Source organism: Tauraco erythrolophus, chromosome Z (assembly GCF_009769465.1).
Source record: "Tauraco erythrolophus isolate bTauEry1 chromosome Z, bTauEry1.pri, whole genome shotgun sequence".
Taxonomy (NCBI): domain Eukaryota; kingdom Metazoa; phylum Chordata; class Aves; order Musophagiformes; family Musophagidae; genus Tauraco; species Tauraco erythrolophus.
The window spans coordinates 64,396,216-64,540,394 of NC_141496.1; the positions used below are offsets into that span (position 1 = coordinate 64,396,216).

A 144,179-nucleotide genomic window follows, 5' to 3' on the forward strand; every position below is an offset into this window, starting at 1 on the left:
AGAGGGCCCCAAGCCACCAGCCTGGGACTAGCGGTGATTTTGTTGAGTGTGCAAGGCACTGAGCCCAAAGTTGTAAGCCCTGCCAGGCCTGAGCTGGCATTCTGGCAGCATTGCCAGAAGGAGCAAGAGTTTGGGAAAAAGAAGTCCTTATTAACAGAGAATGTTGTGGGTGTGCTAAGTGCAAACAAGCAGAAAACTTCTGGACAGCTAGGTCCAGGAAACTAATCCCATGGATGATGTGAAAGATAACATGGCAATGCAAAGAGTGGAGGCGCAGCAGATGCAGCAAGGATGCTGAACTGGTGGGCACAGCAGTCAAGGTGTAAAAGAGGTGGTGAACAAAGCCGTGTTCTGGTGCCACAGGTTTTGTGACATGCAGAAAAACTGTGGCACCCTAGTCCCAAAATGCAGGATGAGTACATTGGGCTCTTTCCTCTTTCCCCATCAGGAACGAAAGTTCTGCTAGGGAGCATTTGCCTGGATTCTCATACAGGCAAAAGCCATATACAGGCTGGAGTAGGAAACCATCTAGGCTGGTTCCCATACTCCAGCCTGTATATGGTTTTTAGAGGCCTAACTTTGCAGAATAGGTAATGAAAATGTTCCATTTTAACGAGTCATTCATAGTCAGACATTTGGAGAAACTATGCAACCTCTTCCTGCCCTCACTTCCTCATCTGTCTAATCTTCTGACTTGAGAATGACTAGGATGTATCCTACAAGACTTGATATTCAGCTGAAAATATTTATTTTGTTAGACAGTTAGGAAATGCTATTGGTTTTTATGCCATTTCTCCTCAAAATCTTGCTATCTTTAGAACATCGTCTTTGTAGTGTTGATATTAAAGCATTTCTGTACACTTCAGTTACATGACTGTCATTCCGTTTCATTGCTGTACCTGTCCAGAGACAGCCTGACACATCTAGATACTGATCATTCTTGCTTTGTTGTCATATTGCTTGACAATGGAAAGAGCTACAGTCAAGAAGAGAGCAGAGGAAAGAAACATTCTCTAACTGGATTTAAAATGTTATCTGTAACTTTTCTTAATGCTCTGTATTGAACTGTCTGACATTTATAAATCAGTCATACAGGTTCCGGAGGTTGGACCAGAAATAATGGTACCTCAATTATTCCTTCTAGTAGAACTGGGCAAGATTGTTTCCTGTGCTGAACACAGCTGGTTGTATTTGAGTGTATGGCCCTCCTGCCTTCTGTGCAGAGTTGTGAGAGCTGGCTCATCATGGCACTGAATGCTTGGTACCAGTCTGTATGTTTTGTGTGGAATCTATACATTGCCTTCTGTTCGCCTGTGATGTTGGCAGCTATAGAGCAGGAGGACCCAGGGGCTGATGGCTCATAATGTCTAACAGATATTGGGGCACCTAGTGAGGCCTGAAACCTGCTAAAGTGGCCTGAATCTCATGAAAATGAATAAGGAAGAAAAGATCAGCCTAAGAAAAGTACGGTCCTATCCTTTAGGATTCACCCACAGAAATCATGATGCCATCTTCTGGTCAGAGGGTCTTTATGGATCAGAAGAGGAGTAGCGGCAAAGACTCATACATCCCAAATCTCTTTATTTGCAGAGAAAGAAGACTGGAGTCAATGTCGAGTGCTCTTTAAAATCCTTCTCAGTATCTTGTGCAATCTTGCTTGTGCATGGGTATGCACTTGGGCTGCAATCCTCCACAGTCTGAGCCAGGAAAGTAGCTCTGACCCTTTGTGTGCCATTTCAAGAAAGCAGATGAGATAAAACTGTGAGTGCGCTTCTTTCACTGATAAAAGCCAACTCTGTTGGACTGGGGAAAATATGGGAGTACCAGCTAGCTCGGCTGCTTTGCAGCTGTAGAGATGAAGATGCCTGGGAGATTTATGGAAGTCCTGCTTTGGACCTTTTTGCATTTTCCAGCTATGGGGTAAGTGTTCCTGTCTGTTTGAAGAGAGGCTAGATGAGGTCCACAGGTCCTTCTGCTTCTGCTTCACTCATATGTTAGAACTAGGCTTTTCCATCCAGAATCTCACCATGAAGTGTGAAAGCTCATGAGTCACCCTAGCAAATGCCTCTGACGTTTAAAAAACAAAGCTTTGGTTTAAAATAGTTGCAGATAGTCATGGCAACGAGGTAGGAGTCCTATCCACCATTGCAAGGCAAAGAAACAGATGAAGTAGCTTCAGTGCATGGGCCTGGGGTCCAGGGGAGAACAAGCTAGCTTCCTAATGGTTTGGTACCAGGTCCTGACTTGCTAATGGTGTGTTACAGATGGTTTGGTACCAGGTCTTTCACCTTCCCATGATGGGGAGACATCCATGGGGAAAAACTGTCTCCCAGGAACTTCCCTATTAAATGGTTTTACATGTATTCACGATTAACCACATAAAGCAATGGAGGGTTCAGATTCCTTGGATTGTTCTAGTTTGGGTTTATTTTCTGTACTACAGGATATTTGACTAGATCTCAGCCTCAAAGTGGAGTCCTGGTTCAGCTGTGGTACTGTCCATCTGCTTCAAGTTAAGCATGCATTCAAGAACCCTCCTGGTCCGCAGCTTGAACATGCTCCTGCTGCTTTCATGTCCCTGGCAACTCATTTACTTGAAAGACATCACAGTGATGAAAAAATTTGTTTTATGTCATCATAGTGGGAGCAGAGGAGGTAATTAGGCCTCTCTTTTATAGCATGTCTTTAACATAGGGTTTAGGGAGTAATCCTGTGGTGACCAAAATCCTGGACGGAGCTCTCAGTGGAGAGACTGCAAATCAGGTCCAGACTGGCTAAGGAAGTTACACAGCATCCCCAGCAGAAATGGTCATCCTACCCGATAAGGGTTGGACATTCTTCCAGCTCCTTAAGAGTACCTGTTCTGTAAAGCTTGGTGCAGACTAAAGGGAAGTTATTAGCCCCGTCCCCTCCACCCCACGAAAGGCTGTTTCAGGAAATAAATTCAGCATTAAATTGCAAGCACTACATGTCAAGCTAGAGTCATGCCATTTCTTGGAACAAGTAGAAAGCACATTTATTGGCAGTTTTGGGATTTTTTTTAATCCTGATGAGAAACTGAAGTAATTTTCCTCAATATTTAGTGACGAGAAAGAAAACTCCCAGTGGACTGAAAGCAAAGCAAGTGCTGGCAAAAATAAAATTACCAATGAAAATAGAGCTCTGCTGCACTGGTGGGCTGACAAGAAAGAAGAACTCTACAGTCAAGTAAAGGATAATCACTGACAGGCTCATATCCAGCTATGAGTTCTCTTGAGAGAGCTCAAGGATAATCCAAAATTGTATGAAACGCTTTTGATATGCTGTTTCTTTAAATTTCCTGGGACATTTTGCAGTGCATGAAGCAAACTGTCTATGTGGATCTTTGAAGGATCTGAGCTCTAAACATCTTGAGGTAAAGATGGTCGTTTGTTGTGCAACTCTGTATAGCAAATAACCCAGCAGGATCACCAGTGTCTTACTGCCACACATGACAACGTTCAAGTGCCTCTCAGAAGCCAGGTCTGAATGGATTGGAATATTTACAGCAATCCTGTGGTGCCACAAACGCCTGACCTGAGTTCCGCCACCCCAAGGAAAAATCCCACTCCACTAAAGTGGGTATAAAATTATGCAGTTTCCCTTGTGCTTCCTTCATGTCCATGATGCACTCTGTGGGTCTGTGTCTGCCTTAGTAAGAGCAGGGAGATGTTCACCGCGTATTTATCTGTTTTTACAAAAAAAAAAAAAAAAGGCACTTTACACACTACTAAGACAGCATTTTGTAACAAGTTACAGTGTTGCCTACACCATGTCTTCAACCCTGGCAGCTTTGCTAATATTTTTTTAAATTCAGTTAGAAAACCAGGACAAAATAAGTGTTTTTTTCTCTGAAAATTGCTCTTCTTTGTGGAAATCTTTAATTATGCCACTAAAAGATCAGGATAGCTTTTCTCCTCCAAAGACATCCTGAAAAAAAACCAACGCTAATTTAACGGATAAGCTGAATTCAATGTATTTCTACCCATTTTAGATTTTCTTCAGTTGTTCCACAGTGAAGTTGTCCTGATATTTCCTAGAAGACGTTAGAAATCCACCTATGTAAACTGAAGGTTTTACACATTGTGGATCCCTCCTGAGGGGCTTAGACTTTCCAGCTGCTTCCCAGATGGACACCTATGTGCACAGGACCAGGATACACCTGCGTTTCCAGGACTCCTGCCCCTGAATCTTTCCTCTAACCCAGTGAAGGGCCTGAGAAGGAAAAGAGGAGAACTGTTGCATTCCTCCTTTCCAATACCTAATAAGCTGTTTTTCAGCCAGCAGGGCTGAGAGCCGTGTATAAGTTAGCGATGGGGCTACTGTTCCCAGAGAGAGAGATGGACTAGCCCTCAGGAACCTACATTTTGCTTCCAGCCCTGCAGAGGAGGTTTGGCCTACATGCTTACTGTCCTGCATGTGATTTCATGACACAGCAATATTCAACACAGAGCAGCACCAAAGCATCAGGTGAAAAGGTAAGCCATGGGCTGATCAAGATGGAACATACCATTTGGTGGAGAAAAGCAGTTAATTTCACTCAGACTACTTGAGCTTCACTATGAAGCTTTGGTCAGTTTCTGCTTCTCTGGTTGCAGTATGATAACAATGCAACTCAGCCACCCCTTTAAAATGCCTCAAGATATACAGTACTTGCTATCTGCATGGGATATGAGGTCCCTATTTACTGATTTTAATAAAATAATGCATTAATTGTATTTATTTTGACAACCTTTTGCATTTTTTCCTCCTAACATTACAAAGCAATAGCTGAACAGAATCAGAGAATCATAGAATAGTTTGGGTTGAAAGGACCTTTAAAGGTCATCTAGTCCAACCCTCCTGCAATGAGCAGGGATGTCTTCAACTAGATCAGGTTACTCAGAGCCCCATCCAACCTGACCCTGAACACTTTGGAGATGGGGTATCTACAACCTCTCTGGGCAACCTGTTCCAGTGTTTCACTACCCTCATTGTAAAAAATTTCTTCCTTCTATCTAGTCTGGATCTACTCTCTTTTAGTTTAAAACCATTATCTCTTGTCATATTGCTACAGGCCCTGTTAAAAAGTTTGTCCCCAAGTCCTTCTCTGCAGGGCTCCTTTTCAATCCATTCATCTCCCAGCCTATATTAATACCGGGGATTTCCCTGACCCATGTGCAGGACCTTGTGCTTGGCCTTCTTGAACCTCACGAGGTTCATGTGGGTCCACTTCTCGAGCTTGTCCAGGTCCCTCTGAATGGCATCTCGTCCCTCAGGCACGTCAGCCACGCCACTCAGCTCGGTGTTGTCAGCAAACTTGCTGAGGGTTTGCAAACTTGCTGAGGGTTTGCAAACTTGCTGAGGGTGCACCCCAATCCCTCTGTCTATGTCATTGATGATGATATTAAACAGTACTGGTCCCAATACAGACCCCTGAGGTACACCAGTCATCACTTATCTCAATCTGGACATTGAGCCATTGACCTCCGGATGTTACCATCCAACCAATTCCTCACAGACTGGACAGTCCATTCATCAAATTCATCTGTCTCCGATTTAGAGAGAAAGATGTTGTAGGGGAACGTGTCAAAGGTCTTGCAGAAATCCAGATAGACAACATCTGTAGCTCTTGCCTTGTCCACTGATGTAGTCACTCCATCACAGAAGGCCACTAGGTTGGTCCGGCAGGACTTGCCCTTGGTTAAGCCATGCTGGCTGTCTCAAATCACCTTCCTGTCCCTCATGTGCCTTAGCCTAGCTTCTAGGAGGATCTGTTCCATGATCTTCCCAGGCACAGAGATGAGGCTGACAGGTCAGTAGTTCCTGGGGTCCTTCTTTCTACCCTTTTAAAAATGGGTGCCATGTTTCCTTTTTGCCAGTCACTGAGGACTTTCCCTGACTATAATTCACACTATTTTTACTATTTTGTTAGCACTTTATTCTCACCTTTTAAACAGTTTCATTTTTGATTGCACTCTCACAAAGAATACTTTAAGATCGGGGAAAGGGGGTTTGTAAGCTGTCCTTTAACTCTTGACAGCCTGGCTTCAAATGATCCTCTCCTTTATTTCTGAAGTGCTGGGGCCTAGTGCAATTCAGAGCTCTCTGTTCTGGTCATGTACTTTCTCTTCACCTCCTTTCAATGCCTAAGAGATTTATTTTTGTTTAGCTTTCTCTCTCCATTCAAAGTGAGATTACTATTATTAAGATGTGTTTAGAGAACAGAATTCCACTCTTTACTCTTTGTTTTTGGCTTCTGCCTAACTATGCTTGATAATTACATGTAACCACTTCACTTTGTAATATATTCCCCATATTTCCTTTCCACCTGACCTAACACTTTCATACAGTAACATACTACAAAGTTCGCTAACCCTTTTTATCTAGAGGCATAATTGGGGCTCTGTGTTCCTGAATCTCTGAAGTCCACATCAATCCTTCTAAGCAAACTTCCTTTCAAATGCAGATAGAGTACTTTTTCTCAACTCGATGAAGAAAGCTCCTTTGCCTTCTTTATTATCTGCTTCATGATATCCGTTTCATAATTTTAAATGGTGAGAAATCCTCATGCTTAATTTTCATGGTGTTTAAAATCTACGTTGAATTCAAAACCAGCCAAATTGTGTTTGATAGTGAGTGAATTACAGCTGACCTGCCTGTTAACAGTGTGAATATATTCTGTCCCAAAGTCTGTGCAAATCTCTTTTGTGGCAGCTTCTCTCACTCAAGACCCGCTGTGTTTGGCTGTACAAGGTGGCTTTCTGTCCCATTGCGGGTTAATGTTAGGCGGCAAAGGCACATGCAGAAGCTGGAGAGGTCTGCCAGGAGTGTCCAGTGCCACATGTGCACAAGGACACATGCCATCTGAATTAGCTTGTGCAGGAGTTTTCAACTGTAATCCTCTGCAGATCTGTCAGCAGCAACACCCACTTGAGAAGACTCAGGCCTCTGATAGCCTCTCAGCCATTTCCATGTAACTGCTCCCATGGCCTGGGAAACTGACTCAAGTTAAACATCAGCTGGTGACAAAAATAAGATCTATTTTTTACACACAGCCCAGGTCACTACTTGGCCCCACCTGTAGGCACACCTAAAAGCATGGGAAGTGAGTGTGAGCATGCACTGCCTGTGCATGACAGCTGCTTGAACTACCTGCTTAGACTCTGCTGTTGTAGGAAACACAGCTGTGGAGCCTGCCCATTCAGTTACCTTGAACTAGCTACCAACCAGACAACTCAGATCACAGACTCTCTGTGGTCTAAAGCCCTGATTCAGAAAAGCATCTCAGACTGTGCTTCAGTTTACCCTTTCTGTGCAATGTACATGCTTAACCTTAAGCACATGCTGAAGACCCATTGAAATAATTTTGCAAGGAACTGAGATAAAGAAATTCCAGCCACTCTACAGACAGAACTTTATTAAATAAAAACCTTGGGTTTATCTATTAAGTTTCTGTTAATAGGTCTAGGGTGTGGCTTTCTATCGGAATGTTGCAGTAAAAGTATAAATTACTTTGAAGGTCTTTATAAAAATGTTCCCTTTGTCCTCCTTCGTTCCCTATTTTGCATCAGCAATTCACCACAAAGAATGCATTTCCCACCAATTCAAAAATAAAGCCAAGCAGCATCTTAATCTGCATTGCCTGGATGCTCCCGAGCTGCGTGTCTCAGAAAGTGTTACATATTTTGCTACTTTAGAAACAAAAGCAACTAAAAACAGTCACACGGAAGGGCTGTAATCAGTTCAGCAGCACATCTCTGTGCCACAAAAGATTTATTCTTATTCTTTATAGCTTGATCTAGGTGTTGTATGAACACTATCTGGCTTCCATGCCCAGAAATACATACGATCAAATGTGGGTCTGGCTTACTGCATTCCAGGGCAGAAAGATGTTGTTGCTATGTTTTACATCTGGTTGCTAAGAGTGATATTTGTTTGGAAAAGCTGCTCAACTGTCTCTCACTGGTGGGGAAACTCACTATTTGAACCCACAGTGTTGAATCAGAGATTTGTTCTGAGAGGATGATGAAGAAAGGTGTCCCATCCTCAATTCTTGCTCTGATAGGCATAGGAATATCTGGAGCACTGGCAAATTGTGGGTAATATTTTCCCCTGCTGTAAAAAAAGGAATGATAATTTTAAAAGTTAGGAATTATTACTTGTATGTATTGCATAAGTGTCGTACTCTTTGTCAGATAATGCTGTTTTAAATGGTTGGCATGACCTGACAAAAGAAGATACATTTAATATATTACAAGTATCATTCTCCTCACCAAAATCTACAGTATTCAGAAATATAGTAATGCACATAACAGAAGGCAAGACAGTTAAGGGGTTTGGTTCTGGCTACCTTCTTCTGGAGGCAGTTACTTTGCACCACAAAAATTAGGCTCTTCTAGCAAAAGTAAAGAAGGGCACCTTTGCTTTCTTTGAGTTGGTGGGAAGTGTGCCATTAACTCTGAACCAGAATTTAACCTTAGGGACAGAGATTTGAATTTCTGAGATCGAAAAAGATGAGCTTTAAAGCAAGAATAGGGTAAAGCTAAAGAAACAATTACTATCTGAGTCTGCAAAGAGCCTGAAACAATTGGTTTGCAGCTGGCATGTTGCTTTGTGTGTGGCATTTTCCTGTACACAGTTTCATAAGGGCTGGTCAACATTATGAAGAAATTATAGTAGTCTTTTAAGACAATCTTTGTGCATCCAGTCTACCCAGCCCAGGAGCAGGTCAGGTCCATTAGCTGTTAAAAAAAAAATGGCAGAAGCATCTCCATTCATCTGCACAGGACAGTGAGCATAATAGTGACTAGTAAAGTGGAAATAGTAAAAATACTATTACCAAACGCTGAGAAAAGATGAAGAAATGCATTGTGTAGAAAGGCCTGCATCAAGAGTAACGCCTTATTCTGCTACTTAAACAAGCAGATGCTGGTTCACAGAGTGGGGTAACTTCTTCCCCTTTATTTGACCTCTGTTGTCCTTTTATTTATGGCTTCAACAGATTTTGGCTTCTTCTGTGTTTGGAAGTCCTTAATTAAAACAATTGGGGATCGTGCAGGGTGGAAGGTACCATACAATAGGACCATACACCACAGTGGTCAATGGAGAGTTAGTATTTCAACTTTAAAGGTTTTCTTAGCTTAAGCCCTAGAAGTGCTAACAGTTTTGCTGTATGTGAATTACACAAGCGATATTAAAATAATCAGGAAGATTCTATTATAAATATTTTAAAAGCTATGAAAGTTCACTCTTTTAATTCACACCGGCCTACTGACATGTTTCTGGCTTTGCTTAGTATTTTAAAGACTGTGATTAATAGCAATATGTACTTTCATGAGGTTTAAATAGCAGTCTCCTCAGAAAATACGGCTGCATTTTACCATTAAAGATGGTAATACGTTCTTCAGTGCATTTTTGATCTTAAATAGATCGCACTGCTTGTCCAAAGCACACTGGGCACCCAATTTTGGCACAGGCATTCTGAAATAAGAAAACACGAATGAGCCAAAAGTAACGGCTCCTCAATCTGAAGTCGATGGACAGCAAAAAAGACATGCGAAGGATCACAATACGCGATTCTACATTCATTTCAGGAGCGCCGCAGCCTAGCCAGAAGGCAGGCTGGGCAGGGCCAGGCTGGGAAGGGCAGGGCCCGGCAAGGCGGAGGGCGGGCGGGGCAGGGCAGGGGACAGGCAGGGCCGGGGCGCTGCGCTCCCTGCGGGCTGCGGGCGCGCCGGGGGCTGCCCGGGCGGGGGGCGCAGCCGCCCAGTCCCCTTTGGCCAAGCCGGGGTCTCGCTGCTCTGCGCGGCGCCCGCCGGGCCCGCCGCTGTCTGTCTCAGCAAGGCGGCGGCGGCGGCAGGGCCCGTGGGGGGGGGGGGGGGGGGCCCTCGCCTCTGCCGCCCCATCACCCGCCCCCGGTGCGGCGGGCCCCGCGCCCTCCCCTTCCTCGCCCCCTCCGCCCCCCCCCGCCCAGCATGGAACCCTTTAAGAGGAGGGGGCAGCGGCTAGAGGGTTTGGCCAGGGTTCGGGGCCGCTCCTGCAAAGGCTCTAGGATTGGGTCAACGTGCCAAAAAAAAAACCAACAAAACAACAAAATCAAAAAGGAGGAGGGAAAAAAATGGCAAAGAGAGGGAATTAAAAAAAAAAAAAAAAAAGAAAAGTGTAGAAGCAGAAGAAGAGGAGGGGAAAAAAAAAGGTAGAAAAAAAGAAAAGGGAAGCCATCCCCAAATTGTGCCAAGTCTGGGAGCCGACAGGGATGGTGCACCCCGGCTGGCTGTGCCTGCTTCAGGGCTCCCTCCTCCTGCTGGCCAGAGCGCGGCAGAGCCGCGGCCCCGCCGGCGCCTGCCCGCTCCGCGGAAAGGTAAGCGCCGGCCCGGGGGGGCTGTGCTGCAGCGCACCGGCCGCCGGGACCAGCGGCGCGGGGGCCGCGGCGGCCCCGCGGGAGCTGTGCCGGGCGGGGTGGGGGGCACCGCGCCGCCGTGGCTTTCCCTCGGGGGGCGGGCGCCCGGGCGCCGGTAGCTGGCGAGAGCGGGGCGGCGAGGGGAAAGGAGGGTGGTTTCTCGGGGCTGTGCGCCAGGTGGGACGACCACCGTTGTGTGCTGACGGAGGAGGAAGACCCCGGGATGAGCCCCGGCAGGAACTTTTGCCTGCGCTGTGCGGGACGAGCTACGCCGCTGGCCACAGGACAAGCTCGCCTGGGCTGTCTTGCTGGCAGCATCCCTCCCTGAGGGGAGCCTCTTGCCTTACCGCTGAACGCCGAGCGTGGTGGAGCCGGTTCGGACGCGCAAATAGCCGTGCTCCTGAAGTAGAAACATGGTTGTAAGTTGTGTTAGGTTTTGTTCATCCTCTGAGCATGTCAGCTTGACTGTTGTAAGCAGGAGCAGCATGGGCTGACCTGGCTCCGGTGGGTATTAAGAGCAGCTGAGGGTCCCTGCTGCAAGTTAGGGATGATATTCTGGCCAGTGTGAAGCTTGCAAGCAGGGTGTCATTTCCATTCAAAATCAGACACTGAAAAAAAAGCAGTTCTCGCTGAAGTTTCTGAGATAAAAGTATCAAAATCATGTAGGGCAAGCCTTCCTGAACTTAGTTTGTATTAGTGTCTGTCAGTGTTAGCAGACCATCCGTGCTGTCTGTTGGCGTCTGCTTGGTCCTGGAAGCAGCCTGACCAGACCTGGGAAGCTCCTGGGACATGTGTCTTGCCCACCATTTGTGTTCATCTCCTGCCCCAGGCAGGGTTACCTTCTCCAACACAGCTGTTAAGGGGAACTGGAAACCCTTAGAAGTAAGTGCAGACCCGCTGCACTGGGGAGGTGCCAAAGCCACAGTGGGCTCACTGCAGGGTAGGTATGCATGGGTTGGTGTGAGAAGGCTTTGCAACTGTGAAAAAGGCCTGCTCTGTGACCTTTATTCTCTCTCTCACCTGCACGTGCATGTACATGTAGTCCTTAGTCTAGGGGCCTTGCTGCCTCCAGCTGAGCAGGCCAGTCCTGCGGCAGCCGTAGAAGGTGAGATGTCTCCTCCTAGGATTTCAGGCACTACCGATTCAATCACATGCCAAACTACATGTGCCTCGCTGAAGGTGTCTGCCTGAGTTTGGGTTAGACAGAGCTTAACTCTACCTTGGGGGAAGTTGTTTTACCAATTCGCTTGTGCCTGGAACCAGTTTGTCAACTGGATTTATAGGCCTGCCATAAAGCCAGGTGGAGCCTCTGGTGTGGGTGCCCCCTGTTCCTTGAGGGCATGAAGTGCAAAAGCTGGGGGCTGGCGTGAATCTACTGCAAGGAGCCTGTGACAGCAAAAGTAAGGAAGATGCCAGCCCCTGGGAGCCCAAGCAGTAGAAGTTGTACTTGTGGAAATGGGTAATTCACTGATTTGGTGGGATGCAGGGAGTTATCCTTAGGAGCCATTGAGTGGACTTCTGCCAGTTACCAGCAAACTGGAGGTGAAATGTGTTAATGGTATCTCATTATCTGCTGATTACTCTGTCATTAAAATGTGAGACCACCTGTAGTTCTGGTATTGGCAGGCTGTTTCCTAGGGTCATTAGGACAGTGGTGGTAACCACACTGTCTAGGAATGGCAGGGTCTGCCTTATTTGCAAAGCTTTTGGGTGTATCCTTATGAATATTTACACCAACTCCTTGGGAAAAAATATTCATCCTTGTCCCTGCGTCATCAGGGAAGGCTTTTTTGTTTGTTTTAACCTTAATTGTTTATGGGAACTCTTTTCTTACCTATCTATATTACAGGTATACCTTTCTTCTTTTTGTCAGGTTGCCTAAAGCTTCTGTCATGAAAGAAATATGTGCATCAGTGCCTGAAAGAGAGAAGCTGCTATTTTAAGGAATGAACATACAATACTTCAGAGGGCTTTCTCATCATCGCTCCAAATTATAGTTAAAGCTGCAACCAATAATGTGCCACATCCTTTTTTTTTTTTTTTTTTTAATAGGGAAAAAGAAAAGCTTTGGCAACAGTTAATCTAAAATAAAGTGTGCTGGAATCCTTTGGGTTATATTCCAGTTACTAAGTAATGTGGTCTGGTGGTGATTTCTTTTTTTCTTACCATTGGAATGTATTGGTAAATTGAAAGCCAAAATCTGGGGATTAACAGGAGGATACTTGTGGTTGTAGATAGTATTTTATGATGTGTTGCTCCTGATAGAGGAACAATTAATTTAAATGGCTACCTTCCCCATATATGCACTTCAGCAAGCAAATAATGTCGGCTTTCAACCCTTGGCTTTTTAGTTAAAAATTTGATTTTTGTTTTTCATTTCTGGCAAATGGAGACTGAATGCGTGTTCTTTTATAGTTGTAGCCAGTGCAGTGTTTATTCCCAGGCGAGTTCTGCTTACAGTCTTCAGCTGAGTTTGAGTGTGTCAGTAATGCACGTGGGCAAAAACTCAAGAGAATGACTATTAAAAATGTGCCTAGCGTTTCTGTGTGCATTACCATAGATGTGTGAGGCACTTTACGTGGTGAGTAAAGGCACAGTCTTTGCCTCAATTAGGTATAAATGAACATGACAAGATATGACACCAGCATAGATAAGAGACAGGGAGAAAGCCATATAGGGAGGGTTATAAGGCTGCCTGCCTGGGCAAAATACTGCATGCCACATGATCTGGCTTCTGTAGCAAGCAAAAAAAAATTAAGATAATATCGTGGATTGAGAAAAAGTGCAATCCTGGCCTGAAGTTTGCAAGATGTGGCTGTGGGGCCGAGTGGTGAGTATGAGGGTTAGGGGTCCTGAAAGATACTGGAACCACTGAGGGCCCCTACCTGCACAGTGAGTTATATGCTTTGTGCTGAAAGATGTATAGTCTGCACAGATGGGACAGATAGACGATGGAAGGAAGCAGGAGTGATGTAGAAGGAAGCAGACTAGGTGTAGGTTTCCCATGTCTGGAGTTCGCACCTGGTTCCTCTGTCTTTGGACAGCGGTTTTCCTTTCCCCATATTACCACAACCTTCCCTCTTGATTATTTTTGGATTTTAAACTCCCATGCTCTTCCAGACTTTCAGAGTGCTGCCACTAGATGCATTCTTCGTTCCTCCTGTTTTTTTTCCTGCATTATTTTGTGGATGTTTACCGTAATCAGTCAGTACATCATTTCACGCAATTTGAGCTGATTTCTCAGAAGAAAGATGACACTTTCTCTGATCCTTTTTGGCACCACTCTTCCAGCAGAATCATTGCTGTCTCACCTGAAATGATGTGTGATGTCTGACAAACACAGTAGTATTTGAAGACAACAGGTTGCATCCTCTGGCGGACCTATAAATACTGCTGGAAAAGCAAGCTGCTGGAGGTAGTTAAAATGAGCAGAATCTGAGGATTGGGTTTTTTGAAATCGTAAAAAAAGAAACTCATTGGAAAGGCAAGAAAAATACCTCTGAGTCAGAGCCTGTGTTCTGCTGAAGCAGATAGAAGGAAGGCAAGGGGGTCATGGGAGTTTCCAGTGCCACCTGTGGAAAACCAGCAATGTGATTAGAGGGCAGATGTTGGGATATGGGGCTAGCGTGCACTGGTTTCAGCTACTGATCTGCAATGCATCGCTTTGCTCTCCCTTTCTTCAAGTTTTTTTTGTTCTTGCCTAGACCTTCTCTCGGCTCCTGAGGAAAAAACCCTTGATGTGCACCATGCTTTTCCAGGATTTCTGCAACGCCTGACACTGCTGTCCCCTCATTCTGGGGAAGCGTTGTCTGGCCTTGGTGGACAGTGGAGTTTGTACCCTGTGCAGCCCTGGTTGGGAAGGGAGGTTTTCCCAGCCTTACGTCGGGGAGTGGATCCCATGGGTCCCAGTGTGTTGTATCTGTGACATTGTCAGCTTGAGCAGCCCCTTTTCCTTCTCCTTCATTCCTCTGCTGGCTAGGGAAATGCCTTTCACTCTCTCCTTTTATGTTCCAAGCAATTTTTTAGCTGAGTTGATACCCTAAATCAGTTCACAGCCAGCTGTTATTTGCCTGGGAAGGTGAGGTTAGGGAGAAGAAACTGTACCATAGTGCTGAGCATTGAGAAATACCTTGATCTGGGACTACGTAGTGGGAGGTTAAACTTGAAGCACAGAGGAGGTGTGGTATGTCTTGTGTGACGCTGCCTCAGATCTTAGTGTGGCAGCAAATTGGGAGACTTGTATTCTCATGTGGAACTGTGGCTCTCTTCCTTAGGCTTCCTGCCCCTCAATTTTTTCCCCTTCCCACCATAAGTAATGCATTGGGTACCACCTGTAAAGTGGAGAGTGGAGACAGAAATATGCGTCTTGATGTATACGTGATCCTGATTTTTCGTTGTTACACTGTTGAAAGTGAAATTCCTGAAGCTATGCAACCCACCTCTCTTAAGCCTCCAGGACACCACTTTGACTGTAATGCAAGACTTACTGATGTGTTAGAAACTACAGAAGCCCTCGAGAATGGTCACGTAGGAATGAATTAGAGCTTCTTGCCCCCAAAATGTGGCAGGATCGATAGCCCAGCTGAATTGCATTTACACCAATGCACACATCATGGACAACAAACAGGAGGAGCTGGAAGCCCTTTTGCAGCAGATAAACTATGATACAGTTGTCATCATGGAAACATGGGATGGCTTGCACAACTGCAGTGCTGCAATGATGGCCATAAACCCTTCAGAAGGGACAGGCAAGGAAGGAGGGTTGGTGGGGTAGCCCTGTATGTTAGGGAGTGTTTTCATTGTCTAGAGCTTAATGATGGTGGCGATAGGGTTGAGCGTTTGCGGGCAAGAATTGAGGAAGGCCAACAAGGCAGTTATCATGGTGGGAGTCTGTTACAGATCATCCAACCAGGACAAAGAGACAGACAAAATATTCTATAAGCAGCTGGTAGAGGTCTCACAATCGCTAGCCCTTTTTCTGGTGGGGGACTTCAACTTACCCATCATCTGCTGGAAATACAATACAGCAGAGAGGAAACAGTCTAGGAGCTTCCTGGAGCGTGTGCAAGATAACTTCCTGACAGCTGGTGAGGAAGCCAGCAAGGGAAGGTGCCTCACTGGACGTCATTTGCGAACAGACAGACTTGTGGGTGATGTGATGGTTGGAGGCTGTCTTGGGCACAGCAATCATGAAATGAGAGTGGTTTTGATTCTTGGAGAAGTAAGGAGGGGGTTCAGTGGAACTGCTGTCTTGGACTTCCGGAGAGCAGACTTTGGTCTGTTTAGGGCTCCAGTTGACAGAGTCCCTTGGGAGGCAGTCCTGAAGGGCAAAGATATCCAGGAAGTCAGGACATTCTTCAAGAAGGAAATCCTAAGTGCGCAGGAGTAGGCCATCCCCATATGCCAAAAGACAAGCTGGCGAGGAAGAAGTCTGGCCTGGCTGAACAGAGAGATTTGGCTGGAACTCAGGGAAAAAAGGAGAGTTTATGACCTTTGGAAGAAGGGGCAGGCCACTCGGGAGGACTATGAAGATGTGAGCCTATGCAGGGAGAAAATTAGGAGAGCCAAAGCCCAACTAGAACTTCATTTATCTACTGCCGTAAAAGACAATTAAAAATGTCTCTATAAATCCATTAGCAAAAAAAAAGGAGGGCTAGGGAGAATCTCCATCCTTTATTGGATGAGGGGGAAACATAGTCACAAAGGCTGAGGAAAAGGCTGAGATACTTAATGCCTTCTTTGCCTCAGTCTTTAATAGTACAACCAGTTGTTCTCCAGGTACCCAGACCCCTGAGCTGGAAGACTTGGATGGGGAGCAGAACGAAGCCTCTATAATCCAAGGGGAAACAGTTAGTGACCCACTACACCACTTAGGCACATGTGAGTCTGTCGAGCCAGATGGGATCCAGCCAAGGGTACTGAGGGAGCTGGCAGTAGTGCTCAGCAAGCTACTCTCCATCATTTGTCAGCAGACCTGGCTATCCAGGGAGGTCCAAGTTGACTGGACATTAGCACATGTGACACTTGTGTACATGATGGCTGGAAGGAGAATCCAGGGAGCTACAGGCCTGTCTGTCTGACCTTGATGCTGGGTAAGGTTATGGAGCAGCTCATCTTGAGTGCCATCACACAGCACGTACAGGACAACCAGGTGAGGAGGCCCAGTCAGTATGGTTTTATGAAAGGCAGGTCCTGCTTGACTAACCTGATCTCCTTCTCTGACAAGGTGACTGCTTAGTGAATGAGGGAAAGGCTGTAGATGTTGTCTATATAGACTTTGGCACTATTTCCCAACAGCATTCTCCTGGAGAAATTGGCTGCTCATGGCTTGAACTGGCGTACGCTTCGCTGGGTAAAAAACTGGATGGATGGCCAGACCCAGAGAGTTGTGGGGAATGGAGTTAAATGCAGTTGGCGGCTGATCACAGGTGATGCTCCCCAGGGCTCAGTATTGGGGTCAGTTCTGTTTAATATCTTTGTCAATGATTTGGATGAGGGGATTGAGTGCACCCTCAGTAAGTTTGCAGATGACACCAAGTTGGGTGGGAGTGTTGATCTGCTTGAGGGTGGGAAGGCTCGACAGAGGAATCTGGACAGGCTGGATCAATGGACCAAGACCAAGTTGTATGAGGTTCAACAAGGCTCAGTGCTGGATCCCGCACTTGGGTCACAACAACTCCATGCAGCGCTACAGGCCTGGGGAAGAGTGGCTGGAAAGCTCCTTGGCAGAAAAGGACCCAGGGGTATTGGTGGACAGCCAGCTGAATATGAGCCAGCAGTGTGCCCAGATGGCCAAGAAGGCCAATAACATCCTGACTTGTATCAGAAATAGCGTGGCCAGCAGGACAGGGGAAGTGATCGTTCCCCCTGTACTTGGTACTGTTGAGGCTGCAGTGATACTTGTGTGATACAAGTGATACTTGATGCTGTGTTCAGTTTTGAGCCCCTCACTACAAGAAAGACACTGAGGTGCTGGAGTGTGTCCAAAGAAGAGCAACGAAGCTGGTGAAGGGTCTTGAGAACACGTGTTATGAGGAGCAGCTGAGGGAACTGGGGTTGTTTCTCCTGGAGAAAAGGAGGCTGTGGGGAGACCTTGCTTCTCTCCATAACTGCCTGAAAGTTTGTAGTGAAGTGGGCGTCGGTCTCTTCTTCCAACTAACAAGCAATAGGACAAGAGGAAATGGCCTCAGGCTGTGCCAGGTGAGGTTTAGATTGGATATTAGGAAAAATTTCTTCACTGAAAGGATTATCAAGCATTTGAACAGGCTGCTTCAGGAAGTGGTTAAGTCACCATCCCTGGAGGTATTGTAGATGTGGTGCTTAGGGACATGGTTTAATGGTGGACTTGGTAGTGCTAGGTGAACAGTTGGACTTGATGATCTAAAGGTCTTTTTCCAACGTAAATGCTTCTATTATTCTATTACACTGGTGTTAAAGTATCCCTTTCTGATGTAACAGCTGTGTAGAAGGATCTTGCTGCAAAGGAAAACTGGGCTGTAGCACCTTTATCTACTGGCATGCTCTCAGGGAAGTGAGGCGAGAGGCACTGCCGGTGATGGCATATGCAAGCCTCAACACTGCTCCTGTGCTATCTCACAGCCACCTAGAGCATTGTTTAACAGCTCCCCTTTTGCAGTCTTGGGCAGAGATTATACCCTTGCTTTTCCCTCTCTGAAGCTGCAATGAAACATGTGTGAGCTCCAGGAGGTGCACAGGGACGTGAGAGTGCCAGAAGGTACGGCTGGGGAAGCACAGGTCTGCTCAGGCACACCAAGGACTTTGCCTCATCCCCTGTCACGCAAAGCAGTACCAGGCTGTTTACAGGGGTCTAGCCTGGAGGTGGTGTAGTGCTGGGACACTACTCTCCACCTTCTGAAGGAAAAGGAAATGCCGAAGGAGTGTAAGACACTGCTGTGTCCTGAGCAGCTGTAATGCTGCCTTTTGGAGGGACGGTGAGCTTTGTGAGCTCCCACTGTAGCATCACCTGGTGATGATACCCAACTGCTGGTGACCAGAAACTGGCTCCGCAAGATCTGGGGAGGTTTCCCGTCAATGGTGGGAAACTGCGGCCTGTTCTCCAGGCCTTCACGCTGGCTCCAAGGAATTCTGAGAAGGGAGGTCTGAATGGTGCGTGGGGTGGGTTGCCAAGATCATGACTGCTCCTGTTGGTGTGGAAGTGCCAGCAAGACTGCCCAGCCACTCCGCTTTGTAAAGTCTCAGTCTCTAGGACTGTGTGAGAAGTTTTGCTAGGTCTCAGCCTGCTTGCTTCTGGCTGTGCTGCAGGCTCTTTAAAGGAAGACTTTATTTACTCTGTGCCTGATGGCCTCTGTGATTTCCTCAGTGGTACCACTGATAGCTGGCAGTATTTCTCTGCTTTCAGTATCCAGTTGTGAAAACTGGAAGGATTTGCAGAGCAAAAAAAGGTGAGAGCACAACGCCAAACACCTTTCTGGCTGGGCTGTGTGCAGTAGCCCAGAGCAGCACTGGTGACTGTGTTGAAGCTTGGTGCCATCCATCTGGCCTGAGCGTTCTGGCTGGGTTTGTTCAGGAGCTGCATTGAAATCTCAAGCTGGCTGGTGACCACTTGTTCCTTGCGATTGATTCCTTGCAGTCATGGCTGGTTTTGTGCACTCTGATGTACGTGATCAGACTTGTGGAAGTGAAGGATTGTTGACCTCCCAACCTCACGCCTATCTCAGGTGCTGCTTCTGTCTTCTTGCTTGCTTGTATAGATAGAAAGCAGCACTTCTGGTCCTTCTTTCTTGCTGGCTGATGACTACTTCCAGTTCATTTCTCACCACAGTGATGTGTCCTTCCATTTTCCTTGACTGATGACAGAAGGGAACCCTATTTCGTTTCACTTTGTGTATTCGTTTTCCTATATTCTTCCTGGGTCTATGTCGATTTGTACTCACCTGTTGCCTTGTATCTTCTTTATCTCTCAGTGCTGCATCATGTTTGTTCTCCCTTCTTCCCATGGTCTTCAGGAGATTTTTTTATGGTCTGTAATTCAGGAGTGCATTCCAGGACTGTCCTGTAGGATCCAGAGTTGTAGCATGGTGTTACCAAGGTCTGAGGTATCCTTCAGGCCCTCAATGTGCTGCAGAAGTATCTGAAGAGCTCTTTGGAGTATGCTTGGTTTGCAGGTCTATGCTGGTAAGCTGGACTGGTGGTAGCACTTTGCTGAAATGCTGCCTGATCTGTGGCCTGGGTTTGACATAGAGAGCTGCTGGAGAAGGTTGTCCAAGATAAGCCATTGCAGAGCAGTCTTTAAGATTAACCTTTCTGACCCTGGGTCTTTAGTATCAGAAATTTATAGACAATGTGCTTCCAATAAATTCCTCCAAGCAGCCCATTCTGCATTTGGCAGGCAGGCAGGCTTCTTAGATCAGCACACATGCACGCTTAGCCTCAGAGCTGAGGTTAGACTTAATCTGTTGGCTAGAGGCTGACCAGATGTTTGAGTGAATCTGGAAGCCTGAACTCTTACTTAGACATGCAAAGGCTACCTCTTCCTGTCTGTGCAAACAGATAGAAACTGTTTGTGTCCATGGCTCCCGTAAGGGCTGCTGTACCAGCAGGGTGCATGCTGTAGGTGATGGAGGTCATGCCTGCTGCTGGTGTAAAGTGGCTTGGCAGGATCCAGGCAAGATCCATTTTGCCCCATCTGCTCTTCTATCCTGCGGGATTACTTAGGGCTTGAGGAGAGCCCTGCCCTCTGGTATTCCTGGGGTTGCTGAGCGGCACATTTTGCAGTGCCACAGACTTAAGGTCTGATACTGACTTCCTGATGGCTGTGGTTTTTGAGAGATTTTAAAAGCTAATGTAAAGAAAGAAGCTTGTTCCTCCTCTGCGTTTAAAAGAGTATGCCCAGAAAAACAGGCTGACTTTGGCCTGCAGAATTTCTTCCCTAATTTCCGAGGCATTGCATGCTCTTCTTTGCTCCTTAAGAAAGAAGAGAACTGGGCTGTGAAGGATCTTGACTGTCTGTCTGTCTGCCATGTGCTTTATCCTGTAAAACTGTATTACTACCTGCTCCAGCAAGTCTGCCTGCCTGCTGTGTTTTGTGTTACTCATTTGTTTGGTGTCTCGCTCAGAGCAGAAAGTTCTCCCGAGATGCTGTGGCATCTCCACATCTCTGCTGTGACAGAAAGTTCTCCCTCTGACTACGCGTCACAGCAGTTTCTTTGAGAAAAGTTGCTGTGCTGTGCTGAAGTGAGAGGCATCAAGGTGAAGGTGATTGAAACCCTGCTGTTCTGGTCTGCTTCAGCAAAGTGATGCCAGCTTTTGACTCAATAAATTATGGAAGCTGCATAAGCCTCTTGCCTGGAGCGTGGCCTGCTTGGCCTGAGCCCTGCTGCTGGTTTTGGCAGATACCTGGATGATGAGCCTGGGGTGGCATTACTGTTGAAAAAAGACTTAGTGTTGCCTTTCAGGAGGAGAAAGCCAGGGCCAATTTTCTTGTGTTTTTAATCAAAATTGAATTTTGACCTCAAGACCTGAGGAAAAGGATAGTCAAAGAGGACTCTGTGAGCAAAGCTGCTTTATGAAGTCTGTGCTCTCAAGTTGCTGACCCAGGTGACCTGCTGGCTTGGCACCATTTTTTCCTTAAGCCCTGTACTGCAGTGGCCTAGTGTGAGTGTCTGTACTTACTCTGCTGTGTCTCCCTCTCCCCAGCAAAGCGAGCTGAACTCCTTCCTGTGGACCATCAAGAGAGATCCTCCGTCTTACTTCTTTGGCACCATCCATGTCCCATACACACGTGTCTGGGATTTCATCCCAGAGAACTCCAAGAAAGCCTTCCAGCAGAGCCACATCGTATACTTTGAGCTGGACCTCACTGATCCCTACACCATCTCAGCTCTCACCAGCTGCCAGCTCCTGCCGCAGGGAGAGAACCTCCAGGACGTGCTGCCCCGTGACATCTACCGCCGGCTCAAGCAGCACCTGGAATATGTCAAGCTCATGATGCCATCTTGGATGACTCCAGACCAGCGGGGCAAAGGGCTGTACGCAGACTACCTCTTCAATGCCATTGCTGGCAACTGGGAGCGGAAGAGGCCAGTGTGGGTGATGCTGATGGTAAACTCTCTGACGGAGGTAGACATCAAGTCGCGAGGCGTGCCCGTCCTGGATCTGTACCTGGCCCAGGAAGCAGAGCGGCTAAGGAAGCAAACGGGTGCTGTGGAGAAAGTGGAGGAGCAGTGCCACCCACTTAATGGGCTGAACTTCTCCCAGGTGAGACGCAGTGGTGTGCAGGGTGCCAGGCTGGCTGCTCGGTGGATGTCCCAGCAGCAAGAGCACAGGCAGGAGCATGGGGTAAGTGCTTTCTACGCAGAGCCTCATCTTTGCTCCCTGCAGCCCATGCCTCTGCCTGTGCACTGCACCTGGGAGAGTTTGCTAGCTGTAGAAGTTCAGGCCACGTCCTAAATTAATTTAGACCTGGCATGGGGAAACCTTTCTCCTCTTCTCTGGGCAGCCTTAGGCAGGCTCCACCCTCAGAGATACGGGACCTTTGGATGTCTTCTCTCTGACCCTGGCTGGGCTGCCCTGCAGGAGCCTGGGGCAGGCTGGGGCTCAGTGTCTAAACTTGCTTTTTTAGTAGCTAGTTAAGGAGGAAGGTGCAATCACTTAGGGGAAGCAGTGGCGCTGTGAGTAAAGCTGAGAAGTAACTGCTGCCTGGAAAATTATCCCAGTGGACCTCTCTGTGCCCTCAGAAATAGGGGCCCATCCTCTACACTGGGAAAAGTGTTTTTTGGTTTTGTTTTGTTTTTTTTTTTTCCCTTCCCTTGAGCCTTGGTGAGGGTCAGCACTGCACAGCTTCCTGCAGAGAGCTCCGCAGGCTAGTGCAGACCCTTGTGAAGTGCCTTGGTGTTTGCAAATCAGTTGGAGTTCAGCACCGTTGTTCATGCAGTGTCACACCAGGCAAGCAGAACGACCACTGTGTTGGATGGGGCCGTCACGGCCTCTCCTCTCTGAACTAAATACACCAGGGAACAGCATTTGTGGCTGTGTCTGCCTGCCCGGTGGGATGACAAGCAGATATAAGGTTACTTTCTGACCTAGGGTACCTTTGCTGCAGGGAGGTGCTAGTTTGAGGAGATGAAGTGGTGTTTGCTTAGGAATAGGTGAGACCTGTTGTTGCAGCACGCTCTGATAGTCCAAAGTGGGAGGGCCTTTGGTCATGGGACTGGAGAGTTTTGACTGATGCCTCACCCTTTCCCCTGCATCCTGAAGCCTGTCCCATCACTGATGCAGTTTCCCATGCTGGAAGGGAAGGAGCAGAAGGGGAGGTGCATCCCAGCAAGGACAGGGACAGCAGTACAAGGCAGATGGCTGAAGTGCTTCTACCCTGGCCAGTCTTGGTGGGGGGCCACAGTGGAAAGAATAGCACGGCAGCACAGGGTGCATTGCTTGTGCAGCTCTTAACCACAAGCAGAGCATCTACACTGCTCTCTTCCCTTGTTTGCAGCTGGGCAGCCTCATTTGTATCTCCCGTCTTTTGCTTAACTGTGCTTTGAATCTTTGTGCTACTGCTGTTTGCTCGAAGCCACCCTGGGAATGGGCTGGGAAGTCCCATCTCCTCCACCTCTTACCTGGTTGAGGCTTTATTAACATTATTGCCTGTGCTTTTCTTTTCAGAACACTGCCCCTCTGGTTTAGCATGATAGAAGGGGGTGGGAGAAGCATGTGCTTTCTCCGCTGGTTTGTAAGTCAGTGGGAGGGAGGCTGAAACGTATAGGTTGCAAATCGTGTCCACATTAAGCTCATGTAACTGTTGACACTTACTTTAGGCCTTCATGCAGATTTCTTCAAAGAGCTTCTGTTGCTGTGAGGTTTTGCAATATTTGCAAAATTACCATGTGAGCTGGGAAGCTGCGTGGGGTAGGAACACAGAGCTGCAACATCCAGAGTTGCCCGATCTGGTGATATTTATTGTGAGAGCCCAGCTGAGGGGGTCAGGGTGACCAGAACTACGGAAGAAACTTAGTTCTAGTCAGGAAAATCACAGCTCGTGATTACCCCACGGTGGGTGGGGAGCTGGTGCTCTTCCCACGCTTGCTTGCTTCCAGGGGGAAGGAGCACGCTGTCCCTGGTGGGAGTAGGTCTGGAGCAGCTACTGTGCTGTGAATTCACACCCTCATTTCTGCCCACTGCTAGATTTCCATTACAGACAGCTCAAGGAAAAGGAGAACCAGAGGCAGATGGTTTTTATGTTTCTAAGCTAATTTCATGGTTGTTTCAGAACCCGACTTGTGAACTCTTATGGCTGGCAATTCTGTAAATCCTGGATTTCAGAGCTTTCTTCTCAGTTTGTCCAGGCAGTTGGGTTAATTATGTGTTTAATACAAACCAAACAAAGGTTTTGAAATAGGCTTTTTCAAAATTATTTCCTTTGGTATTGTGCTGCTGTCTGGGAACCCCCAGCATCAGACCGCTCTGTGTCTGCCTTCCAAGTGAGTGAACACACAGGGACAACTTAAAAACTTCTGCTGGGGAAAATGGGGACACAAAACCATAAGGAATGGTCTAATCTCATACAAGAAATGTTTTTTTGTTGCAGTAGAGTTGCAGAGAGATGATTTACTTGGTGGAAAAGCAAGTTTAGTGCTCTCAGTTTATGTTCCTGCATAGTATTTTCTTTCTTTCGCTTAGAACATGGTTGTACTACCTGTTGAGGAGGCCTCCCAGGCCATTTACAAGCAATACGTTGTTATTAGCTAGGTCCCTCTTTTGATCCATACTGTCTGACAAGGCCTGGTGGTGTGGGTATGTTATTGCATGTGAAGGTCTGAAATAGTTTGTTATTGATTGTATCTGTGAGCTTGCACAATGCTCAGTAACTGCAAAGTGCAGACAAACCCAAGCTAGAGACTTCTGTCTTCTTGTGAGGAGAGAGAGAGGGGGAGAAAAAATAAAATAAAAAAACCTACACATACAACAACTAACACTGCCTGTCGTGGAGCTCTTGGGCTGTATTTGTTCCAGTTTCCTCTATGTTTTATGACTCTTCTTATTCTACCTGCCAAATCTCTCTGTTCTTGCTCAACCTGCCCACATATCCAGGCCATAAAAGTATCATTTCTATATGGTACACAATGATGTGTACATAATCTGTGAAATACTTTACTGCTTCCCCAACCCCTTTCTCTTGTTCCACAATCTATGCAACTTTAGGGAGTATGGAAAGATTAGTCTGTCTCCATGCCAGGCCTATGGTGTTTATTTTCCCGTTTCATGTCATTTCTATCTTAGCTTGTCTTAAAGACTTTTTTCTCCCACCGCATCTTCTTTCATGGATAGTGTCTCTCTTGTTGCAATACCCTATAAGGATGCAAGTCTCATTCCTAGCAGCATCTGGGCTTCTAGAAGATAAAAGGCTTTGTAGCTATACACAATCTGCCACTGCTGACTTCCAGCACTGGAGTCAGTCTCAGACCTCCCAGCTGTTCCTTTCAAGTTAAGCATGTGCTTACATGTCTGCTGGTTTGGAGGCATTAGTGCCTCACCCTAAAGCCCATGCAGCTTTGCTGTTGGCTCCAGCTGCAGTGTCATGAACATCAGTTTGATATTGGCTCAGATAATGAGCTGGCCTTGGCCTGTGCCATGCCATGCACTTGTAAACAGGCTGTGCTTTGGCACACTCAGGTGGTATCCAGGCTGTGTTTCTCACAGATCAGTTTGAGCTTGAACACAAGTTTGGACTTGTGTCTGCCCTCTGTGTGGGATCGAGGCTTATTTGTGTAAACACTGTCCAGCCATCACCACTTCCTAGCCAAGACTTTGGCCAGTTTGGCTTCTCCAAGCTTTGGACACTTGGGCTCTACCTCTTAGCTGTTCTTGATTTGAGAATTGTTTTCCCCATGTGGCTTTCCTCTGTCCAGACCTTGCCACAGCACTCTGTTGCTACCCAAGCATCTGAATATGTAGCTACATCTTCAAAAGTAATCTTCAAAGCTGCTTGGTTGGCGGTAGAAAGCAGGGAGCCACCTGGCTCCAGCTCTGGGACTGAGCACTTGAAGGTTTCGTCTTTTGCGGCTTTCAGCCACTTCCTCATGCAATTGGTTGCAGAGATAAATGAAGCCAAAGCTTCTAGGATTGTTAATTTTTGTTTTAATTAGGACATTAATTGTTCATGCGTCTACTCAAAGAGCAACCTCGGCAAGTAACAAAGTGATGAGAGATTCCTGCTTCTCTCTAAAGGGTTCCCAGCTCTTCCAAGTTCTGGACCGCTAACACAACTATTCAGAGTAGCATATACAAGCCTCCTGATGTAACAGCAACATCACTTTTCTTGCTTGATCTATGTACCCATTTGGGTGAAAGGGCCACCCTTGATAGCCCTGGCTATTAAACTGTCATTTAGGAGCAGCCCATATCTGTGGGGAAAGTAGGAAGCCCACCCTCCAAAAGACACCACTGCCTTGTTTGTGTGGAGGGGGAAGTTTCTTGATTTGTTTTTTTGTCCCCTTCTAAGAAAGTTAGAGAAATAGCAGTGGTAGCTTGAAATTAGGCCCAAAAGATATGGTATGAAATTGGAGAGAATCGTGCTAATCTCCTCTTTCAGAGGGCTTTTTTGCTACATTGAGTTGACCAGTTATAACGTTTGTCTTTAATTTCTGGGACGATGAGGTCAGATCTGGAAGCTTCCATTCGTGAGACCACAGTTCATGTTCACTTTTGACAACAGTGGTAACAGAGGACCTCAGAGAAAGGAAGAGCAAGGAGAGGCATACAGTGGGAGCTCTGCAAGGAATAGTTCAGATCCAAACTTGGAGCAAAGCGAACAGTTGCTTGATGAAAGAGCTGACAGAGGCGTAGAGCGCTCACTGCTGAACAAGTTGGACAGGACACTACTTGCGGCAACCTGATTGCATCTTCTGCCCTGAGGGTGTAACTTCAAGATGTATGTGTGAGGAACACCCCTCACCCTCCTCAGGTGATGGGAACATCAAGATTTGCTGCACATGAACTGGAACTGAAACAACTGAATTGATCCTATTTGCATCTTTGGCTGCTGAAGTCTGTGACCTAGATTTGGTTTTGTTTTCAGTTTGTGTTTAGGCACACCTGCAGCCTCCATGTCTAGACATCAGGGATGGGGAATGGGCTGGCTGGTGGGAACCAAAATAGGGAAGGCTTCGCATTTCTATTGTCATAATTAGAGTTTAATTAAGATCTTATTAACTACCTGGGGACTTCAAGGTTCTTCCCTGGGTGAGAGTAAAAGGGGAGTTCGGTTGCTGATGAGCTGTCTCTGCACTGAGATAGGTGGAGACTGTTTCATACAGCTTGGATTCCATGGGAAGGCTTTGAAATCTCAAACTGTGGATTTTGCTGTGGCACCCGTTTGCACTGGTCACATGTGCTGTTATTACCTCCTTGCATTTGCGCTCTGCACACCTAGCAGCTAGCTGGATTTTCCTGTGAAAAATGCCCTTTACTGCTGGTGTTACACAGCAGAAACAGAAGATGTCAGATGGTAAATGTACCTTCTCTCCCTGCAGCTCCCACGGACGGCCTCTTGCCCAGGGCTGGCTCCCAGTATTACAGTGTGAACATGCCAATACACTTTCCTCTTCTTGCAGTTAGCGAGGATGGGGTGATGAGTTGTGTGCGCCATCTGAGAGTGCTCCTGACTGGGTTATCCCACTCTCCTCTGACAAGTCAGTGCTAGGCTTGTGGGCTGTTTGGCAGACACACTGCATAACACTTGAGATCCTTTAGCTTTGGGCAAGAGTACTGTTGCTGCAGAGGAGCATAGCCGAGTCAGTGGCCTGAGAGGGGTCCTGGGCATTGGAGGCAGCTCAAGGAAACACACAGAAGCTCTGGGCTGGATGGTTTTTGGAGCAACTCAACCAACAGTGAGGAGTTTGTAGCAGGGAGGGGACACGGACTTGGTTCGTTCAGCTGGTCAGGCAGTTGGATACCTCCATGATAAGCTTTGATTGCACATTCTCAGGTCTTGGTGCAGACTTGTAGTGATAGGTCATGGTGGCCTGATGCTGTGGCTCCGTCTGACACCTGACCGTGAGGACTTACTACTTATTGAGCATTACTAAACCCAAAGTACGGGACTGTCGCTACCAGCTTTTCCCTTGGACAGTGGAGGTTGCAACGAGTCTGGAAAACTTAAAGGCGCATGTCCGCAGAGTTGTAGAAGACAGCTTCCTTTTTGATTTAAAAACTGGACTGCAATGCTATCACCCTCCCGTCCAGCAGCTGTAAGATGGTTCCTTCCTGGCTGTTCCCTCAGCTCTTCCCAGGCCTAGCAGCATCTGTGTTGCATCATGGCAGTCGTGTGTGCTTGGCACAGTGGTATTGTCACTGTCCTCATCTTTCCTTATTTATGCATCTGAGTTTGCCTGCAGCTCTTTCAGGCACAGTGGTTTTCTGAGAGCTCATGCCTGGGGATTTCAAAGTCCTTTTTACTCTCACTGCTTCCCAGGAAAGAGAGAGTGTTACCTTTGTTGTGGTCCAGTCCCTGTGTGCTCCATGGCCAAGACAGCAGACAATCTTTTTTTTTAAAAGAGAAATCCAGATTACACAGCACCTCTGCTCTCTTCCTCTAATTGGTTTCCTTCCCCTGACCTTTGTTTTATCTGCAAAATCCAATGATATAGTTGGGGTTTGCAGGGCTTTTTTTGCCCTCTGGGTTGATGACATGTATGTTGAATACTATATGGCAAAGAACTTCCCCTGCGGAGGTCTTCAGTAACTTACACAGTTGTTTCTCATCTGCATTTACATTTTCAGGTCTACAGACTACCATTTTTGTTTCCCCTGTCTTCAATGTATGATGTGTTGGTTTGGTATTTCTGTAATTCCTATTGCCATACGTTCTATTCAGAAGTCTGTTCACTGATGCCATTGCCTTTACCAAGTAAACTTGAAAGCTCACAAAAAGCTATCAAGATTTTTGGAAGGGTGTGGTTTCCGCTGGTCCGTCCTTGTTGACTTGCAATTTTTCATAATCCTGTAATTATTTCCTGTAATCTTCATGAAGTCTTCTATTAGCTAGTTAGAAAGGTTGATTGCAAGTAGGATGAGGAGGCTGAAACACAATTTCAAGGTGTCTGTTGCTTTATCTGGCCTAATGCAGAAAGGGAGCAGCAGGAACAATTCTTCACTGTTTCTGGTGACATAGGAAAGATTGGGTCCCTCAATAAAATTATTATCAGGCAGCAGGCTTGGAAAGTAGATGCACGTCCACACAAGAAATCATTCATTTCCAGTATGCCTGGATGAAGGATGCTCAGACGCCAAGATGTGTGAACAGTTTCAAAAGGATTAGACAGATTGATGAAGGATAGTCACACCAAGGAGTCTCACACATGTCCCAAGTGCCGTTTCTGGCTCAAGATGTCCCTCAGACCTTGACAACTTTAATTGAGGGCAGGTGCAAGGGGTCAAACCACTCTGTAGGTGCTCTGCCAACATAGGAGATAGGGTGCTGGGCTTCTGTCCCACCGGGCAGGTGTGGGAAGGTTGTTCTCAAAATGTAACGGAGGCAGTGTTTCCCAGAGGAGTGGCCAAAGTGAGAAACTGAAACAAACAGCATGACTTCTCTCTGGACATGCTGAGCTACGCAGGCAGTGCCGGTGAGGACAGAACTTGTACGTCTACCTGCTTGTCTTGGTGTCCTGTGTGAGACTTACCTGCTGCCAGGCTCTGCTGAGACCACCACTAGCTGACTGCCAGCCCTCCTTTCTTCTGGTCATCCTGCTCGCTTTCAGAAGAGAGGTGCCAAGGCAGACTGGAATTCTGGGTTAGTGTTGTCATCACCCCTGTGTGTGCTGTGCCCTCAGAAAGCAGCAGCTCTTCGTGGTGGGTTGTCAGGGGAGATGGTGCTCCCAGGGATGCAACAGCCCTTTCCTTTCCAAAGCCTGAACCTGGCATGCATGATGGTCCTCCACGCAGCGCCTGTGGTCTGGGTTATGCTCTGGGTCACGATGCCTTTCCCCAGTCTCCTGGAGCATGCAGTCTGTGTGGGCGGATGCTTGGAGACTTGACTTGAGACAAGTGGCACTAAAAGTTGGTGCTCAGACACAACACCTTTCAAACTCCATTGGCTCGTCAAGAAAAGGAGGTGGGCTTGGAAGTTGATGAGGAACAGGACAGCTGACCTAAGCTTGGCAGTGTTCCTGCTGGAGCACCCAGTCATCCACATTTCCTTCTTTTTCATGAGGCTTATCTTTTCTGAGCATGCAGAGGTCAAACGGGAACAGACAAATGTGTGGGGAGCAGTTGGCTGTGCAGTCTAAAACCAGGGAGATGTTTATGAAGGGATCCATCCATGCAACTTAAGAACAGTCCTGTCAATAAAAACTAAATGTGTAACAGTGTTTAGTCTGCAATTTACTCTGGTCGCAATCCTGTCATAAAACTGTGTAAGGGAAGATTTAGGTAGCTGACCTTGTGCATTTCTCAGTCTCTTGTGCTCTAACAAGATTAGCAGGATTGCTAGCTTTGACCAGAACTCAAATTAATCTTTGGAAAAAGAAGATTCGGACTTGTTTCAGACTTGACTTTCATGAAGCATCTTGTAAATGCATTACAGGAAAGTTCTAGCAATTTTTTTTTTTTAATGGCATCTTGCGTGTGTTTTTGTGTAGACCTATCTTGCTTTCTGAGCATGGTTCTTTTTGCACAGAGGCTGCATCATCAGTGGACTCAGTGCTAGATTCTGATTTTTGTCTTATTTACTCAAACCCTTAATTTCTGTTTGGATTACTTATACTTTTTCAGTGCGTTCGACTCCCCTTATGTCCCTCAAACATATGAGAAAAGTATTTATACATCTTTATGGACCATCAGGCTGTCAAAGCTCAAATCAGCTAGGTTTGGAATTGTGTATCAAATCTGGCTGATTTTGTTGCAAATAATTCGATGCTACCAGGTCCTGTTTGATCCAGATAGCAAGCAACATCTCATGGATGTTCCACTTTCCCAAAGGTAAAAGCTGAGGAGCTTGACTGCCTTTGCTGGCTATGTCTGGTGTTGAGATATCCTCACACTGGCCACTTGCAATAGTTGTAGTGAGAGACCTCACTGAGACACGTGGCTCATGGGCAGAGCGTCATGCCTTGTCCCTGTCTTGAGAGTGCTCCAACTACAGTTAGCCCTCCCCACCTTTCAGAAATGCCACTTGGTGGCTTGCTGGGATGTCACAGAGGACAAGCCATCCCACCTCCACCAAAAAGATGGATTTCATGGTGTGCTTCACTTAGCTGAGCAGGGAGGTCACTCTGAGCATGGCGTAAGCCTATTTTTCACTCATGCTTGAGACTGCATCACTGCAGCTCCCTGACTTTGCTTTTCTGGAACCTTGCAGCATTTTGAAGAGCTTTCTGCAAGCTCAAAGGAAGTATTTGAACTTCTTGGAGGAACAAATTAGATAAATAACACCAGAAGCTCTGAATTAGCAGTAGAGCTGCAGTCCTGCAGTGATGTGCTGCTGGATGTGTCCTGGTGCAAGGTGTTGTTGAGAACTGATGCTACAGCCCCGGATTCTTCTGATTAAGTGGAGGCCAAATTTTCTGTTGTTTCAAGTAAAAGCTATACCTTTGCTGGGGGTTCTGGAGTAACTGCTTAAAGATTTTGACTGCTGAGAAAATTCGAACTTTCATCCGGACATTGTGCTAAGCATCTCCTTACCACTGCACCTGCAAACATTTCTTCAAATCATTGAGTCCTGGCTCCCTGTTACGCCTGAAGAAACAGGGTGAAAAGTAGGTTTTATTATTGCTTTGGGCTTCTCTTCTGCTGGTTTTACAGGAGGGAGCTGGTTAAATCATTCAGGTGCTCAAAGTCCACTCTTCCCACAGTTTTACCCCTCTGCCATGCACCCAGAAGGATGGGTAAGTTATGTCAGAATCTAATGGTAAAGAACGCTACAGCAGCTTTGCATTCCACAGTTGCATAAGATCAGCACAAAACTAACTCTCCCAAGTCTTTCGTGAGACATCTCAGGGCTGTGCAGCTTTGGGAAGGCTTGACACAGTGGTTGCTAGCACACTTGACCAGGGCTGTCTTAGTAGGGAAGACATGCCCTTAGCCAGTGCTAGACAGGCAGAGGTTTTCTGCTGATGTTCTGAGCTCAGTTTTGAAGCTCTTACTTTATTCTGGCCAAAGAAACCCATTCTGTTGGGAATGTGCAGCCATTTGACTACCTGTGTGTACTAATTAACCTCAGCTTTGTGATATCCCATGCGTATAATCATACCAGAACTCCTCCTGACTTCCATGTATGCCTGAGGAAATTCCTGCCCATGGAGTTTCAGGGTATTCCTCGAAGTGCAAACATACCAAATAGTAGTTTGAGAGAGGAACTGAAGTCCTGTCACTGTTGTTATGTCTGGTAAAATGGTCACTGTGGATTTTTAGGGCTGAGATTTCTGTGCTCAAGTGGTTGCAGTCATCCTGAGGTGAGGTGTATCTTATACTCTTCTTGAGACCATGGTGGGTACCTGGTAGACAGGTAGTGTACCTTTCAGTCTTGCATTGTCGAGAAGTGACTAAGCAGACCCATATGGCTGTTTGCTCTCAGCCTCTCTCCAGTCTGTGGTCTATGACAGCTTGAGTGTTTCAGCAAATTGCCCTGTGCACTGCATTTCCCATTTCCCAAGTGTATTTCCAGTTTCTCAAGAGCCTGCACAAGGGCTTGACCCTACAAAATGCAGGCATGTAAGCAGTGGTTGGGAGCTGCTGATGGAGGCATTACTGCTGAGACAATTCACACAGTACAGCCTAAGTCTGGTCTCCTGGACAGTCTGTGCTCCTCAGCCAGTGTACAGTAACTTAGACTAGGGTAATTTGATCACAAGTTTCATCCCTGTGTGAATTTTTAAGGCCTGTTTATTAAGATAAATGGGCTATTGTTACAGCTGGAGTCTGGTGGGATGAGTTGCATGGTTGGAATGTTTAAAAATAAAGTAGCTACAGCTATGCTTTCTAGGAAAGATGAAATGGAGAAAGAAGAGAAGGTGACACCACATATCTTTTCATTTGCTGAGAAACTGTTGGTAAGTCAAAAGAAGAAGACATGGAGAGCTCAAGGTTGTAGCTGATCAGCAAGAACACAGGGGATGGAAGTACTTGTTATCAGTATTACACCATACCTTGGTCCGCAGCTCCTTGAAAATCTGCCAGAGGAGATTTTCAACAAAGGGAAAAATTAAACTTCTATTTAGGTATTTCAGGTATGTTTTTGCAGCACTGGAAGAAATCTATTCACCTAAAAGACATAGGGGAATAACACTCTATCCAGAAGGTATCACAGCTGGCTTGGAGTAATGCAATTTCAGACCTCATGCAGGTTGATAAAAATGAATTAATCACTGAACTGAAAAGGATATTTGCTTAGGTACAAGTTATCGTGACTGAACTTAATTTGCTATTTAAAAAGGGAATATGTAGTCCCAACCAATAATATGTATGATTGGTTCTTTAAGTGGGCCCAGTTTCCCCAAGCTGAAAATAATTATAGGCCAAATAAAGTGGGAGGAAAAACTGAAGCATAAAACAGTGAATGATAATTGGGAGTTGTTCAAGAATCCTGTATTAGATCCCTGAGAAACCACAATTCTGCATTTGCAAAGACAAATTCCTTAGTTAAAAAAAGCTGTTTTGGTTAACAGAGGAGATGAAAGCAGCAATAAAAAACCCAAAATACAACAAATGGAAAAATAGAGGAAGCGACATGGACAAGTAATCTGCAAGGAAATGCAGACAATTGATGAGAGAACTGAAGGGTACCAATGAAGTGCCTTTGGGCAGTGGGTTTGGAACAATAAGAAGGGATGCTTACGATGTATCAGAGATTTGTGAAATCCTAGCAGTGGAACAGGCTCCATACTGAACAGGGTTGCAAAATTGTTGCTTATGAAATAGAAAAGGCAGAAGTGACCAGTAACTATTTCTTGGTGTTTGGAAAGGAGAAGACTCCCTATTCATAGCTTGGTCAAAGGGAATGTTTTCTGCTCTAGTAAGAAATTACTTCCCGTAATTAGGAAAAATGGTAAATATCAGTATTTTTAAATGTACAGAACATTAACAATGGTTAATGTACAGTCCAGAATATTTAGAGACTAAGCCAGGAAGCTCTTTGAATCATTAGTGTAGACACTTGAAAAACATCAGGGGAGTGGAACAAACCTACTGTATCGGTATTATTGTGGAACAATGAGTGGGTAGCTTGTCCGGCTACCTAAACTTCAGTTTGCTCAAAGCATAAAAAGTCTGATAGGCTCTGCCCCTGGTAAAGAGCTGAGAGAAAGCAGGATGGTGCTAGGCAATTTCCCTTAAATGGGAAACTGGTCTTGTCAGACAAACATGATCCCACTTCTTGATAAGAGTGTGATTTTTTTGGTGATAAAAGTCGACATGTTGACATAATTATACATAGATTTGAAGGCTACTGAGTTTGTTCCTGGCAATACTCTGATATAGGAGTACACACTAGATGAAATCAAAGTGGCTTATTTTAAATAGCCCAGGGAAATGATCATTCTCATAAAATGGCTGCAGATGGAGAGTCATCCTCCACCAAAGAGGAGGGAAGCTAGAAGATGCTTGTAAAGAAGTTCTGAAGTTCCTGGCTCTGCATTACCCAGTGGCTTTGTCAGTGATGTAAATACTAAATAATTCTTTGCACAGACATGGAGATCCTGCAGATGGAGGGGGGTAAACAATGGGTCAGTTATGGGAGCAAAGCTAGTCACCTGGAAAGCTGAGATGCTCTAGTGCTGTTAAATGCGAGACGATACATCTAGGAGCAAAGCACGGAGGTCAAGCTAGTAAGGCTGGAGGCCTTATCTGGAATACACTGATGGTGCAAAGGGCTTGTAAAATAACTAGCAAACATGACAGCCAAGCCCAGTAATGCAGCTGAGAGGGAGATTGCAGTCCTCAGATGAGTGGTAGGAGCAGGGGAGAAACGTGCAGAGGAGCCCAGTACAAGAACACTGCTTAGTTCTGGTGTCAGCACTTCAGAGAGCATTGAAGAATTGGAGCGAGGTTGGAAAAGAGCTACACAATTAATCTGGGACCTGAGAGCATGCCTGTACAACAGGAGAGCAAAGAAACGTGATCTGCAAAGTTGTTTGTAGAGAAACTGGCAGGTATTTCATGAGCATGCTCTGGTGTCTGTCTGAGGAAGAGGGACAATGCAGCAAAAGCCCCAAGCCCAGTGGCCTAGCTGCTGAGGATACACACTGTCAGAATCAATGTAATTGGTTTCTAGTGAAGGCGATTAGCCAGTTGAGCAAATTTCCTTAGGACCTGATGGAATTACCATCAATTAGGCTTTAAATCACCACCGAATTGCTTTCTGAAACAGAAAAGATTGCTAGGTAGTATACAGGGGTGCTGATTCATGCATGGAATCAATGTACATTTTGTTCGGTTTTATAAAATACCAATTCGGGGCATTTAGACATCTGCAGTTAAGGCTAGACAAGCAGTTTCATGCAGCTTCTAGATTCTTGTTTTTGTAGATCAGGTTGAAGCTTTGTAAGTTTGTTGTGACTGCCAATGTGACTTTCTTTATGCTAATCTGAAACCAGCCTTTTAAAAATTATTTTTGAACAATGATACATAGGACAAGGAATTACTATAAAACAGAGGTGCTGTGACTTTAGCACGGGGGCAGGCAGGAGTCGGGGGGCAGCTGCAGGTTGAAGCTCTGTGCTTTCTGCTGCGCATTCTCTGCGAATGGGCTGAGGTTTTAGGAGCACCAAAACACCACCACCAAGCAGAGGGGTCTGTTGTGTGCTTGGTGGTACTGGAGGCTGTTGCTAGCCAGTTCCAAATGCCCTCAGGCATCGGCCAAACGTGTTTACACATGTGAGAGGGACCAGAACACTTGGAGGGCTGCATTCAGTGCTGCAGCACCTGCAGAGGAAGATAACTAAGGAGCAGGCGCCAGCTCTTTTGGGCTCTGTTTACCTGCTTAACAAGGAATGAAGCTGGACCATAAAGCTGTGATGCTGCCTTGAAGCCACATTCCTGCTCAGGCTAGTCAGGGGGGAGTCGTTAAAGTTCAATGCCTCCTTCATCTCAATAAGCCCCCGCCTTGACCTCTGTGGTTTACATCTGTTCCAGGTGACTGGCGAAGGGCAAGGGATGCATGGCAGGTGGGCACTGAATGCCTGGCCCTGCGAGCATACAGTATGGCACTGCTCCCTTCATGTTCGCAAAAGCCCTGGCTATAACCTGTGCTGTCAAGTGGAGGGCTGGAATTTTGGTAAGTGATGACAGCCCTTGCTGTTGGTTCTGTCCGCTTGCCATTGATTTGTGGTGCCAAGCACAGGGAGCACCAGGCAGATGAAGAACGATTTAAGAAGCACTTGTGTTGCCAGCTCTCTTTAGTCTGATGCTATTCTGGAACACAGGTCGCTTTCCTGGGTACTCCTGTGAAGATGGCTTGAGTCGGTCCCCAGAGCAGTGTTTTGTGGTAGCTACTGGGACAGCAACAGTGACAGGGAGTCTGTGATGCATACAGGTGGGAAACTGAGGCAGCAGTGATGCTGGTAAGTAGCAGAAGTCGCTCCTCTTTTTCATGCTTTCTGTGAAAGCCACAGCATATCTGCACAGTGGCATTGTAGTGAATCTTCTGGGAATAATCCAGTTTCCTTTACCTAAAATTTTGTTGTTATTTTAGGCTAGTCCAGTTTGACATTAAGAGCTAAAATTTCCAGGCTGGATTCTTCAGTCTGTACTGAATCCTGGTCAGCTGGCCAAAGCAAGATCTGGAGGTCATTACTGCAGCTACCACAAAATTGCTCCAAAAATGTCACTATGGTGCCACTGTTGTAGCTAGCATCGTGGATAGGTGGGGATGTCTTTTCTATCCTCCCCACGTTCAATGAGGATTGGGAGTCTGCTCAAAGGCATTGCCTTGCTCAGATTATTTTCAGGCTGGTAGCATTTCAAGGCCATTATGGTGTTTTGAAGACCTGTCATGAACGTATCTGTTCTCTGTCGTGGTGGATTAGAGAAGCCGGGTCACGTGCACAGCAGCCCGTTGTGTGTGAGTGTAATGTTTTTGTAACTTCTAGAAGTCCTGAGCTCACTGGGAGAAGTCCTTGAGAGAAGGCAATGTTTTCTTTTTCCAGTGCCGTGATGCGTGATTATGCATACGCAGTAGCTAAACAGACATCTAAAATTTAGAGGAATTGCATCCTTTGGCAGCTCAGGAACCTAAGCACATCAGAGACTCTGACTGTGAGACAGAAACGGGTGTTTCCTGACACTGTCGTCTGAGATGTGTGCTGGTCCATAATCGATGCTTCTATATACCCTTCTGCCAGCAATGTCTCTGGAAGGAGCCACCCTGAAGGCTCTTTGCTAAGCTCAGTGCTGGTGGCTGTGGTTTGGAAGAGGGTGTGCAGGACTGTATAACTGGCATTAAGCAGGTTCCCAGGCAATGCAGTGAAGTGATGGTGGTGACTTGATGGTATCTTCCTAGCCTATGCAGTTGTGATCACATGTGCCACATGCTTTTCTGTTCTTGCTCCTATGATAAGTGCTGGACATCTCTTGAGAGGCTGTTTGTCCACATCTGCAGAGAATGATCAAGTGACTGTAGAGCTGCTGCATGCTGCTAGATCTCCCTAAATAAGGCGGTTTGCCATGGGATGTAGAGCCAGAGTGGTGGATCCATAACGTGTCCTCCGAGCTGGAATAGGCTTGGCTTAGGAAAGACTGTGAAAAAGGAGTCCTGCAGCTCTCAGGCAGTCCTTAGAGGGTCCTGTGTAGCCACACAGAAGGTGAGCTGTTTCAGATACATTCTAAATTTTGCAGGGAAGCTGCCCTTGCCTATGGTGCCATTTTCCTTTTCCTCCTCTGTGACTAGCCTTGCACAAAGAGCCTGTAAGGAGCTCCCTCTGCATGCAGACCAAGTTGGCCAAGGGTGAAGCAGGTAGACCGTGCAAATTGGAAAGGTACCAATAGTCTTGTCTTGGATTTTGTGAAAATTGAGCTGTTGTTTCTTGATGCAAAGCTTGTGTGAGTCAAGAAAGGTTCTTCTGCAGGCATCAGTGACTTTTTGTTTCAGTCATTTAAAAAGAAATGGGAAAAGTCCTAGGAATAAGTTCTCATGTTAGATCTCTTTAAACAAACATGGGACCCATTGGCCTCATGGAGAGTACCTCTCTCTGGAAAACACAACTGGTGTACGCTGAGTTTACATCTGCTCCTCTGTGCAGGTGGTAGGACTGACCTTCACTTTTCATCCCTCCCTACATACCGCTTTCCTGAGGTGTGTCCCAGCCAGAGAAAGCACCAATTCCTTATATCAAGCATGTTATATGCATTTCTGTAGTGTAACATTGCGGGGTTCTAGTTCTGTAGTCACGTGCCTTAGTCGCAGTGGCTTACATCCTGAAAACTGCTTAGTCGTGCAAATGCTCAGTGGTTGCAAATCAGCATCAATTCAGTGATTTTATTAGAAATATACAAGTTTTTCACACTCAGCCCTCTCATTTTACTCTTTATGTGGGTACCCATGCATACAGTGCCTGAGTTTTGAATGGGGACTGCGTTAGATGGGCTAGAACCAGCCCAAATTATCTCTGCTCATTAGAAAACTGTTGCAAGTGACTCACCTGTCTTCCTGCTGGTTTAGGTCAATCAGCTCTTCCCTGCTTCCCTTCTCCAGTTCATGTGTTCAAGAGCCTTAGATCTAGCATTAAGAAAAATGCTCTACACTCAGTTCTACTTTCCCTTGGCTTGCATTTTCTTCTTCCTTTTCCCACATCTTAACGTAAATGCGGTCTAGGGAAGCCTTTGCTGCTGATGCAGAAGCTAAATGAAATGTTACTTTGCACTTACATGGTGGTATATGCACAGCACCAGCCCCTAAGGTGTGTGTGCAGCAGAAGTGGAAAGGCAAAGGGATGAGGAACTGAGTTACTCCCAATCAGTGCCTCAGGCTGTCATTCTGTGCTTTGTCCCACAACCAGGGCTTAGTTTTCTAGAAACTCTCAAGTTAGGTTTGGCTTGCCTGGTACCCTGCTACTGTGGCACTGTGTATGGTCCTGCTGTTTCTGAACTCCACAAGCATTGGGAAGTTCAGTCCTGTTCCCCTTCAGGGTGAGCAGACTTTTTTTTTTCTTTTTTTTTCCCCCAGATACCAGGCTCATGCCCTTTTTTTGAGTAAGCACAAGGGGGCAGAGCTAGAACTGAGTTTTAACTGCATTCCTGCCTGGCTTCTTTTTTGCAGTTTAATATCACACTTGGCCAGAGTTTTAGGTTTTTTTCCTTTTATTTATTTCTTTCCCGGAATACAGCCGCATTTATTCTCAAGACAGTTAGACAGGTCTAATACAAACCATGGAGTGCCTGAGGACCGACTCTAAGCAAGCAAGCGCTTTGGCCTCCACCAGGGTTCATGTTTAAAAACCAAGGCAACCATTAAACAAACTTTCCTGGACAGGTGGGTGACAGACATCAGCTCTGTAAGAGCATTGCTGTATATGCCAAAATGCTTCAGCTCTGTGCTGGAGCACTGCAGGCCTCCTGGGAGTTGGTGTCTGTTGGAGTTTTCCTCCTCTAGCATCGGGCGCAAGCACATGGGATGTCCCAGCAGATCAGTGCAGAGCTGGGGCCAGCAAATCTCCTCACTGTGCTCCTGCCTGCATTGTGTGTGCACCTGAGCGGTGGTCCTACCTGCCAGGAGATAACCGAGAAGGAAGCCCGGATTCCTGCCAGTCTGACTGCCCATCTCCCACGACCTTGTTACAGACTACATGGACAGGAGTGCATTCCTAGACAGATTCATACATCTGCATGCTCTGCAGGTTGCACAGCCAGAGCTGCAGGGAGGCATCAAGAGGATGCAGGGACAGGTGAGATCATAGAATCGTAGAATGGTTTGGGTTGGAAGGGACCTCAAAGATCATCTAATTCCAACCCCCCTGCCATGGGCAGGGAAACCCTCTACTACACCAGGTTGCCCAAAGCCTCATCCAGCCTGGCCTTGAACACTTCCAGGGATGGGGCAGACACAACTTCTCTGGGCAACCTGTTCCAGTGCTCACGCACCACCCTCTGAGTGAAAAATTTCTTCCTTATATCTAATCAAAATCTGCCCTCTTTCAATTTAAAGCCATTGCCCCTTGTCCTGTCATTACATGCCCTTGTAAAAAGTCGCTCTCCAGCTTTCCTGTAGGCCCCCTTTAAGTACTGGCAGGCTGCAATAAGATCACCCGGAGCCTTCTCCTCTCCAGGCTGAACAACCCCAACTCTCTCAGCCTGTCTTCACAGGAGAGGTGCTCCAGCCGTTGGATCATCATCGTGGCCCTCCTCTGGACCCGCTCCAGCAGCTCCATGTCCTTCTTGTGCTGGGGACTCCAGAGCTGAACGCAGTATTCTATGTGGGGTTTCATAATAGCAGAGTAGAGGGTCTTGGGTTAGAGATAGGCTTAGGTTTCCACTCACTGACAACCACTTGTGAGGTAAAAAGGAATGCTCTTTCCTCCAGCTCGGAAACAGAGGACAGAGCATGACCAGGTGAAATGAGTTCACCAGGACATGTGCTGTACCTAGACAATGCCATCCCACAGAGGGTTAAAGAGCTTTCCGGGGTCTGCAGTTGTGGGAGCTTCTACCTCATAGAGGGAACAAAAATGTAACTTCTTGCAGGGCTAGGAACAAGGCAGTTGCTCTGGTGCTGCTGTGTTTCTTCCCCAAGTGAGGTTCCTGGTTTCTGTGCTCACCAACCTTTCTCAAGGATTTCCACAATGAACTAGAAGTTTTCCACATTGCCTTTATGTCACAGTGCTTCTGTCCTGAGCCTGTCTGTAGGCTTTTGATAAAGAGCCCTTGCCCCTTCCCCCTTGCCCCTTCCATGCCAGGCAGAGGTGCAGCACTGCTCAGTTAGGAGGAACATCTGCATTGAAGCTGGGATATCACACCTGATTGAGCAAGATCCTCTTCAGCCCCAGCATCTCTGCTTGCAAACGCCTGCCTCTACGCTGGCAGCGCATGAGTGCGTGCTTTGGCATTGCTGGTCTGCTTGGACTCTGGTTTGTTTTTGTGTTCCCACTGCTTCTTAATCCAGCCTGGCTGCCCTAGAAACTAGTCAATTTATCATCCAGGGTCTAGCCACAGGTCATGTAATGGAAACCTGGAGATCCACCAATGTATGAGTCTTCACCTTAGGTATTGTGAGTATTATGCGGGGCTTTTAAACATCCTGTAGATAACTTACTCTGTTTCTAATTGCATTTGCCCTGGCCAAGATGTTTTCCTCCATCCACTTCAGTCCCTAGAGGACAGTAATTGCAGATTAGTTAGCCGATAACAAGAACTTTATCTTGGCCACAGAAGGTTCCAGCAGAGGATTTTATTGATGGGCTTTCATAGCTGAGAGTTAATGCTTTTGGGAAAGCATCTTTCTGAAAGCCCTGCTGCATTTACTTTTAACAAGGGCAGAAACTATTTGCCTGAGACTGATTTGAGTAGAAGCAGTTGTCTCTTATCTCCACTATGATTTCTAGTTAAGAGTAGCAGGGGAAAATTAAGATACTATCTTGTTGCTAAGACTAGGTAGGGTAAAGTCTTTAGTCTCAGATAACGGTGCTTGAAGCCAATCCATTTCTCAGCCTTAGTTCCTGCCAGGAAGATGATCATATTTTCAGTCACATGCCATCTTGTTTATTAAGGAGCAGCAGAACTGTGGTAGAGAACAGCTCTGTCCCAGTATGAGTCAAGCACCAAAGGGATTGCTGGGTTAGGCTTCAAAACTGCACAGCATGAGCAGCTGTGGGAAGATGGCTTCTGAAATGGTTGGTGCGGGAGTAGAGAAGGCAGAAGTCAAATTTCTCAAGGACAGAGGCTACTAAGCCTCAGAGGTATTGCAGTCATTGAGTAATTGAGAGAGCGTGCCTGGAAAGAACACAAGGGACTGGCTCCTAGCTTTGGTATCACTGCTTTGTCCTCTACCTTTCGAGGCTGAGCCAGTGGCAATCACTTAGCATGTCCTGTAGAGGTCTAGTTGCTTTTAAGTGGTTTTACACTTGGAGCATATCTGCTTATGCTGTTTTTATCTGATTTTCAAGCAATATGTAACCTTGCAGAATTTGGCTCTAAGGCTTTTCCAGGTGGCTAGTCTTGGCTTAGACCAGGCTCTGCCACTGAAATGATGTAGCAGTGAGTCACTTAGTTGTGCTGTGCATCATCTGGCAAATAGAGTGGCAACTAGAGAAAGCAATGCTTAACTGCAGAATTAAAAACGCAGGGTAGAGCTTATGAGATAGGTGCTTGGTGTTCTCCATCGTTCTTCATATATCCCTTAAGGTTTCAGATGTCCAGGTCTTTTAGGGGCCCCTGTGGGGAGCCTCACAACTTGACCTCATCAGCCAGCGAGGACACCACGCAGCTTTGCTAGCCAATGGCTCCCTGTGCTAATTGGTAGCTAGGCAGGGCTTTGTAGATTCAATGTGTCAAGAGGAGTACATATTTGGAAGAAGCAGTCCAGTTGTGGTGTTGAGAGACAGGGATGGGGCAGACAGCAGAAATAGACATAGGGGTAGGCAATTATGGTTTGTATTTGAGTGCAAGCTTACAATGCTGGACAGCAAACTGGCTGGAGAAGTCTGCCAAAGATTGCCTAGCATTGCATCTGTCGTGGGTTAGGCCGACCCCCCCCACATCCCCCCCCCGCCCCACACAGCTGGTCACTCACCCTCCCCCACCCCCAGGAATGCGGGAGAGAATTAAAGGATAAATGGGAAACCCGTGGGTTGAGATAAGAACAATTTAATACAGATGATTTAATACACAGTGTAGATGCTCATCACCCCCTCGTATGCGAAGCCCGTCTCGTCCCGAAGCTGCAATCCCGGACGAACGCGAGGCCCCGAAATAGAGAGAGGCAGAGAGAGAGAGAGAGAGAGAGAGAGAGAGTACTCCGAGAGTGGGAGTACTGGGAGAGAGAGAAAAAAAAAGGCAATAGAGCAAAAGCGCAGCAAGCGCCAAAGAGCAAAAGCGGCGAAAGAGCCAAAGCGCAAAAGCCCTTCTGTCCGGCTGACCCTCACTTTTATACTGGGCATGATGCTGCATGATATGGAATACTAATTGGCCAGTTTGGCCCTCAGTCTTAAGTTCCACCACAAATCACAAGGGGAATCGTGTCCCCCTTGTCCCAGCTATGCTCCCCCCTTATCCCACCGTGCTTCTGCACTCTGGCACACTGAAAAGTCCTTGGAGTTTCACACCCAACCACAAACATCAACTTGCTATCAACATGCTTCTCAGAGCGAGCCTCTGAGTAAAACCAAAACATGGAGCTCTTCTAGCTGTTAAAAAAAAGGAAGAGCTAACACTGTCCCAGCTAAAACTAGGACAGCATCAATAATTATTAGTGGTGTTGCCTGTGACAGCAGAGTCCTCTTACTGTGTAGTTGTTGAAAGTCTTTCTCACCTCTTCATTCTCTTGTTTTGTGCTGAAACAACCGGTCCAGCTGTCCCTGATTTGCAGCCTCCTACTCCGTGGACTCTGCTGAATTTAACTTGCAGTTCTGTGCTCCATCTAATCAGATGTGGCAAGGGACGCTCCTGTTCCACCCTGCAGATCAGTTCCTGTCTCCTGGGCTAGGAGTGTTTACACCTGCAAATTGTGCAACAAGATAAATTTTATTCTTTTATGCTCTTCGTGAAACATGAAATTCCTGGACAGAAAGCGAACATAGCAGTTCCCACTGTCCCAGTTCAGCCTGATTCTTTAATGACAGCTTTGCATTCACTGCTTAATGATAAAAATTAAGAGTCAGGTTCCAGCTAGATTTCACCCACTGAGTAGCTAGGGAATGAGCCTAAGAAACACAACATGCATAAATTTATTTCCCTGTGCATGATCTCTCAGTTTCTGATTGTCGGAGGCATAGAGACTTCCTGAACTAGAGGTACATTATTGCTGTGGGATGGTGAATGTATTGCAGCTATTTTGCTGAACTTGGCAGCACAGAGAAGATACCAGCCAGGCGAGCACAGAGATGAAGGAATTGCCTTATTTCACGGCCTTGTTGTAAGAATTAGAGCAAACTAGCCTACATTAGCAAGACAGGAACAGGTAACCTTTCTGGAACCACATACCAAAAGCACTCTGTGTTTGGAGATAAAAATGGTATACAGGATTTTTTAGCCAGAGGAGAAGTCCTGAGAGGAGGTCATAGGTGGAAGACAGTATGTGGGTGCAGCAGACAATTGTGGGATGCAGCATACCACTGGATTGCAGGGTAGTCTAGCAGTTGTGGCCTTGAAGACCTTGCTGGCTTGTCATTCCCAAATCTAGGGACTGGCTTACTCAGAAAACCTTGCAACCATTCAGCCCTGTTGCTGCTCTTGTAAACAGGCACACTTCAATGGCTTGCAAACCAAAGAAGGGTGCAGTGGTGACAGAGGCAGCATGGTGGAAAATGGATGCAGAAAAATGCAGTCAGGAGCACGGAAGGAAGAAGGGATGAGAGAATGAGAGAAAGAGCCAGATATACTCTTATCTGTGGTGTACTGTTAGAAAAGATCATCATTATCTTCTACGGGAGAACAAGATGTGTAACAGACTGAGGCCTTCATCTATTGTCTCCATTAACATTTCAAACTGGAAGGGGAAGATTTCACTAGAAATGAGAAACCAGCCCAGGAAAAAGGTTGGAGACTGCATCTACGAGTATCTATTCAGCCATCTTCCTTATAATGTGATTTTTGTGGCCGCTGATCTGGGCCTGCTGATAAACAGTGTTACCTGTTCCATCAGGTCAAAGCATGTGAATCAGGTCAGCTGAAGTAGGTAAATGTTGACCTCTTCTTAAACGTCTTCCAGGTTTAGCATCTTCTGAAGTCACGGTTTTCTAGCTTTTACTTTGCCTGCTGCAGGCAAGCAGTGTAGCATTTCACTAGACAGCTGGGACACAATGTGGTTGCACAAGTGCAGCAAGCAGGCTTTTAACTCCCAGCAGCAGGCAAGCTGATAGCACAGCTGGGACATCCGGCCAAGGCCTGGCCAGCATCTTGTCCTGGTTTAGACAGGAAGGAAAGTTGAATGAGGTGTGAGGAGTGAATCAGAGTGTAAGAAATGCTAGTGGATGATTAGCTCACTGTCGCAGGTTCAGAGGAGCAGCATGCTGACATATCCAGCTTAACTGTTCACATATAATCTAGGGTGACCTGGGCCCTGCACTGCAGTGCAGCATGTTTTGCCGGTGCCCTACCTGTGCAAAATGCGTTTTCCCTTGAAAAGAGAAGAGAATAGAGCACCTCTGCTGTTGGTAGGACTGGGATATGTGGAGTGAGAGAGAAGGGATGAGATACGCTGAACACATACTCTAGGTGTTGCGACACCTGGTTGTGTAGTCTCTTCTCCCTTACCTCTCTCTGTGTTTGTCTCTTCAGAGTGATTAGTTCTAACACCAGAGAGTTGCAGCCAGATAAAAATGAAAGGAGGCTGAGCCCAGAGGATGTGTACAAGGATGCCAAGCAGAGCTTGCAAGACAAGGTCTAGAGTAGAGGCAGGCTTCTGGTAATGGGGAGGAGATGGAGAGCCTTACTTGCAAGTGGTGGTTGGATGCAAGTTTCTGCAAACAGGTCCTGTGAGCTAGATGCTGTCATGTTCCTACAGACTTCCATATATCTTTTTAAGGATGTCAACGTGTTGTAGCGCCCTCCATGTCTCACCCATGCCTCTTTTCTGGGCCAGCTCCATGGCAGCACTGTAATCTCTTATTGGCAGTTCTGTAGAGGGCCTTGACTAGGTTTTTCTGCCACAAGTTTTGTCAAAAGGTCAAGGAGTTCTCAGTTTGAAAAAAACCCACTGTTAAATGTAGTCTTGATGATTGTTTGAATGAGGCAATTTCTAGGACTGTTATTTGGGGTGTGTTTTTTTTGGAAAAAAAGCATTCTTTTCCTTTGAAGGGTGCCATGGCAATGAATGTGATGGAAAAAGAGCCTGGAGTCTCCAGGCTAAAACCTTGTTGTAGGGAGATCTGGCTTTAATTCTCGGCCCTGCCACTGCCTCCCTGCCTCGTCTGTGCTTTCTGTTCCTTGTGTAACGTCAGGATTAACAACTCTGCAGAGCTGTTGTGAAGATGTTGCAATGAATACACTGATCCAGTACTTGGAAACAGCAGTAGCAAAGGAGTTCACAGGAACAGAGGGGGTGATAGCATGCTGCTTCTCCTGTTGGCTTTCCAAAACAGGTATAGACTGTCCACGTGCTCTAGTCATGGTCTAGGTTCAGTTTTTTAAGGACTCTTGAGAAGCTGATCCTTTCCTAACTTCAGAATCCAGTTTCATGAGCATTAACAAGCCATTTCAGGAGCCTTTTAGAAAGGTGTAAGTGGGCTTGTTACTGCAAAGCAAGCAGGAGGTGTGCGAAGTAGTCCAACTGGTTTGAATGAAGGTGGATTGAGTTCCCCTGTAAGTCTAGATTTTTCACATGCACTGAAGCTATATTAATAAAACAGATTTCATGTTTTCTTTCAGGAGTTAAGAATGCCTTTTTGGACTGGCAAAAAGTAGAAAACATTGATCGGGATTACAATAGATGTGCTTTTGTGGATGGGTACAAAATCTGTTCTGTAAGCAACAACCAAGTAATTCACTAGGAGAAAAGGAAATACCAGAATAGTGTTGTTTTGCATACTTTCTCCTCAAGTCTATTAATGTGTCTGTTAACCTTAGGTGATGCTGCTCTTGTTTGTGGTCTTTCTATTTTAAAAAATGTTTTCTCATTAAATGGTTTAGTGGAGGTGGATTTTATTAATTTATGTTGGCTTAATTTTAGCACAGATTTTATTGGGATTGACAGTGGCCCCACATTGCAGAGACCCAGCTGTAGCATGTATTTATTGTGTTTTGCCTCTTAATAGATCTCTATTTCTCTAGCAGGAATTAGATTGTCATGTTTGAGAAGATTATCTTCTAAACCGTAATTACTTTAAAGCATAATGCTGCACCAGAGTGACTCTCTACGTACTTCTAGGGGGAAGGGTAGGTGATGTCTCAGGATTTCTCTGTTTTCAGGGCTTTGATCAAGGTAAATTGAATTATTTTGGAGACTGGAACAGTATTTCACACTTCTGTCACCAATGGGCATGTTGAAAAATAGCAGGGGTGTAAGTCCCTTCAGATTACGAAAGGTAGGGTTCTGACAGATAATCCTATATGGCCTGAACCTAATGTTCCTGAGTGCTTTGTCGTCCATGGTTAAATGAGTGATGCTGGGTCATGGTACTTTTCAATCCTATGGGTCATGTTGGTGGGTTTGTGCAGGGAGTGATGCCAAGTGATTGCTGGTGCTGTAACAAATGCAAAGCTGAAGAGAAGAGCATTCGACAACGTGTGCTGAACAGCTGGCAAATCAGGGCAGAAGTCACCTGAGAAGTAACTTGAAAGTGTTCTGAAATTCCTATTTGTTTTCCTATAGGCTTCTTCCAGTGTGAAGGCAGAACATGCCCTTTGCTCCTGAACGTGATGTTTGCCAGATAAGTAAATATATGTTGGCTGAAGCAGATTTAGGAAGGTGCTAAGTGGATTAGAAGAATAAGTCCTATTAGTCTCAATGGGATTTGGATTCTTACATCCTCTGTCTGCAGCTGAAAATCTTTGCTCGTTAGGCTGTCTGGGATAGAACAAAATCTGTGTAGTACTGGATTTTGGAGGAGCTATTTAAAGCACCCTTTTTCTTTTCAGTAACAGAGTTCGTAAGGGGATGTTAGGTCTGAATCTCCTCACAGTTACTTTGCCTGTGTAGTGACAGCCCCATCATCAGTGTCACTGCAGAAGGAGCTGTGAACAAGTGATTTTTCCAGCTTGTAAGAAAGTGCAATGATCTGCTCAGATTTCTGAGGGTGAGAATATTCTTTGCTTCTTGTTCATTTGGCTTAGCTCTTAGGTGTGTTGCTATGTAACAAGGATGCAAAGGAAAAGCGTCAGCATGCTTTTTGGCCTAGGGCAGAGGTCAAGGTTGTCGCTTGCTTTCCAAATGCTTTGCTGAATACCTTTTCCATGGATTATGCTTACAGCAGAGACAGCAGGGTAGGCAAAGGCAGATGCAAACAAACATCTTCCAGTGATCCTCAGTGGGTTTTTTCTTGGCTTTTTGAAAACATGGGCTTGGTGTAACTCGGGTCGAGGGAAATTTGGACCTCTTACACCTACAGCTCACGCTTTGTGTTAGGATGTAGCATTGTCCTTACAGGAGATAAAACAGGAAGGAGCCTGAATTGGAGAAGACAAGCCATGTACTGGAGTTCTGCAGCTTCAATGGTTCTTCAGCACAGTCCTGGTAGCTGATGCTTTCTCTCTCCTCACCGGATTGTTCATAGCCCCAAGCCAAGGAATCATGTTTTCTCAGCTATGGCTTTTAATGTTACATGTAAAAGTGGGTGGGAAAGGGTTTCTCTTTCCATTAGAATTTTCTACGTTATGGAAAGATCTCTCTGTTTTGAATTGCAGTGTATGACTGTAATCTCATTTTTATGAGAACTGGAGACCTAGAAGGACTTTGACTTAGCTGAAGATCTGTTTGATAGCTCCAGAATGACTTATTTTTAAATTGTTATCCCATTATATTTGTTTGTAAAAGGTAAATTTTGTGTAGAGGTACTGACTCCCAATAATTTGTGTTGGGCTGAAAGAGGCATAGGAGAACTAGTTTTGAAAAACCTCACTATGACTTCCAGCAAGCTGGCTGGGTATGCTTGGATATGACTTCCTGGGCTTATTCTGAAACTCTAATAGCTTTGATTTCCTTCTTCCCAGCATTTCCCAGAGCACCTGTTTGCTTGCTATCTTAGCGGTCATTACAAGATCCAGCTGTTGTATGCAAATTTATTCTGGGCTTTCAAGTCATTGGTTATGTAAGGCAGTAGGGAAAGACTAGAACTGTCTACCTGTGGTTGCTCTGAAAGTCAGAACAAAGGAAGGCAATATGAGTTTTATCATCTACACTGAAAGAGGCTTCTGAATATATTTGAAAGTTGCAAGCAATTTTGGGGAGAATTTGTGGTCTGTGTAAATGGTATGGCACAGAATCCTTTCCTGTCTGCTTTTCTCTTCCATAATTCTGTGACTTTCGTGATTCAGGGGAAGGTGAGCACCACCGGTGCCTGTTTTCATATTCACAAAGTCGTTTAATTTCAATGTCCTCTTGATTTGGAAGCTCAAGAAATGAGCAGCGTTATGACTGAAGATGTGACAGACTCAAGACCCAAATTTGTCAGAAACAGTGCAAATGAATTGTAGTTACATGTTCATTCCATTAATGTAGTAAATCTCATAAGCTTTTACTGGATAGGATATACTGATTTAATAGTATTAGAACATATCAAGAATAAAACAAAACATGAAAAGATTACGATGCTTTAGTGCACTCAGCTGTACTAGTTTGCGCAGTGATCCTGGACAGAGTGTTTGGATCATGGTATCTGACTTTTCGCAGTGCTGCACAGGTCACAAGCTGTGTGTGACTATGCACTCCCCAAGCTGTGGTACAGCCGTGGCTGGTAGCGCAGGGTGGTACGTGAGCTTTAGCTAAAGTCCGTGTTTGATGTGTTGCTATATGAAAAGAGGAGCAGCAACTGTTTTGGGAGCTCTGTCTTAAACAACTGCAGCATTGCGTCTGAAATAATGATATTTGACATCTGCAGAGGAGGAGGACCTTTCCAGTCCGAAGCGTTAGTGCTAGCAGCCAGCCCATGGTCCAAGTTTCAGGTAGCTGGTGGTGAGCTGTTTCAGCAGACTTGGTGTATCCATCCAGTCTCTCTTTGTGCAAGGGGAATGTAATGGTAACATATGGGCTGTTTGTTTTTTTTCCCTCTCTAGAGTGTGTTCTTTCTGCAAAAGCCTGATTTGTGTGTTAGCTGCAGTGCTTGCCAACACCTTTGAAAGACGCTTCATTTTTAAAGAGAACAGGACTGAGGATGAAGGCCCTCATGACAAAGGCAGAAGTATTTGCTTTGTCAGCAGTTAGGAATTTAAAAGACTGTGAAAAAACTTTACAGAAGCAGGCATGGGACTTCCTTTCTATTGCCCCTTCCCACCTGCCTTGAGTAGCTGGTAAACGTCTAGCTGCCACTCAAACCATAGAGAAGATTCAGAGGACTTTCTGGGTTTAACCACAACAGTAATTGCTGAAGCTGATACTATGTTGCTTATGTTCCCTTCCAAATGAAGCAAGTTGACTGTACAGACTGTGCTCATTTAAATCCAGCACTTTTTACTTGACTTGTTAAAAAAAGCATTTGCCTCTAGGGTAGATAAAGCCATACAGTCTAATGAGTGTGATAGAAAAATGGAGTAGGTAGAAGCAAGAAGTGTTTTTAAATTGATTTTCTCATGGGCAGATTTTTTGAGAACCAGCAGGTTTGCAGTGGTGCAGAATCCCTTGTGATGCAGAAATATTCATTACACCATTTTGCAGCAGGGGAGCAAAAGCTGTGGAAGTAGGAAAGGAAAATAAAAAGACAGACAGTCTTGAAAGAACAGCTTTGGAATATCTGAGGATGGAGTAGAGGCTGAAGTAAGCAAATATTTTAGTTAAAAAACAGTGCTGTTATGGTCCATCACAAAAAGAATAGGACGGATGTTGGTTTAGCCAGCAAGTTATTGATCAGGGGAGCATAAGAAGATACGTAGTAAAACTACTTATTTCAAAACCAGCAGGACCAGATGACACGCAGCCAATGCTTCTAAAGGAACCAGCACAGAATACTGTGAGCTGCCAGCCAGCCTTTTAGAACATTCGTGGAGAATACGTGAAATCCAAGAAAACTGGACTAGACAAATGTGTTAGCAGCCTCTAATAAAATAAAAGCATGTCCTTGGAAATTGTTAAGCAGACGGTTTGAATTAAAACAATTTTGAAATGTAACAAAAGGTCAAACATAGCAGCACTTATATCAAACTGTTTTTCAACTATTTTAAATTGAAATTGAATTAGCTGGTAGTGGAGAGTTGCAGGCCATCTTGTGCAGTGCTGTTGCAATGATTCTATCAGCAGAGAAAAATTATACTAGGCTTAAAGTGTTAATTATTTTTATTTCTTGATTGCTTGAGTCTTTTTTGATGATGGCTTTTAAAATGTGCAGGCATTTCATGGACCGTCATCTGATGTCCTTGGATGACTGGTCTGTCTGACCACAGTTCAAATAAACACTGAGCTGCACCAAATACATCCTTGACATGATGTACTGAAGGTTGGCCCAGTGGCTTTTGAGTATCATGAGGTCACTCAAGAAAAGATTGTGCTGACAAAACTTTGACAGCCTCTGGAGCAGAATTATGTGATTGCTGAGTAAAGTGAAAACATGGGGCTGGATTAACTGGACCATAAGTAAAATTGTCTCTATGTTCCTTCCTGGATGCAAAATAAAGGTGCAAGTAATGTTTTTTAAGGGCGTCTGCAGAGGGGTGATACAGTCCCAGCAGAGACTGGGTATCCCTAGCAGACAGAAGGGAATTATCATGATTTGGATTGACATTTATTTGTTAATCTTTCTTGCAAAAACAACACCTGGGAGAAGTACCATGTTCCAGAGCTGGGATGGCTTCTGTTGCCAAGGATAGGGAATGAGGGAGTTATCTGCCAGGGTGTACAGCCTTTAAGTTTTGTTTTACTCGGTTTGAAATGCTTAGGAATGTGTATGCTATTGGACATGCTAGCTGTGAGCCTGGTATATGACTCAGGTTTGCACTTCTTAACCAGTGGTGCTGCTATTTTTATGTCTGTAAACTCACACTTTCGTGGTGTGTACATTAGACAAGCAGGACACTTGTCTGGTAGCAGTGTGGTCTGTTTCATCTGAAAGGTCTCTTGGAAGGGATTGTACAAGGGGTTTGCAGTAGTGGCTGCAAAAGATTGAGGTTCTGGGTTTGGTACTAAGCTTTGATGCTAAGGAGAGGACATACCAAGGGAGTGAGTTGTCTTCCTAGGATCTCACTCTCACCATGGATGGGTGCGGAAGCACTTCCTCCCTCAATGCCTCTTGCCACTTGGCACAGCATCAATACTGTCATGTTAAAAGAATCTGATACATCACCATTGCAACCCGAATTTGGTACTGAAACATTGACACCTATTGCCATTGGGTCTGAGACTTACAGGCAGCCTGATTATAAAAAGCAGATGTGATGGCAGTTAGCACATGAGGTCGAGCACTGAGCATGTGACCATCAGGACTGGACCCTACCCTTCTCCTCTTCATCTTCAAGAGCAGCAAAAAAACAGGAATTAAGTGAGTTTTGTCTGAGCTTGTCAAGTCTCCAGCCCACCAAGGGCACTTTCACTGACTCTGGGGATTATTTGTATAGTCACACAGTCAAGTTGAAAGCCAGCAGGTCACACACAAACAAGCAGAAGGAGAAGACTAAGTCTGGAAGAGGGAGCTTGAAATGGTAAAGGAAGGGAATTCATACAGAGCTCAGGTTTGTGCAGCCAGTATATCAGAACCAGCTCAATGTGCTCGTCTAGTATGAAGTCCTATTTCTGAGTGCAGGAAGGAGAGTAGAAACAATGAAGTGAGGGGCTAGCAAGAGTGTTACCTTAATTTACACTGCTCAGCTGCAAGACTAGCTGGTTAGGACTGAATTTTTTGGACAGTAGTGTGCATGCACACGACAAAGCCTTTAATGTCCTCTGTCCTTGGAATTCACATGCATACCCACAGTAGTTTATAGATCTCCACTGGGCTCAGAGAGATCACAGCAGTGTTGATGTGCAATACTTCCTGGTGCTTCTGAAACCTCTTGGGAAACTTAAATTTCCTTTTTGCATTAATTCCAAATTCCTCAGCAAGTTCTGGAAGTTAGACCCCGTTTTGGGTTTCTTAGGATTTATACAAGAGTTTGAAATGCTTTTCTAAGGAATGGTAATTTCATTTGTTTTACCTGTCATAAACATGTTCTATGTAAGCTTCCCTAACAAAATGTTTGTTTGATGTGAATTTATTTTTCAACACCAAGTGTGTTTAACAACATAGTAAGTATGACATGTTCCGAATAGGATATCTATGTTGTCCTGATAGGTTTATGTGTAGTTGTATTTAATCATGAACAGTGCAGAGCCTGGAAAACTGGCTTCATTGAGAGCAACTCAGGTCTTGTATTGATTGATAAGTGGTATTGGATGAGTGTTTTAGGGCAATGTCTAGGAAGATTCCTACACCAGGAGGACTCTTGTGGGCTTTTCTTCTAAGCTGAAATACTGCTGCATCTGGAAAATAAGGGAAGAGGTAATGTTGACATTTCTTTGTTTTCAGTGAGTTCCCTGTCCTGCTCATGTGTAAGGAGACAAAAAAAAAAACAAAAAAAAACCCAAAGATGAGCTTGAGTGAAAAAGCACGCTGATGCCCCTGGGAAAAGCTACTAGAAAGGAGGGAGAGGTCTGGAGCTAGAGTTGCTTTGAAGGACAAATAAGCACCAATTTGGAAACAGAATCCTGATAGGTTGTGGTGGAAAAAACACACCAAGGTCAGGATGCATTGTTTTTGGTGGCATACTGGTGTGTGTAGTCCTCGAGAAAGGCTGGGTTGAGCTGCCCTTGAGCTCCAACACGTGCTGGTCCAGTGGGGTCCCTCACTGTTAACGACTGGCAAACTGAGGATCACGCATCGCAGGGTAGCAAATACCAGATGTCCTGTTCTAAGGAGGCAACTTCATCTTAAGAATCATTTCCAGTTAGAAAGATTAAAGATCAAGGCTCATCAGAAATACCAACAGGGCAGCATTTTCCCCAAGATGATAAAATGAGGAATTTGTAGGAGTTCATGAATAAAAGAGATCGCTTCTCTCTGTTGGATTTTGACACAAGTTTCTCAATGCCAACTTTAATTTCCTGGTATATGAATTTGAAGGTAGTGTTTTAATCATTTCATGTGTATGAATATTTGAAAAAACCTTGTAGGAGCTTTATGGGAGGGATGCATGCTGTATTTGAAGGGATGGGTAGCTTCTTTTTATGATCTAGTCTGTGTCACAATCCAGAGTGAGGTAATCTCTGAACTCTTTTATCCTTAATCCAGTGTCACAACACTGCATAGACACATGGCTTGTGGACCTGCATCTCAGATTTTAACTGAAGAGACATGAGCATAAAGAGTTTCCGTAGATGTTGCCTGACATAGAGAAGATGCACATTAGTAACAATGTGTAAATGTGTACTGATGCAGGAGAGAGGCATCCTTCTGCAGGTATTTTGGGTGGATAGTAGTAATGAAGCTTAACCCAAGACTTTGTGTATAGTGTGTTCTCATTCAAACCTAAGTTTTCAGACTAGACTTTTTGAAGTGCAAGCCTCATTTCTGTGCTTGAGGGTTCGTTGTCCAAAAAAAGTGGAATTAAATCACTTAGGAGTCCCTAGGAAAGATCTCATTAGTCTAAAAGTACATCTTGTCTGAATTTACCCAGTTTGAGAAGGATGAACAGTTCAGCCACTTGAATTTTGTTGACCTGATTACCTGCTTATTGTTTTGTTTCTGTCACAGCTTTAGCAGATATTCACCAAGCAACTGCTGTTTTACAGTATCGTTTGTCTGTTATTTCCAAAACTGAATTTGGAGAATGATGATTCACATCTCATTATGCCTTTAAAATCTTTTGCACAATTCTGTGTGCACCAGAACTTTTTGCTTTGGTGCTGAAAGTTACATACATTAAGCCATAATATTCTTGCATTTTTCCATGCATGGAGTTACTGATTGAGTTGCTACCAATTACATTCCAGCTTTTCCACATAACTTCTGAAAAAGCATTGCCCTCCCTGGCCCAGGAAAGCTACCCAGGTGTCCCCTTCCAAGGCCAAATTATAACATGCCCATGAGATAAATCTTGCCGCACTTTGTTCTTGTCTTACCACCACATTTTATCACACCCCGGAGCCTTCCTGCTTATCTTAGGCTATTTTAATCTTAACAGTCAGAAGTTTGTAATCCTGGTGACTTCATGAAAATGATGAGCTCTTGGCAGATACCTCCACTTTTCTCAGGAGGTCCTTGAGCAAATGTTTATCCAGGATTCTTACCCTGACAATAAGTGTGTGTGACCATGTGCTGGAACTGCTGTGGGGAAGGTGACCTGCCCTGGCTTTTAACAAAATGATTTGACTATCTAGGGCTCAAAAGCACTAAAGAGGACCCCATTAGCTCATTGGTGGGACTGCTGTCTACCCTGTGCACTGAGGTGATTAGGAAATCTCTTCAGTTAGTCTGAAGGGTATGAGTGCAGAGATACTCCATGGCTTTCTTGCCTGACAAAATCTTCAGGTAATTTTCCTGTGATGCTTTTTGTTCCAATCCATTCCAAGTGGCAGTGTTGGTAGATGCATTACAAAACTACAGCCATCCAATTTGAGGTAACAACCTTCTGAATTCATATTTTGATAGACTGCAGTTCCTTTTTGGTGGTTTAACATCTTTTCTTAAAATGTAGTCAGGAAAGGAAGGAAAATAATAAAGACCTGCTGTACAGTGGATAAGTCTTGGGGTTAGCAGAGGAAATAAGAGTCCTTTCTTCTGGCTTTAGATGCATTGGAACTGGTACGGAAACCCACAGATTAAAATCTTACGTACTTTCAGAGCAATAGCTTACCTGATCTGTGAGATTTCTTGCAAATCAGTTGAACTTAGACAGTCACTTAAAATTCCTGAGGGGTCCTTGTTGGTATGCAGCAATCCCTTTAACGAACAAAATTGTAAGAGAAAAACAAAACAAAAACCCAAGATACTTTAAAATAATAAACAGTGTATCTTTCAGAAGTGTCAAACGCCCATCAGTTCCCTGATTGCATTGGCAGCAGGTGGGTTTTCATGGGTCTGAAAATCAGAGTATTTCAGATTTTTCCACAAAGGCAGCTTGGTGTGTTGGCTAAAGTGGAACTGCTGGTCGTGTCCTAATGTGGATAGCCAGAGAGGTGAGGGGAGGTGCCGTTTGGCAGTGGAGCCAGCTGCCTCATTCCAAGAACATCCTCTCAAGGGGTTCACAGAGCACAGCTGGTGGCTTTAAATTCTCATCCTACCTTGAGATACACTAATTTTCTATGTGGTTGAGCTCAGAAAAGAAAAGCTGAAGAGCACAGCTTTAGGCCTGTGTTCCACTATGTGAAAATTTTGTCAGCTATTCCTCTTGGAAAGCTTTTGCACAGAGAACTTCCAACTTATGATCTGCCAGAAACCAGCTAGGGACCATTTCAGCAGTTCTTGTTTGAAGTTTCTCTGGCAAGTCTGCCATTAACATAAACTCTCCCTTTCACCCCTGTACCTTGAAAAGGTCATCCTGCTCTACGGTGCTCCATTTGGAAACCAGAAGCTTCTCTTAAAGATGCTCCGAGTTGATTTGATGTAAACACCGGTTCAAAGTTGTTGTTCTTTGGAACAGCAGCCAGAGTCCTGGCCTAATTGTTCTATTGAGTGCTATCAATGCTGAGTGTTTTGTACAGAACATGCCTTACTAGCTGGCAGAACTTCAAGAAAATCTGAAGTATCTCGTTGCATGGTTACCAGAAGGCATACCATAACTGAGCTTGTTCATCACATTGTGAGGCTGGATTGTTTACTCTATTCACTTTATAGTCTTGATTTGGTCATGTTTATATTCATTATGCAAGTAATATACATCAATTTTACAGAAAGAGAGGGAAGCACTCAAGTCAATGAATTTTCTTTTCTGAATTATTCCATTCCACTAAAAAGGTGCACAAGCACTGGTGATAGTTGTTTCAAACTTCAGTATTCTGCATTTCTAAGACATGCTACTTCTATCAGTCTTCTAAACTACTGTCAATTTTAGTCCTAAGCTATGCGTGGCCTGTGGTAGAGGACAAGTGAAAAAATAATCAATGCAAGCAAGAAGGGACCCGTAAGACTTTTTCTTTCATCTAGCAGCACTCCAAAGAGCATCTGTGGTTACAAGTGAAAGAAAACTGGAGGACAGCTCCCAGGTCATCAGTACCGAGTTTGTTTAGTTTCGGTGATCGTGTTTTAGGAAGACAAAAAGTACCGCTAAATGTTGTCCTTGAAGCTGTGGAGATAGGCTGGGCTTTGACTGTGTTACTAGCTTACTTCTTACAGTGACAGACACCATGACGTCTTTGTCATTTCTACATTTTCACATCATTTCTACAGTTTGGAAAGTCAAATTGTTTCTTTGTATGGGAATTTTCCTGTAAAGTTATCTTAAGGTTTTTTTTTTTAAAAAAAATGTTTGCTTTGCTAACCTCAGTATTTCAGTTTTGCTTCCACTCAATTTAACAGAATCCAGTGCAAAAGGAGGAAGAAGAGGTGGACTAAAGCAATGCCTATTTTAGTAAACGTTTTTTTTTTTTAAAAAAAAGCAAACTAAATAAACAAAACATTAATTGCAGATGTTGAATTTTAAAAGTATAGCCAGTCTCAGCCCAAGGAACCCTAGTTACAGATTTTCCTCTTTGCAACCCTGCTGTTCTGTCAATACAATTTTCAGATGGCTGTGTTAAGTGTCTTGTAAAATAAAAAATTTTACAAAAGAAAGAAATCCTCACTGCTAGCGTACTGGTTAGATAGTCCTGTAAACTGGAAAGTGGGCATATCCTAAGGGAAATCTGGATTGCTATTTGGTTAATTGTTCCCAAGTCTGATCTTGATCTGAGTTTAGGAGCTCTGTGGCAGTGCTAATCCAAAACAAGCTGGACATTGCTAACTGAAGAAATGCTGAGCAGGAGACAGGCAGGAGTACTAAGTGTAATGTGTTGAAAGTCCAGTTTTTGCTTTGAACTTTGGTTCAGAACTGTAGAAACTGAAGATTATACAATGGGCTAGTACCTAGTTCTGTTTGATAGGGTAAGAATGTATCTGATGAAGGTTTGAGCTGTGAAGATTTTAAAAACAAACTTTACTTATGTTTACGAAATTCTTAACAAAGATGGAATTAAAAAAAAAAAGTTTAATCCTTCTCTAGTAACATGCAAACTTGCGTCATCAGTTCATTTCCAGCACAGAGCAAAGATTTTCTGCACAAGGATGAACTTCATGAAAGCTTGAGGCATTCCTGCAGCACAAGGAGGAACCCCAGTGAGCACTTAGATGAAGAACTCTGAGGGACAAGGTGCAGCAGCAGGTTCATAGCTACACTATTAGCCCTATGGAAAGACAGGAGCAAGTCCCAGCAAGGTCATGGAGGTGTCCAGCTGTGAACTGCAAGCTGACCTGTGAAAAGGGAGCAATCTATGCCACTGCTGATCTTATCCCACATTCAGCACATAGTAGGGTGTTTATTTCTCCTGCTGTCAGTGGAAACATAAAAGCCTGTAAATAACTGTAAATTACTCAGACAAAAGGCTGCGTATTAATGTAGTCTGTTACAAGAAAATGAGTTGCGCTTCTTCCAGCAGTGCTGTAAGCAGTGTTTCTCTGATTCGGCTTTATCTACCATCCTCCTGCATCAAGAGGAGGATGATAAATTCATTCACTGCTTCAAAAGTGCCTGATAAATTGTTGGAAGTCCCTTGTTTTTATAACACCTGGTTGGAGAAGGGTTGGCTTGTGTATTTCCATATAAATCTCAGATAATAACCAAAAACTTCAGAGTGTCTTTTTGTTTGGTTCTGGAAGGACACACTGCAAGCATCTGGCACCAGATATGCCAGGGTGAGTTTGTAATTGGGAGACCAAAGATCAAATTCTTCACTGTCATTACACTGTCAGCATCTGTGTGTCTGATTTGAGGCAAACAGGGTCCTCTAAGTGCCTTAGATGATTGTGCTGGAGAAGAGTTGCTCCCTCTGCTTGCCATGCTGGCTTTTGAGAACAAAAGCCATAAATAAAACCAAGCCCATGAGAAACTTGTAGCTCATAGGTAATCTGTTTCCTTTTGTTTCAGTGACTTTTTGTACTGTTCATCTCTTGTACTCTGGATGAGTTCCTTGGATAGCCTGTCTCTTCTAGTCGCCTGAATTCAATGTTTCTCACAAACGTGGTCCAAGTTTGGAAAGTTGCTTCCTTTTCCTCTCCTCCTTACAAAAACTTGTTGCAGGGGCCACAGGGAGCATCTTATCTGATGCAACAGCTCTGAAAGTGACTTAGGTTCCTCTGAAGGCTGCAGATGGTGAGTTAAATCTCCTATTAGTGTCCTCAGCCCCTGCCAAAATCAGACTTCTACCTCTGTGTGCAGGCTGCTGTTTGCAGGGCTCCCCATTGCAGGTGGGTTCAGGTTTCCAGGCTCTGAGAATTCCAGTCTCAACTTTCTGCCTCAAAGGCAGCTGAGGTGTGGGCGCCAGGCATCTAAGGAGCTGCATCACTTTGGAGCTAGGAATCCTACTTTCTTCTCAGCATTTGCCCTGCTGGACCATTACCATGACAAAGGAGGATTATTGACTTTCATAATCACAATGCCTTTGATTTGAGGCTCGCTTTGATTTGAGGCAGTAGTGTTTGCTGGCCCAGGGAAGCAATAGTCTCCTCCAGGTGAAGAGCAAGGGGAGAAACATGTTTTTGAGAAGGAGGAGGAAGAGAGAAAGAATTGGTTGAAGAGGCTGAATGGAAGCTGTAATGGATGCAGTTAGTCGCTGGGAAGGCCCAAAAGCAGCCCATGATTCCTTAAGACAATTAAAAGCAAATTGTCCGGCTGAGCGATCCCAGAGCAAGGAAGATGCTCCCCCAGACTATAATTCAAGGGGCTGAATGGCACTCAAAAACTGAGAGCAGAGAGTAAAAAAAACAGAAGATGAGGCAAATGATGGAACAGATGTGAGTGCTTTTGTTGGGAAGACTTGGAGGCTAGCAGGATGGCGATAGGCTAATTTGAGGCACATAATGCCAGGTTCCTTTCATATGCAGAGTAGCACTTTGATCCAGTGTGGATGAAAGTACTGAAAAGTGGAGAAGATGGCAGGAGGTCTTTTGTCTTTGACAAAAAAGGCATCTGCCGGGCTCTAACCCCCTTTTCCCCACCCCCTTAGCGTAGCAGGCCACTCCAACAATGCTAGCAAAGGGGACAAGTGTCTCCTGACAGCTGAAGAAATCTCCAGGAGGAGAATGAAGCTTGCAGCAATATGTATACCAGAGAGCTTAATCGATTTTTTCCACAGTACAAAAAGAGAGAGAGTTGGGGGAAGACAGAGAGATCACAGTGGAAATGGGAGGTGGGAGGAAAAAAATCCCTTTCTAATAAACTTGTTACTTTTGTTCTCCAACTACATCTTTTCAGGAGATGCTTTGATGCTAGTATGAATACATTTAATGGAGCAGAGTAGGGTGGAGTTGCTGCGGGGGGAGGTGTGAACTAAGGAAGAATAGTTTTGCAAGGAGGATGAATGTGGCGTGATTTCTGTGGATTCCAACACAGGAAAGATGTTGGAATTGGTAAAACTGTGCAATGCAAGAGATACCTGGAAGACAGAGGCATACTTTCTGTAGCACCTGTTGGAGGAGCTCAGCTCAGCACAAATTCTTGATTTAGATTTCTAAGCAAAGCTGAACACTTCTCTTCAACCTTTCCTTCTTTTCTCTTGTCTTCTTAACTCCTTGTACTTACTAGAAATGAAAGGACTGCAGGATTGATTGGCGAGCTAGAAAGGCAAGCAGTATTTGTGCCAAGCAAATATAGCAGTTGCATGATCTGGTCTGCTTCTCATGCTCTGTTTACATCTAGTAAACAAGCCTGGGATTCGATCTGTGGAGTTTGATGGCTGTGGTCTTCCTTAAGTATCACTTTGCACCTAGTCTAATGTTTTCTTTGAGAAATAATGACAGATAAGAGTTATCAACCTCTGAGCAAGACTCACCTCAGCAAATTAAATCCTTTAAGAACAGCAGGTTCAGGAATCTTCCCTCTCTTGAGATCCTGGCAGTGTTTATCCATTCCTATTTACTGAAGATAACCTTCTCACCAGGGCAGAGCTTTAAGCAACACCTGGTACTGCAAACAGTTCCTCCCTCTTTAGTCCCCCCACACTGCTTCTCTTTCTGCCAGGGAGTTACAACTCCCCCAAGAAGGTACAAGCAATACAGAAATGTGGAGAAGCTATAACCTTCCTTTTAGAGGCTCTAGACACACACTGTTCCCAAATTGTAATCCTGTCTAGATGTTCAGTAGGTGTGCCATGATCCCCCTTCAGCAGATGCCACCACTCTGTTCAGACCAGCTGATGCGGAGAGTGTTTTTGGCAACAGCATCTCCTGCCCTCCAGCTGTGCAAAGCCTGATGAGTTACCATAACTCATTAGGGAAGGCTAATCATTAAGGACATTAGTGCTCTTTTGATTTCTCCCCATTTGTCATATCTTGATTTCTCTTTCTCCCGGTGCTTGGGCTGTGGTTGAGAATGGTGCAGAGGGACTTGAGCTGCTGCTGCTGTCATCAAAGGAGCTGAGACCAGCTCTGCCCCTCACAACATCAGGGTGAAAGTTCCCTCTCTGGGTGGGCTTCAGGTAGCTCCTGTGTGACTTCTCTTTGAGATGCTATGTACAATGATAGGATGCAGGTCTAGATCCAAATAGGAAAAGGTATTGCTCATAGGGAAGTCTGATGTGGCAGGGAATAGCCCTCTGTAGTCTTCATGCCAAAGGAAAACAGCCCATGCAGTGCCACACAAACCCACCGACTGGGCGGTGGGTCCATGGTAGCATCCTTGATGCTCTGTCCTTCGGCAGTCGTGGTCAGGATGGGGTGTAGGAGTCTTGGGCAGTGAGCTTGGACACTTTCTTTGTTCCTTGATGTGAAACATGAACCACCTAATTGTGAAAGGTCTTTCTTTCTTCCCCAGCTGGGAAGGCAAGCCCTTCAGGTGCTGCTATCCTGAAATTTCTTCACATGACTAGTATAAACTCTCCCACCTCCACACCAGAAAGATGTACTCTTAACAAAGACTGGAGAGCTGCCAAAGCTACCTCGCCAGGACAGCTTTGTGTCATGCCAGCAGTAAGGTTAGATATATAAACGGGGGCAGGGAGTGAGTTGCCTCTATTCCTGTGAGATATGTGCGGTAATCTTCCATATCTGCAGGTAGTCATTGCGGTTTTAAACTGTGGTCTGGAGATAGATTTATTAACCTGTTTGCAGTTTACGGTGTGCTAGTTTCTTATGGCCAGTGGGTGGGCATGAGGAAGGAAGTTGCCTGTGTGGCTTGACCGGGCTGCTATGGTCCAGGCCATGTCTGCTTGTCAAAGAGACTGAATCTGTTTCACCTGAAGCACACTGCAAGGAAGGAGAGAGGCGATGTGCGTGGAGCAGAGGGTAGCATGCAGAGCAAGTGACAGCAGGAGTGCAGGCTGCAGGAGACAGCGTAGAGAGGAAGATTTGCTTTGTTCTCACATCTTGCACAGCAGGCTGGTGCTTTCTCCACAGAAGCCAGTTACCCTCCACTGATCTGTGTTCGGATGAAAATCCAACAGTAAAGATTGCAAAGCCTGTTTGATGTGCTTACTCTACATTGAGGCAGAGCTACCTGACCAGCTCAGGAGACCGTCAACAGGTCTTATTCCTGCTCTATAGACAGGGACTACCTGGTCATCGTTTCAGAGGCTGCAGAGTCTAGAAAGGAACATATTGCTTTAATGGTAAATTGTCCAAGCGGATGCTGCTATGATAGTCAAATAGCTTAAAAAATAAGCCATTCCCATGGAAGTGCTTTTGGCCGGACAGATTGTACATATGAGATTTTCCTGGCACGACCTAGCAGTCCTGGCTGTAGAAACCCTGTATTTTCAGCATGGATTTGGCTTTTCTCTCAGTGAATCTCGTCTGGTCATTAACATCCATTAGGGCTTCTCTGTGTGGGAAGTGAAGCCAAACAAATGGAAAACAGTGGCTTGGGACTCCGATAAATCCCAGCCTGCATGCAAACTTTTGTTCAGACATAACTGGTTTCAATTAGTTTTTGTTTAATTTACTTCCACATTAAACAGAGGTCCTTTGCAAGATGGCCACTGGTTAGTCTGATGTAACTTTCCTGAGTATCTGTCTGCATGTATTCTTTTAATCAGGTGCAGTTTGTACCAACAAAGTGAATACTTGCCCTTTTTAAAAATAGGAGGTGAGACTAAATGTTGATATTCCTTAACACCCTTCCAGAACTAGTACTAAGTTATGTGCTTTCATATTCGGTTAAATATACAGTGGCTTGCATTCAGATGGACAGCTCTGGCTGTAGTGGGGACAGTGTGATTTCAAGTTTGGTGGAACCTGCACCTTTGTGTAGAAGACAGGTCATTGTGCTGGGGGAGGCCAAATTACACCTATGTGTTCCCACAACTCTACTGTCCCGTAATCCCAGATTTGGTGGACATAAACTCCGTACATTAAAAGTATGCTTTACTCGTGTGTGAGTTTCGTGGTGTTGGTGAATATCTCCAGTTCCAGAGTGCTTTTGATCGTACTTGAGGCAAATATCCGGGAGGAGTTACTTATACAAAGCCCTCATCAGGCTGTGGAGAGCCACCAGAGCTTGGAAAGCAACCCTCCTGAGAGTAGCTTTTGAAATGTGTTTCAAGACCTCAGCAATATCTCTCAGCTTACTTCCTTTAGAAGTAAAAACGGCAAGCCGATAGGTAGTAGGAGGGCTTCTTACTGCTGCCTAGTCTTGGTGTGCAGACCAGCGGTAGCTTGAGTAAGTGCTGTCTTCAGGATGCATGGCTGTGTTTTACTTTTGTCTGTACTGACGGTGAGCCTGCGCTTAGCCCGGGGAGGTTCTGCCCCGCGTCCTTCCTGGCTCCCTGCCTTTCTGGTGACTGCCTGCTGCAGCAGCTGGAGCAGTGAAGGAGAGTTGCAGAGGTGCTGCCTCGCCTGTTTGGCTCCAGAGGCCCCTGCCAAGTGTTGCTCCAAACTGCTCTCTTGTGCCTTTTGAGCGAAGGTCACCTCACCGGTGTGCGTTGCCCAGGGCGGGAGGCAGCTGGAGCAGCTCTCTGGGTCAGGACTTGAGGGCACTGCCCTGGGAGCCGTGCTGAGCTGGAGGTGGGGAGCAGCAGCACCTGGAGGAGACCTTTGCTGATCTCCCTTTCTGCTCAAGGGGGAGGCTCCCCAGGGGTGGGAGCTGCGGCAGCCACGCTGGTCCAGCTTGAGGCGAAGGGAACGGGAGTGTTTGCGTTCCCAGGTGGGCGCCCAGGAGGAGGGTGTGTGGACAGCAGTGGCTCCTGTGCCCGCAGAGGCAGTCAGTCCGGGGAGAGCGCTGGGCTGCTGCGGGGCCGCTGCCCTCAGGCTTCACCTGCATCCCCTGGCAGCTGCCATCCTGCCCTCACGTGCTCCGGAGAGCCAATCTTGCCTGGAATAAATGGGGGGTGTGGGGGGAGGAGACACGAAGCAGGAAATGACAGCAAATGACAGCGTTACTGTTCCTTGTGGATGAGGTGGAAAGGGCAAACAAGGAGAAGCAATGCTTAATTTAGGTATGTGGCCGAGGAACTGTGGGATAGGAGCCCATCAGGCCCAAGGGCTCTGTGGTGGTCAGGCACACTGTCCTCTAGGAGAGCAAGATGGCCCCTATTTCAGTCTTCCCCTTTGTGCCTTCTGTATTAATCATGTCATGGGCAAAATCTCCTGGAGTTAGGTGTGGCAAGTCAGTTCCCTGTAAGCAGATCCATGGGGCCCAAGGTATGAGCATCCACAGACCAGCAGGAGGTGCAGGTTGGCGACATGTGGACTGGCATGCTCGAAGTGGGAGCAGCTCCAGGGAGCCCTCAGCATGCGGCCGTATGTCTGTGACCTTCTCAAGGGGCGAGACGAGAACTCACCAGGAACTCTGTCTTTTCCTCCCCCTCCCTCAGGTGGTCTTTGCTTTGAATCAGACTCTCTTGCAGCAGGAGAGCCTCCGAGCAGGCAGTTTCCAGATCCCCTATACGACAGAAGACCTTATCAAGCATTACAACTGTGGGGACCTCAGCTCCATCATCTTCAACCATGACACTTCTCAAGTGAGTCTTGCCACTGCAGCCCTTGTACTACGCACATGTCCCCGTAGCGCTAACCCCTGTCTCGCTCGCGCTCATCTCCTTGGGCAGGCGATGTGCAGGCGAGGGCCAAGGGCATGTCACTGGCTCCCTGGTGCATCCACTGTCCTGCGCCTCCGGGAGTCTCTACCACCTCACCCCTGTCTTGCTGCCCGCCAGCAGTGAAGGTGCACCTGGCTTTCCCTTTTGGACAAGTGCCGTGTGTGCTTTAACGTCAAAGCTCTATGAGTTAATCCTCTGTTTTCTTAAGGATTCTGTGGAATGACGCTAGCTTAGGTATGAGTGAGCTTAGCGCCAACAGAGAGCAGCAGCCACTCTTTTGTGCAAATAGCGACAGAGGAACGCACTTGTCACTTGGGCACTTGTGTGAGGCTGGGCAAGTTGCAAGCTTTTTAATGTCCCCTATCAGTATGACCGTGTACTGTGGGCAAGGCCCAAAGGAGAGAAATGGAGTGAAACAAAGAAGAGATAGATTTGGCTGAACCTTAAGGAAAAGGAAACCTTCTGAGGCCTCACAGACTTGGTTTATGGAGTCGGTTTCCTAAGCAGCACGGTGGAATGCAATGCTCTGATCTTTAAACCACAAGAAAATGCCCAGCAGGGACCAATCTGGCCTGTTTGCGCTGTTAGATTAGCTACCCTCAGACTGAGGCGTCAGGCCTCTCTATTCTTGTTTGTGAGATGCTGCCTGGCAATCCGCGCACATCAATGAAAACATACGCTCTGGCCTCACAGTGCTGAACAAGTGGGTGTTGGTACCTGGGCTTTCCCTGCCGAATAACCATTTTTCTGTGGCCTTTTGATATGTACAGTGGCAGTGCTGCAGAGCTGGAAGTACCATCGTACTAACCCTTGCTTCTCCAGCACTGAGCTTTGCGTGCGTGTTTTTTACCTTCCTGTCCAACACACCGTTCAGCCTGCAGGTGCAGGCAACCTGGTCGTTAACACTGCTTAGCTCTTACACAATGCACTTCATTCATCGATTTCAAAGGGCTTCTCAAAGGAGGCCAGCACTGTAAGAGCATGCAGGTGCTGCATCAGTCTTCTACTGAGTTGTTGCAGACTGCAGACAGCTGGTGTTGCTTTGAGGTTCCTGGAAAGAACAGCTCTTGCTGAGACGTATGTATCTCCAAGGGAGGAACTGCCCTTTACTTTACATGAGAGGCTCCACTGCAGGGCACTCTCCCTCATAGCAGAGCTGAGTAGTAGTAGTCTGCAACACTATCATCTTCTGTTTTTAAGCGGAACTTCTTTGTAAATTGCATTTGACCCAATGCTTGCCCAGTAAATGACCCACTGAGGGCTAAGAATCCTTTAGGAACCGTCAGTAATAGTCTGTGAGTGGCTCTAGAGCCTCTTCAGCTGCTGCAGCCTTGCAAGGGAAAGGACCTGGCGTAGTGACACTGCTCCCCAGAACCCACTGTTTGCAGGCCCTTTCCTTAGCGCAGTCCCTGTAGCTGCAATGCCCAAAGCTACTTGTCAAGAAGCCAGCATGGCTGCAACTCCAGACCCACATTTCTCTTCAGTAGCAAGAGGTCAGGGTAGTGTGCAGTCACAGCTGTCCTGGGAGCCCCAGGGGAGGAAGCCAGTATTTTAAAAGATACCTTGAGGACAGGGGAACTGGAGGTGGTAATTCTTTCCTGACAAAATCTGTCCCTCTTTCTTTTGGAAAGTTTGAGGATGTTTTTGTTAACAAGTTCAAATTGCACAGTTATTCTTTGACAGCCTGAGGGCTCTGATACCAGTCGAACTCTCTTAGAAGAGTGTAATTATCATTATAGTTATGTCATACCTATGGCAATTTAAGGAAGAGGTATGTAGCTAAAGATAGCTGGGGGCAAATACTTACTTTCTTCAGCCAACCAGTCAGGATTTGGGATCTACAGTGTAACAAACTGAGAATATTTGTTGACTTTGCATTAAAAAAAATTCAGCTGGCTGGCTTATGAAATATGTTGAGAAAAATGAAGCACTATGCATTATCAGAAGTTTGCTGTGTCATTTTTTAGCTTTCTTTGGGTTTTTATCCTGCTGGATGTGCCTTGAGGGACAAAGCGATTGCCACATTCAGTGACGGAGAAAAATGCCTATGCATGATGGCTGCCTGTGAAATAAATGTTCCTTTCATGAAGACTTTATTTTTTTTCTACCTTAGGTTCCAAATTTCATTAATGCTACACTGCCAGCCCATGAACGCATTACTGCCCAAGAGATAGACAGCTACTTCCGTCAGGAGCTCATCTACAAGCGAAATGAGCGAATGGGCAGGAGGGTGAAGGACCTACTGGAAAAGTACCCAGACAAGAGCTTCTTCTTTGCATTTGGAGCTGGTATGTGATTGAGGTGCCCTGCAACCTGAACACATTCTTTCCACAACTTTTTTATAGATACTTGTCTCAGTTTAAAGAAGGGTCAGTACTTTTACTATGGTGGACACAGAACACAGATTTGCCTTGTGATGGTACTACCCTAGTAGGAGAACTTTTTCAGTGTAGGAGATTGTAACTAATAAATACTGCAATCAAGGCATATACTGTGAGCCCTTTCAATACTGAAGAAAGGCTTGTTATATGTATAGCCAAAGATATTGAAACAGCTACAGTGCATACACAAAAGGAACAGCTCTTAGACATACATGTTTATGGTCTGGCTGACCAAGGCAGAAGGGTAGGAGAAATAGCGAGCTGAGATGAAAGTTTGCAAGTCAGAGGTTGTGCCAGTGCTTGAATAAACCTTTCAAGAATGTATCCAAAAGAATAATATGCGGAATTGTGTGAATCTAAGGGACTCAATAAATGCAAGGAGAGAGGTAAGGCATGCTTTCACCTTTCTCTTCCTGCTGCAGCTCCTTATCTCTTTCTCTGCACTTCCACAACTACAAGGAAATTGTGTCTGCCACTATTTTGGATCAGAGCATTGGGCACAGTTGGGGAAAACCTCCATTTTCTGCCTCTTAGCAGCCAGCAGGAATCTGTAGGCACATCCAGCAGCACATCCAACTTAGCGCAGTTAACACCCACACTTTAGACTAAGGCAGGGTGGAGGGTGTAAACAGAATTGATTTGCCGTGACTCCCGTCTTTTGTTCTAGCTCCAGGGAAGGGAAGAAGTGAGGATCAGATCAGTGTTTTAAAAGACAGGTGCTAATTCCCAGAAAAGTATCACATCCCCTCCACCATGAACCATATGGGCCTTGGGAAGGGGGGAGAACTGAAACTGGTGTCAAGATCCCTGTGATGTTTTCTGGTCTCAGTGGCTGCTGCTTTAGTGAGAATGAAAGATCTAGACAAGTCAAGGAAAATATTTACTTAAACACTCTAAAAGCATTGGTATTCAATGTCTGTGAGAATCTCTCCTCACTTGCAGCAGGGAGTTGTGTTTACAAGCTGAAGATATCGAGTCCTGTGTATGAGGGCACGGAGGTAAGGAAAGGTGGCTGATGTCAGTTCAGGCGTGCACGGAGATTGTAATGTGCTATCTTCCTGCAGTATCACTGCTGTGTGCAGCTCCCTGTCATGAAAGACAGTGAAGCAAGAGAAGGATGTGTAGATTTTCATCATGCCTGTCTGTAAGCTAAGACCAGGGCTTTACTGTGCTCCCCTGCTGATGTTCTGACTGCACTTGTCCCTGCTGGACTGATGTTCCTGAGCAGTGCGTATGTCAGCCCTGAGTGCCAGTTGCATCAGTTGCAGGTAGCTAGTGTGCTGTCAGGAGGCTAGTCACAGATGTTGGGGCTCCAGTAACTGGGTCACAATGGAGTGATGAGCAGCCCAATGCAAATGGACAGATGTGGATGCAAGTGTCACTCTGAGTCTGTCCTGTCCCAGAAGCAGGATCCTTTAAGAGAAGAGAGCCTCTTCCCCTCTTTGCAGCCAAACCTTGCATCTCAGCAGCTGCACTGGACGAATCATATGTCTTCGAGATGCTTTTATGTAAATTGTCTCTCCTCCCATCAATTTCCTTCTCTTCCCACTCTTTTGCACCAGACTGTCTTTGATGTCATTATTGTGCATAGCTCTGTCCCAAAGCCCAGAAGCACTGCAGGGGCAGGACAGATCCCTGTCCTTCCCAATCTCTCTTGTTCTCAACTTTCTTGACAGTTCTAAAACCCTTCCCAGGCTTTCTGGATTCTTGCTTTCCTCCTTCCTCTTATTTTCCTTTTCCCAGTTGCCCCCTTGTTTGTCCCGATTGCCTCTTCCAGTAGAGCAGAGTTAAGGTTCACCCAACACTGCTATGCTGCTGCACTGCCTGGAGCGTTGTGTGAACACACTTGATCTGTGGCTTATGTGCCCATGGCTTGATCTTCAAGCACCAGGCATGCTCTTCTCATACTTTTCCATTACACTTTTGATTCCAGACAGGTTCCCTGTCTCCTCTAGGGACTCTAGATCGATTCAAAATAGTCTCTAATTACACTTTGGCTTTGATACCAGCCCGGCCTCTGTTGTCATTTGCTCTTCCAAATAGCTCTGCTCAAAGGACAGTGTCGGCCTCCCACTTTTAGCAGCACAGTTCCTCATTATCCCCTTGTTTGACTGCATGGGGGTTTCTTTTTTAAAAAAAATAAAATTGTTTCATATTAATTGTCTAAATGAGAAGTAACATCACAGGATATAATGCAGAAAACAGATCAGTTTCTACACAGTTCTAAAGTTTTATGAGTGCACATTACAAATATAAGTGCAGGCTTTTATTGTTTTCCAGCAAGCTAATTTAGCCTTTTGCTGATCCAGATTGCTGTATGTGACAGATAATTATGTGAAAGATAATTATGTGAAAGATTTATTTTTATGCCAGCAAGCAGTGAAGATGAACAAATGTCTTGTGTTCAGTTTTGAGCATTGCTCCAGTATTGTACTGTTGTTAATTACTGGAAAATGGTTCCAGGAAAGTGCTCACACAAGGCAGGTTAGAATGAGCTGTAGAAGAAGAGGAGAAAAAGAAAGGCTACAGGAATGGTACTAAATGATCACTGCATTGTGGTTTTCCGTCTTCTGGCCACCAGTGGAAAAAGTATGTCTCGGCAGTGGCTGATAAACTGCAGGATAAGGTTGTGTAAAGACCTCCAGGTTAGAAGGGGGAAAAGACTTTTAGTTGTTTCTTTCCAGATTTTTTCACCCTGTGTTTTTATTTTTAAAAGGGCTAGGCTTTTTGTAAGGAAAGTTCAATTTTTTCCATTAATGAAACACCATTGAAAAAACACTTTTTTTCATCAATTATATCAAAACAAGGTCATGGTTTGTGGGTGACTGTGGTGTTACAAATACCCGCTCTTGTTATTTAAACTACTCTTTGTGTTTTGATTTTAAATGGAGGAAAATCAGAAAAAATCCATGATTTATTTTATATTCCAAGTGGATTGATGCAGTTTAGAGATGTGTAATACATTGTGCAAAAAAAGCTCCTATCTCTGTCTAGCTATTAATACAGCTGCGTATCTATAGATGTTTATTTCTTACATGGAATTACATGTGGTAATTTGGACTGTAATAGATTTGATCATTAGATACAGCATATTTTATGCTTTTACTACATTTTAACAGATCAGACAAACTCCCCTTCTATGCTCTTGAAAATGTTTCACAGTCAGAGCTCATTTCTGGAACTATTTTTATTTGGAAGTAATTGAAGCTTGCACAAAAGCGGAGAGCTAAAAAGTAACAGCTTTTGCTGAAGCTATCCAAAAAGCTTTGCTTCTGGCCAAAGTGCAAACATGGAAAGCTTCAAGCCAAAATAAGTCTGTTTGAGGGAATTAGAGGAAATAATGGGAAGAGAGAGATGGTAATGCCAGTGGCATTCCACTAGGTTCCGTAAGGATTTTATCTTAATTATGGGCAGGCTTGTTTGTATGGTGGCACTAGAGTTACAAGCCAGATCTACTTGTTGCCAGTGGAAGAACTTGTGAAGCAAAGCCAGCTATAATCTTTCACAAGCAGTCTTCTTTCTATATGCTTTTTTAATTTCTTTGAAGTGCAAGTGGAGCCTTCAGGATCTGAACGCTGAGCCAAAGTAAACGATGGCGCATGTGATTCCATAGACAGCCAGCTAGATAACACTGTATGTTTCTGGTTTGTCAGAGTTGCACATCGATGTAGAGGGGGCTGCATTGTCCTACTGTGCTGTGGAGAGTTTTACCACTTGTACAGGTCTGCCTGCTGGCTAAACTTCACAGAATCGCAGGATAGTTGAGGCTGAGAGATGCCTCTGGAGATCATCTGGTCCACCCCCTTGCTCAGAACAGGATCACACAGAGCAGTTTTCCTAAGACTGAGTCTGATCAGATTCTGAGTATCTGTAAAGATGAAGACTCCAGAGCCATTCTAGGCCACTTATTCTAGTGTTTAACCACTCTCATGGTAGAGAAGCTTTTTCTTATGTTTAAGTGGGATTTCCTGTATATCAATTTGTGTTCATTGCCTTTTGTCCTTTCATGGGGCACTACGGAGACAAATTCTGCTTCATCTATTTTACAACCTCCTATCAGGTATGTATATATTGACTATACCTCCCCCAAACCTTCTTTTCTTTGGGCTGAACAGTCTCAGCTCTCTCAGCCTCTCCTTGTATGACAGATGCTGTAATTGTTCATCATCTTTGTGGCCCTTTGCTGGACTTTCTCCGGTATGTCCACATCTCTTTTGAACTGGGGAGCTCAGAGCTAGACACTGGGCCCAGATGTATGTCATCAGGGCTAAGGAGTGGGGAAGAATCACCTCCCTCAGTCTGCTGGCAATGCACCTCCTAATGCAGCCCAGGAGGCCATTAGCCTTGTTTGCCACAAGGGCGTGTTGCAGACTCAAGGTCAACTTGATAACCGCAAGGACACCACATCCTTTTCTGTTGTTGGGCCAGCACCCAGCACTGGTAGGCCAGTTGGTGCCCAGCCTATCCTGGTGCCTGCAGCTATTCCTGCCCAGGTGCAGGACTTGGTTTGCTGAACATTGTGAGCCAAGGTTTTCTCATCGTAAATCCATGCTGACCACTCCCCATCATCTGCTTATCCCTAACACGTTTGGAAATGGTTTGCAGGATAATTTGCTCCATCATCTTCCCCAGGAATAGAGGTGTGGCTGACCAGTTTGTAGTTCCTCAGATTCTCCTTGTTGCCATTCTTGAAGATTCGAGTGATACTAGCTTTCTTCCAGTCCCCAGTTGCCACAACCTTTTAAAGACAATTGAGAGTGGCCTCACAGTGACAGTAGCAAGCTCCCGTAGTTCCTTTTGGTGTATCCTAATAGAACTTGTACACATTTGGTCTGTTTGAATGTTCCTCAACCTGATCCTTCTCCACCTAGGGTGAACCTTCTTTGCCTTGGACTTTCCCTCTAGTCACAGGCACCTGAGATTCCTGAAGGCTGGTTTTACCAGTAAAGAAAACAACAATGGCACCAAGTGCCTTGTTCTTTTCCATATCCTTTGTCATCAGGTCTCCTGTCCCTTTCAGCACAGGGATGACATTTATCTAATCTACATTTTACTGCTGAGGTATGAGAAGAAGCATTCCATGTTTCCCTTGATTTTTCTCACCAGATTCAACTTCAGATGGGCTTTCCTTCTGCATGGTCACTTTTGTTCCAGGATAAGCGTGGCTTGTTTGCTTTATCTTACTTATGGTTTCTGATGAGGGAGCTAAAGAATAAGAGAGGAAAAAAAAAGAGTGGGAGTTTATTTTTTGCAGGAGGAAGCATACTTAGTGGCATGAGATCCTGACTTCATTATGACATGCAGAGCCTCAGGTGAAGCCAGAGTTTCTAGGAGCCAAGTTTAAATTCCCTCCAGTCTCTCCTGCCTCTTTGAACAGCTGTGAAACTCCAAAAGTGCCAGCTCATGAATAAGTAGTACAGAGGGATCTAAGATGCCTTATATCCCTGTGGATGTAATGACTGACTTTGCTGAGAGATGCGGGCTGATGTGACAACTTCCAAAGTTGGTCCTCTTAATCTTGTAAACACGCAAATTCCTTTTTCTCTCAGAGCTGTTTTTTCTTTGCTATTCCTGAAAAAAAAGCATCATTCCGAGGCTTTAAAGCATAGTGGATGTTGGCAAGCCACCATTAATGCTAAGACAAGAAGGATGATGGTGAAAACTTCTTCAGCTATCATTTCTTCTAATTACTGAAGGAAATAATGAATGTGTTTATTTAGCATTACCCAGACTGTATGGATTTAAACCACCAGGGACTGTTTTTTTCCCCAGTCTTTACGCCCTGGCCCCCTTCAAGACCTCCCAGAAAGAAGAATTGTTATGAGCAGACTGATGAACCAATATCTGAATTAACGATCCAGCGAAGAGCTCCACAGCTTAGTTGTCTTCCTCACAGCAGCTGAGTCAACTGGTACTCTCTAAACTAAACTTAACTCTCAAGTGGTTGACCTGTGATCCAACAACACACAGAAGAAGGATTTGGACATCATTGTAGAAGCGTAATTGACCTTGTCTGAGCTGAAGATGAGTTTGTAACTGTCGTGGGTTATGTTGAACCGCCCCACACACAGCCGGTCACTCCCCCTCCCCCACCCCCAGGAATGAGGGAGAGAATTAAAGGATAAACGTGAAACCCGTGGGTTGAGATAAGAGTGATTTAATACAGATGATTTAATACAATGTAGGTGCTCACCACCCCTCGTATGCGAAGCCCGTCTCGTCCCGAAAACTGCAAATCCCGGACGAACGCGAGGCCCCGAAATAGAGAGGGGCAGAGAGGGAGAGAAAGAGAGAGAGAGAGAAAGAAAAAAAAAAAAACAGCAGAGCAGCAGCGCAGCAAGCGCAAAAGAGCAAAAGTGCAAAAAGAGCAAAAGCGCAAAAGCCCTTCTTCCTGGCTGACCCTCGCTTTTATACTGGGCATGACGCTGCATGATATGGAATACTAATTGGCCAGTTTGGCCCTCAGTCTTAAGTTCCACACAAATGACAAGGGGAATCGTGTCCCCCTTGTCCCAGCTATGCTCCCCCCTTATCCTGCCGTGTTTCTGTACTCCGCACACTGAAAAGTCCTTGGAGTTTCACTTCCAACCACAAACATCAGCTTGCTATCAACATTCTTCTCAGAGTGAGCCTCTGAGTGAAACCAAAACAGGGAGCTCTTCTGGCTGTTAAAAAAAAAAACCTCTGTCCCAGCTAAAACTGGGACAGTATCCACCCCTTATTCCATACCATGCATGTCATGCTCAAACCTTACATATATACTATTCCCTTAGCCATGGGTCATCCCTCCAAAATGTGTCTTCATCTGTTACAGCAGTCTCTCAGGGCAGGAAAGACGACGTGGAATTCGCTCAGTCGGTAGAACGGATGACATGTAGTCTTTGTTGCGTGTGGCGCCTGGAGCTCGTAGTTGGTGTATCCGGCCGCTGTCTGCAGGTTGAAGATGTTGATCTTGAAGAAGTTGCTGGTTGTTTGGAATCAGTTCTGATTCTGACGAAGTTCATTCTTCATTAACCTGGATGATTCTTAATATAATGACATTAGTACAATGTGACAACCATAGTGATGATGGTATGCAGGGACAGGGTTATTCAGCAATTAATATCACACAATTCAATTCATTTTATCATCTATTTTCACCCAACATCAAATCCCCTTGAGGTACACATCGGACTTCCCCGTCCTTCTGCATCACCCACCAAGTACACCCAGGTCCCTGAGCAAAAGCAATCCCACGAATGGGTTTACCTTTACCCGAGGCAGGAATAACCCAAACTGTCTTCCCGAGTATATTCCTCATGTGCACTACAGGGACTTTGTCTCCTTCTACAGTACGTAGAAGTTCTGATTGCGCAGGACCAGCTCGATTGGCAGATCCTCTAGTGTTAACTAACCAGGTGGCTTTTGCTAAATGCGTATCCCAATGTTTGAAGGTTCCACCACCCATTGCTTTCAGTGTGGTTTTTAGCAATCCATTATATCGTTCAATCTTTCCAGAAGCTGGTGCATGATAAGGGATGTGATATACCCACTCGATGCCATGCTCTTTGGCCCAGGTGTCTATAAGATTGTTACGGAAATGAGTCCCGTTGTCCGACTCAATTCTTTCTGGGGTGCCATGCCGCCACAAGACTTGCTTTTCAAGGCCCAAGATCGTGTTCCGGGCGGTGGCATGGGGCACAGCATAGGTTTCCAGCCATCCAGTGGTCGCTTCCACCATTGTAAGCACATAACGCTTGCCACTGCGAGTTTGTGGAAGTGTGACATAGTCAATTTGCCAAGCCTCTCCATATTGATATTTCGACCAACGCCCTCCATACCAAAGAGGTTTCAACCGCTTGGCTTGCTTGATTGCAGCACACGTTTCACATTCATGGATCACCTCTGCAATGGTGTCCATAGTTAGGTCCACCCCTCGATCACGAGCCCATTTGTATGTGGCGTCCCTTCCTTGATGGCCTGAGGCATCATGGGCCCAACGAGCTAGAAATTTTTCACCTTTATGTTGCCAGTCCAGATCCACCTGAGCCACTTTAATCTTGGCGGCCTGATCCACCTGTTGATTGTTTTCATGTTCTTCTGTGGCCCGACTCTTGGGTACATGGGCATCTACATGTCGTACTTTCACAATCAGCTTCTCTACTCGAGCAGCAATGTCTTTCCACAACGGGGCAGCCCAGATGGGTTTACCTCTGCGTTGCCAGCTGCTCTGCTTCCATTGCCGTAGCCATCCCCACAGGGCATTTGCTACCATCCAAGAGTCGGTATAGAGATAGAGCATTGGCCACTTTTCTCGTTCAGCGATGTCTAAAGCCAGTTGGATGGCTTTCACCTCTGCGAACTGGCTTGATTCACCTTCTCCTTCGGTAGCTTCTGCGACCTGTCGGGTAGGACTCCATACAGCAGCTTTCCATTTTCGATGTTTTCCTACAAGGCGACAGGACCCGTCGGTAAACAGAGCGTACTTCTTCTCATTGTCTGATAGTTCATTATAAGGTGGAGCCTCCTCAGCACGTGTCACCTCCTCCTCCTCTGGTGACATTCCAAAGTCTTTACCTTCAGCCCAGTTAGTGATTACTTCCAAAATTCCTGGGCGATTGAGGTTTCCTATCCGAGCTCTTTGTGTGATCAGCGCGATCCACTTGCTCCATGTGGCATCAGTTGCGTGGTGTGTAGACGGGACGCTCCCTTTGAACATCCAGCCGAGCACTGGCAATCGGGGTGCCAGGAGCAACTGTGCTTCCGTACCAATCACTTCAGAAGCAGCTCGGACTCCTTCATATGCTGCCAATATCTCTTTTTCCGTTGGAGTATAGTTGGTTTCGGATCCTTTGTATCCTCGACTCCAAAACCCAAGAGGTCGACCTCGCGTCTCCCCTGGTGCTTTTTGCCAGAGACTCCAGGTGGGACCATTCTCCCCGGCTGCGGTGTAGAGCACGTTTTTGACATCTTGTCCTGTCCGGACTGGTCCCAGGGCTACCGCATGGACTATTTCTTGTTTAATTTGTTCAAAGGCTTGTTTTTGCTCTGGGCCCCATTCAAAATTATTCCTCTTTCGGGTTATTTGGTAGAGGGGTTTTACAATCTGGCTGTAGTCAGGAATATGCATTCGCCAGAAACCCACAATGCCTAAGAAAGCTTGTGCTTCCTTTTTGTTGGTTGGTGGGGACATAGCTGTTATTTTATTAATCACGTCCATCGGAATCTGACGACGCCCATCTTGCCATTTTATTCCCAAAAACTGAATCTCCTGGGCAGGTCCCTTGACTTTACTCTGTTTTATGGCAAAGCCTGCTTTCAGAAGGATTTGGATTATCTTTTCACCTTTCTCAAAAACTTCTTCTGCTGTGTTGCCCCATACAATGATGTCATCAATGTATTGCAGATGTTCTGGGGCATCACCCTGTTCCAGTGTGGTCTGGATCAGTCCATGGCAAATAGTGGGGCTGTGTTTCCACCCCTGGGGCAGTCGATTCCAGGTATACTGGATGCCCCTCCAAGTGAAAGCAAACTGTGGCCTGCATTCCGGTGCCAAAGGAATTGAGAAAAACGCATTAGCGATATCAATTGTAGCGTACCACCTGGCTGCCTTTGACTCCAGTTCATACTGAAGTTCCAGCATATCTGGCACGGCAGCACTCAATGGTGGTGTAACTTCATTCAAGCCACGATAGTCTACCGTCAGCCTCCACTCGCCATTGGACTTACGCACAGGCCATATAGGGCTGTTAAAAGGGGAGCGGGTCTTTGTGATGACTCCTTGACTCTCCAGTTGACGAATCAACTTATGGATAGGAATTAGAGAGTCTCGGTTGGTACGATATTGCCGTCGGTGCACTGTTGTATTAGCAATTGGCACCTGCTGTTCTTCGACCCTCAGTAACCCCACAGCAGAAGGGTCCGTTGAGAGACCAGGCAAAGTAGACAGCTGCCTGCCTTCTTCTGTCTCTACTGCAGCTATGCCAAAAGCCCACCGATACCCTTTTGGGTCTTTGAAATACCCTCTCTTAAGATAATCTATGCCAAGGATGCACGGGGCTTCTGGGCCAGTTACAATAGGGTGTTTTTGCCACTGCTGTCCAGTTAGGCTCACTTCAGCCTCTAACACAGTCAGTTGTTGAGACCCCCCTGTCACTCCAGAAATAGAGATGGATTCTGCCCCTCTGAAGTTCGATGGTATCAAAGTGCATTGGGCACCAGTATCCACTAAAGCCTTATACTTTCTAGGGTATGATGTGCCAGGCCACCGAATCCACACAGTCCAGTACACTCGATTATCCCTCTCCTCCACCTGGCTGGAGGCAGGGCCCCTCTAATGCCTGTTATCATATTCATCAGAGGAATCAGCAGGATTGGAGTCAGGATGGCTAGGAGGATCAGCCCTCCCATTTTGACTAGTGGACTGCTCACTGTAGACTGGGGCAACAGCTGTCCTGGAGGAATTGGAGAAAGTTCTATTCCTGTTGGTTCTTCCTCCCAACTGGCGTACCCTGGCCTCTAAAGCGGAGGTGGGTTTTCCATCCCACCTTCTCATGTCTTCTCCATGATCACGGAGGTAGAACCATAGCTCACCCCGTGATCTGTACCGTCTCTCTTGTCTCTCTCGAGGAGGGTAACGCCTGGTTCTGACAGCTGAAATTCTAGAACGTTCGGGTGGTGGGAAATCTACTTTTTCTCTTAATTCTCGGACCTCTTCAGACAGCTTTTCCACAGCCGCAACACAGGTTCGTATAGAAGTGTCATCATCATATCGTCGGAGGTAGGTGACCAGATTACCTACGGATAGTGGTGCTTCATCGTCCCCGAAGTCCATTATTGCCAATGAGGTGGAATATGCGGCTGGCGCACTCCGTATAATCTTCTGCCACATTGGTCGTGTGCACCGGACGTCATCTGGATCTTCGAGTCTTGGTCCGCTTCTCGAGTCAAGATAAATCAACTCTCGCACAGCCAGTTCTCTCAGATACTGAATAGCTTTTTCTATGTTGGTCCACCTGCTTACATTACATGGCACCTCGTCCTTGTAGGGGTACCTTTCCTTTATGGCTGCCAGGAGTCGTCTCCAGAGGCTGCGGACTTGTGTCTGCCTTCCAATTGCTTTATCAATGCCTCCATCCATGGCAAGGGCTCCCAGCTGCCTAGCTTCACTACCATCTAACTCCAGACTATTGGCTCCCATGTCCCAGCATCTGAGCAACCAAGAGACAATGGGCTCACCTTTAAGGCGGCCATAATCTTTTCGAATATCTCGCAGCTCGCTCATTTTTAGAGACCTGGTGGTTATCCTCTCATCTATGATGTCACTCCTCCTCCATTGAGATTTCCTCTGGGGCGAAACAGAACGCTCCCGCTTCATTTCTCGTGATGGCCCTGGTCGCTCTTCATCATCATCATCATCCTCTCCTCTGCGTTCTGACTTTCGCAGACATTTCCTTGGTTTCTCTTCCTCCAATCGTTGTGATGGCCCCGGTTGTTCTTCTTTGTCTGGTTGCTTTGATGGTCCTGGTTGCTCTTCCTCATTTGGTTGTTGTGATGGCCCTGATTCCTCTTCTTCGTCGTCTAACTTTTGTATACATTTTCTTTTCCTTACGGGGGCAACTGATAACGTTGTAGTCTGAGTAGCTATAGTGCTTGTCATGGGAGTTGAGATGGCAAGCACAATAACCCGAGAAATAAATTGATATACACCCCTAAATGGCCGATTGATTTTGAATATATAGATAATTAAACATATATTCAGGAGACCTTGCAGGACAATCAAACCGGTTAAATTATTCCAATGATGTTCGGCATTATCAAAATCAACGTAAGCTTTTGTGAATGAAAAGTCACCGGTATAATTGGCGATGATATCCGCCAGGTGACGCTCAAAATTAATAAACGAGTTCCACATCACCATCCCCCTCTGCACCGCCGAATACAAAGACTGAGCCGGACCCAGCACCGATGATCTTATCAGAGTTACACCGTACAGTATAGCAAAACCCTTAATTACCGATAACATACTTTTCATGCCGGTCCAACACCCAGAGCCAGAAAACCGCATAAACATTCCGCCTAACATCATATAGGGTAGATAAGACAATAAATTATGAATGTCCGGTAACATGTACGCAAGCATAACAAACAGCATTCCGGCCAGCCACATCGTTATCTCAACCCCTTCGGGCCCCACGTTGGGCGCCAATTAGAACTGTCGTGGGTTATGTTGAACCGCCCCACACACAGCCGGTCACTCCCCCTCCCCCACCCCCAGGAATGAGGGAGAGAATTAAAGGATAAACGTGAAACCCGTGGGTTGAGATAAGAGTGATTTAATACAGATGATTTAATACAATGTAGGTGCTCACCACCCCTCGTATGCGAAGCCCGTCTCGTCCCGAAAACTGCAAATCCCGGACGAACGCGAGGCCCCGAAATAGAGAGGGGCAGAGAGGGAGAGAAAGAGAGAGAGAGAGAAAGAAAAAAAAAAAAACAGCAGAGCAGCAGCGCAGCAAGCGCAAAAGAGCAAAAGTGCAAAAAGAGCAAAAGCGCAAAAGCCCTTCTTCCTGGCTGACCCTCGCTTTTATACTGGGCATGACGCTGCATGATATGGAATACTAATTGGCCAGTTTGGCCCTCAGTCTTAAGTTCCACACAAATGACAAGGGGAATCGTGTCCCCCTTGTCCCAGCTATGCTCCCCCCTTATCCTGCCGTGTTTCTGTACTCCGCACACTGAAAAGTCCTTGGAGTTTCACTTCCAACCACAAACATCAGCTTGCTATCAACATTCTTCTCAGAGTGAGCCTCTGAGTGAAACCAAAACAGGGAGCTCTTCTGGCTGTTAAAAAAAAAAACCTCTGTCCCAGCTAAAACTGGGACAGTAACCTATCGTCTTAGCCACCTGGACAAGGAAAAGAGAGAACATGCTACCACCTGTGATTACCCCAAATGGCTTCCTTCAACTTCTCTAGGTTTTCAGGCAGTCCTTGGGATGTGGGGGACTGGGCAGTTATGTATCAGCCTTAGGTGCCAAGTGCATTGAATCCACAGGCATGTCTGATGCCTTTTCCCTTGCCCCATATGCCATAAAAAAAAAAAAAAAAAAAAGCGCAACAGATTTCCAGGGGAAACTGGAATTGTGCTGAGTTTTCTCCTGATTGGTGTGTTAAGTGGTGGTGTTTCCATGTAGAGCTATTTGCTGTTACTTCTTGAAATTTGCTGTTCTATGTGGCATTTTTGGATGGGAAATTATGCAAGAGGATCAAGATTTACTGTCTCTGGAAAAGAAAAGATTGCAGAAAGGACCTGTTACCAGTGTCTGTAAAAATAATCAACAGTGCTAAGCCTAGGATGTCTCTATCTGTCTTGTGTAGGTGTTTATACCTGTAAAATAAAACCAAACAAAATCCTACCATGGGAATATGAAAGTTGTCCAAGTAAATGGGATATTGATTTGCTCTTAAAATTCAGTGGGAATTCAGAACCCGGCGTGGAAACTTTGAACCTGCCATCAGCACATTTGGGACTGGAGATGTGGATGTGCACAGGGAATGTAAATTTATTTATGCCTTATATAAAGTATTTGAAATGTTTAATAAGGAAGTTCCTGAAAATTCCACAAGAAGCTGAATCTTGACAGATCTTGGAAGAGGACAAGAAGGGAGGGGTGTTAGGAAGATAACATAAGTCTTGTGGGGCCACCTCACTTCTCCCTGGGCACAAAGGGCTTGCTGATTGCCTGCTAGCTGCTTCTGTCTCTGGAATGCAGCATCATTTTAGTCTCTTTTGGTGGGGGGAAAGGCTGAGTCCCTGAAGGTGTGTGCCTGTACCTCTGTAATCTGAGAATGCCAGATACAACCTAGCAGCTTGGAGACTGTTTTCCTTAGTAGCCTCTTTGAGTCTGCAGAATGCTAATGACAGGGTTTATTAGAACAACAACCCCCGAAGGGTATAGATAATGTTGTGTGGAGGCAGGACCCACCTCCAAAGCCTCAGGGTTCACATGAAGGGCACTCCTCCTGACATCTCTGACATATGAAATGAGGAAAGCTTTGCGTTTCTGCGTTCGAGGCAGAAACCTCTGTTCCAGTGTATTAGTGCAACTGTCAAAATCAGCCAGGTCAAACAACTATGTGCTGTTTCTGCTCAGGTACTGACAGTCTTGTGACAATCAGCCTCTAACCAGTGCTGGGGTTTACCCATTGCTACCTTTATTGAGCAGCTACACTAGCAAAACTTTCATCTGTAACTTATGTTTTAAGCTAGTGGGATTTCAAGTCTGTAAGACCTTTTTTTTTTTTTCCTGGAAAGGAAGCAGTAGTGTGGAATGGGAGCATGTCTGGTGGCAGAGGTGGCTGTGAATACTGCAGCTCAGACAAAGCACTGGTATTTCTTTCCCTTACTGGTGACATAATGCTGGCTGCTAGCATAGTCACCTACATGAGGGTCTCCTTGCCCAATGAGCCTAGGGCTTCAACAGTGGAAAACACTTGGTAATGCCAGTGCAGACAGAGCCGCAGTGGCTAAGGCTGCCTGAACTGAAGCTGTTTCTTTTAACTCAGTTTTTACAGCATAAGCAATACGGGGTTGTAAACTTTTTCCTTATGTTAACTTTGCTATAAATTTGGGTTTATGGTGAATGAAAAACCTTTTTCTAGTTTTTGTGTAGTTACCATGAGGTTTGACTTTGCCCAAAGGTAAAAATGAGAATCCCTGGGAACAAAAATATTCAGGTCATACTTTTAAGAGACCTAGTTTTTGACAGAACCTGGTAGATAAGAGTGTCATCTTGTCTTTCACAAGAAAAATACCTTAATTTTGGCTCATGGAAATTGTCATTTCATATGGTTCTTTCTGAAATATTAAATAATTTTTCCCATGTTGTGCAAGGCCTTCATCATGAAGTATTTTGAGAAGGATTTCACGTTTACATGATTCCGTTACAAACAAACATGGAAAATGAATCCTAGTAATTCCATATAGGTGAGTTAATTAGCAAAGCACATCACTTTTAAAGAAACAGAAGGTTATTTTCTGTTTCCACTTGAGTGAATGCAGGTTTAAGGCACTTTCTTTAAGTCTCTCCATGTATAGTGAAAACATTTTCTTGGGCATAGAGAATGCCACTGTTCCGCAGTCCTGCCCACCAGATTTTCCCGTTTGGTTTAAGAGCAGTGAAGTATGGTCCACTAAGATTTCATACTAAAAAAGAGATTTGAAGGAAATAATGTTTTTTGAGAACAAACATTTGTCCTAGCCTCAGTGGAGTGAAATCTCAAGTTCAATGTTTATGGACTAATAGTTCATTAATATTTCATCTTACAGGTGATCACAGAAAGGATTACGTTTGGAAGTCTGTAGTCTCAGAAAGATTGGAGGGCATGGGAGTGTTGCTTGCAGGGGATTTGATGTACATGCATGCAGAAGTATTGTAATGCACCATCCTTATACTCCTGCACTTAAAACTGACTTACCATACTTCTAGGGCTTGCCCCCATCCACTTCAATTTTGTCATTTCCTTCTCCCAGCAGCATTAAATTTGTGAGAGTACTATACTCTTGGTCTTTTGGTTTGTGTTCTGGTACCTGCACTTTTCCCGACTTGGAATACTGTCAGAAGCAAGGTGATTTTTTTAGATGTAGTGTCATATGTTTTCTGCTTGAGAAGCCATTTTAAGTTAGGTGGCAAATCGGGAATCTCAGCTACTTTATCAATGACTCCTGTTTTCCATATGTTGTTTGGATTATCTAGTGTAACTAACTGCACAGGACTTCCTCCCTCTGATTCTGGAAGAAGTGAAGCGCAAGCTCACCTCACCTGGGTGCACAGTGCTCATGCTTAAAAGCAGTGTGTTCCTCTTGAACAGTGTGTACAGAAAGCATGCATCTAAAGGAAATGAATCTGTAATTTAGTTGATCACATTATCTGCTTTCCTTCTTTTGCTTTGGATCCTGTTAAATATTTCATCTAGCCTTTTTTCCTTCATAATTTTACTAACTGTCTGCATCCCAGCATGTACTTAAAAAGTGTAATTATGTGCATGCATGAGGCAAAGTCATGAAATTTGCCCCTGGATTTCTGAGCACCAAGTTCAGGTTTCTTCAAGGGTGCTCATCTGGGAATGTGTGCCACTGATGGTATTGTCAGCCCATATACGAAGTCCCCTGCAGTTTTGCACAGGATCTTTTGCAAACAAAGTTTGATAGTAATTTGGTTACACAAAGCTGAGGGCGCTCTCTGTGCTTCCTATGGTTGACTGCCTCCAATATGGCTTGCCAAGCTCTGCCAGTAAGAGCTCTGTGGTTAGGGTTATCTTTTTCTGCTCACTTGGTACTATATGGGAGCAGATCAAGGTCATTTTGTGATGTGTGTGAAAAATGAACTTTGCTTGTCGCTCGCAAAGCATGAGCTGTCCCTTGTCTTTGTGCCAAAAAGTTAAACTAAGTAGAGATTTGAGGATAGGGGAGAGCATCCTTCTCTTTCCACAGGTTTGCTTCTGTTTCACACATTTCAGCGCCTTTCAGGGAATAACCGACCATGTAGTGGGATGAAGAAAATTCTTCTGTAAGGGTTCTTGCCTGTGGGGACACTGTGGGTGGGGATACCACACAAGTACTTTCTGTGTCTCCATTCTTAGTCATTGTGTCCTAAGAGCTGTGTCTTCCGGGAACTCGTTTTAGCATTGTCAGTTACCTGGTGTCAATAAGGATCACTTTGTCCACCTCATGGGCTGATGAACCCTAAAGTGATCTGGACCTGTAGGAGGAGTAGGATGTCTGTTTTCCAGTTCGACTTCCATCCAATGAAATGATTTAAGATAGTACTCTGCATTCTCTAGGTCTTTGGCTGGATCTGCCATATGCTGAACTTTCAGCTCTTCACTGCGGATACCTGTGGGACTGACGTCGGCCATGCATATCCCTGCTCCCCAGGCCATCAGGAATTCTCCTTTGCTGTTGTTTGAGGGAGCACTGGCAGTTTTGAACCCTTCTCTGTGGGTTTATTGGCTCACAGACTGCTATCGGAGGATACTTAGATTACTGAAAGGTAGGAGAAGAATCCTGCCGTGGGAGGCACAGAGGCACAGAGAGGCATGAGCTGTCCTTTGTGCCTCACAGTTAAGTGATAATTTTTGATCAAGTTTCTCCTTTTTTTGTTCATGGGTAGCATAGTCAGCAGCCTCATGTCATGCCTTTTTTATAGGTCAGTAGCTGTAATCCAGTCACCTACAGGTGTCCTGTTCACCCTTCTGAGGCATATTATATGAATTTATCTAATTCTTGGAAACAGCCTATGAGGAAAGATAGCAGATGATCATTGCCATGGGCGTTTCCAGGAAGTTTCTAAATAATTGTAAGATCTGTATGTGTAAAAGGTTCTTGAAATTACTTGTTTCAATGACCCATACCAATGGCACCAAAAGCCCACCTGAGTGCTCCCAGCCCAATCAGAAATAAACATCCTGCTTTATGATGTCCCCAGTGGCTAGAATAATTTGGGCCATTTTGTGGTTGCACTGTTATGTGCTGTAGCTGTTCCCATGACTTCTTGGAGGTCAGCAGTCCAGATCAGGTTTCCTAACATTCAGTTTTGTTTCTTTATATGTGCGTCCAGTGATCCATTGTCTTCCAATATCTGTAGATGGTCAGGTCCTGGCATGTTTCTAGGGCAGATGGGAAGTGCTGTACCTCTATTAAGGAAAACACAGCAGACATAAAGAATTATGCGGGCTTGGGAGTTTCCTTTTTTTACATGGCTCTAAGAGAAGGTCAAGGAAATTTGTGTATCAGGTTGGAATGTTGGGTTTTGTTGAAATTCACAGAGGAATATAGTTTTCTTCAGTCTTAAAATCTTGCTTTACATGAAAAATAAAAATTCAGGAATGGAAACAGAACTTCTGTTGAGCAATATTTCCTTGTTCATTTCACTAGATGCAGAAAATTTTCAGCCTTGCAATGGCTCAAATTTGGGTTCAGGAGGCTCTGCTGAAACCCACAGTCCTAGCACAGTTACCTAGTTGAAAACACCTCTGTGTGCACTGGCAGTAAAAGCTGCAAGCAGGAAACATGGATTTCATGGCAATAGTAGTAGCCTGTGTTCTGCAAGATGGGTTGTTGCCACTGAGGGAGTTCAGGAGTGCTCGATGCATGTCCGAGTGCGTGGACTGCTAGTCTGCAAGCGCACGTTAGTCGGGCAGCGTTGTCGTTTGTGCACGTTGCCTCTTGCGGTCCCTACACTCCTTTCAGTGCAGATTAAAGGCTGGGGTCTTATTCACTCTCCAGCAGAGTGCATGGCTGAGCTGGTGCACACAACAGCTGCTTAGTTTCTCTTGGGCTTGAGCACAGAAGAATAGAGATTCATGGCTCCCCACCCCCTGCCAGAGCAAATTGACCTCTCAGAGGCATCTCTTCACCTAGTGGTGTGACGATAATGCAGGACTGTGTACAGAAAGAAAAGAGTGGGCTTTCTGGTGGGACAGGGCCTGGGGCTTTTCTTTTGAGGGGCATTCAAGTGTGTTAGGCTAAAATAGAAAACAGGTGAAAGAGGCCGACTCCCTGTCACGTGACTTTAGGCTAAGTCTCCCTTGCAGCATAGCTGCTTGATCTTAAACCTTGGAGAGTGAATCTTTCTCATGTTTCTTACAGTTGCTTTTGGTGATCGGGTCTCTCGCACACCACCAAGGTCTTTCCATGACGGTTCCCAGAAAACAGGCAAAAATGCTGACTCTAGAGAAGCTCCTGGTGGGGTCCCGTACCTCTAACCCTCACCCTTCTGTCTTTTTTTTATTTTGCACCTAGCTCAAGTTGAGCCTGTAGGTCCTCTGGGCTCCAGACCTCTGGGCATCTGTCTCGTGGAGCACGTGTGGCCCACCTTTTGGATAGCAAACACTGACATCTCCTAATCCTTTTATGTGCCCAGCCTGAGTGGCTCCTGGTTGATCACGTCTTGTGAACAATCTGGTATCACATGCCTGTTTGTATTTGTATGCATCTGTTTTACACATATCTATTCATTTGGTTGGTTCTCTTTTGCACAATGTTAGCACGCCATTTTTCTTTCATATGAAGGCATAACTCGTTGTATTGGTAACAGTGCTCACTGTGAAGGCCTGTACACATGACTGTGTTCTTATCACTCCATCACATTAAAAAGAAGATTAAGGCCCAGCTTCAGGAAGTCAGTCAAGCAGGTTGACTGATTGAAATAGGATTCATCCGTGTGCTACAGTAATTTCCTACATACCAATAAAAATCATAGAATCATAGAATCATAGAATGGTTAGGGCTGGAAGGGACCTTCAAAGGTCATCTAGTCCAACCCCCCTGCAAGGAACAGGGATATCTCCAACTAGATCAGGTTGCTCAGGGCCTTGTCCAACCTGGCCTTGAACGTCTCCAGGGATGGAGCATCCACCACCTCTCTGGGCAACCTGTTCCAGTGTTCTACCACTCTCATAGTAAAAAATTTTTTCCTAATATCCAACCTGAACCTACCTCCCTCTATTTTAAAACCATTACCCCTTGTCCTATCATAACTGGCCCTCCTGAACAGCCTCTCCCCATCTTTCCTGTAGGCCCCCTTGAGGTACTGGAAGACCGCTATAAGGTCACCCCGGAGCCTCCTCTTCTCCAGGCTGAACAGCCCCAACTCTTTCAGCCTGTCCTCATAGGAAAGGTGCTCCAGCCCTCTTATCATCTTCGTGGCCCTCCTCTGGACCCTCTCCAACTGGTCCATGTCCTTCTTATGTTGGGGGCTCTAAAATCACTGCTCTGAGCAAGGGTAACTGAAGATTGACAGGGGGTAGTGCATTTGATGGTGTGATGTGAGCAGCAATTCAGTAGCTCACTCTTGAAATGGGTGAGACTGTAAGTTCTTAAACAGCATGAGGAAAATTATTTGAACACTATAGATTGCCTTACAGTTTGCTTATCTTTATGTCTTGTCTCTTTCCTCCTGAAGGACTTGGATTAGGAAAATATGAGTTCACAACCTGCTCTTCACTGCTGAGGATGGGACTCAGCTCATCCAACAGTGCCCACATGAGACGGATAACAAGTCTGAACTTGCAATGTACACTGCCCCTATCTTCATCAACAGAGAGGTGCTTCTCTAAAAATCTAAGTTGTCCTATCTCATTCCCACTTACAAGGGGTGGATCCACCCTTTGGAAGCACCCCTTTCTCTGCTGTCTGGAGGTAGGGGAGGAGTGAATCCCCTCTCCCCTTCCCTTTGCACATACCTCTCCTCTGTATTAAAGGTGAGAGATAGCAGCTAGGTCTGGCACCTTAGATACCTAATGTTGGCCTTCCAGTGCCTGATTTTACTCAATTACAATTTTTAATTACAGTCTTTCCTGTTCCCTGCTGCATCTGGTCTTTTTGCTGACATGAGGAAATTCTCAGTTAACTGCAGCTGGGGCCGAATCATTGGCAAGCAACAGATACCAACAGTACTACATTAGGTCCAGATAATGTTTGAGGTTTACTCTTTCTGAAGGCAAAAGTTAGGCCAAGGAGCTGGGGGAGAATCCAGTTACTAGGTGAGAAAATACGGTACCCAATGAGTGTGTGTTGCAGTGCAGTGTTTGGTTAAAAAGGTTCATTTGAGCTAGATCTGTTTATGTTCTTAGTCTCTCGGGGAAGCTTTATCTTGATAAATATCTATGCTCAATGGATACCATCCAACTGTCACGCCTCTAGCTGGTAGTTCATGAGCCCTCTGTTGTGGCATGAGAAACTGGAAGTTGTGCTCCAATTCGTTGAATCCATTTTGGACTGAAAAATCCTAAGTCCCTTGGGTTTAATCTCCCGTTAATCTTGTAACCATTGGACTTCCCTTTCTATCTCCTTGCTTTTCCTGGCTACTAGAATCATTCTGATGGGTTTATTGCCATGTATTTATGAAGAATATTGGCAGAAAACAGTTTTTCTAAACTTGTCAGTTTTAGCACTGCTTACATCTACAGAGGCAAGAGAGCACTCTGAAGTCATTTGCTCAAGCCTAATTTTAATTAATGTAGGCTGTGAAATGAACAAATGTTTTCAAGAAACCTGGATCTATGAGGGACTGTGCAAGGCTCTGTTATCCATCTGCTTCTCAGCAGCCTTGTCTGATGTGATGTTGGAGTGATGGTGGGAGTCAGTCAGCATGCAGAGCATACCGTCCTTCAGGAATAACTTCTGCACCCTTTAAGTAGTCATTTATTCACTATAATGCCAAATTATGTGGCCATGGCATCTGTCTGAAAATGGAGTGGAGACATAAATCACAGAATTAGGGCAGAACTAGCTAAGTCCTTCTGAAGCTTTTGTCAATGTGACTGCAGTGGAGTTTTTGTCCCCAATGGCTTGTAGTGAAGGAATGAAAGGGGTTGATCCAAGTCATTGGCTTTCAGAGATATTTTCTGTTCTCTGCAGTTGGATAATTCTTAATCATTTAAAAATTGTTAATGATGTTGACCGACATCTCAGATAATGCCTTTATGATGCCAGTGGATGTTAAAATGATGTACACACTGCAGCCAGGTTCTGACCTGGTTTGCACCACCACCAGTTTTTGACTCGGTGCTGTTCCTGAGCAGGTGGTTCCCAACTTCGTCTCTTTTTGCCCCAGAAAATCCACAGTGGCCTGATAATGCAACAACCTGCGGGACCAGAGTAATTTCAGTTGCACTTGTATTTTAGAAGGGTAGAATGTGGTAATTGAAGTGACCTTGGGAAAGTTCAGCAATTGTTCATTAGAGATCCCATGTTTCTGGTGCATGTTGGTGGGGAGTGATAAAGCACTGCCTGCCCTGAGTGTAGCACACCTTCTGAGATGAGGAAAGACTTTGTCGTTCTTCTCTCATTTTCTCTGTACTTGTTGAGCTCTGATGTCATTTTTCTCTTAACTGCAGGTCACTTCATGGGCAACAACACTGTCGTTGATGTTTTGAGGAGAGAAGGGTACGAGGTAGAACACACTCCAGCTGGACAAACCATCAACAAGTAATGCATGCTTTTATCTAGCTGAGCAGCCATTGGGAGGGTGGGTTTGTAAACAATCCTGAAGAGGTGGTGGCGGCTGGAACTATATCTAACAGTGAGCTGGGCTCCCTCTCTCCTCCCCAGCAGTTTTTCTCTTTCATGAGCCGATTTGGAAACAGGATTTTATTTTTTCATTTGAGTTTGGGGTTTTTTCTGTTTTGTTTAGGGGATTTTTGTTTGTTTTGTGGGTTTTTTTTTAATAAAATAAAAATATTTCCTCCTCCTTTCCCCTCTGTAAGTTTTTAACTCTTACACTGACAGCCATAAGAGTATGCATGCTTGGTTCATCAGATCTGGATGCTGTCTCATACCCCATGGGCTTCCAGGCTCCTCCTTCCTCCCATTTAAGTATTTGACTGTGCTGCCTTTTAACATTCTCCTCCTCTTACACAGCTATTTTTGATTCTTTCTGATTACTCTCCCTCAGCCTGGAATTTGACTGCCCAGAGTCCATCCAGCCTCTTTGCAAGCTGTCTCCATGACTGATTGCTCTCGTGTCCTCTGCTCTCTTCTGCATCTTTAAGCCAAGGTACTTGCTGTTCTGGTTCATCTTGCAGCAGTTCTTCAGACTATACCCTGAGTGCCTCTTTTTATCTCTCACTGGGTATCTTTATCCATCTCTGTGGTTTCAGTAACTACAAAATGCCCAATAATCTCCTCCACTCTCTGCCGAGAATTACACATGCTCTTAACTCACCTCTTCCTGGATTTCTTGCCACCAGCTTAGGGTCTGCAATCCTTTTCTCCCCCTTCTCCAGACTCTTGCCACACATGTGCTCGTGTCTCTCAGTATCCCCACTCTTCCCTGTAGTCACTGCTAAAAGACCACAGTGGAAAAAACGTTTGATCCCAGTTATGGTACTGTTTCACTTTTATCCTCTGTGCTATATCCTTCACTGCTTACATCTCTCTTACTCCTCCCCTAGATTTCTGATATGGGACTCTCAGGCAGGACGATAACCTTTTCTGCAGGGGGCACAGTGGTGCAAAATAGTAACAGATGTTTTTATCATACTGTGGTTGCTTCATCTTTCTCTGTGCATCAGTTTTGCTGCCTTTTTCAGACCATGAGATTCAAACTCTGGCGGGTGATGTTTTTGCTATGATTCTTGACATGGACATACATCATTAACTCTGCATGCACTGAAACAAACTGAGCAAAGACTCATCTCCGTGATTACTTGAATGCAACCCCTAACCCTGTTGCCTGTTGGGCAGGTAGTCTGAGATGGAGAAGCCCCTTGTGCTTAAGCACAAGTCTTAATGATCCAGTAACACTTCAGTCATGATACAGAATCCAGTGTATCAGGGTTTACAGGGATTATAAAAAACCTGCCTGCACTGATGTTTTTTATGTTGTTATTTTTTTTCCCCTCAGAATGTTCTTAGCTTAGGTATTCCTAAAAATAGCCATAGCAGCTTCTGAAATCTTAAAGAAAGAGAGCTTAATATGTACTTGAGAATAAAAAAAAAAACAAACTCTGATACTGCTCTGTAAAAGTACCTGTAAGGAAATCGAGGGCAGACAGCTGTAGAAAGGAAGGATAGATCTTTACCCATCGGGAAGGTAGGTATCAATGATACTCAGGATAGCTGAACATCCAGTTCTCTCACAACATAACGGGAGTTCATTGTCCAGCCAGTGACCCTTGTGCCTTTGAAAGCTCTCAGTTTGACACCAGTTGCCTCTCAAACCTTTCATTACAACTACCAGACAGAACATCTTTTCCAGAGACTTGAGTTTGAAGCTGAATGAAAAAGCTAAAGAAGCTGGCACTTCGGTGTTTTCTTTGAGAAAAGGTGTTAACAGTTCTGGATGACTTGGAAACAGATTTAAAAATATTAAATGAGTTTCAAGAAAAGTGTGAGTTCTGAAAGAGCATTTGAGGTGAGGGAAAGACCTGTGGCAAGAGTATGTCAGAGTCCTGAGGGCTGGATGGAGGGTTTCACTTGATTGCTATGCTGGATTTGTTCTAGGAGCAAAAATCCAGGCAGTGTGTCAATAAATCCAGTCCAGCCTACCTAAATGTGGAACTGTATCCAGCCACTGCCCTAGCTAGCAGTGCTGCACACAGTTGAGTCAGTACCTGTGGGCTATTTCATGGGACAAAATTGAGAGAGGAAAAAAACTGGCAAATGGTTGAACTGAGACAGAGTATTCAAATGGCTCTTCTACTATCGGCTACGGTAGAGGATGTTAGCTGAGTGGTCCTAAAACAAGAGGATGAGGAGGTCTGCAATTGTCTCTCCTCCTTGCAACATTATGCATTAGCAGCACAGTCTGCTTCTTACTGTGCTCTGGCTAAACAGAACGTCTCTTCTGAAGTATCTTGTAGATATCTGTGTGTAGGAACACAGAAAGGTGTGGGATCATTATGCATGTTTTCCTGTAACAGGCAAACTGCTGGGTGCAGTCACACAATTTCACCTGAAGACAGGGCTGCCTAAGGTGTCCTGCCCATCTGCAGGGGGAGGGGGATGAATGCTCGTAGTGGAGTGTGGAGGCAGGAGGGCTCCTTCTTCATGGTGTCACCAAAGCAAGGAAGGGAAAAGAGGTGCTCCAACCATGCAGCAGTGCAAAGGATAGTTTTAAATAGTGCCACAAGTTCAATCAAGCTCCTACTGTCTTATTTTGGGCTTTAACTGTTGTTCCTGGTGTTAGAATGCATATATATATATTGTAAAATATTTGTCACATAATCACAGCTGTAATTAAGGTGCTTCCTGACTCCTCTGTGCTAGGAGAGGGAACTGGCCTTGGGCAGAAGGGTGTGCTTTTCCATCTGTGTGCCTTTTCCTGTGGTTGCTCAGTTGGTTCTTGGAAGAATTACCTGTAGGAAGTGTTGCAAAGGAGGTTATGTATATGATTGTGTGTTGTTAATAGTGTTCTGAGACTGCAAGCATCAGAACAAATGGCTGGCTGTGCAGGATGGAGGTCATCCTGTCTGTGTCTGTAGCAATGCTGAGCTACAGCATGGTATGGCCTTGAGTTTGGTAGGGGAGACTGCAGGCAGCAAGGAACTCTACAGGGGAGGGCTGGTGCCCACTCTGTGACTTTCACAATTAAGGAACAGACACAGTGAAGAGAAATTGGGGAAAAGGGAACCATAAGCAGAGGACCTTCAGAGAGATCAAATCAGGTCACTGGAGACAACTAGGGGGGTCACTCTGTAAGGCAGAGCTAAAGAATGGGTCAGCTGAAGGTGTTGTGGAGGAGAGCCAAAGCATCGTCACACTTCAGGGGTGATAAAGTGAGCGTGTGACAATGGTAAGGATTTTGAAAGAGATCAATAGCCCAAGACCCGTTTTGTGCCAGTCTCTGTCACATAAAGTTCACTATGTGATCAGCCTGTGATTTTCCTTGCAAGAAATAAGATCAAATTCTCTTCATTTTCCATTTCTCTCCCTCATGTTTCAGTCCACAACTTCTTTTCTCCTTCTCCTGGATGGACCCTCTTTATTCTTCATCAAAGAGATGCTCCCACAGCAATGGGCTGGCTTGAAAACTGCAGCCATGCTGAAACATATCTCTTAGACCTTCTATTTTCAATGCTATTGCAAGGCAGGAAGGAAACACACTATAGTTCCAGGAAGGTTTCACTTGTGTTTCTGCACAGTAGTCTTCTGTTACCTTTCTGAATTTCAGCCCAAGCCAGTCTTCAGTTTTGCCTTGTTACAGAAGACTGCTGCATCTCTTTTCTTTATGAAGTAGCCATAAAGATCAGTCAGATATTTGTGTCATGCTCTGTGTATCCACAGAGTGGATTGTTTTTGTGAGTTTATTCAAGATGCTTATAAACAAGTAAAGAGGGGAATCGCTTTGTTCCAAACACTGAGAAGTGTGGGCCAGCAAAGCCATGAGTGGATAGGAAACTGCATAGACTGCCTGCCTTGAACTATAGATGAGGAGACATTGCTTGCTCTAAACATAATGAAAGAGAGCTTGAGTAATTAGGGTAAACCTGATTGTTTCTTCAGTATATCACCTTTGCACAAAACTGGGTAAGCATAGCCCTTAGAGCTTTTTCTGGGGGCTCGACTGAGTGGTCATTTGGGCTTTCAGCATTTGCCTCCAGAGAGAGTTTGTGCATGCACATGGTCTCACTGCAGTATCTCATTTGCTGGAGCTGCTTTGAAATTCCAAATAATGCTGCCAGCCTAATACAGGATCTGTGCAGCCAGAAAGCTGAAGGCCTGACTCGTACTCCATCATTACTTGCTCTAAATTTGTGCAAAGCTCAGTTCTGCCTTGTGGGAGAGCTGCTATTGCTTAGCCTCCTTATGAACCTCCATAGTTGCCTGATACAACCCGTTAAAAACACCGTTTCGTGCTCCTTGGTGTGCTTACCTGAGTGGCATCTCCTTTTGCAGATCAGCAGAGACAGCAAATGCTTACGGTAGAAGTCAATGCCACAATAGCAAGTTGACCTCTGGTCTCTTCTGTGTCAGACATGTCCTCTGACCTGATGTTTTATAAAGGTTGTGCATTTACTGCTTTGTGCCATCTGGCTTCATGAAAGAGAAAACGAGATGACGTGAACTTGGCACTGCCACAGCTAGTCTGCTTCCAGTTCCCGCACACTAGATGTCCCAAAGGATTGCTTAATGGTATATTGAGCCATTCCCTTCAAAGATGATAATTTTCAAGATGCATTTCTGCAGCCATTACTACAGTCTGTGGACTAGCTCATTACTTACTTTCTCCAGCAGTGAGAGTTGTTGATCTAGGACTGGATCCTTCAGCTAGTGTGCCTTAGTCGTCCTGTCCCTGCCTCTTCCCCCTGCCCCCCTAGGTTAGTTGGCTCTGGGCAGAAATTGCTGAAAGGAATAATCTGGTCTGTGTTCTGCAGTACATCAGACTAGAGGAGTGTGGTTTGACCTCCTCTGACTTTGAGGGTGATTTCTTTTTTGTCTTTTTCTAGATACATGACGTTGTTCCCAAGAGTTATTCTACAATAAGCCAGACTGCATTCTTTCCTCAGTTCCAGATTACCTCTTTTCTAAAGCTTTTTTTCATTAAAGAGCACTGTTTTAATCAGAATAGAGACTTAAGGAAGAGAGGGCAGGATTACAAGGCAGAGAAATAAGCATCCAGCCAATATGTCGGGGAGAAACACCTGCTATATATGTGCCTTGATGGTATCTGTACCAGGATTCTGCCTCAAAGCCCTTTCAAATATTATCTGTGTTCCCTCCTTCTTCCAGCAGAAAAGCCCCCAAAACCTTGTTAGCCTTTTCATCATCAACACCGGCACACAGCCCGTATGTCGTGTCCCAGGAGCTCACACTGCCATTGCACCCCCGGAAGGAGGAGGAGGAGGAAGAAGAGTTCCTGCCTCACCTGCTGCTCCCTGACAGCATGGACATGCTGGAGAAGGTAGACAGGAAGTACAAAAAGAAGAAGAAGAAGCAGCAGAAGAAGCAAAGACTGCGACAGTTTAATGACCTCTGGGTTCGCCTTGAAGAAAGGTAGCTAACCGCTGGGTACACCTGGGAATGGAGAAGGGTTTGTCATGCAAACTGGACTTTAACTTATACTGATTAATCCAGTATGCCAAACTTCTGCAGGGGCTAGATACATGCTGAGGGCAGGATCTGACCTTCTCTCTCACCGTGATTCTTGCTGAAACATTTGCTTAAGGCTGCTTGTGCTTTTAGTGACAAAATAGTTTATTCTGCATGGTTAAGTTTATGAAAAATTAGGCATAATACAAAGAAGCCTTGTCTAGACCATCTTGCATTTGGGATTGATGGATTGTGAGCATATAGTAGTCCTTAACATAGAAGGCTGGGTTCGGTGGTAGATAGTACAGATAAAAGCCTTGGAACCTTTTTCAAGAGCTGCTGGATATGTGGAAACTGTCATATCTGGCATATTGCTCCTTGCTTTTGGACAATATTTATGCAGTATTTCCAGTCTCTGTATTCTTCCAGTCTTAAAAAGCTTGTGAGCCCCATGACATTACTGGAGATCTGGAAACAGGGATGGTAACCTAATGGATAATGGTGTTAATATAAAAAAAGGTGTTGTGACGCAAAGGTTCACACATACCCCCTAATTTTCATCCAGAAGAGCTTACTCACCTACAAGAATTACAGCAGCCTACAATAAAAGACAACTTTTCCCTCACTAGCTATACTTAGGCCTGTGGCTGAATATGTACCTTAATGTTTTCCTCCTGTCAGATAAAACACAGACCTGGGTTTGCTCTCCTTTGTGCTTCGTGTCTCTGTATCTTTGCCATAGTCAGGTCGAAAACATTTTGGTTTTATAATACTGTAAAAAAACAGACAGGTCAGGATGATGGAGAAAAGCCTACAGTTCCTGAAATCAAGCTTCTAAATCCTTTTTGTTTTACTCTGAAGAAGATTTCTTCCTGTTCCCCAATGTACTGAGTATATCAGTATATCTTATGCTTCTCCTGCCACGTCCCTGGGTGCCAGCTGTACTGCTGCTTTAAGTAATACATTGCTCAGGCTGGCTGCAAGCAGATGCAACAGCTGTTGTTCTGTTCGAAGCATTCAGCCATTGTCAGGCTTTTTAAACTAGACTCCTTTTCCTCTTTTCTGGAGTAGCTTTGTGCCCTCTCCCTGCTCCTCCTTCCAACCTAAGTGTGAGTAGTTCAGGGAGAAAGGGAGACAAACGAACATGGAGGTTTGCATGCTCACCGACAGACCTACACACAATCCAAGATTCACCAGTACAACGAATCCTTACATCGATCACATTGGATTTTGTCTTTTAGTGTATTGTCTACTTTCTATTAATGTAGCTGTTTGCGAATGGGGTTTTGGAGCTTCGGTTGACAGCCTGTTTAGTTGAAATGCCAAGGAATGATTTGGAATCTTTATGATCTCAAGCTCCCACCCTGCCTGCACACTGGCATGTTCAGTTTTTCACGCACAGTTGTTCCCATGAAGCCCAGGGAAGGCAGTGGGTGCCCTGATGTGAGATATGCATGCCCTTGCCACAACAGTGCCTTCAGAAGAAGGGGGAAGATGGAAAGAGGCGCTGCTGTGACTAAATTGGAGTAACATTAGGGCTACCTACTGGATTGCAAGTACTGCAAGGCCATAGTGAGGTAAAAGCAAAGCTAATGATGGCAGCTTAGGAAACTACTGCATAAACATGAGAGCAGCAAATTCCTCCTTTCCTTTTATACTTTTGTAATGTTTCCTTTCTTCCTCTACGAATTAAGTCATCCTTTGCACTAGAAACTTACCCAGGCGCTAGGTGACAAATTCTTTTTAGGGACGAGTCCTTAGAAGCAGAGAGTTTGAACGCCTGGTGATGGAGCTGTTGCACGACAGTGCTGGAAAAGGCAAGGGATGCTTAATGCTGCCTGGGAGATTGCTGTGCCCTTACTGCAGAGGGAAGGCTGCGAGTGCCAGAGAGGCAGCTGTCCTTCACGCACAGCCCCCGCCCCGTGCTCTGGGTTTAGTCTTTGTAAAGCAGCGGGAATCACCACCCTCTCTGCCCTGACACCCGCGTGTGCAAGCCGCCCGCCGTGCTGCGGGCTGCCTGGGCAGGCGTGGGCTGAGCTGACAGCCCCATCTCGTGGCACAGCCCCGATGTGTACCCACAAAAATCCAGTCTCCCTGGGCTCAAGCCCACACGTGTGCAGGGCACGTCTCGCTGGGAGTCTCAGCCCTTGCTGTAAGCATTGCCCGCAGTGCCCAGGCACAGGTAAAGCTGTCAGGTTTCTCATGCGTGGACCATTCACGGCTTTCCTCCTGTAAGAGTGGAAACGTGAAAGGCACAGCCCAAGTGATTTAATGCAGTCTTGTAGTGGGCTTGGCAGGATTGCTTTGGTTCATGCTCCTGTATGCATCAGCTGTCAGCTGTATTTCTTTGATGTGCTGCCAGCTGGCTTCTCTCCAGTTACTGTTCAAACCTTCTGTGGGGGCCTTTGGGTATGGAAGCGTAAGTGTTCTTAAAAAAAGGATACTAATTAATTGCCTTCAATTTCCCCAAGTGTTTTTGCTTAGTGCAGCTGGCCAAAATAAGGCGAGAATGGTGCACAGCAGCTGGGGAGCGGATGCAGGAGAAATGGCTCTGCTTTTGTATTTGGCAGGTAGACGTGCTTTAAATTTTGCCCAAATTTGTCTTCTGGTTCCGCACAGCACCGTGAGGCCCTGGGGTATATATCAGCCTTACAGCTGTGGGGTCAAACATGGCTTTCAATTCATTGTCAAAGAGAACACACCTGTGTATTATCTGACCTTTCTGACTCTTGACCTATCATGGTGTCTGAGCTCTCCCAATTCAGGACAGTTGATCTTAGAAGGCTGGAGTACACAAATTTCTATCCTCCATCACATGTTGCCATAACAGGAGCTCGGCATCATGTGGGCTCTTAGTTCTTGTTCGTCACCCCCTCAGAGTCCTCACTACCACTGGGAGATACTCTGGGATGTGGTGATCTTTTCCCAATGACTCTACGATGCATTTCTGGAAGTGTTTCTTCCTTTCCTTAAAGCATGCAATGTAAACCCTTTTTAATTCCTGACCTGTGAAAAGGAACATGTGTTATAGGAACAAGTTTGGTCCACGCTAAGATGCACATACAGAAACATGGCTGGGGAACGTGGATTCAGCTGAAAGCAAGCGCCTCACTCCTGCTGCAACAAAGCTTGTTTTGTTCTTACGTATTTTCTGCTTAGCTGAAAAGTGCTAGGAATATGGTCATCTTACCACCTGGCTGACTGCCTGGGAGCAAGGGGCAGGCTGGCTGGGTTGACCTGAGTAAAGGGCAGGTGTTTCAGTGCTGTCTCCACCCTCCTCAATCTCTTCCCTGTCCTCCCTCAAGACTGCTTTGCAGTTCAATTGGGAAGTGACCTTGTCCACATGGGCTGGCGTCAGAGCTGCCCACACCTGAAAGGACGAGGCAGCACTCTGCCATTACGAAACACAGTCCTTTGGTGAGCATGGAACCAGTACGAGAGACCATTCCCAGGAGCTCAGAAGACTGACAGTGGGGCACAGAGGCTGACTACCTCCTGCTCTGTGGGCATCGGACACTTCTGGGCTGGGTCTGGACTGATTTTCTTCTCTTGCCTTGCAGTGCTACCGACCCTCCTCCCCGGATTCGCATCATTAACGGCTACATCACGGTTGAACCCCAACCCCGGGGCCATGGACGGTCTAGCCACGCTCATGCAGACACCGCCAGCGCTCACCAGCTTTCCCTGTCTCTCTTCCTATCGCTGCTGACTTTGACTTTGCATATGATAAGGCTGCATTGAAACACAGGGGAGCCAAGCTGCAGGGCTCTCATTAAAAAGCAAAAAAGAAACTTCTGTGAAAAGCAAAAATAGAAGACTCTGAGTGGGACACCTGTTCTGTGGGGTGTTCTTAAACTGCCTCCTTTTCCTGAATCTGGATCATTAACACTATTAACTGGTTTGACCTGCCCAATACGGGAGAAGATATTTTAATGAAAGCGTTATTTATCCTTCTCTTGCAGAAGAATGAGTTCATGTTATCCCATAATGCTTTGGGGAGATTATAATGTCGCTATAACATAGCTGTTGTTTAGCTATATGAGCCCAACTAAATTACATTTTTTTCACCTTCAGTGCCTTGTAAGAAGATTTACACACCACTAACTTGTTTATTAGAGCAGAATATTTTGGCGTTATGAGCATAGCTGGGAAAGAGAGGTTGATATGCTATGTCTCTACTGGTAATGCTTTTAATTCTTGCTTGTTAGGGCTTCAGATTACATAAAAAGGTTCATGACAACACCTTCTACAATAGAGTAAAACAGTAAAGACTTGTGAACAGAATGTTTCTGCTGTCTGTTTGGTGCTGTTATAAGATGGGTACACCTGGACCTCCAATGGTCAGACAAGTCTTGTAAGCACAAACCAATGTACGTTTGAGAAAAAAAACAAATTGCCTGAGGAGCTTCACAATTATACTGTTGGACAATTCCAAAATAAGAAGTTCTCAAGAGGTGATTTGAGAAGCCCAGATGCAGATTTTCCCTCTCTTTCTAAATCACAAATGTATTGTTATTTTATAGCTCAATTCAGTATTGGGGATAAAGGACTTTCTTTTCCTTTTCTGCACAGGTAGACTTCATTCTAGGAAATCCTTGCAAGTCTTCTACCAATTTCAGTGGAAATTCTCAGACTTTCCAAATTGTTTTAAGTCCTTTGCTGTCTACCTAAGGACATGCTGTTGACTGTTGGACGTAAGAAGCTTGGAAGTGGTGAGGAATAGTTTTCTGCATTTGTGCAGGACATCCTTTTGTAATCACACTGACTCATTTTGTGAGAAACATATCCCTCCCTCCTCTTAGGAGAGTTTCATTGCCTGGGAAGGTCTCATAAGATTCATCCATGGGAGGATTTGTGGCCAATGCGCTGAGCCTGATACCTTGGAAACACAGCAGTCCCTGGCCCCAGTGAGACAAACATAGTAAGGTTTCCCTTCCTATGCATGTGCTTGTGCTTCGCGACTTTTTTCATTGCCTATAAAAAGTATCTCTTTTTCTCATCCTTCTACTGCCCATTGGAGGAGGAGGAGCAAACAGTTTCAGCTTTCCTAACACACTTTTAATCTCTTGATCTCAAATTTCAGTCCCCCTTCAAAGGACTGAACCTTAACAAAGCCTCAGTTTGCTGAGGAAAACAGAGAAATTAGGGGCTAAATATTGTGATTTGCAGCAGCACTATGCGGAATGAAATGTATCTGGACTAGGGTAGAAGATGGTGCCATCTCATTTTATGTCCCTTCTCAGGGAATACTACAAGACCTTTGCATTCTAGCTTCCTTGGCTTTATACAGCAGTGAGGCTGGTGATGTCCTTGCCCCTATCTCTCTCTCTCTGGTTGATCTTTCACTGGTGTAAACCGGCATAGACCTGGTGGGTCTGGAGCTATTTGCCTTGGCCTGAATATGACCTGAGGCAAGCAGATCACATGGAGGACAGCTTAGTAACAAATATGCACTGCAGGCCTCACAAACTGAGCACATACTTGTGTATTTATCAGCGCATCTGAGGGGGCCACCAAAAGCACTATGTCAGAGTGTGTTCTGCCACTTGCTAGCCTATGCATTGGTATTGCTTCTCCTCCCCCTGTCTTTCAGAAGTGCATGATGAGGTGTGGCACAAATCCAAAGGGCTCCAGAAGCACTGAGAGAAGGGCCTGAGGCAAAGCTTTCATTTCTTTTCTCCTCTACAAGACAAAGAACACTGTGGAAAATAGCTTCAGGCTGACTTTCTTCTGTGTTCCCTCCTCCATGGTTGCTCCTGAGCTTCTCTCCTCTGTGAGGAGAGCTGAGTCAAGTGGAACAGCCACCAAGATTTTTCTTAGGTTGGCATGAGAGAAGAGTAATTATAAAACTCTCAGTAATAACAGAGTGTCGTGGTTTAGGCCGATCCGGCAGCTAAACTCCACACAGCCGCTCTCTCACTCCTTCTCCAGTGAAATGGAGAGGAGAAAAATATAATAAATGGACTGAGAGTCGAGACAAGAACAGACAGGAAGCACCCACCCACCACGGTCCCGGGCAAAACAGACTTTGCTTTCTTAAAGCAAAGCAATTTATTAAGAGTCACTTAATAAGATAAGGACAAACAAAACCAGTTCCTTGAGAGGATAAAAAGAAACAAAGCCAGATCTTAAAAACAACACCTCCCCCCCCCGCCCTTTCCTTTTCTTCCCAGCCTAACCCACAACACAGAGACCTGAAGTAGCACTATGGATAATTCAGTCCTCATGGTATAACTCATTTTGTAGCCTGCTTCCAAGAGCCTGGCTGTGTCAGGGGAATAGAGATGTCCTTAAACTGTGATAGATTGTGTGCCTTCAGAGGCTGCATCCTGGGAGTCTTTCTAAAAAGTAATCAAAATTTTTCAAGGTATTTTTGAGGATCTCGTTGGCTTAGCTTGATACCTATGAACTAAATTAGTGGTTTCTACCCCTCACTTTTTCTTCCAGACCAGTCATTGCTGACTGGCCATGAGACACCAAAGTCTTGAAGCTGTGACTGGTACGGAGAGCAGAGCGTTACTCAAGTTGCACGTGCTACTCAGCTGTTTACAATGACCATTAGGGAGTGCTAGGTTTGGGTCCATTTTTTTTCTCTCTAGTTGCAGAACAAGAGAAGTTTGCTAGAATCGGAACAGGAGCTATCCTAATGGCCATGGTCTGCTCAGGTACCACCCTTCTTTTGGCCACAGACCATCAGAAAAGCATTCATTCCCATCATGTGCCTGGAACACTTCACTGTACCTCTCCCTGTCCCTCCCAAGCTGCTGAGGTAGCTTTTTTTGCCTTGCAATTTAGATTCAGTCAGGCTTGTGATGAGTATCAGACTTGACTCAGAAATCACTGCGAAGGTACAGGTACTTCTTTCTTCAGTGCAGGGGCTGAAACCTCCTGTTATTTCCTGAGCTAGGTGCCTCCACATCCTCTTAAGTCCTATAACACAAAGCATTCTTTCTTATATCTGAACATCCTGGTCCGCCTTTTCCATTCTCTTTCCTTTGTACTTATTAATTAGCCTGTGTGCATTGCTGTTCCTCTCCTTGCTTAAAATTTTCCCATAAATTTCCATAAATCTCTCCAATGTTCTCTGTGAACAGATCTGTTTTGAGATGATTGAGACTCTTGCCATGGGTTCCCTTTGGTCAAGATTTCTCTTTCTCTGTTGGGAGGCTGATATTTTCTAAGTTGAGCTCCTGGAGCGGGTCCAGAGAAGGGCGACTAAACTCGTCAAGGGGCTGGAAAATAAAACTTATGAGGAGCGGCTGAGGGAGTTGGGGCTGTTTAGCCTGGAGAAGAGGAGGCTGAGGGGAGACCTGATTACAGCCTACAAATACTTGAGGAGGGATGGTGGGGAGGTGGGGGAAGGGCTCTTTACATTAGTGTTGGGTGATAGAACAAGAGGAAATGGGTATAAGCTTAGTCAGGGGAGATTCAGGTTGGATGTTAGGAAGTATTTCTTCTCTGAAAGGGTTGTCAGCCCCTGGAATAGGCTGCCCAGGGAGGTGGTTGAGTCCCCATCCCTGGATGTGTTTAAGAATAGGGTGGATGATCTACTTAGGGATATGGTTTAATGGGGATTAGGGACGGTTGGACTCGATGATCTCTAAGGTCTTTTCCAACCTAGAAATCTATGAAATCTATGAAATCTATGAAGTTATTAGCAGAAATTAAAAACCTAGCAACTTTGAAGTGTACAGGTTTGGTGATATAATTCCACACACACGCTGGATTAAATTGTAATGTTGGAGATCATAGGTTATAACCATCACTGATGTTCAGCAGTGTATTGGGAATTCTTGTGAATATTTGTTGCTTGACTAAGCTTGGCTGATGGACTACTGTACTATGACATATATGCTTTTTAATTATTACAAAACTTCACATTTATGTATATAGTTAGGAAAAAAAGGCAGACAAACATCCTCTTTGGGAAAAAGGCTTGCTCATGAATTCCTGTTTCCTGAAATAGCACTTGCACTTTATTTCTACTTGCTGATGAAATGGACCAGGCGTTAGACACTGTTTATTTTGAACATGGTAGACCTTCCAACAGCTACCTCCTGCAATTTCACAGATTTTCATTCCTGCTGCTGGTCACTTTTAACTTATTGAAGCTTTATTTTCTGATATGATATTTGGTTAGCAACTGGGATTTCTTGCGAAGCATTGCAGGAGGCGTGACTTCACTCAATGTCTTTCATACACAGTAATGTGCTCTTGTCTGACACAGCTTTTCTATGAATTGTGAATGCCCCTGAGTGAGCTGTCAATCCAGTACTGGTTTACTTTCAAACCCTTTCAGATTAGGATGTGAAAAATAATATTACTGAAAGAAAAAAACAAATCCTGTTCTTCAGATAGGGCCTGAAACTATTCCTCCTAAGCAATAATTATAATAATGCGAAAGGGGATGCATAAACTGTGTGAATTACCTTACTCTAACCTCTGCCATGCCTTAAGGGCCTTGCATGGTTTTGTTATTTTAAAGGTGCAGTAGTATAAAAGAACACAAAGTAATACAAAAAAAACTTGCTCAGTGATTCACATTTCTTTCTTTTGACTTTGAAACTTTGGAAAGAGGGTGCTTTTTCTGTTTTTAACCATTCATATAGCAAAATTATACTTCTAAAACAGATTAGAGGGAAAAAGTGCAGGAGTTCCAGAAGACAGGTAAATACATAACAATGAAAAAATCTAAGCATTTTGCTTCTTTTTTACTCTACGCTCCTTTTGTACCCTCTGCAACAAGGCTTCAGGGGAAAACGTGGTGCTCTTCAACTGTGGAAAAGAGCCAGGCACTGAAAGAGCAGAGGCCTCTCTTCAGACACCACCATAGTCTTGTGGCTGGTCTGTTCTCTTCCCAGTAGGGTTGAAGCTGCAATTACTCCGTAAGTAAGATAACAAGCTGGTATAGTTCAGTGGGTTGTTATGGCCCCTTTTGATCAGCTGTTTAAAACACTGTGACACAAGTCAGTGTGTAGAAATCAGGCTGAAATTTGTTACTTAGATAACAAGGAATGTGCTTTAGAAGATGTATTTCTTCAGTGGCTTGTTGTCTAGAAAATGTGGACAAAACATGTCATTTACCCTTTACCACAAAAAATAAAATCTAAGCCATGAAAATTAATAAAAGAAAAGGTGGGGTTTTTTATATCCATGGTGAAACTGATTACTATTTTCTACCCTTCTACTGTGCTTCATCCAGATTGCTATCCTGTAACCACCAATGAATGCACATGAGGTTTATTAAGGTCAGGTCTCATGCTGAAATTAATTTACCTTTCAAGATCACAATCTTTTTGTGGTGCAGGTTCATCCTTATCGAGAAGACTGTATATATCAGTGAAGGCTGAAAAAAGTCTCCCAACAGTGAAAAAGAAATCTTGACCACAAGGAACCCATGGCAAGAGTCCCAGTCATCTCAAAACAGAGATTCCTGTGGCTTGTAGCATTTCTGATGACAATATATTATCACTTCTGCATGCAAACAGGCCACAGCTAGGCTGAGTGGGTTAAATGGAATAAAATTAGAAGCACACAATGTTGCTGGATGTTTCCTGTGCTTCAGGATATTAACAGTCATCCGTCATTTACACTGTGAAGACTGCTCTGAAGATATCTGCAGTCTAGGCAGAGAATTGAGGCTCCTGCCTTTGGTCCTCTGAATCTTTCTGAGCTATGTGTCTTACCATATGAGTATTTCCAGCAGTGTTGAGCTATACCTTATCCAAGAGCTAGGTTTTCCAGTGCTCAGGCAACCAGCTATTTCCTTTTGGTGTCCAGGGAACTGAGCATCAAACAGTTCGGAAAACCTCCACCCTGCAAACACACTTTGACTGTGGCTAAATTACCTCTGATTATACAACTTGTATCTCAAGTCACTTAATCCTTCAGGTCACAAAACCCATGGAGAGTTTATTCCCTCCTACACTGCCAAAAGTGGAAGCTTTGGATTTTAAATCGTCATTTGTATGTATCTGGATATCATTTGTCTGTTGATGCATAAATAATTGAATAGCCAGAATGACAAATACTTTGCTGTCATAGCTCTATCTGTCATGCTTGTGACAAATGACTACAGGTCTTTTGTGCATTATCTTTTTATTGTTTTAACACTCTCCCTTCAAGTCACTATAAGTTTATGCAGCTGAAGACAAGAAATGGTATTTTGCCTTTGTTTCCTGACAAATGTTACTATTTGCGCATTGTCTCACTTCTCCCTGCTCCTTATCTCCACAGCCCCCACCTTGGCTCTGAATTAGTTTGTGCAGTTTTAGGCAGTACCAGCAGAAGGTCAGAGGATCTGTTTTCTACAGGTAGACACCCACTGTGCAAACTGCCTCTGAGGACCCCACAGAACAAGGAACAGAGAGAATGCCTTTTTGCTGTCAGGTAGCTCTGGAGTTAAAATATTGGGTAACACCTGTGTTGAGCTGTGTCTCTGCTGGAGGGATTTGAAGCCACAGCTCCTCCAAATGCAGTCTAGCACCCAGTGAAAGTTACTTGGGGAGAGATGATTCCTCTCTGTTTAGGGTCCATGGAATATATAAACGTTTCATAAGCAATGGGTGAGTGTGACTTAAGAGCTTAAGAGCTGATTACCAGCATCTGCCAGGGATACCTGTGATCAGCCACTGGAAGGCCACCTTCCTGCAGCCATTTCTGTACCATATATTTGATAGTCATTGGATTCAACATGTAAACGTTCCTGGGACATGTTTGAAGTTAGCAGGTGGTGGCTAACTCAAAAGATGCACACAACACTGATGATCAGCCCTCTGAATGATTCAGGCCTTGCATACTCACAGTACTTACCATTCAGGGTCAGTGCACATGACACAATGTGCACTAGGGATACTGACTCTATCCGAGATGGTTTTGCGTACTCTGTGTCTTATGACAGTAAGGCACAGTGGGCCAGCTTGAGGCTGGTCTGGTTAGCTGCTGGTGGAGCCAGAGTCCTTGAGGACTGAGACCTGGTGCTCCTTTTGTGGACTTGCAGCACATGGTATACACATACTCAGAGAGACAAAGCAGCATTGACACTGTGGTTAATAGAGAAGTAGAGCTCTTAACAAAGCTGGAATGAACACTTCAGATCAAAAAACCCATAGAGCGTTCATCTCCTTCTTCCCCCTTCTAGAAACCAAAGCTTTAAATTTTTTAAGGCCTCTCATTAATTTAGTGAGTATTCACTATAATCTTATAAACGTCTATGTAGAGTTCAGTGAAAGGAGGTGACCCTTTCTCAAGAAATGGTAGCAATCAGATTTTTTGCTTACATTCAAATTAGCCATAGAAGAAAATAAGCCCCTGTCTTTTCAAGTTGCATTAGATATGCTGCTGCACACAGTCACACCTTATGTTATCGTGATTGTCCATCTGGTGTGTGGCTTTTGAAAACATCCCAGGAAATGCATTTCATATGTCTGATTTGAACATAATGGAATGTTATAAATAAGTATGAACTCACTAGCCTGCCTCAGAGTTTGCTGGCAGGCAAGGCAATTTTCTGAGACCTTCTGATGGAGGGTGCCAGGCCTCCATTCCGTGTGAAAGGCACATGAAGTTTTGTGCTGGACTTCTGTAATATACTGGGTAATTATTTGCCAATATAGCTTCAAGGATATACGGACAAAGGCTATTAAAAGAATTGGAGCAGAAATGCTACAAGCAACAAGAATCTTGGATATCACGCACCTACCCTGCCATGAAAAGTAAAAAGATGTGTAATGTAAGTATCTCTATTTAGCGGGCCACATAAAACAGCCATCTGTCTTGGGGCTTTAATGTTTCCAAGCACTTTGCTACTGTGCAAAAATACCACCCATTCAGAAGAAGTTAGGCATTTCCATTACTGAGTAGACAACACATATCCAGATTCCTGTGCAACGTGCATGTACACAGGCTGTTTTCCCCACATTAGACTTATGCTGAAATTTTAGCTGCTTCGATGCCATGCAGCACTGTTTCTTTTCACTTCCTCTGTAGCTTATGTTGCTTGCCAGTAAATTTGTGCTGCCTATGGCATTAGAATATAATCGTGAAAATAGTGCTTTGCAAAGGAGCTTGTTCTCTGGAAGATGACTTAGGACCAGTGTCACTCTGGTGAAGCTTCTTCATATTCACAATGATGCAGGAAAATACGAAGTCTTTGCCGCCAGAAATCACCAAACGAGGCCTAGGATCCATTTGGGCTTTGCTGGTGGGTTACTGGCTAGCAGGAGAACCTCTTCTAGCTTGCTCAAGCTTCTTCAAGCTTGGTGCTTGAATGTCCTGGATGTCTGGGGGTTTAAACAGAATAAAAGTATTCAACTCAGCTGAATTCACTGCATTGTTTATTTATTGATTATTGTGAATGAAGTTGTCCATTATCTGCCTGGGAGGTAAAGCCATAATGCTGGAGGTTTTTTTACATGGTAAGACTCAGATTGGAGGAAAATTAATTGTTCTGAGAATTCTGAAAATGCCACCTGTGGTTAGCCCAAGAACTCAATAGGTAGAAAGGAAATTAGGCAAATGAAGCAGTTTACAGACGAGCTGATGACCTCTGTCTTAACAGTTCAGTGCCAGCACAGCAGGAATGCAAACTGATAATCTAGGAAATATTTAGGTGTACCACCATGAACAAACACAATAATTTACCCAGGAAGCCAGGTGTCAATGATGAACTACAGTACAGAAATTGTTTTACAGCCTGAAAAATGACAAAAATACCCTTTCCAAAATTTCACTGGTGGCTGCTAATAACAAGCTGAATATTCTTCAAATGCCCCATTCTAACAACTAATTCTGATAACTGAATTTGTTATCTGTTTAGTCTCAGTGACTTCCTCTGTTAATGTATTCAAGATCTGACTTTAAATTCCCTATATCTGGATTTCATTAAATCTCCGATTTGTTTTGAAATTTCTTCATGCTTGTAATTTAGGGTCTGCAGTTCTTGATGCATTTGCTCTGTTTTTTTAATCCAGAGTAAGTGTACTGTAGAACCAGAGGTGTTTAAAGCCAGTCTGTTCTTTATGTGGAAAAACATAATATGTTAGAGATCTCTGTAGCACCTCTGTATTGATGCACATATCTTACCAGACTGCTCTGAGGAATCTGTTACTTCATGACCCCTCTATCCAAAAGAATTAGGGTTCAATCCAGACTGACTGGTGGACTGGCAAATTCAGGATGAAGGAAGTTTCAGTGAATTTTATATCCTCTGATATGATGAGGCCAGCCTTCCAACTGGGAGGTCAACAGGTGAGTTACAATTAAGCCTTGAAATGCACGGACGCATGTTAAGCAGTATTATAAGCAGCCATCACCTCTAGCAACTCCACAGCCTGAGGATTCCTCCTGCCTGGCAGCTGGAGCCTGATCCGAGCACCCACGGGTCTGTGTCCCAGACTGATGGACATGGCTGCTGCCTTCCCATTTGCAGGTTCAATCAGTAGCAAAGCTGAGCACATATCCAGGGATAGACAGACAGGCACACACACACACGCATGGAGGACGTTGACAGTGACACGCACTGCCACAGACAAGGTGCTGCCTTCAACAGGACTCACCTAAAACAAACACAGACAGCCAACTCCCCTCCTCTTCTTCAGCTGGCAAAGTTGGAAGTTCACTACTGAAAGCGTGTGAACTCCCCCGCCCCTCAATTCATAAGCACACACACAACTGTAAGCCATGTACTGTCATGGCCCTTCCCTCTGTCCACCCAACACTCCAACCCAGATCCTGAACCCTTTTACATTCTTCACGGGTTTCCTACTCACCATGTCATCCAGCTAACAGATCCAGAACTCACACAACTCATCTCATAGGTACCCCACACTCACAGGTGCCCCAGTTACCAGCTCATACCCTCTGTCTACTTGGTAGCTCTGCCCGGACCCAGCACCTCGTGCATACTGGCTGGTACAGCTTGAGGTTCGCCAGTGAAGTACACCCCACTCCTGCACACAGCAGGTCTGCAAAAGATGCAGACCCTCTGCCACTCACACCAACTGGTGCCAGGCACATGTGCCTGTGACTTGAGGTCCCACTCCAGCCGCTGGAGCTGAGCGCCTCACCTGCTTTGTTCTCCCTGGTTTCTCCCAGTTACTGTTTTTGTGGACACACACTGTTCCCATCCCAGTGGCTGGTGACTGTGGCCAGACCCCTCCCTGTTGTAGTTAAGAAAAGATTTAGTAAGAAGGTAGGACCGACTGCAGTGATCAGGCACAGGGTACATCAGACAAGTGTACTGACCAGAAACTTTTTACATGCAAACGGCTCCTTTTATACCACTTTCTGTCTATTCTCTCCCTTTGTTCCTCCCCAGTCTCCTTCCACTAAACATTCCTTTTGTCATGGTTTTGAGCCTGACACAACCAAACAAACATAACAACCAAACACCTTGTAACTGCTGGCTCACTCTCCCTTGCCCCAGGGGACGGGGAGAGAATCAGTGGGGTAAGGGCAAGGAGGCTTGGAGGTTGAAATAAAAACAATTTGATAATTGAAATAAAATGAAAAATTATTATGATAATAATAATGATTATAAGAACAATAATAGAATGTACAAACGAGTGATGCACAGTGCAGTTGCTCACCACCCACTAACCAATGCCCAGCCTGTCTCTGGCTAATTATCCCGGAAGAGAGAAATGTCAAAACCGCAATCCTGGAAGGAAGAGAGAGAACTTCCCGGCTGACCCTCGTTTATGCATTAAGCAGGACATCGCATGGTATGGAATATCCTATTGGCCAATTCTGATCCGTTACTCTGGCTATGCTCCTTCCCAGCTTCTTGTGCACCTGTGCACTAGCAAAGCATGAGAGATTGAAAAGTCCATGATTTCTTAGCAACAACTAGAAATATCAGTCTATCATCAACATTCTTCTCATATGAAATCCCATGCTAAACACAAAACATCCAAATCACAGAACTATTCTAGCGCCTAAGAAGAAAATTAACTCTATCCTAGCAGAAACCAGGACACTTTTGTAAATTTTGCTTAGTCCCTCAGACTCCCCTGGAATATCTCAAATCTTCACATTCCTCTTCTTTCCCCTTTCTTATCAGTTACAAAGTCCAGGTGGCTGTCTTCAAAGCTGTGCCTGGGAGTTTCTTTCAATCATCCATCAATTAGTAACTAGAAACTTCTAAACCTTCTGATCATCTCTTTTATCTGTTGTCTGGTAGGTTTGTGTGTTTATGTGCTCTTGCTTATCACTTCCCCTTTTATTTATTATCCCCTTTGCACTGAAAATATCCTTGATCGGATAACCTTAATGAGGCATACGCTCTTACCTTCCACATACCTTTACAATACCTACTGCACAGGATGTTCTCTGAGCAGAATGACAGAAAGACAAGTGGGGTTTTTTTTGTTGGCGACTTGTATTTGTGTCACAGCAAGAGCACAGTCCAAGGCACAAAATGTATCGAACTCACGCTTTACAGCTTCCTTTGCTGAAACCAAGACCACAGTGCTAAAACCAAGAAACAAATCCATATCCCTGTCTTTGGAAATCCAGCATAGAAGGACAACCTGCAGGTGATGCTGTAAAGATGGCTAGCTTCTCTTGAAGCTATTAGCTCATCAGACCTCCTGATGCCACTGTCACCTAGCACCTTGCACTAAGCCAAATGGGCTGCATCTTGGTGGTGTGAAACAGGAAGCTGATGACAGCATCTCAGAATCTCTATTTATAGTTTACTCTTAGCTTGCGAACCGTCTATGGCTTGCTGGGAGTGTGGCTGCTAGCTGACTCCCAGAGCAGATACAGGGATGACTCTCTCCAGGGACAGGGAGTGAGTTCTGATCCTGTCAAAAAAGCTGAGGGATTTTCCCCAGCACCTCATAAGTTATGGTTTGCCACATAAGCAATTGCTGTTCTGCTCTGCTGGCATGGCATGAACAATATCTGGGATGTGCCTACTGGAGACAGGAATCTATATATCTTGGACTTTGGGTCCTGTTAGTCTCAGGCCGTAACAACACATCCTGTTGTCTGGGGAAATAATACCAGCTGAGCACATCCTGCCTTCTCCGTCCTCACCAGTTTTTCTCCTGGAAACAAATGGCAGGTAAAGATCATGTTCTTCTCCTAACTGTGTTCATCTCCTAGCTGAGATGTTTGGCCTGACCAGATTGTTGGAGTTTGGCAGACAAGCACTGTCAGTATAGTCTGCTACTGAGAGAACAGATTCTAGCCTAATGTTGCGGCCCAGATAAAAGTTTTGGGGTCCCAATTATCTCTCCAAGTTTTAGTACTTGGTCCCTAGACAGGGCAAGGGAAAGATTCTCACAAGCTTAGACAACTGGTTGTTTTGGAGCGCCAGGGCCCAGCTGGACCCACATGGTAAAAGAACTAAACATTCCCTTTCAGACACAGCTTGATTGTGATCTGGCCAGTGCTAACTCTTTTCAGAAATTTTGTGAGCATTTGCTGGTCCTAGGGCCTTGCTGTCATAGCGTGGAAGCAAGATGGTCATTAGAGAAGCTGGGTCACAGGTGACAAGGTAGGAAAGGGGGGAAAAATGGACTGACTGGTACCTCACCCAATGGAATAAAGGCTTCTGAGGTAGCAGGAGGGTCTGAGTTGTGCTGACCTCTGCATGCCAGTGTCAGGCAACTTTGGAATGATCTCTGCAACACATCCTCCTCCCATTCTCCATCATCCTAAAGAGCATGACTGGAACATGCACATCATTCCCTCTGGTCTCTTCATTCCCTGCTTGAAGCTCTGATCACACTTTACACAGGCCCTGCTTTCTTGTGTTACTCCTACTTAATCAAACCATCCATCCATCCATCCCTATTCGGTAATAGCCTTGATCTCCAGGGCAGTAATTCTCCTATCTGGCAGGACAAGTGTGTTTCTGGCTTCCTGGACTATGGCCATCACCACAGACTGATATTGGAGAAAGAAACTCCGCATGCCTCCATGTAGACTTTCTATGATTTGCAGATTAAATGGAATACTTCATACTGACCTGAGGTAAGAAGACCTGGTTTTCATAGAAACTCTTTTATAGTCATCAATCATGAGATGTTTAGCCATTCACGAAGACAGCAGTATCTGCCAGCTAACACTAGATGCTGCCCATGTGCTTTAGAAGCTGCTGTTGATCATGCAAAAGGGAGCAAAGCTTGCTTGAAGGCTTTAGAACAGCTAAGCTTGGTACAAGCTGTGGACATCTTATCACAGAATTGTTTCAGTCAGCAGTACAAATATATCTGCCTCACTTTTTCCGGCAGTTATTTCTTCTTATTCTTCTCACCACTCTTCAGGCTTCGCTAGTCCCATCTGAATGGTGACTTGGAATGAAATTCTTAGCTGTCTTCTTAAAATATCCTCTCCATTTTTCTGTTTTGGTTTATTTGTTTGTTTGTTTTTTTACCTCTGTAGGAAGCAGTGCTACACAGGGTGGAAATATGCACGCTTCAAGTGAATATGCCAAAGCCGTTACTAAGCCTCCAAAATATCCTAATAATTTTCTATACCATACAGAGCATCTTTGTGCTGTTTCTGTTATTCCGTTTGTCATGTTGTTCTCTCTGGGACAAGAAAATGTATATGCTTAAAGCACTGAAACCATAGTTTGAAGTTGGAGTACTTTGTTCAGATCCTTGCTCGGGCACAGGTCTTTTAACGGTTTTGTACGAGTAGTTTTGCTCTGTTTGTGCCTTGCTGTCCCTTTCCTTAAGACAGGACCTAGGGGTGCTTCCTTCCCACATGGAGGTGTTTTGTTCTTAAATATGTATCTAAGTGCTTGGATTGGAGTGATAAAATCATGTGGAAGAAAAGTACACTTAGAGATGAAAACCATTAGAGGCATCATCTGTATTAAAGACAGGAAGTCTATCTCAGAATATTCAGCTCTCCAGAGTATCATGTGTTTGGGGGAATTATTGGCAAGTGTACCGTCTTGGCAGCCAATTCCCCTGAATCCTGGCCAGACCACTGCTCTTCCTCTTGTGAGGGTTACCTTGAAGTGAAGTCTTACCCACCTGCAAATCCTTCAAAGTGCTTTTATTATCACTTTTTCAGAGAAGATCAAACCACATGTGCTCTGATTTCCATCCTGACCATAAGGAGGCATCAGGCTGGCTGTACGCTCGTCACCCTACTTTAGGTGAACCCAAGCTATTCCTGCCTCTCTCTCTGTGAGAGAAAGCCACTTCCACTCCCTGCCCTACTGGCTCTCTTGAAGATAAATCACTTTCTTCCTGATGTGCTGATAAAAAATGTCAGCTCTGTTTCTTTGATTTTACTGCTTTTCTTCTTGGGTTTTATATCACTCTTGGTTTTTATATGTTACTCACCCAGGGGAATCATGTGCTTCATCTTGATTCCATATGTCATGCAGCATTTCAAACACAGCCTGTCTGGGTGATAAATCTACACATACTGCCAGAAATGCTCAAGACCTGAACAGCTGTCAATTAACAGGCAAAACATACCTATGCAGTGTGCGTCCTCCTGTCCAATGCTGTCTTCCTGATTGATGTGCCTTCTCCAGGTCTTTGAATTTAGGAGTTGTGGGGCCCAGAACGGTTCTGCCTTCCAGATGTGGGGTTAAACGTTTCCCTCCATGTCAAAGCAAAAGGCAAGGTGGCAGTATATGGTCACAAAAATGCCATCTTCAGTATACTTCTCATAGGCCCACTGAAGCCTTGCAAGATGAAAGAAAAGAGGTAAAGCTTTTTTCAGTTTTTAAAAGCCCGAAAGATGGTCACACTTAAAGAGTTGCCATCAATGGCTTGATGTTCAAGTGGAGACTAGCGATGAGTGGAGTTCCTCAGTGGTTGGTATTGGAACCGGCACTGTTTAACATCTTTGTCGGTGACATTGACAGTGGGATCAAGTGCACCCTCAGCAAGTTTGCTGACAACACCAAGCTGTGTGGTGGAAGAGATGCCATTCAGAGGGACCTTGACAGGCTAGAGAGGTGGGCCTGTGAGAACCTCATGAAGTTCAACAAGGCCAAATGCAAGGTCCTACACGTGGGTAGGGGCAATCCCAAACTATAGTACAGGCTGGGCGGAGAATGGATTGAAAGCAGCCCTGCAGAGAAGGACTTGGGGTTACTGGTGGATGAAAAAACAGACATGAGCTGGCAATGTGCACTTGCAGCCCAGAAAGCCAACCGTATCCTGGGCTGCATCAAAAGCAAGGTTGCCAGCAGGTCAAGGGGGGCGATTGTCCCCATTTACTCTGCTCTCATGAGACCTCACCTGGAGTACTGTGTTCAGCTCTGGGGCCCCCAACGTAAGAAGGACATGGAGCTGCTGGAGTGGGTCCAGAGGAGGGCCATGAAGATGATCCAACGGCTGGAGCACCTCTCCTATGAAGATGATTCACTGAGAGAGTCTGGGTTGTTCAGCCTGGAGAAGAGAAGGCTCCAGGGAGACCTTCTAGCAGCCTTCCAGTACCTAAAGAGGTCCTACAAGAAAGCTGGAGAGGGGCTTTTTACAAGGGTACGTAGTGATAGGACAAGAGGCAATGGATTTAAACTGAAAGAGAGATTTCAATTAACTTTAAGTAAGGAAGTAATTCTTCACTCTGAGGATGGTGAGGCACTGGACCAGGTTGTCCAGCTGTGGATGCCCGATCCCTGGAAGTGTTCAAAGCCAGGCTGGAAGGGGCTTTGAGCAACCTGATCTAGTGGCAGGTGTCCCTGCCCATGGCAGGGGGGTTGGAACTAGATGATAATGAAGGTCCCTTCCATTCCAAACCATTCTATGATTCTATGATTCCACGATTCTCTCATAATATATTTAACCAATTCTTCAAACCTGGTGTAGATGAGAGAAAATTACACCCTGATCCCCTCAGTTAAGAAACAAGATCCTAAAATATGTTGGCATTGTTAGATGAGCTCATAGCTGCAAAGCATGTTTTTTGCTTTATTCCTTCATTTTATTGCAGCATTCTTTATGTGTATTATATTACTATTTACATTAGATTTTAATTGCCCAAATGAGTTCTGCAATTAAATTTGGTCCAATCTTTTTTTTAATTACAGTTAGGAAAATAAGCTAAATATGCTATAGTTATATATCTGTGCACAACTGTACTGAAGACTACACAAGGTTTCTTTAAGAAACACATTTCTACCGGCTCTTGTAAAAACTATGATGGGATCTTGTTCTTCACTCACAAAGTTTACAGTCATGGTCTGGACTAACAAGGACTTTCAAATCCTCTGGTCCAGAGGTCCAGAGCTTCTCTAAGAGGCAGAGACATTTATGGTATGAGTTAAACTTTACTATGGATCTAAATGACAGCATTTTTGATGGGCAGCCCTATGAGTGGCAGCATGGCCTGGAAACTTTGCAGAGCCATGACCCTGACCATGGCATTCCTTGTATCTGTGATTGCACAGCACTGAGACCTCTAAATGCACACTCACACTCCAAATTGCAGAGGTTGTTCAGAAGTAGCATTATGCCTATCTTCTGCCTGTAGCAGTGGTCAGAATCCTCTTGATCCTTGAGTTGAAGCATTCAGGACCTCTGCTTGTGGTAGAGAAATACCAGAATGAGGGTGAATATCTTACGCTATCATTATCTGATGAGAGTGATGAGACTCCTAAGATGAGATTCAGACGCTTTAAATCTTACCTTTGCCTGAGATTTTCTATTGCCAGTGCTTCTGAAGCCTGGAACCAACATGAATGAAGTGTAGTCAGTGGAAAATCAATGACTGAATGTACACGAGATTGGTGCCTAAATCAAGTAGTCTAAATTAAGAAGCCTTGCTTCCTCTCTTTCTTTATATGTACCTCTAGTCCCAGAGTACATAATAAATTGTGTTGATTTTCATGCCATTTAGTTTTATTTTCTATTACATCAGACAATTTATTATCCCCAAAATCCTCCTGGGGATTTCTCTCTAACTCATTCTTTTAAACACTTTTGTAATCCTTCAGGTGAGCACAGTGTCATAGTTTTGCCATTGCTTCGTGTACCCTGAAATTTATTTAATTAATCCTGCAATATCCTATATACTTCAGCATTGCTGAAATCCTGAATCTTTCTATCATTTGATTTTTAACAATGCCAGGATTGTGTGTTATGTCTGTTTGTGCCTATAAAAGCTGTCTAACATGCTCCTGGTCTTATGCTACCACTATAAATAGTAGTAATTAGGTTAATGTAATATTTTTAATATTTTGAAAATAATTCAAAGCTCAGGAAGGGTAGGTCATTTGGCATCTATTTAATATAATGATGATGCTGTGTCTTTGGTACAGGAAGTCCAAAGGACTGGGAGGATATCCCAGAAGAATAAAATCAACTTTCCTTCAGTTTTATTCTGTATCCATGAATGTTTAATGATGGAGATAATATCCAAAAGAATCTGTCAGCTTAGCGAAGTTCTGGTTTGCTTATATGCTTACCATTTACATCTGGGTTATGACTAATAGGAGAACCAGGGAACTTTTTATGCCCTAGTGGAAAATTCACACTGCGGGAGGTTTGGAAGATCTTTGCCTGTCCACCCTTCTCCTTCAAAAGCACGTTTAGCTGTCCAGTTCTGGAGATCCTTTGTGCACATGTAACACATTAAAACTGCCATCATCTACTTTTGGGAACAAAATTAATGTATCAAATTCTGGACATACTCACACCATATTATCTCAAATAGTGCTGTGAAGAAGGTAGGTCTCATCCTGTCTCTGCTGTGCTTCAGAAGCTACATATTTTTCTGTCTGTTTTCATCAGCAGTACCTGTTTGGATGAACACTTCAGAGAGTGCCTGAGAGATTGTCTTTCCCATGGAAAGGGGTAGAGGGAAATGAAACTGTCTGTCCCATTTTTAGCGTAGATTTGAGTCTTCCAATGTTTGAAGAACTCCTGAAAACATAACTGCATGACAATGAAGGTCCATTACAGATTCAATTTCTTCTTCATTTGGAGAGGTTCAAGCACCTATTAACAGGAAGACTAAGACTGCTCAGCTGAATAGCTAGAGTGTTTTCCTGTGAAGGGTGGGGACCTGCATGGATGAGAATCTATTGATCAAAATAAGACAGGGCTCTTCAATGCAGTCACAAATATCTTAAGCCAATGTAAGTCCAGGCTGAGGCCTAAACGAGTGAGTGTCCTACTTGTAACTGCTCTGTCCCATTGCCCCCCTTACAGAACTGTGGCACCAAATAGATCAGGCCAGAGGCATGGGTGGGTAAAAATTAGTTTGCTGCTATTGTGATTATTTACAGAAGCTAAAATAGAAATTCATAGTAGACATTAATTTACCCTCAACCAAACAGTGTCATTGTCTCTTTTTGTAGTAAGATATAGAAAAAGGAGTGTTCCAAAGCTAAATGGAAAGAACCGAAGGTTTTGATGTTCAAAGGACACTTTTTTGTGTTATAGAGCCTTTTTGAATGGAAAGAATGGGCATACATGTGAAAGAAATTTGCAAGTCAGGTAACAATGTGGTTAATGACAGTTACGAATGCCATTAATTCTAGAGTCCTTAGATTCTAGATCCTTACTGTGTCCCTACTGAAGCTACAATGCCTTTAGTGTAGGACTATAGTTTGCTGTAGCAAGATGTGAATGAGTATTTCAAGATTCGCCCCATTACAAATATAATATATAGCTTTCTACCAGCTGCTGACATTGTAGCATGAAACAGTGAAGAAAAAAATAGATGTTTAGGGGAAGAAGAAGGTAATTTAATTTCTGTGGAATTGAAGGTCAAAGTTTTGAATATGAGCATTTAAATTCAGTCACCTAGTTCTATAAAGAGGCATCTTAAAGAGAATATGACTTTAAAAAGTGCTGAATCTCACTAGAAGGGTACACAGGGCCAAACGTAGTCTAGACGAGGTAGGACATATTCATCTCTTTACACTGCCAGTTGCAAAAATTAATATGAAGGTTAATCTTAGGTAAGAAACTTGCTCAGAAGTAGACTGTATTGATTAAGATCCTTGTAGAGAAAAATTTTACTACTGTGGTTGCTGAAATATTACTGTCGAGACCTATTGTTCACCTGCATGTCAACTCTAGTGCTGACAACAAAGCAAATAAACAGGATTGGTTAGACTGTGTACAAGCCTTGAGGCTTAACTAACTTGAATCTTCTTTACTTCTTACATAGGAATTTGAAATTTTACTTCCTCTCTGCATCTTTCTGTTATATCTGTAGGCAATATGTGCCAAATAGAGATTTGCTAAAAAAAGTGTGCTTAAGCTCCGAAAACTGGAACATTTCTTGTGTTCCTGGATTGAAATGTCTTTTTTTTTTCCCAATAAATTTCTAAACATCTTGCTTTGTGCTGTATCTGTCACAATCTTTTCTGGACAACCCTCTGTATGGTATCAGGGAGCAAAAAGACTCACTTGAACTCGCTTGTGAGAAACAAGTCTCTGTTTTGCAAAGTATAGCAAAATTGCTACTGTGTCATAAGAAGAATCTCCGGAAGCTGATTTTGAGCTGATTTAGCACACTAGTAAACATATGTAATTGTTCTGGTTGCAGTGGAGCAGCTTTTTATTTCTTCCTGTTTAATTGACATCTGATGCACATCTGCCGAAGTTTGTCCACAGAAACAAACTTAGAAACAGGCGAAAATTTCTAAGCTGGCTTCTAAGCTGCTGGCTTCTGTGAGATTGTATCATCAGCATTCAGTTTGCACTAGGCTTTTATTCCTTTGTTTACACCTTAAAATTATGCTCAAAACCACGCTTAGAAAGTAATTTTTCAGAGAGGATTAACCAAATATTTATCATTTAACGTCTTCCCTTTTTGGGTCTTACAGCCATTTTTCAAGTGTGGCTTTACTTCCCATTTCTGGGTCTGCAGACAATTGCTTCCTAGTTGGCAGCAGAGGAATTCACATAAGTGCTGTCAAAGAGCTGCTAGTTACAATGTGGTAGGTGTGCTTCCTTGAGGTGTGTCATTGTAATAGATCCTGTGATCTGCTTTTCTTCCCTGTTTCCAGAGTTTGAGAAGGACGCAGAGGCCTCCTGCGGCAGCTATCCTCTTTACCTTGTTGAAGGGGAAGAAGTAGTAATGCTCACTGGAGCTCAGCTCAGGTGTGCTCCCCTGTTGAGCATCCAGTGAGTGGCCATCCATCCAGTTTTTTACCCAGTGAAGCGTAGGCTGGTCCAAGCCATAAGCAGCCAATTTCTCCAGGAGAATGCTGTGGAAAATGGTGTCAAAGGCTTTGCTGAAGTCCAGTTAAACAACATGTGCAGCCTCTCTCTTATCGACTAAGGGAGTCATCTTGTCATAGCAGGAGATCAGGTTGTCAAGCAGTACCTGCCTTTCAGACTGGGCCTGATCACTTGTTTGTCTGTAAGTGCTGTGTGATGGCACTCAAGATGACCTGCTCCATAACCTTCCATGGCACCGAGGTCAGACTGACAGGCCTAAATAATAGCATAATGCCACGTCTCGAAGCAAGGGTAGAAAAGATGCAGGAAAACTAAAACTGAAAATAGAATTTTGAATATTTAAGATACCATGTATTTTTAAATATACTAACATACATGGACTTCTAAGAAGTTGTTTGTTTGTTTGTTTGTTTGTGGACAATTAATTGGGGAGAACAGAGAACTTGCCAACTTGTCTCATTTTGAAAGCAAGCTTTTTCTAATTTTTCTCAAAAATGTTAAAAACAAACAAACAAACAAAAAAACAAACCATCTGCCCATGACAAAAAAAAAAAAAAAATCAAACACAGAAAGACCTCCAACAACACACATGTGGCTCAGTTTCCCTCTAACCCACAACCTTTTAAAATTAGAAATACTCTCAGTTCTCAATGCCTATTTAAAAGGCGGAGTTTTCTAGATGGTCAAGGCTGTAAGCAAAGCTGTATTGTGTCTGTTGTTTTACTCTTCCAGGTGCCAGTCATTACAGACATAAGAAAGTCCTGTATGGAAACCGAGGCATTGTGCAGTTTTCGGACAAATCATTCATGCTGCTTTGACTGATGTGAAAAAATTCACTATCCTTAGCTGAATTTGGTGAGCTCAATGTTTTCAAATTTCCTTAGTAAATTCAGATCTCTGGTTTTGATCTTTGTGGTTTTCACAGTTCTGGATCATAAAATAGTAATACTACACTGATACTGTGATTTTTATAGCTGAAAAAATAGAAAGCAAAAAACCACTTTCTGTTACTGTACCCAAAGCTGTTATGACGGAAATTTACAGAAAGCGCTATTACATTCCAGATTTAGTCCATAGTTGCATAGTGTTACTCTAATTAGCAGTTACTAATTAAAGCAATTTTTTTTGCAGTTGCTAGAGCAACAGAACCCCTCTATTACCTCTAATTCTAAGTCACATTTGTGTTTTGGACTGGGAAGTTCCTATATAAATTGATATTATTGCAAGTGAACAAAAGCAAGAGGCATGCAATTTCTTTCCTTTATAACTGAGGAAACAGTGTTAGAGAGCACAAAGGTAGCTGTAATTTTCCACTGTCTCTTCTGACAAAACAAAACAGAAAAAATAGCAAACTTTTTAGTGTTAGTTTAGATAAAAAGGGAGCATTTCAGTCATCAAAAGATTTTGTTACTTATATATAGTTTGTAAAACCTAAACATTCCAAGATTGTAACTAGATTTAGAGATCCTATGATTTTCTCAACTAGGTAGAACGTTCTCTTGGAAAGCAACTAAATTTGTCATACGTCCCCACCATCATTCTGGAGATATATTTATCTTTAGTGCCACAGACAATGTTCATGTAAATGCTTTTACTTAAAAATTTCGTTGATAGCAGGACAGATGAAAGTAACAGCAGTAATTATAACATGGTAGCATAATCCAGTAACAACATATGTTAGCAAAAATTCTCTTATATGAAAAGTGTCACATACAAAATTTAAACGCACGGGGTTCCTCATAAGCATATGATGACTAAGTATTTTCTTAAGGCAAAACTTATTTTCATAGTTGTCCCACTGTTTCATTAACAGTTGTAGTACTTATCACAATATGACATTTTTCTCAGCTAAACAGAAACACAGTGACTAGCATGGAGCATTTGCACTAAGAGAAAGAAGCAGCAGCTTGCTGGCTCAGAGCGCAGTCTGAGAAAGCTGAGTTGGTCCTGTGCAGACTGACCCTGACACAGGCCACCTGTAGGCACTTCCTTCCATCTGAGCAGAGTCATTCAACAGCCTGGATGCAGATCTGCTCCTTCTCCTCCTTGTTGATTCCTGATAAAAGGATCTTGGAGGAAATTGATAGCTGTTTACTGCTTCCTTAAGGTTACTCTTGGTGACAGCACTACTAAAATAGCAACTGTAGCCTTCTCAAGATACATGAGCTCTCTTAAAGCACGTGAATATAGATGGCAGAAACAACTGTTCAGTCATTGGTGAATAACAAATAACCAAGAAAAGAAAAAAGGAGTTGTTTCTGCTGTTTGGTTCATCTTAGTTCATAAAACCTACTGGATTGAGAGGTCTGAAAAAAGAGTACTCTGTCTTCTCTGATACTGTTTTACAGCTAGGCTCTGCAACATAAGAAAAGCAGTCATCGAAACATCATTTAAAGCATGTCATTGGCTTTATATGAAAAAATGATGGAATTATTTATGTTTAAATTTTATCTTAAGAAGGTTCCTTACCTGGCAAGCAAATGGCTCTGGGAACTTGTCATATGCGCTGCATGTAGAGGCATGGAAATATTGTGCATTTGTCTTTTCAGATGCTGGAATTGATAGGTACGTTTATAGAATCATAGAATCATAGAATGGTTAGGGTTGGAAGGGACCTCAAAGATCATCTAGTTTCAACCCCCCTGCCATGGGCAGGGAAATCCTCCACTACACCAGGTTGCCCAAAGCCTCATCCAACCTGGCCTTGAACACCTCCAGGGATGGGGCATCCACAACTTCTCTGGGCAACCTGTTCCAGGACCTCACCACCCTCAATGTAAAGAATTTCTTTCTTATATCTAACCTAAATCTGCCCTCTTTCAGTTTAAAGCCATTGCCCCTTGTCCTATCACTACACGCCCTTGTAAAAAGTCCCTCCCCAGCTTTCCTGTAGGCCCCCTTTAGGTACTGGAAAGCTGCTATAATCCGTTTGCCTGCTTAGTTAGACACAGTATGTATTTCAAGTATGTGGTGTCTTAATCTGCAAATGGTTGAGATCTGGATTGTATGAAATACTTCATATCATGAAAACCTAAGTACTTCGTGGTACAGGTGCTTCTCAAATGTAGGGTTCTCAGAAAGTAAGTGATTTGAATGCATGGCCTTTATAGGAGAGCGGTGAAGTGAGACCTCTGGAGGCAGAAAAATATTCTGCTCTGCAAGAAAATTCCTCAAATGCAACAGCATGCAAAGACTTTGTGTTCAGAATAATAAAACAATTTTGCAACACTCTTTGCTGCAGTTGGAAATAACAGTGACAGAATAAATATTGAAAAAGACAATACATGTTTTTTAAATATAGGGAAATACAAATAATTATTTTTAAACTATAAACTCTCCCCCCAGTATTAATTACCTAGATGACAGAAACATTGCATAGAACTTACACTTAACAGTAGAAATAAAAAAATCAGGTTCTGTTTTCAGTTATCTTCTTTGTAAGACTGAAGCCTGGGAAATAATTGCCAGGGTTTCTTTTCTCTTTCTTTATCCTTCTTTAGGAAGAGTGGTAGAGATGTCAGTAAAGTTTTCTCTACTTAGAAAGTGGTTTTAATGTCCCTGATATTCCAAGACATCTTCCTGGCAAGGTAAAAATGTTTTCATATGGATAAGTCTTGGAAGGAAATAATGACAACAGTTAATCATCTGCCAAATACTCTCCATGCTGCTTTTCGGCCCAGTATAAAATGATAGCATGACATACCAGTAGATGCATTGCATATTGTAGGCTGTGTTTATCTTTTCTGAAAACTGACAAGCTTTCAGGCTGAGCCAAACAGAGACGAAAAATCCAGAGCGCTTTCTTTGTGACAGTTCTTTTTGCAAATGAGAATAGGCGTTGTATCCAGGTCATTGTTATGTGTGTTCGGTTACCACGTGTTTTCAGTAATCTTTTTCATTACTTTGTTCTTAAAATTTGAATTGCTATACTTCACCCAACTCATGATACAGTTCCTTTTCCTAATGGTATTTTGATTTTTTTCCCTTGTTTCTAATTGCTGCTGGATGACCGCATGTATATTCAGGTTTCCTCTCTTTCTTGCCTTATACCCATTCCTGTCACTTTCTACACTGTGTATTTTTGACATCCTTCCTGTGGTCTCAGTGCTTCTTCGGGTTATAATGAGTTGATATATGGTATCAGTAATATGAAATTGAGTTTCCCTTGCCTTTTCCTTGATTCCTTCTCAGTGTCTTCTGGACTACTTGGGGATCCCAAATTGGCTTTTGTACCTGTTCATGGAAGATCACATGGAATGCGAGAGAGCCATCTTCTCCAGGCTGGTGAGAAATTACACCAAAGAGTGGATGTAACCTGCTGATTGGCAGCAGCAGATGGAAAATGTAGAGCATTACACCTCTTCCTGCAAATACATGTGTAACACAGTATTTGCAGTTTGTTAGTACTTTGTAGATATCCTACTTAAAACAATTATATTTTGAAATTTACTCCAAATGTGGCATTTTAAAATAGTATAAGAATGTTCTCTCTTACTATGCTTTTTATCTGAAGCTATTATTGTCATTTACCAAACAGATCTTATTTTTAACTGAATGATGAGCTCCTGGAAATTTTGACTGAAACTCCTAATCCTTAGCAGTCCAGATTCAAGTGCAAGACTGATATTTGCCCTACAAACTGTAGGAAAACAGGAGAAAATTTTCATGAGTGATATTTTAGAAATGGTGTCACCTGAGGTTAAAAAAAAAAAAGTGCAAATAGTTTCCATTTTAGTATGTTAATTTGTTATCACTAGCAAAATAAAAACTATCTTCATCTATTGTATCAAAAGGAAAGTTACAGACAAACTATTAGAAATGTGTAAAATACAAAAATACAAACTTCCAGATCATCACTGAAACATTCTGTCTTTAAGTCGGTATGAGCCTCTTGGAATAACATTTTTTGTTAATGAAGTCTGTTATATTTGGCTTTGTTGTTAATATGTCTTATTTTTAGAGAATAAACAAGGCACAACATCTGCAAGGTACTAAGTAGGCAAAAATATGTCTGGGATCAGTTGACGGGCTGAACCTCTCTTCTCCCCCCTCCTAGGGACGCCTGTTGGGTAAGAGCTCTGTGTTATGCACGCTTAGTTACTAACACCTTGCAGCTATTTAGTATTATCACTGATCAGTAATAGTTTTATCATATTATGCATTTATCATATTTATGCATATTATCACTGCAGTATTTTAATTAAAGTTGTTTTTGTAGTCAGTCACTATCACCAGCTATCCTTGAACCTGTGTTCTGTCACAAATAAAAGATATATATATGATATGTTTCTGGAAACTTTTGAATTCTTATAAAGAATTTGGCCCATAGTACTACTAGTGACGGTCTCTAATAAGTGGGCTAACCACCCTCCGATTCACTGAGCTGCCAAGGGAAGGCAGGGGGAATAGGACCCAAGGGTCTTGCCTGACTTGGGACACTGATAGACTGGTCTTTTGACCTCAAAACATAACACCCAGTATGAAAACTTTCTTACATATATCAGTAATTCTTTTTGTACTTCTTTCATACTGATTATACTGACTGTCACACCACTTGTGTGTGTTTTACTCAGTGTTCAGCAGATGAACACGGTCACTTGCAGGATTTGATTGAATTTGAAATATATATTTTTGATGAATTGATGTTCACAAGCTTTTTCTACCTTCTAAAATGTTTAATATGTTGTTGTGTTGTGCTTCAACTCTGGATTAATTTTTAAAAAGAAAGTAGTCATATTTCCGTCTAAGTAAATTAGAATATAGATCTGGTTTGTTGTGCCCACTGATATTCACATGTCTGAATACCTCTAGGTTTACTCCATTGTGGAAATTCTTAGTTGCACCATTATGTGGAACTGATTGAGTTGCATTTACTCCACTGAAACCCACAGATTTTTCCTCCGTTAGCTGGTCTTCGAAGAAGAGCTAAAAGGAACAGGTCTTGACAATGTCAAGCTTGAGGTTGTCATTAATGCCACTAAGGGACAGCATCACTCGAAACCAAGAGCACAACCTTCATGTAGGCCACAGCTATGGAGATGTAATTACGTACAAGCCCTTTTAGGGATGGGCTAGTAAAATTAAGTGGTTAAGCATCAGAAAAAAGTGCTCAGATGTTCACGGTTAATTGTTCTCCTATTCCACTGGATAATATTTGCTTCCTTATGAGGAAGGTATTACAGAAGTATCCTCTGCATAGTAATAGCCTATTCAGTTTTCTCCTATTTCTAATAGTGATTATTATAGACACTAGAATTAAATGTGTAGTTTTTACTTTTCTGTACTTAACACCAATCCAAAAATATAAAAAATGCAAGCAGCTTTATTTTACTATTCTCTGTATGTTTTACTGATATCATTAGAAATGTGTCACTTTTATTTTTCAGTCATGAACTAAACAAATGTTTCTTACTGACTGGATAACCTTAAGAAAGCTGTGTTACACACTCTGTAAGAAAATTACTTATAATGCATTTCTTAATTTCCAGAGATGTACTGGCTGGATTAGTTTTTAGTAATCTTCTTAAATTACACAGAGATAATGTAACAGCACGGGTAACTATTGACAAGCACGCCAGAGGCATTGTTACTGGGTTTTTGATGGAAAAGGTACAGTGTTTCTTCTTGTACAAACCTGCTCAAGATAACAGGGTGTTTAATTTCTGTTTTCAAATCGGCTCCCAGTTTTGAATGGGAAAAATAGCCACGTTACTACTGGGACTTAGGTCTGAATAACCATGCCATTAAAATGGGTTTATCCCAGTGTACATATGGTTATGACTACTTGAGGGCATGTCCAAGTTTGGATATAATCCCAGATACTGTATGGATTTAGTTATAATTTTTGTTACTGTTCAGTTAACACAGTGTTAGATTGGATGCAACTGTAGATAGTTTGTATTTATAGTTTGTAACCACTTGTACATAGTTTGTACACATTAGTATGACATTGACTTGCAGCATGAACAAAGTGGATAACTGTGTAGGGTAACCAGAGATTGTGAGCTTGCTGCTGATAGCTTTTGAGAGCTGTACCTTTAACTAAATAATTTAAAATGTCTTAAGCTTACATAGAGGTGTGCCATCCATCCAGTCTTTAATACCTGCATCATTGTAATATTATCATAGAATCATAGAATTATTTGGGTTGGAAGAAACCTCAAAGATCATCTAGTTCCAACCCCCCTGCCACGGGCAGGGAAACCCTCCCCTACACCAGGTTGCTCAAAGCCTCATACAACCTGGCCTTGAACACTTCCAGTGATGGGGCATCCACAGCTTCTCTGGGCAACCTGTTCTGGTGCCTCACCACCCTCAAACTGAAGAATTTCTTCCTTACAGCTAATTGAAATCTCTCCTCTTTCAGTTTAAAACCATTGCCCTTTGTCCTTTCACTACATGCCCTTGTAAAAAGTCCCTCTCCAGCCTTCTTGTAGGCCCCCTTCAGATACTGGAAGGCTACTATAAGATCTCCCCTGAGCCTTCTCTTCTCCAGGCTGAACAACCCAGACTTTCTCAGCGGATCATCTTTGTGGCCCTCCTCTGTACCCGCTCCAACAGCTCCATGTCCTTCTTATGTTGGAGGCCCCAAAGCTGAACACAGTACTCCAGGTGGGGTCTCATGAGAGTGGAATAAAGGGGTATTTATTAACACCTTCAGCTTAGGTTTACAATTTCCTTCAGACTAAATTATTCAAACCTGCATTTGTAAAAGATAGCCTCATACACTAAGAAATGTCATACTTGTACATATGGGCATTTAAACTCGAGCTGAAGATGTTTTGAGTACAGAGCTATTCTCAGATATACATATGCTCTGTATCTGTGTGAATCCCTGTGCATGCCATTCCTGTGGTTTGGCATATATAATTGCTGGACCAGCTCTACATATTCATTCCCTTTCTACTGAAGAAATTCTCCATGATGACCAGATCATTGTCATTCTTAACTTCTTGAACAACACAGAAGGAATGAAATGGGGATTGCAGACTTAACTTGCTAGGCATTCCTTAACTGACAGATTGGGACCTACTTGAGTGAAGTGGATTTTTTCTCAGAAATGGCAGTGCTGTGTAGACTGCAGATACACACACCTGTCCATAGGTTTCACAAGTTTGCCAGTCTTTGGGAAAGTTATTTTGTTCTTTAATAGTAGAATTCTGTAGCACTGGAAATAGTGAAATTCACTCTGTGGAATAACCTGGTTCTGCATATAAGCACTTTGATATGTTACTTGTGACAATGAAGTACCTATCCATAAAACTTTCCTCTCTGCTACCCCATATACAGTAATAGTTCTCAAGTGCAATCTCTACGGCTGGCTCTCCATTTTTAAATCTCAGACTGTAGTTGCATGGCAATATGCTATCTTTTGCCATGAGATAGCCATTCTGGCCATGCATGGCTGATTGTTGGAGGTCTGTAGAAACCAGACTTTTCTTTTGAGTTTGATGGGAGAGGAAGGAGAACTGTCATGTCTGCCAGATTTCTTCTGCTTTCTTATTCTGAAACTGAATGAGTTGCTACCATAAAGCAGTTGAAAAATCTAGCATTAAGTTCCTAACTAAGCCCTGAAAGTGCTTCTTCTCAGATAATGGGATGTTTCTTCAGTGTCTTGGCTCAATCTGCGACATAGTGCTGCTTTGATGAATTTAATTGCTTTGATATTGACGTTATTTCTGCGATTGCTGATTACCTTCAGGAATGCCAAAGTTACAAAGGTGGATTCTTTTTCTATTTCATATTAAAACAAATAGGTATTTATGTACACCATAAAAGTATTTCATACTTGGAAGACCATCAGGGTTGCAGATACCACTGTAAACTGTTTTGTTTTGTTTTCATTTAGCCAAAGAGCAAATGTCACATCAGGGAAATTTTCTCATTCACAAACAAGCCACAACAAGCCACAAACCACAACCCTGAGGGCCCGAATCTCTCATCTCTGTGCTCAATGAGTCCTTATCTTTTAATGTGAGTTTATCAATATAAGCATTAATTGTTTTTAACTAAGGATCTATTTTAACTAAGTTCTACAAAGAAAGTTTGCATATCTTATCTTTTATCCTTTCTTATCCTTTTTTTTCTGTGGAGATCCACTTCAGAGCAGGTAAGACTGCGACTGGGGAGAGCTGCTGCAGAAAAAAAGCCGAAGAAAAGCTCTTTTTTGGGGCTTTCTCGAAGCATTTCCTAGCCGGGACCAGATCTGCCGGTGTTGGGGTCGGTGCCGGCGTAGGCGGGTTGCTGGGAGAGCCGGGGCGGTGCCCGCACACCCGCGGGTCACTGGGCTATAAGTAGCCTCAGGGACGGCAACGACGCCGAGTAGGAGGCGAGCAAACCTATTGTTTCTGCCTAACGAGGGGGCAACTGCTGCTGCTTACAGCTCCTTGGACGGGATTTGAAGTGCTTCACCTTATCCAGGAGTCATGGTGGCTTCTCGGAGGAGGAGAATTGTGCTTTCAGCACCCACTCGAAGGGATATTGGTGTTCAGGTCACAGGCTGTGAGGAAGGTCATAGCTTTTCACTGGTAGCTGGGAGCCATCCTGAGGATGGCTGTGTGAGGTGCGAGCAGGTTAATGACCTGCTAAGCCGGGTGGCGCAGCTCCAGGGTGAAGTGTTGGAACTCAGGGAGGAGGTGAGTAGGTTAAGAAGAATTAGGGAAATCGAGAGGGAAATTGATAGCTTCCATAATCTGTTTGTGGCAGAGCTGAAAGAAGAAGTGGAGAGGTTAGAGGGAATCAGGGAATATGAGGAGTCAGGGGACAGGGGGCAATGGCACAAGGTCCCTGCTCGGCGTGGCAAGTGTAATTGCCTGGCAATTCCGCCCCCCCCCCCCCCCCCCCCCCCCCCGCCAGGTGTCCTTGCATAACAGATACAGTGCGCTGCAAGGGGAACTGGATAACAGTGAGGATGATGGTTCTCCCTGCTTGGAGGTGTCACCAAAGCCTAGTCGGACTGCTGTCAGCATTAAAACCTCATCAGTAAGGAATAAAAGATGAGTCATTGTCATTGGTGACTCACTGCTTAAGGGAACAGAAGGCCCGATATGCAGACCAGACCCGCTGCACAGGGAGATCTGTTGCCTCCCAGGGGTCAGAGTTAAAGATGTAAGGAAGAAGCTTCCTTCCCTAGTATGGCCCTCAGACTATTACCCCCTTTTGTTGTTTCAGGTAGGCAGTGAGGAATTAGGAAGAACCACTCCAAGGAGAGTGAAGAAGGACATCAGAGCCTTGGGGCGCCTGGTCAAGGGATCAGGAACACAGGTCGTGTTCTCCTCTATCCCTCCAGCTGTGGGCAAAGATGAGGGATTAGGCAGGAAGTACCAGCAGATTAATACCTGGCTCCAAGCCTGGTGTGTCTGGCAGGGGTTTGTTTTTTTTGACAGCAGCTGGATCTACAAGAGGCCAGGTCTGTTAGAAAGGCATGGTAATAGCCTGTCCCACAGAGGGAGAAGTGTTTTGGGAAGGGAGTTGGCAGGACTCATAGACAGAGCTTTAAACTAGGTATGAAAGGGGGTGGGGGTGAAATCAGGATCACTGGAAGGGAGCCGGAATGCAGTATGCTGGTGCTTGTGGGGGAGGAATGCACTAGCAAGATTGTGCAGTCTTGTGAATTAGCAAGGGATCAAGGTGTCATGCCGGGTTGCAGACGGAGCACAGGAGTTGTTGAGGGGTTGGTTATTGTGGAAACATCTGAGCATCATCAGGGGGCTCCAGGTACCTCATCAGGGACCCAACTCAAATGCCTCTATATGAATGCCCACAGCTTGGGCAATAAACAAGAGGAGCTGGAGATGCGCGTGAGCCTGCAGCGCTATGACCTGATTGGCATCACAGAGACATGGTGGAATGATTCCTGTGATTGGCGTGTTGGACTAGAGGGGTATAAACTGTTCAGGAAGGACAGGCAGGGGAGACGAGGAGGGGGTGTTGCCCTCTATGTCAAGGAACAGCTAGAATGCATGGAGCTCCACCTGGCAAGTGATGACGATAGAACCGAGTGCCTGTGGGCCAGGGTGAAAGCAAGGGTAGGAGACTTTACAGTGGGGGTGTGCTACAGACCACCCAATCAGGAGGACCAAGTGGATGAGGCCCTACATAGGCAGATAGGAGTTGCTGCTCGTTCACAAGCCCTGGTCCTCATGGGGGATTTTAACCACCCCGACATCAGTTGGAAAAGCAACATGGCGAGGAGCAAGCAATCCAGGGGATTCCTGGAATGCATTAATGATAACTTCCTTATCCAAGTGATAGAGGAACCAATGAGGAGAGGTGCCATGTTAGACCTCGTTCTCATCAATAGAGAAGGGCTGGTAGGTAATGTTGAACTCATGGGTAGCCTTGGCTGCAGTGACCATGAGATGGTGGAGTTTGAGATCCTAAGGGCAGCCAAGAGGGGGAAGCTCAGCAAGCTTGAAACCCTCGATTTCAGAAGAGCTGACTTTCACCGCTTCAGGAACCTCCTTGGTAGAGTGCCATGGGATAAAGCCCTGGAAGGACTGGGAGCCCAAGATTGCTGGTTGACTTTCAAGGATCATCTCCTCCTAGTTCAAAGGCATTGCATCCCTAAAAGGAAGAAATTGGGCAAAAACACCAGGAGACCTAGATGGATAAACAAAGAACTCCTGGCTAAAATCAAATACAAAAGGGGAATACACAAAGCACAGAAGCAGGGACTGGTAACCTGGGATGATTAAAAGGAAGTTGCTCGTGTACTCAGAGACCAGGTTAGAAAAGCTAAGGCCCTGACAGAGTCAAACCTGGCCAGTGATATTAGAAATAACACAAAAGGATTTTATAGGTATGTGAGAGAAAAAAGAAAAATGAGAGAGAATGTGGGGCCTCTTTGGAAGGATACAGGTGACCTGGTTACAGAGGACATGGAGAAGGCTGAAATATTCAACAACTTTTTTGCCTCAGTCTTCACTGGCAACCACTCGAACCACACCACCCAAATCACAGAGGATTCTGGATGGGTCTGGGAGCGTGAAGAACCACCCAGAGTAGGAGCAGACCAGGTCTGGGAACACCTAGAGAACCTGAAGGTGCACAAGTCCATGGGACCTGATGAGATACATCCACGGGTCCTGAAGGAACTGGCGGCTGAAGTTGCTAGGCCACTAGCCATCATATCTGAGAGGTCCTGGCAGTCTGGTGAGGTTCCTACAGATTGGAAAAGGGCTAACAAAACCCTCATCTTTAAAAAAGGGACCAATGACAACCCAGGAAACTACAGACCAGTCAGCCTTACCTCTGTGCCAGCTAAAATCATGGAAAAGATTCTCCTGGTAGCTGTACTAAGGCACATAAAAAATAACCAAGTGGTGGTGCCATAGCTTCACTAGGGGCAAGTTGTGTCTGACTAATTTAGTGGCCGCCTATGACAAAGCTACAGCGCTGGTTGACATGGGTAAAGCAACGGATGTCATCTTCCTGGACTTGTGCAAGCCATTTGACACTGTCCTACATGACATCCTTGTCTCTAAAATGCAGAGACACGGATTTGACAGATGGACCACTCGGTGGATAAAGAACTGGCTGGATGGTCGCACTCAAAAAGTTGTGGTCAATTGTTCAATGTCTACGTGGAGACCAGTGTCAAGCGGTGTTCCTCAGGGGTCTGTTCTGGGTCCAGTGCTGTTCAACATTTTTGTCAGCGACATGGATGACGGCATTGAGTGCACCCTCAGTAAGTTTGCCGATGACACCAAGCTGTGTGGTGCCATCGACTCACTTGAGGGAAGAGACGCCATCCAGAGGGACCTGGATAGGCTTGAGAATTGGGCCAGTGCAAACTGCATGAGCTTCAACAAGTCAAAATGCAAGGTCTTTCACCTGGGTCAGGCCAATCCTAGGCACAAATACAAACTGGGCACAGAGTGGGCTGAGAGTAGCCCTGAAGAGAAGGATTTGGGGGTGTTTATAGAAGAGAAGCTCAACATGAGCCGGCAGTGCGCTCATGCGGCCCAGAAGGCCAACCGCATCCTGGGATGTATCAAGAGAAGCGTGGTCAGCAGGTCAAGAGAGGTGATTCTCCCCCTTTACTCTGCTCTTGTGAGACCCCACCTCGAATACTGTGTCCAGTTCTGGTGTCCCCACCATAAGAGAGACATAGGTCTGTTGGAGCGTGTTCAGAGGAGGGCCACAAAGATGATCCAGGGGCTGGAGCACCTCTGCTACAAGGACAGGTTGCGGGAGCTGGGATTGTTTAGCCCTGAAAAGAGAAGATTTCGGGGGGACCTAATAGCTGTCTTCCAATACCTGAAGGGAACCTACAGGAAGGCTGGGGAGGGACTTTTTACAAGAGTGTCCACTGATAGGACAAGGGGAAATGGGTTTAAGTTGAAGGAGAACAGATTTAGATTAGATCTTAGGAAGAAATTCTTCAGTCCGAGGGTGGTAAGACTTTGGAATAGATTGCCCAGAGAGGTTGTGGTTGCCTCCTCCCTGGCGGTGTTCAAGGCCAGGTTGGACGGAGCCTTGAGTAGCCTGATCTAGTTGAGAGGCGTCCCTGCCCATGACAGGGAGGTTGGATTAGATGATCTCTGAGGTCCCTTCCAGCCTATGCCATTCTATGATCTTTTATCCTTTTTTCTTACTGAAGAAACCTATAGGATTACACACAGAACCAGGAGTATTTGAGCCTAGTTTCATTGGGGATCATCACAGCAGAAAGCTTCTGGTTTCCTGGGTGTTGTACACAAGCAAGGACAAGGCGTAAGATCAAGCTTGTGCCCTTTTCTCATCTGGAGATTGTTACTGTGGCAGGAAGCAGTCTGTTCAAGAAACAAGTATTTGGTCGTGTGGTGGTTTAGCACAGTCGGCTGCAAAGCTAACGGGCAGCTGCTCACTCACTGCTCCTCCTCAGTGGGGTGGAGAGGAGAAAGATGTAACAAAAGGTCTGAGGGTTGAGATAAGAACAGGGAGGGATCAACCCACCGAGACCCTGGTCCCAGGCAAAACAAGCTTGCCTTATGGACAAATCACTGTAATTCTTTTAACAGCTACTTGAGACGACAACAAGAAACAAAGCCAGATCTTAAAAACACCACCTTCCCCACTTCTCCATTCTTCCCTGCTCTACCTCCTACCCCAGTGGCGCAGGGGGACAGGGAATGGGAGTTGCAGAACAGTTCATCACATGTTGTTACTGCCGCTCCTTTCTTAAAGGAGGAGTCTTTACACCCTTTTCCCCTGCTCCAGTAGATCCCCTCCTTGCACTGCTCCAGTGGATCCCCTCCTCATGGGACAGACAGTCCACAGACTTCTCCAATGTGAGTCCTTCCCACAGGATGCAATCCTTACCCATCAGATTGCTCTAGTGGGGGATTTTTCCACAAAGTCACGGCTTCTTAGGGAGCTGCCGCCCCCTCCAGTGTGGAATTTGCCATGGACTCATCATCATGATGACTTCATCATCAGTCTCCAGCAGCCTACTAAGACCATTCTCTAAGACCTTCTTCAGGCACAGGCATCTCTGCTCCAGCCCGGGCTTCTCCATAGTCTGCAGGTGAGTCCCTGCTCCACCGTGTCTCTCATGACTGCAGGGGGCCGCTGCTGTTTCACCATCGTCTGCAGGGGAATCCCTGCTCCGGCACCTCCTCGTCCTCCTTCTTCACTGACCTGGTGTCTGCATAGCCATTTCTCTCGGATCTCAGTCCTCTCTTCTGCAGCCGTACCAGGCCTGATGAGCTTCAGCAGTCCCGGCCAGACAAACTCTGCCCCGAGGCGTCCTGGGAGCAGGCAATCCAGATCTCTGCAAGCTGCGCTGCCGTGGCCATCTCCAGTTGACTTGCGCCAGTGCGGCACAGGCAGCCGCCCACCCGGGAGGCTGAGCGGGTCGGGGGCTGGGGGGTGGGGAGTCCCCTCCCTCTACCCTCTCCTTGCCGCAGGTCCAGCCCGGTTTGGGCTCCTTTGTTCCCGTCTTAAATAGGGCACTCGCAGAGGTGCTGATGGCCCTACCCCGGCCTGAGGGGATGGGGGTGCAACCTGGTGGCCAGAGATGGGTCGGACCGGTTTTGGAGCCCGGGAAGTTACAGGGGCTATCACTGCAGCCCCGCCCCTGCTACCAAACCCCTTCACATAAACCCAGAACAGGCTGTTTCAGCAGCATTTAGCCCTTGAACAGTAATTCTCTCAAGGAATAAGAGAATCATCTTTTCCCTTATTTTAACATATCGTTTGGAAGTAGGAGTCATACTGTTACTGGTGCATATACTGAAGTCAAGAATGCCAGTAAGATAGAGTAGTTGCTGTTTCCAGAATTGCACCTGCCATCGCACCTTTCTTGGTACTGAATTGAAATCAACCAGGTTTTACAGCAAGGGAATTTCTGTCATCAGTTTTAGTTAATGGCTGCTTTGTTTATAGATTATGCAGTCTTAGAATTCTCTGCTTTTAAAGCCATTCTCCAGAGAGTCTGATGCATCATTCCCCAATCTTACTTGTATCCTTAAACATCTCTGTGGTATTAAGCTACAGCCTGTCTACATACCACCAAACTGTGCAGTGCACATTGTCATGGGGAGTGTTAGCCTATACATCACTTTTTTTACATGGACACACAGTGTACTTGTGTGGGTGGTGACGCCCCAGTGTGTGTGACTTTGGCCACCAGTGCATGAGAAGCATCTTTGTGGCTGCCTGGCAGCTTGCATCTTGTTAAGAATGCCAATACCCAGCAGTTCCCTCATTACAAGCTCTTCATTTGCTCTGGCTAAGCTGAAGACTAGGCTTAGTAGGTGCAGTTCCCCATTTCAAAAATTACCACATACTTTGCTATAATCAGTCTTCATCCTACATGTTCCATGCCAGAGTACCAGTGTGCCACCCCACAGGAAAAATTAAGGAAACAAGATTGGTTAATATTGTTGTTCAGTATTAATGAATTACAAGAAGTTTTGAAACTAGTCCGTACTTCTCCATACGTAATTTTACACGTTTACTATTGCTGTCAGTGAGTTTACAAATATGCCTAGATATCTTTTAAAACTATTTTCTTGAAAGTGGAAACTACTTATTAAAATAAATGAGTTTAATTCTTCAGAGAATGTGTTTTTCTGTGGACATAAAATGTACTAAATAACATTTAGATATACAAATACAGAAGTCTAAATTTTTTTCCTGTGTTGACTTTTAATTATACTTTCACTACACTGTCTTCTACAGCTGCACTTCGAAACCTTTACTTCTACTTTTGATAATTCAGGCAGCCAAGATTTTTAGTTATGATAACCTGAAATGCACATATAGCTTCTTATCCTGACTCGCAAGTTTAAATATTAATCAGCCTTTTAGTAGAAAATACTAAATGTTTTCTTTTTTGACTCTAGTATTTATACATGCGAGGATACGTAATGGTTACAAGTGCCAATGACTAACTGCAAAACCTCTACTATTTGAATGTACATCTGTCTCATGAGATTTGGATCCTTTTAGGGAAAATTCTGTGAAAAGTACAAAGTTTATATCTACAAAATCTTTCAAATGTAAACAGAATTATATATACCTTCTTTCCTGTCTCCACCAGGTGATCTGGTATTCTGAAGAATATTAATCTAGCAAACTTATTGCAAGGAAGATGACTCAAATGTACAAACCTGCAATGAACTGCTCTGGCAGCAAGATCACTATGACTTTGGAGCTAAGTCTCTATTAACAATGGCCAAGTGAGTTTCTCCATACACTGCAGGTTATAATAACGTTACGAAAATCTCTGAAAATGTTTCAATTCAGCCACTGATTATCTTTTTAAAAGCTACAATTTTCCACAATCCAGAAGAAGGGGACATTTAGACACCAAGAAAAAGATGAATAGTGTTTACCTTAATGGATCTCTCAGAACTCTGTTGGGTAGCATTGATTTGTTTTGGTGACATGGTTAGCTAATTTTGTTTCCTAGTTCAGTACTATTAGGAGATAAATGATAGATAAACACTAGGTAGTCAAAATGGGAATTTGGAAAAAAAAAATAAGTGGTTTTCTAGTTGTTTACAGCATTATTATGTGAGGATGTGCATAGAACCAGACAAAAAAAAAATCAAATCCAAATAAATAATAATTTTGAAATTTAGTCCACTCACTATGTATGTAATCTATTAAATATTTATAAAGAATAGTGTATGTTAGTCTAAACAACTAAGTGAAATTAAGTCAGCTCTGTTCATTATTTTTTGTTCTATTTCTCTAGATTACTAAAGACAGAAAACTCATATTTGAATGAAGACATGATTTTAGTAAGGGCTTTAAGAGACTTTAAATTAAAAAGTTTTCTTGCAGATGATGCACAATTTTTGGGGCATTTTTAGAAAACATAATGCTTTGTTTCTTATTGCATAATCATGCTGTAAGTGTTACCATAGTAAAACTACTACACCTGTTACTCTAAATTTATTTTAACACGCATTATAGTTCAGCTTAACTTGTTTGATAGGAAATGAGTTACATTTTTGCCTCACACTATCCTATCTGACACTTCTGTTCATAATTTTGAGGAAATCCATTCAATCCTTTTGACCTTCACTTTTTTAAGTTTCAATTTTGATATCTTTTTTATTATATGAGCAACTTTGAATAAAAAATATTTTTGTCAAAAAAAAGTACTTTTAAGACGTTTGGACACTTTTCAAGCATTTTTTCAGCACTGGATTTACTATTTTGAATTAGAATTTTGAAATTCTGTGTAAATATAGGTCTGTTTTAGGGAAGTGTCATTTTGCTGCCTATAAAAAAAAAATATGGTTCAAATTGTTCACATAACTATTTTCTAAAAATTGCTTATGCTTACAAGGCATCTCCCACTCCTTTTTTTTGAACACTTTGAACTCTTTCTATTTAGAAGAAAGTGCAGTAGGGGGCTGTCGTGATCATTGGCGACTCACCCACCACTCAGCCACTCACTCACTCCTCCCCTGGGTGAGATGGAGAGGAGAAAAATGTGACAAAAGGACTGAGGGTGGAGACAAGAACAGGGAGGGATCACCCACCAACCGTGGTCCCAGGCAAAACAGACTCAGCTTGGGAACAAAATCAATTCAATTTATTAACAGTTACTTGAGAAGACAATAAGAAACAAAGCCCGATCTTAAAAACAATACCTCCCCTTTCCGCCTCTCCTTTTTTCTCTGCTCTTCCTCGTCCCCTGTGGGAACAGGGGGCTGCAGGTCAGTTCATCACACGTTGTTCCTGCCGCTCCTTTCTTAAAGGAGGAGGACTCCTGACACTCTTTTCCCCTACTCCAGTAGATCCGTTCCTCATGGGACAGTCCACAGACTTCTCCAATGTGAGTCCTTCCCACAGGATGCAATCCTAACCCACCAGATTGCTCCAGCATGGGCTTTTACCACAGTCACGGATTCTTAGGGAGTTGCCACTCACTCCGAAATGGGTCATCCCGTGAACTTTAGATGTGTCTCTACTTTATCGTGTGTCCCATTCTCCATGACCTCCCTCAGGCTCAGAGGGCCTCCCTCTCTTTTCCAACGTGGGCTTTTCCATGGGCTGTGAGTGGGTCTCTGCTCCACCAGGTCTCTCATGGCTGCACAGGGGCAGCTGCCATCTCACCATGGGCTGTAGGGGAAACTTATCTCCAGCGCACCTCCTGCTGCTCCATCTGCACTGACCTGGTGTTTGTGTGGCTGTTTGTCTCAGATCTCAGTCCTCCCTGGATGAACTTGGCCCAGCGGGCACCCTGAGAGCGGGGTGCTTCTGAGCTCTCCAAGAGGCACCACCACGGTCATCTCCAGCTGCAGGTCCGGAGCATGAAGCACATTTTCATCTCCTTTGTCCCCGACTTAAATAGGGCATTCACAGACGCACTGGTTGGCCCTACCCCAGGCTGAGGGAATGGGGTCCAACCTGGTGGCCAGCGACCTGTCTGACCGGTTTTGGAGCCTGGGAAGTCAGAGGGAATGAATCCCCTCTCCCGCCACCAGAACCTTTCACACAAACCCGGCACAGGGGCAAGATGACTTTTTATCTTTTACATTGATTGTATCTTAATAACTGAATGCCATTCACCGCTCTTATTGTTAATGCTTGTGACATCCCTATGTTATTAAGGGAAGAAATACTTGTCCTTCCTCTCTCAGCCTCATTCAAGAAATGATTGAGGGCTTAGGTCTTTTCTAACACGGTAGGGAGGAGCTTTCATATTGGTGTATATCTGCTTTGTTTCTCAGCATTGTAATAAAAGCCCAACTGGAACTTAGATTAGCCTGCTCTGTAAGGGACAACAAAAAGTCTTTCTATAAATATATTAATAACAAAAGGAGGGCTAAAGATCACCTCCAGCCCCTACTGGACTCAGGCGGTACGTTAGTCACTAGGGATGAGGACAAGGCTGAGGTCCTTAATGCCTTCTTTGCCTCAGTCTTTAATAATAAGGTTAGTAGTTCCCAGGTGAGCTGGCCTTTGGTGTCTGAGAGCAGGGAGGGAGAGCAAATCGAAGCTCCTGTGATCCAAGAGGAACGGGTCAAGGATCTGCTCCTTCGGCTGGATGCCCACAAGTCTATGGGGCCTGACGGTATCCACCCGAGAGTCCTGAGAGAGCTGGCGGATGTCATTGCCAAACCCCTGTCCATTATCTTTGGACAGTCTTGGCTCACTGGGGAAGTTCCGCTGGACTGGAGGCTGGCGGATGTTACCCCCATTTACAAAAAAGGGTGGAAGGAGGATCCGGGGAACTACAGTCCTGTCAGTCTGACCTCGGTGACGGGCAAAGTCATGGAACAGGTTATCTTGAGTGCTATTAATGAGCACGTACAGGTTAACCGGGTGATCAGGCCCCGTCAACATGGGTTTATGAAAGGCAGGTCTTGCCAATCAAACCTGATCACCTTCTATGACAGGGTGACCCACCTGGTTGACGAGGGAAGGGCTGTGGATGTAGTTTTCCTGGACCTCAGTAAAGCCTTTGATACAGTTTCTCATAGTGTTCTGGTGGAGAAACTGGTAAGTGCTGGCCTGGATAGGCACACCCTCCTTTGGGTTAAAAACTGGCTGGATGGCCGGGCCCAAAGAGTGGTGGTAAATGGGGCTAAATCCGGCTGGAGGCCGGTCACCAGTGGGGTTCCCCAGGGCTCAGTGCTGGGTCCAGTTCTGTTTAACATCTTTATCAATGACCTGGATGAGGGGATTGAATGTACCCTCAGTAAATTTGCGGATGACACCAAGCTGGGAGGCTGTGTCGATCTGCTCGAGGGTAGGGAGGCCCTTCAGAGGGATTTGAACAGACTGGATCGTTGGGCTGAGGCCAATGGCATGAGCTTTAATAATGCCAAGTGCAGAGTCCTTCACTTGGGGTACAAAAACCCCAAGCATCGCTACAGGCTCGGGGAAGAGTGGCTGGAGAGCTGCCTGGCGGAGAAGGACCTGGGGGTGTTGGTTGACTACCGGCTTGATATGAGCCAGCAGTGTGCCCAGGTGGCCAAAAAGGCCAATGGGATGCTGGCGTGTATCAAGAATAGTGTGACCAGCAGGAGCAGGGAAGTGATCCTGCCCCTGTACTCGGCACTGGTGAGGCCGCACCTGGAATATTGTGTCCAGTTTTGGGCCCCTCGCTTTAACAGAGATATTGAGCTCCTGGAGCGAGTCCAAAGAAGGGCGATGAAACTGGTCAAGGGGCTGGAAAATAAAACTTATGAGGAGCGGCTGAGGGAGTTGGGGCTGTTTAGCCTGGAGAAGAGGAGGCTGAGGGGAGACCTGATTACAGCCTACAAATACTTGAGAAAAGATGGTGGGGAGGTAGGGGAAGGGCTCTTTACATTAGTGATGGGTGATAGAACAAGAGGAAATGGGTATAAGCTTAGTCAGGGGAGATTCAGGTTGGATGTTAGGAAGTATTTCTTCTCTGAAAGGGTTGTCAGCCACTGGAATAGGCTGCCCAGGGAGGTGGTTGAGTCCCCATCCCTGGATGTGTTTAAGAATAGGGTGGATGATTTACTTAGCGATATTGTTTAATGGGGATTAGGGACAGTTGGACTGAATGATCTCTAAGGTCTTTTCCAACCTAGTAATCTATGAATCTATGAATCTAAATCTGTAAAATAAAGGCATTTGTCAATTTCAAACTGTTGATTTGTGAAGGTTTAAAACGTCACTTCAGACAGGCTCTTCGTCATGTGTAATTCCCTCCAAAGCATCAGAGAAACCAAGCATACCTTGCTGAGCAAATCTGTATGCTGAGAAAAAAAAAAAAAAATTTTACTGAAAATATTCAGGAGAACTCTTAAGTGGTTTATTTTTTCCTTTTGATTTTGTTAGCCCTCGTCTTTCATTATTTACTTGACATACTTGCCTTGTAGTTAATAAGAAGTAGTTCACCTCATTCATGATAGCTGGACCTTTTTCAAATGGTACTCTGCAGAAAAATACTGTACAAAATACTTCTAAACCAATATTTATCCTCACTGGGCACTCAAAATCACATACCGTTATCTGCCTGACTTTTGCTTTCTGCTTCTCATGGTCAGTGGGAGGAAATTAAACTGAATACTACTGGAATGATTTTGATATATTTGTGAGAAAACTGTTTTAGGAAACCCTTGGGGTCAAAGTAAAGAAATCCAGGGACTCAGTGGAGTGGAAATCTGGGAGGTCAATATAATAATTCCGAATGCAGAAATAACAATAATAATATTATTTTCTTACGGAAATACCATGTTTGAGCACCTATAGTTGTTAGAGGTCCTATGTTAGTTTTTAAGCCTCACAGCTTGGTTCTTTGTTGGCTATATGTGTTGTATATTCACTTTCACCTATACAGCTGTCAATTTATAAAGGCATAGTTTCTGTCAAGGTTTGCAAATTCACGTTTCACATTGAGTGATTAATCAAAATACAGAGCAGTAGCATATCAGGATACTGCTGTGCTCATCATGGGTTTTTTCTTTTTGAAGAACATTCACCTGCTGTGCAATCATTTTATAATCATTCTTAATTCATTCTATACTTGTATATCCTTGTGTTTTAGACAGCTGCTGCCATAATGTGACAATGGTGATTCCACCCATCAGTAAAATACATGATATTTTTCTGGATTCTTATGCCCCTCTGGGATGTATCTCCTCCCTAGGACGTATTGCTTTTTATTGTTTCGAAACTCTGCTCTGATTGTCGCATAGCTGTAGGAAGGTGTGCCAATGTGTGTTGGTATTTTTGAGCACCGAAACAACTGCTGCTCAAGTCCTAACAGTACAGAAATGTTCATCTTCTATTCCACACTCTCCTGTTCCACACTCTTCTATTCTACACTCTATTCCACCCTCAGGAGTCCCAGTCTAATGTTCACCTCATCTATCTCATTGGCAGAGCCCAGCAGCACTTGCAACAACAACGATGGTAATAGGGAAATATGAGAAAAAACAAGTAATGATGACACTACAGCTTTTGGGGGGCACCTTTATGAGCCACCAGTCAATCCTGCACAGAAATCTTTATTCTGCTGAAGGGAAGTGACTTGACATTCAAGGGAGTTGAGTGCCCACTGTGCCTTCCTTATGCTGCCTGAGACTTCCCAGAATTACATGTATAGTGGTGAGCCTTCTTCACTCTCTGTAGTCCAGTAGGCTGTTTTCTAGTAGCCCTGTTTCTTCTTGACACAGTGAGTTCCATCTGATGTTCCTGCCAGGGCTGTTTATCTGTTAAGCGATATATGAATACATCTGTGTTAGTTGGAAACTGACTGTGGGACTAAAAAATTATAACAAAGAGTATTTATTCAACAGTGGAATCCTTCAAAATTATCAGGGATTGATCCTTAATACATTAATTAACAATCTCAAAAGTTGAAGGGAAGATAGTTGTCCAGATTTCTGGATAGTGAAACGAGGGAGGACAGAATAACAAAGATATGTCAGAGATTTGTAATCAGGAGTTTATAACTGTTTACAACTCCTAGGAAAGCGTAACATCATGGCAGAGGAATTTCAACTTTGGCACTGCAAAGCAGTGCTCTCATGGACAATGATTTTCTCTGTTCACGCATCTTACTCTGTCAGTCTGACTGTCTTTCAAGACACAGGCCTGGGCATCATGTGGCCAAACATGACTTTAGGATACATCAAGAACAAAAAACGAAACTCGATTTAGTTTTAAGAAAAAAATACAACTGGAGCAAGTTATTCTATAGATCTTTCTTGCTTCATTTCCTTTGGAATATGTGGTTTTGGTAAAAAAAAGGTTGCTAAGTTTATATGTTAATTCATTTTTACTAAGCAACAGGCATTGAAGGTGCAATGTGAATTATGCTGGGTACATTCATTCATGCTGCTGTGTCTTGCTGGAAGTGGATAGGAGTAGTGTAATAGCCTGTTGCAAAGTGAACTGGAAAGCAAAAGGAAGGGCTGGCATCTGTTTAACTTCTTCTGTTCCTTTGAATTATTTCACTGAACTGTGCCCATGGTTGTATAATGAAGCATAAAATGGACGCATGTAACTATACACAGCTGGAAATATGGTATAGTTGTTACTAATAATTTTACTTATCTTTCTGATGTCTGTAGTTGCAAAGAGACTGCTAAAACAAATTCAAGATGAACAGAGTATGTGCCAATTTATCTAAATTTATCTCCTCAGACATGGTCAAGAACACAAGAGATTACTGAATCCAAATTAGAGAGGAAAAGATATATTTGAGGTAATTAGTTTCCTAATTATTTCTTTATTTGAATAGCAACAGTTTGAAATACTTTCTGCCACAGATTTCCACATACTAGAGTTAGGTCCAGTGGAGGGCCCCCAAAATAGTCAGGGGGTTGGAAGAACTCACATATTAACAAAGACTGAAAGACCAGTGTTTGTTTAGCCTGGAGAAGAGAAGACTAAAATATTATTTAGGGACATAAAGATATTTTATTTTATTTTTTTTCCCATGTGGGTGAGAAAATACTGGAATAGTTCGCTCACAGAAATTTTCACAAGAGTATTTTCACAAGAGTCTCCTCAACACTCTACAAGACAAATAGAGACAAGTGCTCTACTGGACAAGAAACCTGATTTAATTAGTCCTGCTTTGAGCAGGAGGTTGGATACAAGATCTCTAGGGGGCTTTTCTGGCCTAAATTACTTAAGATTCTACGATTCACTGATTCTAATGACATGTTATGGAGCATGGTGGCTTTCAAAATTAGCTTCAGTGTCAAGTTACTATTAAATTGTAACACAGGAAACGAAACTTCAGGTCTATAATTAACAGATATAGTTCTTTAAGTTTTACAGCTGAGCACAAAATTGAGATATCTCATACTTTACATTTATTTTAACACAGAGCTTGCTATATAAAAAAGTTTTTTAAATTATTACCAGTATGATTTATAATGCATTGTTCAATCATACACATATAGTCTGACATTAAAACCTTATTTTAAGATTCTACTTGTAGTATTTTGCCTGTCAACCAACTCACTAACAGTGGTGGAAATAAACACTGTATTTAATTCACATCTAGGCTTAGCCCGTGCCAGTATAACTGAACAACTGAGCTGTAAACTGGCTTTTTAATATCAAGACTTCTGTCTGCAATGCAAACATCCTTTTCTTCACAAAGTGTATTCATTATATTCACTACATAATCCAAACAGCAAATACCTCCCCATAAAAATACGTTGGTGCAAATAAACATTAAATAAGTGACATTTTGGGGAATCTAGGAAGAAATAGGAATATAATGCAGTTTCCTTCATTTATGGAACTAGTAAAAAATATTTCATTGGTCATCTCTACTTTCCAAAATTTGACAAATCCTTGTGCCCATATATTCTTCCTCCTCTGACAACACTGATGGCAAAATATTGAGCCATAGCAGTGGAGAAACACTATGTATTTATTTGAATGACTTGAATTTTTCCTTCCAGAAATTAACCATTGTGGACTTTTCTGAAAGCTGAAACTCGTTTTGAAGTGTCGTTTGTTTGACATTGCTAGATTATAGAAAACAGTTAGATGTCTTGGGTAGTAAAATGTCTTGCCATCATTTACTGAGACTTTAAACTGAGAACGTAAAATACTGAGAAAATTTGTGTTCATCTTGAGGTTATCTATGATTAAAAGTGATGGATATAAATTACTTGCCTCATTCAGCTTTTAGATGAAATGCCATGAAAACCTGATTTTTTTGTCTTATCTGTCTTTAATTTACTCATTGTTTCAAATGCACCCTGCTATCATGCCATTTTTTTCCCAAGTTTTTCTATTCACCTGGTAGGTTTTGATCTTGAGGTTCATAGCATGAGTGTGTGAATAAAACTATTACCCAAATATCTGCATCAGGACAAGATCTGCAGGCTGATATTCCTTTGATCTAAAATTACACCCTGCTGCATAGTGGAAACTTCAGAGGTCCTATAAAGTTAAACATCAGCAACAATAATAAAGCTTTTATTCTTTGTTGTAAACAAACAGTTTCTAGACAAAAAAAAAAAGTGTTACTCCAAATCCGTAATTTTAGTTTCATAAATTGAAACTATAAGCAATGATATGTGTCTCTATCAATTCATTCCTCTTTTGTTTATTTCCTAGGTGCACCAGGAAACAAAAAACTTCTTTCTCTGACTTTGTTATAAGGCTCTTTTAAGTACTGAAAGGCCACAATAAGGTCTCTCTGGAGCCTTCTCTTCTCCAGGCTGAACAATCCCAACTGTCTCAGCCCTCCTTTGTAGGAGAGGTCTTCCAGCCCTATGTTAATTTTTGTGGCTCTCCTCTGGACCATAGAATCATAGAATCATAGAATCATAGAATGGTTAGGGCTGGAAGGGACCTTCAAAGGTCATCTAGTCCAACCCCCCTGCAAGGAACAGGGATATCTCCAACTAG

General features: G+C 44.3%; 1 protein-coding gene across 1 annotated transcript; it reads left to right on the forward strand.

Annotated features, from left to right (window-relative positions):
- Window positions 1–10,255: 10,255 nt before the first annotated feature.
- TRABD2A (TraB domain containing 2A) lies at window positions 10,256–97,989 on the forward strand. Its single transcript, XM_086629891.1, has 7 exons — window positions 10,256–10,360; window positions 21,077–21,637; window positions 64,128–64,274; window positions 66,466–66,640; window positions 88,614–88,704; window positions 93,949–94,212; window positions 97,809–97,989. Exons 1-7 carry the CDS (start codon window positions 10,256–10,258, stop codon window positions 97,987–97,989), a joined length of 1,524 nt encoding a protein of 507 aa, XP_086486017.1.
- Window positions 97,990–144,179: the final 46,190 nt, after the last annotated feature.

Coding starts and splice junctions, on each gene's coding strand:
- TRABD2A (XM_086629891.1), top strand. CDS start 10,256: ATGGTGCACCCCGGCTGGCTGTGCCTGCTTCAGGGCTCCCTCCTCCTG. Junction 64,275..66,465: donor TCAACCATGACACTTCTCAA/GTGAGTCTTGCC, acceptor TTTCTACCTTAG/GTTCCAAATTTCATTAATGC. Junction 66,641..88,613: donor CTTCTTTGCATTTGGAGCTG/GTATGTGATTGA, acceptor TCTTAACTGCAG/GTCACTTCATGGGCAACAAC.